Below are 144,179 nucleotides of genomic sequence, written 5' to 3'. Positions count from 1 at the left end.
GACAAGAACAAACAGGGATGAACAGAATACGTTTTGAAAATGAGAAAGGGATTATGCAGGAGTAGTGTTTTCCGAAGGATACAGAGGTAGCATGAGATTCCTCGTGCACAGAAGGAAAGATGGACATAGACTAAAGAAATGGTAAGGGAATACTAAAGGAAGCACCCAAGATAGGCGTAATTAATTGAATACGAGTAGATAATAGAAAGGAAATATATAGCTACGAACTTAAAGGTGTAGTACGGCGACAAGGTGATAAGATAAGACCATTATTAAGACGAACTTGATATGATTTTGAGTAAGTTAGAAGCCAGTGTTGGGTACACAACAAGGGTAAAAGAGCATAAGGCATAAGGGGGTATTGCGTGTATATGACTTCACCTCGGAAATAGTGGAATCCTTAAAGGACAAGGACTGCAGGCCTAAGGAACAAATAATGTATTGTAAATTTATTAAAGGACGCAGATGATATAGGTTGGGATAAAAATAATATTACAAAAGGACTTAGGACACTTATCATCGGAATATAAGTGCTACCTAATTGAGAATTTGGAACGATTACAAGTGCTAATTTATTGTTGATTGGAGTAAATGGAATGTGGCCTTGGATGAGTTACTACATGGGTTGCATTACTCGAGTACAGATGGTCAGATGAGATTTTGTACTATATATAGAAAATCTCCTATAGTAGGATATGAGAAAATCAAAGGGGTGAATAAAGGAAGGGAAAGGAGTATGACAAGATAGACTACGAGTGTATTTTAGTACGGATGAATTATGTAAAGAATAATGAACCAGGAGAAGGAAAGACTATGACTAAGATTGGATATATTTTATACAAGTTGTACAAGAATAGTTATGCAACCTACGAATATTTGTATTCTAAGAATGAGACAAAGTGAATACTTGATAAGAAGAGTAAGGATTCAGTAATAACAATGTGGTTGTGATATTTTGCACACATTCAGGAAAGGTGCAAAAAGGTTTGAGCCAAATTACCGGGATAGAATTAGTACTGAGGGCAAATAGGAGATGGCCATAGTTGAGCCTCGATACTATTGAAAGATACGAGAGAAGAATGCAAGGTAAAGCATAAAGGCTAGTGAAACGACGCTAAGGTATTTCTCGGGCTAATTTGAGCACCTTCGCATATTCTTGTAAAGATTGCAACATAATGTGTGACAGGAAAACTAAGAGCAAGATCTGAGTAAAGAGGCAATAGAAAAGTTTGAATTAAAGATAAAGAAACGACACGTGATAATGTGCCTAAAGTGTTACAAGTTGAGTTAAGGGAAATTGTGAAATGGTTTAAGCGAGATGATCAGAACGAGTTGGTTACTAGAAGACAGTGAATTTATATGTCAAATCAAAAATATTCTTACAGAATTATACCAGTTAATGATAGACAGAGCACAGAGCAGCTATGTAAAGTTATTACATGAGGGAACTCCAGCGCTACTTGATAGCCAACTCTAAAGATCGAGATTAAGAGCTAAAGGCAAAGTGACAGATAAAATCTTTTAAAAAGAAAGTCGAGGAGTGATACATGATGCTGAAGATTCCAGAAGAGGGACTGTAACAGCGGAGCAATGTAAGGTTATTGAAGTAAAATAATGTTACACCAAGGGAAATTTCGTCTTATTCGTAGAGTCTGCGAAGCGTCTACAGGTTACCAGAGGCATGAAATACTCCAAGGATTGTAAAGTCTGATAAATCGAAGGGGCGTCTGCGCGTTATAAAATCTTATTTAAAGATTAAGAGGTAAGATGAAGTGAACGATACGTCTTAAGGGAATAACTATAGAAGAAGAAAGAGTCGAGTTATGACTAAGTCCACCAGGGAGAGAGTAAGATTTCAGCAGAAGAGCTCGCAATATAGCTGTCAACCAACTGCGAAATAAGGAGGAGAGTAAAGACAACGACGTGGAATTATTACCTCGAGAAGCAATAGAAAGAGGAAATATTACGGGGATAGTTACTTAGAGATCTGGTATGCGTTATAATAAATTGAAGGGAATCGACCAACGGAAGAGGCATGTGAAGGGCATAATTCAATAAAAGAACATTTAAGGAAGTATTGGGAGTACATGACTAGTTTAACATTCGAGGACGAATGTTCCAAAGGAGGGAAGGATGTTATATCCCGTATTTTGTACGTTGGATTATTCGTAAGCTAATCGATATAAGTTTAAGGACAAGATTATTTTTGAGATATGAGACAATGACCTTTTAATCCCGATTTTTAATAAGTGCACGATTTGCTTGTAAATTTCAATTAGTGTGGAAATATTAGTGGAGATTAGGGATTAACTAACCATGATTAGATTATTAAGTGGGGATTAATGATTAATTAGCCTAATTAGTGTATCAAGCAGGCCCCATGATCAGAATTAACCATGGTTAGAATTAACCATGATCAGAATTATTAGGTGGGCACCACGAAAATGTGGACAATTATGATTGGAGCATGTGTGATGACATGCCAAAGTAGGACATGTGTCAAGTGAACAGCTTGCATATATATATATATATATATATATATATATATATATATATATATGATGACTAATGCATTCATATCATCTTCTCCAAATTAAATTGAGAGAGAGATTATCAACAGCCATGGCTGCTACTTTGTAGCTCACGGCCAGGATTCAAGTATTTGGAAGAAAGAAAATTGTAATTTTTAGTAGGTGTTCTAGAATTCCAAAGGAGGCAGCAATATTATCTACATCTTAGGTCTCATTTGCTTGTTGAATTAGATACAAGTAGCATGTTCAATTCGCCTTGTTCATAGGAAAAAAAAAAAAGGTTCCAGCCCTCTTCTTAATCAAGTGAGCAGCAACCTTCCTACCCTCTTTAATTGGAGACTTTGTCTCACACCCTAATCTTGACAGGGCATGACGGGCACCCGACTCTCGTCAGAGTCGAGCGAACCCTTAAACATTCGCTCTATCAAAACCTGTCATTTCAAAAACCTTTAAAAACATGAAACTTTTTCACATAGAAATCATTATCTTTATAATGATTATGAAAACTTTCAATCAATTAAGTACTTTAAACCAAATGAAATCATCTGAAATACATACTCTTTTTAAAATCTACAAATGATTCGTACTTCTCGACGCCCTATCCACAGGACATTGTCTGGAAAGTCTCTAACATATACCAAATACCATAACATAAGTACTTTGACCTGGCAACACTCCGAACTAAGATGGAGCTCGCCAATCCAGCTGGTAGCATGGGAGCATCCTATATCCAATGTCGTCCACTCATCTGTATACACCTGCGTCGCATGAAACGCAGCCCCCGAAGAAAGGGGGTCAGTACGGAATATGTACTGAATATGTAAAGCATTACTGAATCAAAAACAAGGAAAGGCGTAACAGTAAACCAGTTTAAAAGCAACCCGGGAGTAACCTGGAACAGCATTTTAATCCGTGCCATGTAGTACCTTACACAAATTCTAGCATACACAATGTGAATATAGTATCACAATAGTCCCTTCGGACAGCCGCTTCCGGCATAGTAACAATGATGGCCCCTTCGGGCATGCCGCTTCCGGCATAATAATAATGATGGCCCCTTCGGGCATGCCGCTTCCGGCATAATAATAATGTTGGCCCCTTCGGGCATGCCGCTTCCGGCATAATAATAATGTTGGCCCCTTCGGGCATGCCGCTTCCGGCATAACAATAATGTTGGCCCTTTCGGGCATGCCGCTTCCGGCATAATAATAATGTTGGCCCCTTCGGGCATGCCGCTTCCGGCAGAATAATAATGTTGGCCCCTTCGGATATGCCGCTTCCGGCATGGTAATAATGTTGGCGTCAACACAACTTAATCCACAAATATCAATACAAAGAAATAATGCTCTGGAGTGTAAACATAAATCGTAAATGAAACGAAATAGTAAAATCTCGCACCCCCTTCGGAGTAGTTTTGAAAATCAACTTTATGTTTCCTTTAGTACAAAACTAATTTTTCTCGAAATCATTAGTAAACTATAAACACGTTTCAAGTCAATCCGAGTTAGTATAAGAAAGTTATGGACATTATTCATTATAGAAACCTCCATGAACAATCCGAGTTAGCATATGAAAGTTAGGAACGTTATTCATTATAGAAACCTCTACGAACATTTCCAAGACAATCCGAGACCATCTACGAGAGTTAGGGACATTACTACTTACAGATCTTTTTAAAAAAAAACAAGAACTCTTTATGATTTTCTTGTTATTCAATCATACAATAAGCTCACCTATACTAAGTATACTCATATCAAGAAGTGAATAAGAATCATTAACAAGCTCGGAATCAAGAATAGAGTTACCCCAAGATACGTATCATAACTTACTTAGCTCTAGGACATGCCAAAAGAAAGAAAGGGTAAGCCTTACATACCTGTTTGACTTCTTATTAGCTACGCTTATTCGTCCAAGCTCGCAAGTATACATTTAAGAAGATTTACAAAATCATTAGACTCATTATTACACGTTTGTCTTAGTCCTTCAAATAAATTCATTTATAATCTGCCGAAATTTCGGTAGCATCTCCCCTGTTTATATGCCTAGTCGAAATTCCAATTCAATAACCAACAACATCAACAACAATACCCATAGTAATAACATCATTTCCAACACAACATATGCCATAAAACAGCCCACACACTGTTTTCCCATTTTCTCAACCAACCAATTTGCGATACGACTAATTAATAACTTTATTTCCGTAAGGAAGCCGAAATTAATTCCAACAACATTGATAACAACATCTTCAACATCCTACAAAATAAATACATATATTTTTATCCAAATTTCTCTTCAAGCCTAAATCCATAATTCGGCAACACCAACAAACGAATTCATCACACTATTCTCTCCGTTCTAATCCATTAAAACTCTGAATAAACTTGTTAACAATGAAAAGGAACCTTAATCTTACCTCAAGTGTGAAGCCACCACGTCCACCCTCTTCTTCTTAGTTTATTTTTAGCTCAAATTGAAGGCAACACGACGTACGACACTTTTCTCTTCATGGGCTTCGGAATTCGGGGCTCAGATTTTGGTCAAAATTGATTTTTCTCTCTAGGCTCTCCTCTCTCTTTTTCTCCAAACTTTTCTGGGTGTTTTGGTATGAAAAATGAGGAGATAAGGCTGAAATTTCACTTAAAAAGGTGTGGGTAATGGGCCTGACCCGGTTGGGCTCGGGTTGGGCCTGGCCGACTGACCTGTCTGCCTTAAAATGTCCATATTTCCTTATCCCGATGTCTCCTGTGAACCCACGAACTATGGTTGGAAATATATTTCAATTATCTACAACTTTTATTCTGGGAGGTTTCCCAAATGCCAAACCTATAATACCGTTTTGGCCCCTCGAAGTCAGATCACCCGAAAACATTTTCTTAAACGTCCTTTTGGAGGGCTTACACTCGTTTTTGGCTTATGGGTCCTTCTTAGGACTTGCTCAACTTCACATGTAATACCCATATATCTCTTCATATGCCCTTTATAAAATCCCTACATGTGGGCCCCACCTTAACTTATGGTTACGAGGGATATTATCAGGTAACTTGTTAACTGATTTATTCCATACGATCTCCGAATGTCACATGAATACTCTTATATGCAGATAATACAATCTTCATCCCAAATTCTTGTATAACTCTGCTCTCCCTTGAGCTCCTACTAAGCCGCCGACAGTCTTGGTGACGCAAACTTTCCGGGGTGTAACACTTTGTTCCTATGGGATAGGGCAGCAACGTTAGTGTTGATTTGAGGAAGAAGGAGTGAGTGGTAACCTCGTATCTCATTCCGATCATGTGGTGTCGTGATTATTGGAAACCCAGGCAGAATTGGCTTGTTCTTGTCTACGGTATGTATTCACTTCTTTTCATGATAGAAACGATTATAAATACTATATTGGTAGGTTATTGTTGGGCGTTGTGGTATGGTAATTGGGTAGGGCTGTTCTTGTTGAGTTGAAAGATTAAAAGTGTAGTTATGATTAAGTATCTGTGTTGTTGTAGTTGATGGGCTGTTTGGGGCATGTTGTTGTTAGGTCGCTGATGGAATTTACTTACATATGGATAATAGTTATGGTTATTGTTGTGGCTACAGATCATTAGAAATAACTTGAATATGTCGTGGTTGTTATGTTGATTATTGTTGAATGTTGCGGTGTGTGGACTGATTTGGCACGTTGTGTGTGTGGTGCGGACTGTTTCGAGGAGTTCTTGATTTGGTAATTGAGACGTGTTATTGTTGGTGTTATTCTGGTTGTTTTAGGGTTGGTTTGAATGTGAGGGAAGTGAACGATATAGGGGAAATGCTGCCCAATTTTCTAGAAAGAAGTTACTAAGTTTGAAATACGTTTTAAGCCTTTCCGTAGCTTAACCATAGTCTTGACATCTTATTATAGGTTGAGGTACTTCGGGCAGCGTATACCTATCGAATCACAAATTAAACGTCAAAGGTATGTGAAGCTAACCTGATACAATAACGGATACACGGAAATGAGAAAATAAACAAGAAAAGTAAGGATAGATAGATTGACACAAAAATAGGCACAATTAGGCAACCAAGGTTCTTCAATAACTAAGACCTCCTAATTACACTCTAGATAGCACCAACCTCTTAGGATGACCTCAAGGGAATTGAATTCCCAAGCAACCAATCCTCTCACAATCAATAATCAACAAGAGCCTACCAAAGGCCTCTCTCTAGAGATAACCCTAAAACACTCAAATATTCATCAATTCATAAAAAAAAAGCCCCTAATGAAATAAAAGACTAGCAATTTATACTAACTAAATAATAGAAGACCCAATTATTACATAAATGCCATTAATGAGGCAAGGGCCTTGTTTGGCTAGTCTTGTGGAGATGGAAATCTTGAATTTGCGAATGTGGCCTCTTGCAAACATAGCCGTCCTTGCTCGTTGGCCACTTTAATGCTCTTCCATCTCCAAACTTTGGCTCCACGAGACGGTCCTTTAAGTGTCCTTGAGGCAACTCGGCTTGCATCATTCTCCCTTTCTTGAAAAGGTTTCATCCTCGAATCTAAACCTTGCAAAACCATAAGGGAGACAAACAAAAACATACTCCTCAAGGATTGAGGGTTAGCACACAACGCAATAATCACATATTCATGCCAAGGATGAACAAACTTGTGGTACAACCACACATCTATGACAATCATGACTAACATTTGCACACATGAGGTATCAAAAGGTTGATTCCTCCAAGGTTCATGACATAAGGATTGAGTAATAAAACCAATGGATTCAAAATACAAAGTATGCAACTCGACATTGGTTCTATTTGACATGTAGCATAATATCCAAACAAGAACACTCTCATTTTTCAAACAAGGACTCCTCCAAGATAGTGCTTTCAAATCACACAAGGTGGCACCTGGATCAAATGGGACGAACATCCATCTAGTATGGTCAAGAACACAATCGGCTAGATCATAAGAGCCTTCTCCCACATAAGATGCACTCCCTATATGCTCAAGAATGTCATCATATGCAAACAAGTAATAAAGAAAGGTATCACTGTTACACCCCAGAAAATTTTGAGTTACTAAGGCTACAGACGGCTTAATATGAGCTCGAGGAGGAGCAAATATCACAAGTATAAAGAATGAAATTCTATTGTAGTAGCATGAGTATGATATTTGGAATTCGTACAATATGATTGCAATAATACGTTAAAGGATATATAGCCCTCGTAACCGTAAGCTGAGGTGGGGCCCACATGATGGGATTTTTATAAAGGACATATGATAAGTTATATGAAAAATATATGTGAAGTTAAACACAACTCAAGAAGGACCCTTGAGCCAAATCCAAGTGTAAGCCCTCCAAAAGCATGTTTTTAGACACTCCGAGGACAAACTGCTCTGATACCACTTTTGTCACGACCCAACCCCGTAGGCCGTGACTAGTGCCCGATCTGGGCACCCAAACCCATCTATCAAACGTATTCAAATGTATAGCAGAAGCCGACAAGGCTATATTCCAAATACAGATAATTTCCAGAAAATTTTCGGCAGAGTTTCCTTTGTTTTTCAGACTAACCAGAATAACCCTGTACACAGCAAACACCAACAGAGGCCACACAGGGCTAATCAAAGCAATGCACAAACATATGCGGACCGGCTACCTCGGCGTATGGGATCGCCCAAACAACATATACACATAAGCATACAGACTGACCATAACCCACAAACATGTCCACAGACCTCTAACTGACTGACAGAATCATATGACGGGACAGGGCCCCGCCGTACCCAAATAGTCAGATATGCAGAAATATATACATGGCAGAAGATATATATATACCAAAAGTGGACTCCGAATCAAGGGAGTACTCCGAAATAGCAGAAGTGGAGCCTACAGTGGTGGATCACCGGCGTCTGTACCTGCGGGCATGAAACGCAGCCCCCGAAGAAAGGGGGTCAGTACGAAAGATGTACTGAGTATGTAAAGCATGGAGTACAAAAATATAGGCCACAACTGAAAGCAAACAGAATACAAAAGAGAGAAATGCCGAACAGTATATCAAAATGTTTATCAAAATCATATATACATAATGCAAACAGAATCATGCAAAGCTCAGGAACGTGGTCACCACTCCGACGCTGGTGCCACACACAGCATAACACCAGAAGGTTCAAATCTCCGTACATCCCCGAACACACACATATGAGCGTATCACACCACAGCCATATCACAGCATAACTCCAAACGGAACCCGACCCTATGGCGAGGCCTCGGGGAACCGTAACACAGCATACGGCCGAATCATCATAGAGCGCACGAATCATAACCGGCCCGGGAACCGGTGAACGAAATCGTAATAAGGCACGAGCGGAGTCGTGAGCAAACAATGCAATTTGTATATCAAAATGGCCTTTCAAAACTTGATTACTTCATAAGTCAGTTCATTAACCAAAATAGTCAAATAATTAGTTGGTACGAAAGTTCATTTCACAAAATGTTTCCAAAGTGGTACGTATGGCTCAAAACATAGTTTGTTACATCATAGTGTTCCGAACATTATTTCATAGATGACAATTTCAAAATCGAAGATTCTTTGTCGAAGCTTATCCAAAAAGAGAGCCTAGTAGGACAAATAAGGCATCTCGGGGTTAGCGGGCCCACCCCGGGTCAAGTCGAGGTGGCGAACATAATTTATGAACATTTCGGGTCTATAAGATCATACATAAAGATTTCAAAGTAATCCGATTGCATTTGCATAAGTTTCGGACGTTTGATTGCTTTCTAGCCAAAATAGGAACATTAGGCTTCAATTGAATTGAATGAATAGTAGCCATTTTCTAGATCGGATTTCGAGGAGCAGAATTGCTCCCGGGGTTCCGATATCAACCTAACATACTAAGACATGCCAAAGGAAGAAGTGGGAAGCTTTACATACCTTAGAAACGTCTTATGCTCACCCCAAAATCAAATCCCATTTCGTCCAGAATCTGCAAATGGTCAAAGTTACCTATTAGAGATTCTTAAGCTTAAAAATTCCATTAACTTCATTTCTGCCTTCCGAAATTTTGGCAGCACTTCCCCTATATATCTAACACCCCCGAGACTTAGCTCGGCTCAATAAACATCAACAACAACAACCCAAACGTCACAAACAACATAAACCACAACTAAATCATTCTAACATCAATATTCTTCTTTACTATAAAAGTTGGCAACTTTCATTCAAACTTCACAATTCCAAACTTATGTCCACATTATTGTATTCATTCAATCATTCAAGATTATTCAATCACATCCCAATTATGTTCCAACATTATACATAAATTCAAGAAGTTCGTCACTTTCCATATTCCTTTCAAAACGTCAACAATTCCGACGAACATACTAACTTGCATTATTTCATTCCGAATTCATTAACAACGACCATAAGTCATATTTAAAGCCTTAATATCATGGATATACAATGATATATACAAATATACCAAAGGTATATACTTTCCCATAATGTTCCGAAATCATTTTCCAACACCAATTCGATTCATTAAACATTCATTTACGTTATAAAGGTCACAACAACGCAACAAACAACCACACAAGATTAAATTCACATGGCTTTGCACTTCCCATAGGTCACGGCTACAACACCAAACACAAACACACACACGGCTTTGCACACACATCAAAACTACGGGATTCTCGTCTATTCTCCATCCCTAACACATTCATACCAATTCCATAACATTAGAATAGCAAAATTCATACCTTTACTTGAATTTCCGACTTGCCGCAAACGCGCTCCTTTCACCAAACTAATTGTATCCCGTCGGAGAGCGTCTTGAGGACTCTACAAATATGGGAAAACAAAGATCTTTGAGCCACAAACAAAAGCTAGGATTTTTTTTTTTGTTCTTGAAGAGGTTTCGGCCGAGTGGTTTTTGAGGTGCTTTCTTATATATTTTGTTTTTTTGTTTTGATTCACTTTCTTGAAAATTCCAAAGGAGTTATGGATATATATCATGATCAAGGGTCATGTGATAATCACATGACCACTTAAAATGGATCTTGGGCCAAGCCTTGGCCGGCTACCCTTTGACACTTGGGCTCAAAATTTTTTTTTGTTCCAATTTTTCTTGGCCCAATTCGATAAAAATCCCGTTTTGTAATTCCCGAAACTAATTTCTGAAATTTCAAATTTACCCTCGGCCTTCCCCAATGTTTTAGCACCAATGATTTCATAACCAACATCGTCATATCAACTAGAATCAAAATATTTCCTCATAACACACAAGTCTTAATTATTTCTCGATTTCCAATTATGCGAAAACACGGGACATAACAGACAGGTTATCCGAGTATGTATATATATAATGACGTTATGAACCTTTGGAGTTCTTATGCAAGTTTCCATATGTTTCATAGATTCGGTTTGACTATATTTAGCAGGTACGTATACGAGTGTCCAGTTCGAGCACTAGTCATGGCCCATGGGGTTGGGTCGTGACAAAAGTGGTATCGGAGCAGTTCATCATCGGAGTGTCTACAGGCCGTGTCTAGTAGAGTCTTGTTTATCGGTGTGTTGTGCACCACATCTATAAACAGGAAGCTACAGGACATTTAGGATGTTACCTTTCTTTCATTTCTAAGATCGTGCGATAGAGCCCAGCCATAGGAAATGAAATTCCTTATACTAACCCTTGATTTCAGCTGAAGAACGGCATCGATAGAAGAAAGTGATTGATGATATTAGAGGTTACAAAGTACACAGGTCAGTAACTGTGCGAAAGATGCATGTCGGATACGGTAAGAATATTGAAGTATGATTGAAATGTAAAGTTGAAGGATGAAAAGGAAGGTGGATAGGAAGGTAGAACAGGACAGATCGCTAAAGGATCAAGTACGTCTCGAGGTGTGATATATTACATAAGTTTCGACATCTTTATACTTTTACTTGAGACTGGGAGCCCTGTGTGGCTATTATATGATATAATATATACGTATATATGTTGGCCTTGTGAGGCATTGTTGGTATTTCCTGCGTGCGGGTTTTGGGATTGTAAGAAATACAGAGGAAACTCTGCCAAAATTTTCCTAGAAATAAAAATAGGATGAGATATAAGTTCATAAAAAGTCTTGAAAGGTCATGTCAACAACAATGATAAGATTTGACTAAGTTGCAAGTACGTCTGACTTCGAGAAATAAAGTTAATGATTGAATTGATAGTAATAGTAATTATGAGGTCGATATCGATATGGTAAATTTATCATGTTGGATTAAAACTTTAAGAGATACCCTCCATGTCATCCGTAAGAGGCATCATTCTTATTTGGGAAATTTTATTTCAAAGAAGCAAATATGAGCAGCAAAGTTTGGAATTCATTTGAACGGACCAGAATACTTTCCAACCACATTTTACCTTAGAAAAAGCTCATGTTGAAGAGCAAAAACGTCCAGCAATTAAGTTTCACTTTTATTTGAAGAGTACAAAGCATATAGCAAGTAGTTTATGAATTAAATAGTTCGTTCATGACCCAAGAACAAATCTGGAGGTAAACTATGTCAATCAAGCATTAGAAAGTCCCGTGGTGCTTGTCGGATTCTAGTTCTTCTTCTTGTGGTGGTTTTGGAAGATGCTTCATGGTAACGTAATCTTGGAGTTGGAACGTTCTGGTGTTCTTGAGGTAACATTTCATCGTATCTTTATGTCCTTGAGTTTATTAGTTCTTAATCAACTAATTGGAGATGGAATTTGTAGAAGGAAAATTCGAACTTGTGGGCTGTCTTAGATCATGTGTTTTATGTGTTGTTGATGAAATGCTTGGATAATTTGGAAGGGCTTGAGATACTAAGAGATGATCTAGAAAAGGCTGGCAAATCATAATAGAGCATTATATTTTATTGAGGTATCACTGAATTGACAAGTAGGGATAAGTTACGACGAGTTTATAGTTAGAAGAAATAACAGTATGATTGAGACAAGGGTACAGAGGAAGAAGAATCGTGACAAATATGAATGTATTGGTAAGATGGCTTGTGAGGTATTGAGGTTAAGATTAATTAGAAAGGGAAAAAGGTTAAGTACGCCTACTCCACGGAGTGAAACTAAACCATAGTGAGAATCGTGAATCTTTAAGATTAAGAAGTGTTACACTATAGGATTGATTACGAATAGGAGATAATGTGAATATAATAAGGATGATGATGAAAATGAGTAAAGCCTAGCGAGGAAGTGACTAAAAGATATGACGTGATCTATGTGATTAAAGTGTAAAGGCAAATGTGAAATGGAAAGGCAAGGTATAGGACGAATGGGAAAGACCTATAAAGTTTTTAAGGGAAAGTTCGAAATAGAGATTATGCGATAACGGAAATGAAAGCGAGCACAAGAAAAGAAAAAGTTAATTAAAAGAAGGAAATAAGAAAGAAGCGAGCGAGATAATAGTGCAGTAATAGGTTATGACATGTATAGCCAAGGACACGAGTAATAATAAGTGGCGGAACAATGAAGGACTAAACTATAAAGAGATGAGCAACGAAGCAGAATGAGTGCCAGAAAATGATTGGGATGATAAGAACAAATAGGGATGAACAGAATACACTTTGAAAAAGAAAAAGGGATTATGCAGGAGTAGTGGTTTCCGAAGGATACGGGGGTAGCATGAGAATTCTTGGGCACAGAATAAAAGATGGACATAGACTGGAGAAATAAAAGGAGTTCTAAAGGAAACACCTAAGATAGACATGATTAATTGAGTACGAGTATAGAACAAAAGGGAAATATATAGCTATGAACTTAAAGGTGTAGTACGACAACAAGGTGATAAGATAAGACTGTCATTAAGATGAACTCGATATGATTTTGAGTAAGTTAGAAGTCGGTACTGTGTACACAACAAGGGTAAAAGAGCACAAGGCATAAAGGAGTACTGCGTGTGTATGACTTCACCTTGAAAACAGTGAAATCCTTAAAGGACAAGGACTGTAGGTTTGAAGAACAAACGATGTATTGTGAATTTATTAGAGGAAACATATGATACATGTTGGGATAAAGATAATGTTACAAGAAAGATTTGGACACTTATCATTGGAAAATAAGTGCTACCCAATTGAGAATTTGGAATGACTACAAGTACTAAATAATTATTGAATGGAGTAAGTGGAATGTGGCGCTGGATGAGTTGCTACATTGGTTGGATTACTCGATTACGGATTATCAGATGAGATTTTGTACTATACATAGAAAGGTTCTCGTCGCTTCGAGATTTCGAGAAGGTTTCGTACGTGGATAATCAAAGTTATAAATTATAAAGAAAGACGTGGGTATGGTGCAGTATACTAAGTGAATTGAAAAAAAAAAGATTGGGTGAATTTGAGATTGGAAATAGGGACATAGAGCGGAATATATATAGATAATGGTATAAGTACACCCTAAAGGGGGGAAGCGGGCGAGAAAATGCAGGTGTGAGATGGAAACAATTGACACTGAAATATATTTGATATAGATGCTTAAATTTCAATTGAGATCCCTTGCTGAAACAAGTTAGTAAGACCTGGAGGCCAGCAATGAACGGATAGAAGCCAGGATGGTATTTGAGACAAAACCGAGGATCATTTGTAAAGATCTTATATGATATGACATTAGAAAGTGGGTGCTTGTAAAAAGAAAGAGTACGACAGAAGAATGGTAGCGAGTAACTTAAGAGATTTTATAAAAGATAGCAATGCTATACTAGATTATAGGCTAAGGTGTCGGCAATAGAGTTGTGCGCTAATGATATTGCGACTTATAAATAGCAAAGGAGGAGGGATAGGAAATCTCCTATAATAGAATATGAGAAAATTGAATGGTGAATAAAGGAAAGAAAAGGAGTATGACAAGATACACAGCAACTGAGTTTTAGTACAAATAAGATACCTAAAGCAGAATGAACCAGGAGAAGGAAAGACTATGATTAAGATTGGATATACTTGATACGAGTGGTACAAGAATAGTTATGCAATCTACGAAATATTTGTATGCTAAGAATGAGACCAAGTGAGTACTTGATAATAAGAGTAAGGATTCAGTAATAGCAAGGCAGTTATGATATTTTGGGTACATCAAGGAAAGGTGTAAAATGGTTCGAAGCAAACTTACCGAGACGATTAGAACAAGCGGGTCACTGGTTGCTGAATGACAGTGAATTTATATGTCAAATCAAAAGAAATTCCCTCAGAATTATACTAGTTAATAATAGACAGATCACAGAGCGGCTACGTGAAGTTATAAAATGAGGGAACTCTAGCGCTACTTGATAGCAAACTCTAAGGATCGAGATTAAGAGCTAAAAGGTAAAGTGACATTGAAAGTCGAGAAGTGATACATGATGCTGAAGATTCTAGAGTTTGGACTAACACAGAGTAACGTAAGGTTATTGAAGCAAAATAATGTTACACCAAGGGAAATTTCGTCTTATTCATAGAGTCTGCGAAGGGTTTACAGGTTACCAGAGGCATGAAATACTCCAGGGATTGTAAAGACTAATAAATCAATGAGGGACGTCTACGTCTTAAAGGAGTAACTATGGAAGAAGAAAGAGTCGAGTTAAGACTACATGCACCAGGAGAGAGTAAGATTTCAGCGGAAGAACTCGTAATACAATCGTCAACCAACTGCGAAATGAAAAGGAGAGTAAAGACAACGGCGTGGAATTATCACCTCGAGAGGCAAGAGCAAGAACAAATATTATGGGAATGGTTACTTAGAGATCTGGAATGCGTTATAATAAACTGAAGGGATCGACCAATGAAGGAGGCATGTGCAGGGAATAATTCAGTAAATGAACATTTAAGGAAGTATTGGAAGTGTAGAATTAGTTTAACATTCGAGGACGAATGTTCCAAAGGGGGGACGGATGTTACACCCCAGAAAATTTCGTGTTACTAAGGCTACAGACGGCTTAATGTGAGCTCGGGGAGGAGCAAATATCACAAGTATAAAGAATGAAATTCTACTGTAGTAGCATGAGTATGTTATTTGGAATTCGTACAATATGATTGGAATAATACGTTAAAAGATATATAGCCCTCGTAACCGTAAGCTGAGGTGGGGCCCACATGATGGGATTTTTATAAAGGACACATGATAAGTTATATGGACAATATATATGAAGTTAAACACAACTCAAGAAGGACCCTTGAGCCAAATCCATGTGTAAGCCCTCCAAAAAGATGTTTTTAAGTTACGTTTTCGGGTGATCTGACTTCGGGAGGCCATAACCCCATCATTATTTGAGAATTTGGGAAAACTCCTAAAATGAAAGTTGTAGATAATTGAAATACCTTTCCAACCATAGGTAGTGGGCCTGTATGTGACATCGGGATAAAGAGTTATTAACGTTTTTAAGGCAGAAAGGTCAAGCTGGGCAGTGAAATGGGCCCAACCCGATTCCAAGTCGGGTCAGGACCATTTCCCTTGCTATTTAAGGGAAATTTTCAGCTTATCTTCCTCATCTTCGTACAAAAAAAATCCAGAAAATTCTAGAGAGAGGGAAGAGAGCATTAAGAGAGAGAAATCAAATTTTGATCACAATCTGAGCCCCGAATCCCGAAGCTCATGAAGAGAAAAGTGGTGTACGTTGCGTTGCCTTCAATTTGAGCTAAAAATCAGCCAAGAAGAAGAGTGTTGACATGGTTGCTGCATACTTAAGGTAAGATTAAGGTCCCTTTTTCATTGTTAATAAGTTTATTTAGAGTTTTAATGGATTAGAACGAAGAAAATAGCGTTATAAATTCGTTTGTTATTTTGTTGAGATTTATGGATCGGGGGCTGTTTTAGTTGGATTAAATGGATGGAATTAGCTGAGTTATGATGTATAATAATTGTTGATGTTGTTGACAAGTTGCCGTTCTTGAATTTGGGAGAATAAAGTGTATGAAGATATCATATACAAAGTGTATACCGGGCTGTTTTTATATGATTTTCGTGGCTGTTTTGTGACAATATTTTGGGGCTGTTTGGTGGTTGTTATGAATTGTTTTGTGGGCTGGAATATCGTGGGATTGGCTGTAGTTGTTGTTGTTGTCGTGTTTGTTGTTATACTATAGATATTCGAAAATAAAGAAGTGTATACAAGCATTGGTATACGAATGTATATTGGGCTGTTTTGGAAGTGATTTAAGAATGAATTTAATTCTAGTTTAATATGAAATTGTTGGTGTTGTTGTTGTTGGTATTTTGATTGATGTTTGGCTAGATTGGAATCTCGAGGATTGTTAAGTTTTCAGGGGAAATGCTGCCCGAATTTCGTTAAGTTTCATTCGTACTTGGATTGGTTAGTAAGTGATGTGGATGATCTAACTGTGGCTTATGTTATCTTAATTTTAGACCTACGAGCTCTAGAAGTAGATGTTGGACATTTCAAATAAGCGTTAAAGGTATGTAAAGCTAACCCCTCCTTCTTTTTGACATGATCTTTATGAAACAAACATATGACGTATATATGACTCCAAAGAAGCTCCTATTCTTAGAGACACTAGGATGGCTAATGTTCTTGATTCCCAGAACTTATCTTATTATGTCTTGATACGTGTCTATGATTCCAGAAGTCCTATTTTGATATAATCCATTGTGACATTCGAAGGGTACTTGATATGATTATCATCTTGATTTTCAAATGACAGTTCATTTTGATTATTCTATCGAGTCTCAGATATGACTTAGTTTGCATATGGTTGCTCACTACTCAGCTCGTGCATGCCTCAATATATCTTTCACCGAGTCCCGGGCCGGGTATGTTTTCGTGCACAGTTTCACTGCATTGTTCACCGAGTCCCTCACTAGAGGGCCGGGTATATATATATATATATATATATATATATATATATATATATATATATATGATGATATAATGATGTGATGATATGATGATATGATGATGTGATTATGGCGCCAAGGATGGCATGTGATGACTTTATTCACCGAGTCCCATAATGGGCCGGGTATGATATATGATATTGATATGCATGATTTACATTTCATAAGGCAAGTGTATTGGTATTTTGAATGTCATACTTGTCTCCTGTGATCTCTATTTCAGTCAGGATCCTCTTTACTGTACTTCATGGTTTATAAACTCAGTTCATATCTCGTACTGACCCCCTTTCTTCGGGGTGCTGCGTTTCATGCCCGCAGGTACAGATACTCGATTTGATGATCCTCCAGCTTAGGATTTCTACTCAGCTCTCTTGGAAAGCTCCATTGATCCGGAGCCTAGACTTTGGTACAGATCTTTTGATGTATATAAATATGTTTATCCAGGGGTACGGCGGGGCCCTGTCCCGTCATATTTCACTATCGATACTCTTAGAGGTCTGTAGACATATGTGTGGGTTGTGTATAAGTTTGTTCAGCTGTGTCTATACGATGTGCTATGGATATTGTTATGTAGTGGCAGCCTTGTCGGCTTGCGTATGATATTGATATGTAGTGGCTGCCTTGTCGGCTTGCGTATCATATTATTGTTTTGATTAGTTGTGACTCCTCAGGAGACAGGTTATCTGAGTATGTATATATATGATTACGTTATGAACCTTTGGAGTTCTTATGCAAGTTTCCATATTGTTTCATAAATTCGGTTTGACTATATTTAGCAGGTACGTATACGAGTGTCCAGTTCGGGCACTAGTCATGGCCCATGGGGTTGGGTCGTGACAATCACGTAAAATAACTTCCTCATCAATATCACTCCCCAATGTAACCTCACCATACGGTTCAAGGACAAAGTTATTCAAGGGGCTACTATGAAGTTGAACATGAAAGGAAGAATTTGCAATTTCTAGACAAGAATTTCCTTCCTTTGTAACACTTTCCTTCCCCACAAATGGATCACAATTCCTCAAAGGATCTCCATCATGGGAAAGAGTGTCTTCAGCCTATAGTGGGTTACATATCACATTACAGCCTCCAAAGGAAACTAAACATTCAACATTACCAAACGCCCCACTAGGTTCATCACTCTCAATAGTCATGTCATCCTCAAATAAAACATTATCCTTTACAAGAGAGTAATCCATGAACAATGAGGAGTCAAAGCATGTCATTTCACTCTCAAAAGAACCAATGTCATCTTTCAATGTATTTTTGCTCACATGACTACATGACACACATCATCACTACAAATTGGGGTCTTATTAGATGACACTAAAGTACGATCAAGAGACCCATTTTGACATGAAACAAACAAGGGTGAGATGTCACATTCTTTCAATTGACCAACTATATCAACATTATCACTAACTAGAGGTACATTAAACACATCACAAGGATCCTCAAGTAGTGAATTATCATTACAAGCAAGTTGATCAACACTAGTTGGTAGTATGTCAAACTCACAAGGGTTACTAACATGATGACCACATGACATTGTACTACCAATCAATTCACAAGTGTCAACACTAGGTGGACACAAATCGATCTTGCAAGAAAAATCAATTTTTTCATCTAAAGGATCAACTAGTGTTTGAGTGCCTTCATTCGATAATGCACTATCATTAAAAGCACAAGTGTCAACACTAGGTGGACACAAATCGACCTTACAAGAAGGATCCATTCGGTCATAAATAGGATCAACTAGTGTGGGGACACTTTCAACAATGGCATTACCAATACACGGCAAGGAAGCATTAGGCTTAACGCAAGGTTAACTAACTTTCATGCTTGACTTGACATTAAAATCACACAAAGATGTAATAGTATAAGGATAAGTGATCTTACCTTGGTGTTCATACAAGCTCCTTTGACCAATGGAAGGAATGGGTGTGGCTGCCGTCCTTGCCTTCAAGCATGGGGGGCTCTCAAAAGAGGTACCCCTCAAAGATTCATTTCTTCTCACATGTGGCTTGGGATATTGGCTTCTCAATATCCTTTTCATGTCATCCCAAGTCTTGATGTGACTCCTCACTTGTCTCCCACAACATTTCACATACTCCCAATATTTGACAAGCTTTGAGTCAAAAGTTTGAACGGCTAAGTCCATCTTCATTTCTTGTGAATAGTTGTAGCTAGCGAAGATTTCATCTATTATGGACTCCCATTTCTCATATTCTTCTCCGCTAGCTTCCTTATCCAAGGTAGGCCATTTCACATGGGTTTCTCGCACTTTTGCACTTGGACTCTTCCTAGTAAGTGTGCATGGAAAGAGAAATTTCCCTTTCTTGTCCACTACAAATCGATGCCAATCTTGTTCATGTGGGATTCCATGCCTTTGGAACCAAGAGACTCCTAAACATACATGACAATTATCCATTGGAAGCACATCACACCAAACCTCCTCTTGGTACTCGCCAAGTGAAATGGATACCATCACCCTTCTATTAACCCAATATCCTCCCTCATCATAATAAGGATTTCGCCGGATCACAAAGGTAACCTTAACACTTCAACCGCACGAGGGGTGATGAAATTTGTGTAACAATCGTCATCAAGAATGAGAAATACCTCACTACTACCAATGTTCACCTTGGTCTCCATGAATCGCCTCTTTAGGACCACCTTCTTTTGTATAGGATGACCCCAACTAGTATTCACATTCCCACTCATGCCACTTTGCTTCGGATAGGAATTACTACAAGAAGAAGCATATGCATGCCCACTAGAAGTCCTTCCATAATCAACATTAGCACTTCCACTACCTCCGTAGACATACCCTCCACGAGTCCTATTTGTATAAGGATTTTCCCCATAAGACCCATAAGACACGTGTGAAGGAGAGTCATACCTCGAGTCGTCTTCATCATCATGATGTATAGCATAAGAACCTTCACCTTCATCATGTGAAGCATAACAAGTTTTTTCTTCATCCCCATCTTTCTCATGAGACACATGAGTACCACTCTCTTCATATTCTCATTCAAAATGCTAATTCTCTCCTCGAACTTCCTCATGATCACCATTCCCCATATAGCCCTCATATTCCCCATCGTCACACCCTTGATAGCTCCCATAGTCCTCCCCTTCGTAACTACAACCATCATCGTCATAACAATCATAATCGCCACCACATGAATCGGAATCCATGGAGAAGTACCTACAAAGAACACTTAGCAAACACGTTAGTAGTAAAGAAACCTCACCACCCTCGTGTTTACACTCGTTTGTGCTTGGCTAGCACCACTCAAATGAATTCACACGCTCTTGCTTTTTACCACTTAAATGGATTGGCCGATGTTGATTCTCGATTGGATTCGGTTACTTGCAAGGTGCACAATTGCTACTTGAGGTCGGAATGGATTCTTGTTAGACTCGAAGAAAGACGGACGACTCAATTCAATCTAACGGACTTGAACCAAGAAATTAACAACGAAGCAAAACAAAGAAAAGCACGAAAGAATTGGCACGAAAGAAATGCGGACACAAGAACTAGCAAACACAAGTAGGAAAAACTACTAAATGGCTACTAGTTGAGAGACACAAGAAAATGGAATTTAAAAATCGGGAAAATAACTAAAATTTCGGGCCCGGGTAGGTGATAACTTGAAAACACGACTGGGAAGCCCCAATTGATCCAAGGTATCAATTTGAAATAATGAAAATTTTAAAATTTCTATACTCTTTTTTTTTGTTCCCTACCAAAGGAATAGGGACACAAGACCATCAACTAAGGATCAAGAATTTTTTTTGAGAAATGGAAGCGGAATGAAATGAAATTTGGACTTGAAAAGGTACCTTGAGTATACGGTTTGAGCTTGACAAAATATGGTCCGTATTGTGGTTTACGGTCCATATTTCGTGTCCGTATTTAGTGATGCCCAAAACAGAATGTACCTGGCCTTTTACGACCCACAAGATACGGGTCGTATTGTGGTTTACGATCCGTATTTTGGGTTTACGGTCCGTATTTCGTGTCCGTATTTAGTGATGCCCAAAATAGAATGTTCCTTGCCTTTTACGACCCACAAGATACGGGCCGTATTGTGGTTTACGGTCCGTATTTTGGGTATATGGTCCGTATTTCGTGTCCGTATTTAACGATTCGCCAAATTCTAGTGAGCTACTGTTTCAAGACCCAAGTTTACGACCCTAAATTACGGTCCGTAAAGTGATTTACGATCCGTAATTTGCAATGTTCCCAGCTTCAGCGATTTTTGTGTTGAACTCGAACTTCTTGAATTTTGGACCAAATTTCTTGGATCTGATGTCGTTCCTGGGCCCACTCAACCTAGTGTTTACCCTTTTGGGGTTAGAAAAACACTTTTCCCAAATCTTGACTTGAAAACTTTGGATTAAATGCCCTTATGGAGAGTCTTCTTCCCTATGAAGATTTGAAGATCTTCAAGAACACCAACAATTTCAAATTTTCAACTACCTTCAAATCAGCTTGTTTTTCCTTCAAATTTCAGATTTAGACTCCCCACGACTTGTAGAACAAAGCCTAATAAGTTTCAAGTCCCAATTTCACCCAAATTGTCACACCCTAATCTTACTAGGGTGTGATGAGCACCCGACCCTTATTTAGGGCCGAGCGAACCCGCTGACTCCTATTACACACATAATCTCTTTGGACTCTTGTATCAAATAAGAATGAAATACATAGTAAAGCTTTTAGAAACTTTTCTTTCATCGTACTCAGATCAAGTATAACCTGTAATCATGATGGATCTGTAACATAATATAATAAGACACATCGGCTGATGGAGCCGCTTACAAAACTGACATCCTATACCCACGACTCTGTCTGCAAAGTCTCTAACATCAACCAGAAATCATAACATATATTCTCTGACTCGGCAATTGCTCCGGAAGGAAGTGGAGCTCGCCAATCCCGTTGAAACACCTTCTAGCAATGTCCTTTACTCATCTGGGTGTACCTGCGTGGCATGAAACGCAGCGTCCACAAGAAGGGACGTCAGTACGAGCAATGTACTGAGTATGTAAGGCATGAATAGTAACATAGTAAGGGATGTAATTATGAATAATAACATAATGGAAATATAGAGCATATCATGGGGTAAAAGAGTAACTTGTACATCTGAGTGCCTTTTAGGCGGGTACCATGCATGCCTAGTGCCGCGGAACGTGCAGCCCGATCCATGTATATATACTATATTGCTGCGGAACGTGCAGCCCGATCCATTTATATATTATATTGCTGCGGAACGTGCAGCCCGATCCGTATATATATATATATATATATATATATATATATATATATATATATATATATATTGCTGCGGAACGTGCAGCCCGATCCATATCTCAATATAATGCTGAGTATAACATAGTGCGCACAATGACATAACCGGCCCGGGACTCGGCGAACGATATAACAATAGTATGCACGAGCAGAGTAGTGAGAGACCATATGCATATAAATCAATTCTAAGATTCGATGGACAAGTATACTTACCGACATCTGAAGGCTTAGAAACAAGTTTCGGGTCAATCCGATTTAGTATAAGAAAGTTATGAGCGTTTGAAGTACAGAACCTTCTACAAACGTTTCAGAAGCCATTTTTGGAAAATCAAAGCAACAATCATGTTAGGTACCTTTCGAATATCGTTATGGATCAAATCAGATAGAGCTTTTGGAACCATATGTACGTATCAAAATGTATCAAAGACTCGATGGAATAATCAAACGTGCTATCATTTGAAAACCAAGACATTAGTCATATCAATTATCTCTCGAATGCCATTCGGAAACATATCAACCGAACTTCGGACATCATAGATACGCATCAAAACCATATGAAACAGCTTATGGAAATCAAGAACGTTAGCCATCCTAGTGGCTCTAAGAATAGGAATCTCTTTGAAGTCATACATATACGTCATCTACTTGTTTCACAAGGATCATGCCAAAAGAAAGAAAGGGTAAGCCTTACATACCTGTCCCCCGTCCAATTAGCTACGCTTGTTTACCCAAGCTTGCTAGTCTACATTCAAAAGAATTTACATAATCATCAGATTCATCATCATATACTTGTCTTAGTCCTTCAAATGAATTCATTTATAATCTGCCGAAATTTCGGCAGCATTTCCCCTGTAAATACACCATCCCCGAGAATCTAACTCGGCCAATTTATCAACAACAATCCGAGAATTCAACTCGGCCAAATTATCAACAACAATACCAACAATCATACTTACTTCAATAACCAATCCAAAATATATTCTAACATTAACAACCTTTGTCACACAATTCAACGTCATTTCATTTATATTTAATTCAATCACATATAATCAAGCCAACACCAATGACCTCACATTCAAGTGTTAATCCGAAATCATTCTAACATGATTCAAGAACACTTGAAACAATTCACATAATATGCAAAACAACCCAACCAACATACTACTTCACCCGAAACCTTCCAAATTCAACAAGAACAATAACAACACATTTCCTTTCCTTCCAAATTCATAAACTACACCAACAATCTATACATCAACATCTTCATTCTCATAATTATGAGAAACCATACTAATGTCACATTAACTTCTTCAACAATCCCACAACAATTACAACTTAATTTCAAGCCATCAAATCTTCATTTTTATTATGGAATTCACAACAACGACAATTAAAATACTAAATAACATCAATTCATCACATCTACACAACATCACCTCTATTCGGCCACAACCATACACATACATATTTCATGAATTTCATCCATTTCTACATACTACAACATTCACAAATCATCCATAACACATGTAAAAGAAGATTGAACCTTACCTTTCTCCATTTGTCTTCTTACTTAGCTAGGGTTTGTAAATCACCCAAATAAATGCTTGGCTTGCTCCAACAACTCCTTCATGTTAATGAGGACCTTCCAATTAGTAGGAAAGATAGAAGAACATATTTTTTTGTGTGATCAATTTCCATGGCTTCAAATTTGGCCATGGTGGCCGAATGCTCCTTCTCTCTTCTTCTTTCTTTCTCTTCTTCTCCAAGCTTCTTAACTTAAAAGAATGAATATGTCTTATTTGCCACCACTTATCTATATATATATATATATATATATATATATATATATATATATATATATATATATATATTTAAGTCCTACAAATAAAAATATGGACACATGGCCATGGGTGGGGCCCACACCTTATGTCACACTGCCAAAGTGGCCTTTTCAAGAATTTTCTTGAACATTTTGTGAAATTTCTGTTTTGCCCCTAGCCTTTCACAATATTACCATGAGCCACTTTGCGAATTTCCCTTTTTACCCTTAGCCTTTCTCAATATTTCCATACTAATAAACAACTTGTATATTAAAATAACTTGGAAAATAGTCTTGCCCTTAACCTCTGGCAATTATCCTGAATTATCCGAACGTACAAAATACGGGCTATAACACAAATCAACAAAACTGTCATGACCCAGCCCCGTGGGCCATGACTAGTGCCCGAGCTGAACACCCATATGTATACCTGTTAGACATAATCAGACTGACACTATAGACAACATGGGAATCGACATAGACACAAGGTCCTCAACATCACATATAAAGATAATTGGTCCCCTGCGGAGTCTCAACCAATCACAATGAAATCAAATACGCAAGCCGACGAGGCTGCCACTATATATCATTATAATATGCAAGCCGGCAAGGCTGCCACAACCAACAGAAACATCCACAACAACTATATAGACATAGCTGACATAATCTATACACAACCCACACACATGTCTACAGACCTCTAAGAGTACTAACAGTGAAATATGACGGGACAGGGCCCCGTCGTACCCCTGGAAAACCATATATAAATACATCAGAAGATCTGTACCAAAAGTCTAGGCTCCGGAACAACGGAGTTCTCCAAGACAGGTGACTGGAAATCCTAAGCTGGGGGATCACCGAATCGAGCGTCTGTACCTGCGGGCATGAAACGCAACCCCCCGAAGAAAGGGGGTCAGTATGGAATATGTACTGAGTATATAAAGCATAAGAACATCAAGTACAGATGAATCATGAAAACCAGCCTCAATAATAGAATGCATCTGTGGCTAACATCTGAGAATATCTGCATAACTCTATATGACAGAAACTGACTCTACGGCGTATGATAGACATAGATTACAATATAACTGATAGTGTTGTGGGACGTACAGCCCGATCCGTATATAATATAATAGTGCTGAGGAACGTACGACCCGATCCATATATAGTATAATATGTTAGTGCCGAGGAACGTACGGCCCGATCCATAAATATATTATGTTAGTGCCGAAGAACGTACGACCCTATCCATAAATATAATATGTTAGTGCCGAGGAACGTACGGCCCGATCCATAAATATAATATGTTAGTGCCGAGGAACGTACGGCCTGATCCATAAATATAATATGTTAGTGCCGAGGAACGTACGGCCCGATCCATAAATATAATATGTTAGTGGCGAGGAACGTACGGCCCGATCCATATATAATATAATATATATAAATGCATGTAAAACTCGAAAAAGGATACTCTGAACCCCTCTGGTGACATAAGAAGCTAATATGAAAAGTCTCTGGGAGTTATGGACATAAAACATAGGAGGCCAACGATACAAACATCTCTACACTCTCTAAGAACAGAGTCTTTGGAACTTGCTTGCTCACTGTGTTCGTTCATATGATAAGGATCATGCCAAAAAGAAAGAAAGGATAACTTTACATACCTGTTCACTTCGCCGCCCTTTTAGCCTATTCGATATGAAAGTAACGCTATCGTTAGTAAACTATACTTTCTAGCTTATAAACCTACAGTCAATCATTTATAGGAACCATTCTTTAGTTCACACTTTCTTGATTAGGATTTTCATTAGTTAAGAACTTACCGGAAATCGGGCAGCATTTCCCGTATATACTCGCCTAACCCGAACTTCCAATTAACCCCTTGTTATCACAGAAATACCAACAATGACAATAATAGAGATATGCATATAAAACCCTTACAATTCAGCCCATAAACAACTCTAACAATCCAACAGCCCTTCTTAATCCTTTTCCAATCCAAATCGTTAACGTTTTAAGATTATACACCAAACGACACATCACACGCTTTGTATACGATACGTTATACACTTCTTTCTTCCAAATTTAGAATCCACATCAACGACAACACGACCACAACACGAATAACAACATACGAACATGAATCATACTTTTAAACCTTTCAACCCACAATTTCATATAACAACAATTTCATGCAATTTCTTATTTCCAATTTCACCCAAATCCAATTTTAATCCTTCCATTACAACACCATTAATACAATTATACCACAAAATAAGAAAATCTTATCTTAATTTACTCGGAGGAATTTCTACACTTATTTGCTCCAATTTCACTATTTCTTCTTCCTCAATTCAATATCAAATGTTGCTATCACCTCTTTGAACTTGAAAATCACTTGGAATTTAATCACAATAGTAACAAAAAAAAAAATTCTCCATCCATGGCTAGCCAAGAGCAGCCATGGAAATGTTCCTTTTTTTTCTAAGTTTAATCTTGTAAAATGAAATCAATTTGGTAAGTTGTTCATCATCCCACTTTATATATATGGTGCCCCTCAAAGGACACGTGCCCCTCCCCCTTTTATGACTCACCAATTTAATTTCTTGAATTATATTTTTTTACGGGTGGGGCCCACAACCATAAGTAAATTAATTAATTTTAATTAAAAACTAATCCCTACTTAATAATCTAATCATAATTAATTAGTCCCTAATCTCCAATAATATTTCTACACTAAATAAAATTTATAAGCAATTTGTGTACTAATTAAAATTGAAAATTAAAAGTTCCTATTTCATATCCAAAAATAATCTTGTCCTTAATCTTAAGTCGATTAGCTTGCGGATAATTCGACGTATAAAAATACGGGATATAACAAAAACCCACTTCAAGTTCTTTAACTCAACAATGGTGAAAAGCTCAAAACAACTTGGAATGACTCGAAACAACTTGGAATGACTCGAAACTTCGGATTTGAAACCCTAAAACTCTAAGGAACTCAATTCTAACACTAGATTCAACAAAATCAACAAGAAAATTAGAGATTTTTTTTTTGTTGAATCAAAACCCAAGACTAGATTTGTTGGAACAAACCTAAGCTAAGCTCTGATACCAATTGATACAATAATCAAAACGAAAATGAAGAAAAACGGACAAGAAAATAAAGGATAGATAATTTGGCACAACTAAAGACCCAAATTAGCAACCAAAGTTCTTAGATTAACTTGACCTCTAATTTAGGAACTAAAGAGCACCAAACTCTTAGGATGACCAATAGGGATTTGATACCCTAATAACCAATCCTCTCACAAGATTCACAATCTCTAGCTTAGCAAGCTCTCAACACTCAAAAAGAGTTTACAATTTCAAAATATCAATAATCAAAATAGTCTAAGTCTTCCATGAAGAAGAAAAGAACTATTTATACTATGCTAGAAATAAAAGATAGCAAAAATGACATAAACACCCTTAATGAGACAAGGGCCTTGTTTGGCTATTCTTCTTTCTTCAAAATCTTGAAATCTCCTTTGCAAGAATAGCCAACTCTTCATCTTTTAGCCATTGTGGCAACTTCCCATTTCTCTTCTTCTCCCCAAGCAATCTTCATCAACAAATGGACTTGGGATCCAAGGTGCTCATCAAAAGTATACTCAAGAGCCGCCCGCTTCATGAATAGGCTTTGCAAGTGCTGTAGTTCCCGGGCTTGGCTCCTTGTAAATGGCCTTGAGGCAAGTGGGCTTGCATCATAACCCTTCTTTCTTTTGGCATGATCTTTATAAACAAATAGATGACGAGCATGTGATTTTAAAGAAACTCCTATTCTTAGAGACACTAGGATGGGCTATTGTCCTTAATTCCTAGAACTTACTTCATTATGTCTTGATACGTGTCTATGATTCCTGAAGTCCTATTTGATATATTCCATAATGACATTCGAAGGATACTTGGTATGACTATTGTCTTGATTTCCAAATGATAGTTCGTTTTGAATATTCTATTAAGTCTCAGATATAACTTAGTTTGCATATGGTTGCTCACTACTCTGCTCGTGCATGCCGTAATGTATCTTTCACCGAGTCCCGGGCCGGGTATGTTTTCGTGCACAGTTCCACTGCATTGTTCACCGAGTCCCTTACTAGAGGGCCGAGTACGGTATATATATATATATATATATATATATATATATATCGTAAGGCACAGGTGCATTGGTATCTTTGCTTATCATACTTGCCTCCTGTAATCGTTTATGCAGTTGTGATTTTCCCTATTGTATTACATGCTTTATATACTCAGTACATATTCCGTACTGACCCCCTTTCTTCGGGGGGCTGCGTTTCGTGCCCGCAGGTACAGATACTCGATTTGGTGATCCTCTAGCTTAGGACTTTTGCTCAGCTGTTTGGCACTCTCCATTGTTCCGGAGCCTATCTTATTTTGGTACAAATCTTTTGATGTAGACTTATGTTTATCCAGGGGTACGGAGGGGCCTTGTCCCGTCATATTTCACTATTGATACTCTTAGAGGTCTGTACACATATGGGTGGGTCGTGTATAAGTTTGTTCAGCTGTGTCTATACGATATGCTAAGGATATTCCCGTCTATAGTGGCAGACTTGTCGGCTTGCATATCGTAAAGTATGTAGTGGCAGCCTTGTCGGCTTGCGTATCATATTGGTTTGTAGTGGCAGCCTTGTCGACTTGCGTATCGTATTACGTTTTCATTAGTTGTGACTCCTCAGGAGACAGGTTATCTTGATATATATGACGGTGTGAACCTTTAATGTTTTTGCAAGTTTCGATATTGTCTTTAGTTTCAGTCTGACTATATCTAGCAGGTACGTATACAAGTGTCCAGCTCGGGCACTAGTCATGGCCCACGGGGTTGGGTCGTGACAAATATGACGGGACAGGGCCCCGCCATACCCCTGGATATGCATAGATCTACATCAAAAGATCTGTACCAAAATAATCTAGGCTTCGGAACAATGGAGCTCTCCAAAACAGCTGAGCAGAAGTCCTAAGCTGGAAGATCACCAAACCGAATGTCTGTACCTGCGAGCATGAAACGCAGCCCCCCGTAGAAAGGGGGTCAGTATGAGATATGTACTGAGTATATAAAGCATGAAATACAATAAAGAGAATCATAACTAAATAGAAGATTACAAAAGGCAAGTATGATAATCAAAGATACCAATGCACCTATGCCTTACGAGATAAGAATCATGCATGTCTATACCATATACCATATCCGGCCCATTATGGACTCGGTGAATAAAGTCATCATATACCATACTTGGCGCCATAATCACATCATATATATATATATGGATTGATTCTTGAGAAAGAAGAACACAAGTTCAAGTATTTGATACTTAAAACGTTGTTTAAAGTGAAAGAAGGAGTTGAATCAATTAAGAAGAAGAAGAAATGAAGGGAGGGAACTCAAACAAGGAATCTTACCATCGAAGAATCTGAGTTGCGGTTCAAAGTAGAACAAAAAGGGCATAACCCAAAAGAGAACCTCAAAGGTCTCCACAAGCACAAGGCTAATATTATTAATATTCAAACTTAGTTACAATGAAAAAGAAAACACCCCTTTATATAGGAGAAATGGTGGCTGCCACCCTAAATAAATTAAAGAACATTCTAGACATTAAAGTTGGTCAAACCAAATTAATTAAGGTGCAATTTCCAAGTTGCATAGAAGACCACCAATTCTTTGTTCCAAAGTGCATAGAAGACCACCAACATTTGTTCCAATGTGCATAGAAGACCACCAAACATTTGTTCCAATATGCATAGAAGACCACCAACACTTTGTTCAATAAAAACATTAAATGTAGTCAACATAGCATTAAATGATCTTCTAGAAACACAAGTATGGGCTGCTGAACTTGTTCCTTCTTTGGGCATGTTTTGGGCCATAATCCAACTCATCTTGGTTTTCAATTGGGGCCTCCAATTAGTATTAAGACTTTCCCTAATGATCTCCTTTGGGCTGGAGCTATTCCTCCATTACATGACATGTCATTACCAAATGAAGCCCATTAAAGCATCTTGATATTTTTTAGTCTTCAACGAAAATTAAGCTTCCTTGGTTGCTATCATTCTCCCCCTCTTATAGAAGATTCGTCCCGAATCTTGGTCGTGACCTTTTTTGCTCCTTAATGCATTTGAGCCTCCATGGTTGCTATCATTCTCCCCCTCTTAAAGAAGATTCGTCCTCGAATCTTAACATTGACCTGCAACCAACATGATAACACAATAAGTAGGGAGCAAACAAAGGAAACAAAACAAGCATTTGGTAAAAACAACACAAGGTAGTGACCATGCAACCACTTAACCCACTTAGTTCTTTTATGCACAAACACCCCTTTTAAATATCCAAGCATTACATCATCTAATAGAACAATGTAATTTCCAACACAAGAACTAAAAACACAATTCATTAGCTCTTTAAACAGTAGAGGATCATTAGCCAGACCAAAAGCATATGAATACCAAGAAAACATACCATATTTGCTCTTTCTAAACAACTTAACCTCACCATTCAATATACCATGGTCATGATATGGATAAAAAGTTATTTTCTTGTGAAGTGGCTTGGAATGAACCTGCAAATAAGGATCTAGAAAACAAGATAAAGATATTGTGAAGTTGAAAACATGTGAGCACTTGTCCTTTTCCACACTTGAGCTTCTACATTCTGCACCTAGCTCAACTTTCTCAATATCTACGGCACCAAAAGCTTCATGTGTCTCAATGTCTTCATTGGAAACTTCATCACCTTTGCTTCCTTCATTGGAATCCCAAAGTGGACAAAAATGTACAGTAAACTCATGTTTAGTATCATCCCACAATGGGTTATCCCACACTTTAAAACCTTGACCCATAAGATTGTCTTCTTCAAGTGAGCTGTCATCATCCTTTACACAAAGTTCATCCTCAATATTCTGCATGAAAGGAGATAAAAGACTAAAACAAGAAATAGATAGTTTATTAGCATATGAACAAGATTCATCCTTTCTCAAATTCTCTTGGATTTGTTCACTCAACTTATCTCGTTTCCCACTTTCACCACATTGTGGCAGACTGCTCACGTGAGAAGAACAACAAAAAAAGTTATGTTCACTTCACCTAAAACCCTTGATTCAACAAATTGTGGTACAAGTTCAGTTTTGTTTGCATCTACAAATAGATCATCGGGTCATACCACATGAGATCATCAAGCTCAACTTTGTCTTCTACTTGCAATTGTTTCCACAAATCATCAGCCTTTGCTACTTTCAAATCCCATTTGAAGCTAGATTCTTCCTTCAATTGTTGTTCCAACACTTCAATGGGTTCTTCTTCAACATCCTGCACATTTGGAGCACAAATACTAGAAAAAGAATGAGTTAAAAGGTTAGAGCTTGAACAAGATCCTTTCACACTTATGCACTCTTTTCTTTTAAGTACTTTTTTTCTATCATCTCTTAAGTGCTTTTGTTCACCCTCTATTTTACCTCCCAAACGCACTTCACTCGATTCTGTCCACTCATTTCTAGTTCTTGACAACTCACTCTCTTCATTCATCACTTCCTCTACTTTTTCCTCTCTTGAGTTGTCAAGTTTCTCACCCTTACTTCTCTCTTTCTTTTGTCGCTCATCCTCACTTTTGCTTGAATTGAAAAAGGATCCAACTGATGAAGAAACACTCCCTTGCTTTCCTTGGAAGAATATGTTATTTGAAGTATCATAAGCACCCACATACTTGCCAAGAATTCCTCTACTATCTTTTGGAGGACTTCTAACATCAACTCTGATTTTTAATTTTCTACAAGCACTTGATGTGTCCCTTTGGTCCTTCTTTTCATACGCCTTGTGCTTCAACTCCCCCTCACTAGATGAAGGATAGTTTGAAGATGTTTTTTTTGGAATTATGTTGTTTCTTCTTTCTTTCATCCCACGCATCATTTGCTTTCTTCATTGCTTCATAGAGTTTTCCTAACCAGTAAAAGTCATTTTCATCTCTTTCTTTTAATACTAGACGGTGTATGCCCGTGCTGCTCACGGGCCCAACACTTTAGATTATAATACATCTATGTGTATGTAATTGTCTTTAAATAGTGATTACATATAACATTGTAGTTTGTGCTCCGTATCTAAAACTTTATTATATTAATGTTTGCTACGAATACAAAATCAACAAATTTATTAATATTTTTTAAAAGAGAAGACTTGTTTAAAAGGAAACTATTTTAAAAGTATCAGTTGACTTGTTTAAAAGGAAACTGATGCTGATGTTGATTTATAAAACAATATTTAAGCATCAGTTGATACTTTCAATTTTAATTCGATTAATTTAAATGTGTAAAATACTTATTATTTTTTATCAAATTTTGATTTGGATAATTATAATTCAAATTATTAAATTAATTTTGCATGTTTAAAACGAAACAAAGTAGAAATTGATTTTCTATTTAAACGAAAAAAATACTATTTTTTAATTTTTGGTAAATATTTTCGGTTTAGCTCATTTTACTTGTCATGTTGTCTTTTGCATGGTTTTTTTTTAAGAAAACGTCGATTAGAATTATAATCTGACTAATTTACCTTATTCATTATTTGATCTCCATTTGATATTTTTTTTGCGACACTAATCTTTTTTCACATTTATTAGAGTAAGAATAAAAATAAAAAAGTAATTAAATTCTATCTTATTTTAAAATATAAATATTTTAAGTATATTTATTTTAGTAAACATAACAAATAAATGACATGACAGAATAACAAATATAACAGTTTAATATCTAGATTAGATCTTAGGCTAATATAAAAAAAGAAAGAAAATTGTATGGTTTGACTACTTAACCTTTTGAAGAAAAGCAATTTCATTTGCTCCCATTAATGGATTGATACACACGTGGCAATGAATCCATCATTAGTGACTTAATGAGATACTTTGGAAATTACATGAATATTGTTTGATCTTTTAATATGGGGTGCACTTTTTTTTTTTGACATTATTAATTTGCACTATTTTTATGCATATATATATATATATATATATATATATATATATATATATATATATACTATGTTCAAAACACGATTAATATAACATTGTAGTTTGTACTCCGTATCTAAAACTTTATTATATTAGTGTTTACTACGAATACAAAGTCTGCACTTTTTGTTTTGCATTATTTTTTTTTAATATGGGGTTCACTTTTTTTTATATTGCTTGATTTTATTAATATGAGGTCCATTTTTTTTTTACCGTGAGTTTGGAGATGGTGGGTTCCACCTTTTTTTTTTTTTATATTGCTTGATGTTGTTTAGTATGGGGTCCACCCTTTATGGGGTGCATTTTTTTTTTGCCATTATTAGTTTGCACTATTTTTATGCATATAATATATATACATATACTATGTTCAAAACACAATTAATATAATATTGTAGTTTGTGCTCCGTATTCTAAAGCTTTATTATATTAGTGTTTGCTACGAATACAAAATCTGCACTTTTTTGACATTGTTGTTTAGTATGGGGCCCACCCTTTTGGACATTATTAGTTTGCATATATATATATATATATATATATATATATATATATATATATATATATATATATATACTTTGTTCAAAACACGATTAATATAACATTGTAGTTTGTGCTCCGTATCTAAAAATTTATTATATTAGTGTTTGCTACGAATACAAAGTCTGCACTTTTTTTTTTTTTGACATTGTTTGTTTTTTTAATATGGTATTCACTTTTTTTTTTTTATATTGCTTGATTTTGTCAATATGGGATACTATGTTCAAAACACGATTAATATAACATTGTAGTTTGTGCTCCGTATGTAAAACTTTATTATATTAATGTTTGCTACGAATACAAAGTCTGCACTTTTTTTTTTGACATTGTTTGTTTTTTTAATATGGGATTCACTTTTTTTTATTTTTTATATATTGCTTGATTTTATCAATATGGGATACTATGTTCAAAACACGATTAATATAACATTGTAGTTTGTGCTCCGTATTTAAAACTTTATTATATTAGTGTTTGCTACGAATACAAAGTCTGCACTTTTTTTTTTGATATTGTTTATTTTTTTAATATGAGATTCATTTTTTTTTTATATTGCTTGATTTTGTTAATATGGGGTAATTATTTCTAATCCTTAAAAATGTTACTCCTTTTTATGAGAGCTCTAGATAAAGAATTATTTGATTTAAATAAATCCATTCAAGATAATTTGATTAATTTGGGATAACAGAGAGCTGGACATGATGAAATGGTAAAATTTTTGTGGAGCCCACATGGTGATGATATCTGTTGCCAACAACGTGTGAAGTGAAAGCTTTCTCGTGGTGGGGCTCACGTGTAAGAAAATATAAACTATAGTAGTACCTTTTTGACCATAAGGGAAAAGGCACATGCTCTTTAACATTCAGTACAACACAAATTATGCACGAAAATTACGTAATACCATAAATGGCCAAACGGACGACGAAAAAGTGAGTCAAACTGGCTCTTCTATATAGTTAGAATTTTATCTTCTTCCTTTCTTTTGGTATCCATGGATGTAGCCACAACCTCCCAAAGACCTGCAAATTGCTTAATTACAAACAAAAAATTGTTAGAAGCAAAAGGACCTCACCAAAAGAATCACACCCTTACATCACTCAAGTAGTGACTCTCAACACTCGTGTATCACACAAGTAGGCTTTTACCCTCAAAGAATCTCACCACTCTCGCCTTTTACCACTCAAGGGCTGCTCCTCGAAGTTCTTCAATAAACCAGCAACTCAAACACCTCAAAGTAAGTTCCAAAGCTTGGTTCAAGAATGGAGTTTATGTCAAACAAAGAAAAGGACAACAAAAACTTAAACTGACAGGAAAAAAGAAATACACAATGAAAATAGAGAGAGAAAAAAACACGGAACAAATTAGCACGAAACAAAGAAATAGACACAAAATTACTAGACAACTCTAAGTATGGACAAATACTTCAAGTATCTAGTAAGAGAACATAAAGAAAACCAAATGAAAGAAATAAACACTTTCAAGAAAAGATTTAGAACATATCAATGAGTTTGGATACAAATGTATTGTAATGATCTTGCACTCCTCAATGTGACTTTTGAGTTCCTTGATGAGTTTTAGTCAAAGAATCTTTAAAACTAATGGGATTTTCAAGAGATAACAACCACAATGGGTTTCCCAATAATTTAAAGTCAACAAATCACAAGATAAAGGATTGAAGAAATCAAGAATAAGTAAAGAAAACTTAGAGAGTACTGTTCACGGCACTGTCCACTTGAGCAGTTTTTTTTTTCTAACTTTTTTTTTTTTTGCTACTGTTCACGTGCTACAGTATTATTTTCAGATTTTTTTTTTTTTGGTATTTAGAATTCAAATCAATAGATCAGGTGAGTATAGGAATACTCAACCATCCAAAGCTCTGATACCACTTGATAACAACACGGTTAGCGGAAGACTTTAGAATTGAAAATTAGAAAGGGGGAAGGATTGATTCTTGAGAAAGAAGAACACAAGTTCAAGTATTTGATACTTAAAATGTTGTTTAATAGTGAAAGAAGGAGTTGAATCAATTAAGAAGAAGAAGAAATGGAGGGAGGAAACTCAAACAAGGAATCTTACCATCGAAGAATCCGAGTTGTAGTTCAAAGTAGAACAAAAAGGGCATAACCCAAAAGAGAACCTCAAAGGTCTCCACAAGCACAAGGATAATATTATTAATATTCAAACTTAGTTACAATGAAAAAGAAAACACCCCTTTATATAGGAGAAATGGTGGTTGCCACCCTAAATAAAATAAAGAACATTTTAGACATTAAAGTTGGTTAAACCAAATTAATTAAGGTGCAATTTCCAAGCTGCATAGAAGACCACCAATTCTTTGTTCCAAAGTGCATAGAAGACCACCAACATTTGTTCCAATGTGCATAGAAGACCACCAAACATTTGTTCCAATGTGCATAGAAGACCACCAAACATTTGTTCCAATGTGCATAGAAGACCACCAAACATTTGTTCCAATGTGCATAGAAGACCACCAACACTTTGTTCAATAAAAACATTAAATGTAGTTAACATAGCATTAAATGATCTTCTAGAAACACAAGTATGGGCTGCTGAACTTGTTCCTTCTTTGGGCATGTTTTGGGCCATAATCCAACTCATCTTGGTTTTCAATTTGGGCCTCCAATTAGTATTAAGACTTTCCCTAAAGATCTCCTTTGGGCTGGAGCTATTCCTCCATTACATGACATGTCATTACCAAATGAAGCCCATTAAAGCATCTTGATATTTTTTAGTCTTCAACGAAAATTAAGCTTCCTTGGTTGCTATCACGTGCGATAGCCATGCGTCGCACAAGGATCGCACAAAGGACCCCTCTCTGAATCTGTGCAACACACGTTCTGCAGAGAATCAAAATTTTCGGAATTTTTTTTTGGGGCCGTACGATGGCCGTGCGTCGCACGTGCAGTGATTTTTATTTTTTTTGTTGCGAAAATCAGAAAATAAGACTTAAGTATTTCTGATTTTTTTTCTTTTGAATACTTACTTGGCCCACAAACACTTTTTGACCCTTTGACTAAAATTTCCAAGGTGGGGGTAAGGCCTGCGTACACTTTACTCTCTCCAGACCTCACGTTGTGGAATCCAATTGGGTATGTTGTTGACTAAAATTTTGAAGATCAAACCCCCTTCTTAGGTCATCTTTTTCCTTTGAAGATATGAACAACCTCAAGAACAATTCAAAATTTTATCTACCAAATTCAAATCCAAATTCGCTCAAATTTCGGATGTAGGCTCTCTTTGATATGGAGAACAAAGCCCACTAGAAATTAGCCTTCAATTTCAAACAAATCACAAGACCCACTTTTCAAGTTTTTGAGTTTTTTAAAACTTCAAATACCAAAAATGGTAGATCCCTAAATCTTTAGTCAAATACCTCCAAATTTCGGATTCCTGCCCTCCTTCAATAGAAGAACAAAGCCCAATAACTTTCAATCTCCAATTTCAACTCAATCACCAAACCCACTTTTGTTTTTTTGATTTTTTTTTTTAAAGCTTCAAAGCTCAACAATGGTGATTTCAAAACCTTAACTCCAATTAGCTCGAAATGGAAGTATTGGACTCCAGAAACACTAAGAAACTCTAATCTAACACTAGATTCAACAAAATCAACAAATTTTTTTTGTTGAATCAAAACCCAAGACTAGATTTTATGGAACAAACCTAAGCTAAGCTCTGATACCAATTGATACAATAACGGATACGCGGAAACAAGAAATTAAGAAGATAAACAAAAGGAAAAGAAAAAAGATAGATAATTTGACACAACTTAAGATTCAATTTAGCAACCAAAGTTATATAAAACTAAGACCTCTAAATTATCATCAAAAGAAACACCAAATTCTTAAGTTGACCTCAAGAGAATCGAATCCCAAGCAACCAACCTCTCAACAACACAAGAATCAACAAGAGCCTACCAAAGGTCTCTCACAAGTTTCTCTCTCTAGAGATAACCCTAAAACACTCAAAATATTCATAATTCATCAAAAAGCTCCTAATTGAAATGTTTAGTCTACTATTTATACTAATGAAATAAAGAAGACACTACATTATTACAACTATACCCTTAATGAAGTAAGGGCCTTGTTTGGATGTCTTCTATGGAAGTGAAACTTGAAAAGGCTTGAATTTAAGTAGTAGCCCCTTTTGCATGAATAGCCTCCTTCTCCAAATAGCCTCCCAAGCTATCTTCCATATCTTGAATGTGACGTTCTTGAAGCCTTCCATCCAAGCTATTTCCCATATTTTGAAGGCCATCCTATGTGGGCCTCCCATGATCTTCAAAGACTCCATCTTCATGAAGCTCGATGGAGTTGATCTATTTGATGAGGCTGGGCCTTCTGTGAGGCCGAGGGGTTTGCAGATGGGGTACCCAAGTAACACAGGTTTGATGGTATCTGCAAAGCAGGGTTCTAATGAAAATAGTGGTCAAACTGGGAGAACCAGTATAAATAGTACGTTCGTAGGAAATACAGGTACTGCTGAGCAGCCTACGGATGGAAAACAAGAGAGAGAACCTCCCCAGTTACCGTTTAATCGATTTATCCAGACCAAGGCTCCACAGTAGAATCATGATAAGTACTTCGATTGTTGCGATCCCAGGATTAGAGTGATTAATAAAATAAGGTAAAGTTTTCCGTTTAATGAATGTTAGAATGCTATAAGTAAGTCTCTGAAGCGATTGTGCTAGTACTAACGACGAATTGCAGAATCTAATTGTTAATTGTTTAAGGAAAAGAATAACGGGATTAAGTAACAAAAAGTTTAGAAGGGGAAGTTGGAGTTTTGAGAATGAGTGAGGTGAACATATGATACATGTGAACATTGCTATTTTCTATCTTTTTATGCTGATAGCCCTGTGCGGCTAAGTTGTGTATCATATGTACTTTTATATTTGGTCCATTGAGGCATTGGATGTATTTTCTGGGTTGTGTGCAGGTTCGGGATAGTAAGGAATATAGGGGAAACTCTGTCAAAATTTCTTGAAACTTTAGGAAATCTATTGGGTATATGTGCACTTTGAAGGCAAGGTGTTACGACGAAAGGCTGTTTAGTAACAGGTAATTGGAAAAGGAATTGATGACAAGTCTATGGCATAGACACTAAGTGATGACCTTAGGTAAGGAAAGACAAATAGTAAGATGATACGACAAGTAAATAAGGAAAGGACCTAGGGTAGCTAAGAGGAATGAATATATCTCCTACAATAAGAGAATAAGAGGAGGCTTGAGTGTTTAGAGGACTAGGAGATCGAGAATGAAGATAATGAGAAGTCCTTTACGATGCCATAAAGCAATGGGTCGAGAGAGATGTGATACAGAAGTCGGGGAAAATGAGCGAATGGATATACGAATAGAGGCCTTTATGGTTGATATGAAGGGAACGTTAGGAAAGAAAGGAAAAGGGCAATGAGCCAATTTTAGAATAATGTGATTATTTGGAAACAAGCTAAGAAAGAAGGAAAAGTGTGTCAAGAAGAGTTAGAGAATGATAATGTTATATCCCGTATTTTTGTGCGTTGGGTTATTCGTAAGCTAATCGACATAAGTTCAAGTACAAGATTATTTTTGAGATATGAGACAAGGACGTTTTAATCCCGATTTTAATAAGTGCACGATCTGCTAATTAATTGCAATTAGGGTGGAAATATTAGTGAAGATTAGGGATTAATTAATAGCCATGATCAGATTATTAAGTAGGGATTAATGATTAATTAAGTTGATTAGTGTACAGTGGGCCCCACTACAACATGACCGAATTTGATTGGTCCATGTCATATTGGAAATGTGTCAACATGGCTTATTACATATATATTTCATGTGATGACTCATTAGTACACAACTTCATCTTCACAAGAATTGACTTGAAAGAAAATTAGCAACAACCATGGCTGCCAAGCTCACGGCCAGCCTCAAGAAATTAAAAGGAAGAAGATTTTAATTCCCTAAGGTGTTCTAAACATTCCAAGGGGCAGCAACATTAGGATTTTAATTGAAGAAGAAGAAGTGGTGGAATTGGATGCAAGTAATTGTAGGATCTGTCCTAACTAATTTGAGGTAAGATTTCTTCTTCTTTTAATGTAATTGGAGTTAATGATGCTGTAATGGAGAGATTAATTTGTATTAGGCGAAATTAGAAATAAGAGAATTGCATGATTTCGTTAGTATTGTAAATTGGACTGAATTGGAGTTGTCTTAATTTAATAATGGTGGATTAGGTTTGATTGTTGTTATTGTTATTATTGTTATGGATTACGTCTTAAAAGTGAAGGAATCTTGATATTTAAAGTTGTAGTTGTTTATTTGAGATTGTTGAGATATGAATTGGATTAGATGTTCATGACGTCGTTGGGCATTGTTGTATTGTATTTAGGGGCTGTTCTTGTTGAATTGAAGGATTAAGGGTTATGATTATGTATTGTGTTGTTGTAGTGAGGGGCTGTTTGGAACATGTTATTATAAGGTCATGTTATTATAAGGAATAACTTGGATATGTCGTGGAAATTATGTTGACTATTATTGAATGTTGCAACGTGTGGACTGATTTGGAGTGCTGTGCGGGCTGTTTCGAGGTGTTCTTGGATCTTATTTTTGACTAGTTCTTGATGTGGTAGTTTGGATGTGTCGTTCTTGATGTTGTTCTGGTTGTCGTATAGTTGGCTTGGATGTGAGGGAAGTGAGTGATATAAGGGAAATGCCGCTCAATTTTTTAGAAATAAGCTACTAACTTGAAAATACGTTTTAAGCCTTTCCGTAGCTTAACCATTGTCCTTAACGTTTTAACCTCAGTACTTTGGACAACATATACGTATCGAGTCACGAATTAAGCGTCAAAGGTATGTGATGCAAGAAAAATAACAAAGATAGAAAGAAGACACAATTTGAATAACAATTGGACAATAACTAGAAGAACTAGTCCTAGTTACCTATCCTATTCGAACAATCCTCAAGAGAATAGCCATCTCTTGCAAACTGTTAGATCAAACAGGGGTTGTACAATTTGGAGTCCACCAAATTAACACTAGTCATTCAAGACTAAAGGGTTTCAATAATATTCAATATTCAATATTCAAAGATAGGTTTTTCCAAATCAATTACAAGCACCTTTAAATAAGGTTCTTAAAATATACTAGTCAAAAGAAATAAATAGAAGTGTAGTCTTCTAGGTGTATAGAAGACTACAAAATGCATACTCCTAGAAGCCTAGTGTCACGACTCAACTAGGGGCCGTGACGAGTACCCGATACTTGTACCGAGCACCCCTTGTCTATCATATTACCTTTATCTCTTAGCAAGCCGTATAAGCAGTGCCATTTTTTTTTTTTGAACATTAACATTAGCGGCGTCATTATGAACATAGACTAGTAAACTTCGTTATCACTTTATACAACAACCATGCCAAGACACTATATATCTAACCGTACCTGACTGACTGTACATATCTATCTACGAGCCTCTAGACATAGTTCACTTATACATAGAAAGGGCCGAATACTGTCGTGCCCGAATAGACATACCCAAAATAGTACCGCTGGAGTGAGGCTCCGAAACAACTGGAGCACTGTAGAGTACTGCTGGTAAGCTCCTAAAGATCAAGTCCACCTGTCTGCTGACCTGCGCGGCATGAAACGCAGCGTCCACAAGCAGGGACGTCAGTACGAATAGTGTACCGAGTATGTAAGGCATGGAAAATAATGCAAGCAGTAACATAGAGTACGATTAATAGTATCACAGAGTCACAGGGCATATAACGAGGCAAGGAAGTAACCTGTACATAGGGAGGCCCCCTTTCAGGCCGGTTGTCATGTAGGCTTGTCCTTTCGTCTTTGAAACGTTTCTTTTCATAAGCATAGGAATTAACATTTATATATTACTTATTCTCGTGTGCAGAAAACAGTACATTTCGGTAACGGTACCTTTTGCTCACATTTACAGACGCCGAATACAATTGGCTCCACCCCCACGGTGTCCCACATTCTCGTATACAGAAAACAGTACAATTCAGTAAACAGTATCTTTTATTCACATTTACAGACGCCGAATACAATCGGCTCTCCCAAACCCCTCCCCAACGGTGTCCCATCATATCATATCATACATTATATATATACAGACGCCGCGTACGGCTCTCCCATATCCCGCGTCCGGGCATCCCACGTCCAGGATGGAATCCAGCTGAATCAGGTGGTGATATAACAGTGGCCCTTCCCCTTTCCCCATACACATATACATATACATTTGCTTATCTGTTATACATATACATGTCTCATATACAATTACTTATCTTATTTATATATACATATCCATACACATATACCTGTCTATTATACATATATCATATAAGCACACAAGAGCCAAGGAAAATCATATATCCATCGGAGTGACGTAAGGTCGGTGACCTCCGATTACGTTATGGAATGCTAGTTATAACTTTGTCTCACCTTGAAGGAACAAGTATTTTAAGGCGAGACTATCAACGGAGAATAGTGTTACAGTAACCGCGGAATGAAATCGGGGACATTATGGATGACAGTTATAGGCCTTGGAGTCTTAGAAAATAAAGTTATAACTAGGAAATATAAATACGATTTAGAAATTAGTCTATCAATTTCATATTCATATTGGATACTTAGTTTAGAAATCTCAGTCATAGGATCGTTCCGGTCGTACTTATCATGAGCACATTCTCTTGTCTAACATTGTCGTTATCATTATCCCCATTGAAACATTCTCGGAAGAGTAGTCATAGTACTTATCATTCGGTAAGGAGATCGGGATCAAAAGTCCCCTTTGGACTCACTTCGAGTAAACTAACCAGGATTATAGGAAAATCCGGGGGTAACGGGCCCACCTCCGGCTGGATGAGGTAGCGTGTACGATTTACGCATGTCATGTGTCACAGCGTTGCTTGTGAGGGTCTTAGGGTAATCGGGTCCCATTTATACACGTTATAGGGGTCTAGGAGGTCTTTTCATCATTTTGCACCTTTCTAGTTCAATTCTAGTGAGCAAAAAGTAGAAAACTTTAGGTGCGGGTTCCGGGGAATAGGGTTGTCCCCGAGGCTCGTACCCGACTTAGTACAACTAAGACATGCCATAGAAAGAAGGGTGAAGCCTTACATACCTCTTTCCGCTCCTTTTGCTATCCCAAATTCACGTCACAATCTCGTCGAAATCTGCGAATTGGTCATTTTTACCAAAACTTTCATTAGTATACTTTGAGTTAAAATCATAAGGAAACACTTTGCTACCGAAATTTCGGCAGCATTTCCTCTGTAAGTGTACCAATCCCGAGAATAAGGCTCGGCCCCAAATCAACAACCATCCGGAAATGTAACCCGGCCAAACCAACAATGATATTAACAACACCAATAAGAGGTCCAAAGCTCATTCTAACATTAATAACTCTTTATTATACCATTCGACGCTATTTCGTTTTCATTCAATCAACCGCATACGATCGACCCAACACCAACGCTCAAACGTTCAAGTACCAACATAAACCATTTGAACAAGATTCAAAAATGCCTCGGGCAAACCACAAAATAGTCAAACAATTCAAACAACGCACCATAGAATCCAAAATCTTCCAACTTTCATAGGAACCATCACAACACATTTCTTTCTCCAAAATTTCACAATCTATACCAACAAACCATACTTTTACCACATTATTATCAAAATTACAAGAACTATATTTGGCTCACATTAGTTTCCACAACAAACCATAAACTACTATAATCTCAACTTTGAATCATTAAACTTCTTTTTGCGTTATAAAATCCACAACGACACAACTAATATACTAAATAAAATTAATTCATCCTTCCTTCAATAAACAACATCACACACGGCCTCAACACTACATACACATTTTCATGCATTCCATCCATTCCTCCATTCTACAACATATACAAATCACCCATAACACAAACAACAATCACAATACTAAATAAAACAATTGAATCATTGCCTTGCAACCATCCATACACACGGCCACACATCAACGCCCACATATTTCACAAATTTCACTCATTTTTACATACTACAACACTTCAACAACATTCATAACACATAAAAGAGGGTTAGTTTTTTACCTTCATTCTTCAACTTTTCCACTTGGTTAAAACTCATAAACCATCCATATAAGTGTTCTACTTCTTCCAACAACTCCACCATGTTAACAAGCACCTTCCACTTAGCAAGAAAACCAAAAGAAAATGATCCTTGATGAACAAAATAGAGGGGCTGGTTTCGGCCAGCCCCTAGCCGAACCCTCACCCTATTTTTTTTTTTGTTTTCTCTTCTTTTCTCATGTCTTGAATTAATTAGGCACTCATATATATATACATATAATTCAAGCATGTGAGGGGCACATGCCCCCCTTTCTAGAAGATTCTTTAATTTTCTTGAAATTTTCCTTGAATTAAAAGATGAATCAAGTCTTGCCATGTGCACTTTGACCCCTATGTTCTCCAACACATGGCCAATGTGGCCCTTTGAACCTTCATGAATTTTTTGTGAAATTCCCATTTCGTCCCTCCACTTTTCTTAATATGACCATTTTACCCCTAACCTTCCACATTGTTTCTATTGATCGTTTTGCAATTTCTCTTCTTGCCCTTAGCCTCTCACAATATTTTCATACTAATAATGGTCATAAATAGTATTCTTAACGACTTGTGCATTAATGTACTATTTGAAAAGGTTTTCGTCCTTGACTTTTCGCGACGACTTTGAAATATTCAAACGTTCAAAATGCGGGCCATAACATCCTCCCCCCCTTTAGAACATTCGTCGTCGAATGTTCAACTGACCTTATGGGGCTTTATAATATTTCGGGAGGGTCCGACCTGTAGAAGCTCTCCTCTTTATGCCCGTTCTTTACCCTTTATCTTATCCTCCTTGACCTTCTCGCGCTTCCTCATTTCACTTCGTAGGTTTCCTTTTTTTTTTTTTTTTTTTTCCAATACTTGAAAATATTGCGACCCCTTGATGTCCTAAGATAATATGGTCTCCCCCTCCTTTAGGGGATTCCTTATATGCTAACAGTTCCTTCCTTCGCCTCGGTGCACGACATAGCGAAATTTTCTTACCATAAATCTTCATTTTATTTCCAGTCGACGACATCATTCTCGTCAGCATTCTCATATCTTTCCATCCACCATTGATCCTTTCAAGAGCCGGGGTCTCCTATCATCGTCACCGGACCTAACCATTCTTTTCTCTTACTTCACGTTCCTTATCGTGGTTGGCTTCACTTGTTTAAATTGGTTTTCAATCCTTACACACTTTCCTTTTGTTCATGTTGCCACACTTGTTCTTTTTACACACCTATACTTGCAATTTCACCTCAGATAATTCCGTATTCTTCCAGTGATTCCCCTTTTTGGAGGTCTTGCCCATTCATGTTTCTTATCCTTCACTCCTTTCGGATATTTAGTCTCCTTAGCTTCCACCTACTTACCCATTTTCTTCTTCAAACATCATAATATTCAGACTTTTCTATCCCTAATCCATAACGAAAGTAGCGGCTTATCTCGTGGCGCTTGCACCATTTGTTTCACTACCGTTCAGGTTCCGGTATCCCTCTTTCTGTCGTAGCATAGATCGTTGGGACACACGCGTCCACTGATACCTTCACACACGAGATATCACACATGTTCATCTGCACATACACACATGATCAATACCACTAATGCACAAAACACTTCCAGACGCTATTCAAGCCTATCCGAATTCTCGAGCTGTGAGGTACTCTTTGTCTCTTTACCGAGCTGAGCTGCCTCGTTCTACGCATCTTCTTTAAGGTTTCCAGTCATCCCATATACTATAGTTTCACTTAGACTATTCTGATTTTCCATTTGTCTGTTATGTCAAAACATGTAGAATTTCTTCAAAACTTCCCAGGGGGTCACCCATCCTAGGATTGCTCCCACCTGAGCACACTTAACCTTGAAACTTTGCTGGGATCCGATGCCTTAATGCTGATATTTTCGCGTCGACTTCCGCGCATGATCTTTACTACATAATTTGAGGCTAGTCGAGGTCTTACAGATCCCGGGACACCCTCGTAATGCGTCTCTTCTTTCACAATTACCTCTTTACCCTTTTTGGGCCTCAGAGCTCATCTTTCCTCCCATGTATAATTACTTTTCATCCTGGGTTCCCAGGCCCCTGATGATAATAGTTACGCCTTCGTTGCCATTATTTTATGGATGCCCCGATATCAGTCTGTTCGAATATCTTACTCACCGTTTTTTGCACAGTGACCTGTAGCAAGATTAGTTATCAACTTTTCGAGTCCTCCATCTGACCTTGTCTTTCTTATACCATACTCCTGTACGCAGCAAATACTAGTGGCACCTTACAGAACATACAGCTATGCCACGTTCTGGCCATCCGAAGCTGCTCATTCCAGATAACAGATCAAATACGTCAGTACTTATCCTTGTGACCTTCCGTATCGCCACTTACCTTTTCCGTCGTATGTAAGGCTCACATCAGAAATCTCATTTCCTAGTACTTGGCTCTATCGCACGATCTGAGACAGAAAGAAGGTCAACAATTCCTAAATGCCCTGTAGCCTTCTGTTTATAAATGTGGCCGGCAACACACCATAAACAGGACTCTACTGGACACGGCTCGTAGACAATCCCTAGGACCGAACTGCTCTGATACCACTTCTGTCACGACCCGACTAGGGGCCGTGACGAGTACCCGATACTTGTACCGAGCACCCCTTGTCTATCATATTACCTTTATCTCTTAGCAAGCCGTATAAGCAGTGCCATTTTGTTTTTTTGAACATTAACATTAGCGGCGTCATTATGAACATAGACTAGTAAACTTCGTTATCACTTTTATACAACAACCATGCCAAGACACTATATATCTAACCGTACCTGACTGACTGTACATATCTGTCTACGAGCCTCTAGACATAGTTCACTTATACATAGAAAGAGCCGAATACTGTCGTGCCCGAATAGACATACCCAAAATAGTACCGCTGGAGTGAGGCTCCGAAACAACTGGAGCACTGTATAGTACTGCTGGTAAGCTCCTAAAGATCAAGTCCACCTGTCTGCTGACCTGCGCGGCATGAAACGCAGCGTCCACAAGAAGGGACGTCAGTACGAATAGTGTACCGAGTATGTAAGGCATGGAAAATAATGCAAGCAGTAACATAGAGTATGATTAATAGTATCACGGAGTCACAGGGCATATAACGAGGCAAGGAAGTAACCTGTACATAGGGAGGCCCCCTTTCAGGCCGGCTGTCATGTAGGCTTGTCCTTTCGTCTTTGAAACGTTTCTTTTCATAAGCATAGGAATTAACATTTATATATTACTTATTCTCGTGTGCAGAAAACAGTACATTTCTGTAACGGTACCTTTTGCTCACATTTACAGACGCCGAATACAATCGGCTCCACCCCCACGGTGTCCCTCATTCTCGTATACAGAAAACAGTACAATTCAGTAAACAGTATCTTTTATTCACATTTACAGACGCCGAATACAATCGGCTCTCCCAACCCCCTCCCCAACGGTGTCCCATCATATCATATCATACATATACCATACATTATATATATACAGACGCCGCGTACGGCTCTCCCATATTCCGCGTCCGGGCATCCCGCGTCCAGGATGGAATCCAGCTGAATCAGGTGGTGATATAACAGTGGCCCTTCCCCTTTCCCCATACACATATACATATACATTTGCTTATCTGTTATACATATACACGTCTCATATACAATTACTTATCTTATTTATATATACATATCCATACACATATACCTGTCTATTATACATATATCATATAAGCACACAAGAGCCAAGGAAAATCATATATCCATCGGAGTGACGTAAGGTCGGTGACCTCCGATTACGTTATGGAATGCTAGTTATAACTTTGTCTCACCTTGAAGGAACAAGTATTTTAAGGCGAGACTATCAATAGAGAATAGTGTTACAGTAACCGCGGAATGAAATCGGGGACATTATGGATGACAGTTATAAGCCTTGGAGTCTTAGAAAATAAAGTTATAACTAGGAAATATAAATATGATTTAGAAATTAGTCTATCAATTTCATATTCATAGTGGATACTTAGTTTAGAAATCTCAGTCATAGGATCGTTCCGGTCGTACTTATCATGAGCACATTCTCTTGTCTAACATTGTCGTTATCATTATCCCCATTGAAAAATTCTCGGAAGAGTAGTCATAGTACTTATCATTCGGTAAGGAGATCGGGATCAAAAGTCCCCTTTGGACTCACTTCGAGTAAACTAACCAGGATTATAGGAAAATCCGGGGGTAACGGGCCCACCTCTGGCCGGATGAGGTAGCGTGTACGATTTACGCATGTCACGTGTCACAACGTTGCTTGTGAGGGTCTTAGGGTAATCGGGTCCCATTTATACACGTTATAGGGGTCTAGGAGGTCTTTTCATCATTTGGCACCTTTCTAGTTCAATTCTAGTGAGCAAAAAGTAGAAAACTTTAGGTGCGGGTTCCGGGGAATAGGGTTGTCCCCGAGGCTCGTACCCGACTTAGTACAACTAAGACATGCCATAGAAAGAAGGGTGAAGCCTTACATACCTCTTTCCGCTCCTTTTGCTATCCCAAATTCACGTCACAATCTCGTCGAAATCTGCGAATTGGTCATTTTTACCAAAACTTTCATTAGCATACTTTGAGTTAAAATCTTAAGGAAACACTTTGCTACCGAAATTTCGGCAGCATTTCCTCTGTAAGTGTACCAATCCCGAGAATAAGGCTCGGCCCCAAACCAACAACCATCCGGGAATGTAACCCGGCCAAACCAACAATGATATTAACAACACCAATAAGAGGTCCAAAGCTCATTCTAACATTAATAACTCTTTATTATACCATTCGACGCTATTTCGTTTTCATTCAATCAACCGCATACGATCGACCCAACACCCACGCTCATACGTTTAAGTACCAACATAAACCATTTGAACAAGATTCAAAGATGCCTCGGGCAAACCACAAAATAGTCAAACAATTCAAACAACGCACCATAGAATCCAAAATCTTCCAACTTCCATAGGAACCATCACAACACATTTCTTTCTCCAAAATTTCACAATCTATACCAACAAACCATACTTTTACCACATTATTATCAAAATTACAAGAACTATATTTGGCTCACATTAGTTTCCACAACAAACCATAAACTACTATAATCTCAACTTTGAATCATTAAACTTCTTTTTGCGTTATAAAATCCACAACGACACAACTAATATACTAAATAAAATTAATTCATCCTTCCTTCAATAAACAACATCACACACGGCCTCAACACTACATACACATTTTCATGCATTCCATCCATTCCTCCATTCTACAACATACACAAATCACCCATAACACAAACAACAATCACAATACTAAATAAAACAATTGAATCATTGCCTTGCAACTATCCATACACACGGCCACACATCAACGCCCACATATTTCACAAATTTCACTCATTTTTACATACTACAACACTTCAACAACATTCATAACACATAAAAGAGGGTTAGTTCTTTACCTTCATTCTTCAACTTTTCCACTTGGTTAAAACTCATAAACCATCCATATAAGTGTTCTACTTCTTCCAACAACTCCACCATGTTAACAAGCACCTTCCACTTACCAAGAAAACCAAAAGAAAATGATCCTTGATTAACAAAATAGAGGGGCTGGTCGAGCCGAACCCTCACCCTATTTTTTTTTTGTTTTCTCTTCTTTTCTCATGTCTTGAATTAATTAGGCACTCATATATATATACATATAATTCAAGCATGTGAGGGGCACATGCCCCCCTTTCTAGAAGATTCTTTAATTTTCTTGAAATTTTCCTTGAATTAAAAGATGAATCAAGTCTTGCCATGTGCACTTTGACCCCTATGTTCTCCAACACATGGCCAATGTGGCCCTTTGAACCTTCATGAATTTTTTGTGAAATTCCCATTTCGTCCCTCCACTTTTCTCAATATGACCATTTTACCCCTAACCTTCCACATTGTTTCTATTGATCGTTTTGCAATTTCTCTTCTTGCCCTTAGCCTCTCACAATATTTTCATACTAATAATGGTCATAAATAGTATTCCTAACGACTTGTGCATTAATGTAATATTTGAAAAGGTTTTCGTCCTTGACTTTTCGCGACGACTTTGAAATATTCAAACGTTCAAAATGCGGGCCATAACATCCTCCCCCCCTTTAGAACATTCGTCCTCGAATGTTCAACTGACCTTATGGGGCTTTATAATATTTCGGGGGGGTCCGACCTGTAGACGCTCTCCTCTTTATGCCCGTTCTTTACCCTTTATCTTATCCTCCTTGACCTTCTCGCGCTTCCTCATTTCACATCGTAGGTTTCCTTTTTTTTTTTTTTTTTTTTTTTCCAATACTTGAAAATATTGCGACCCCTTGATGTCCTAAGATAATATGGTCTCCCCCTCCTTTAGGGGATTCCTTATATGCTAACAGTTCCTTCCTTCGCCTCGGTGCACGACATAGCGAAATTTTCTTACCATAAGTCTTCATTTTATTTCCAGTCGACGACATCATTCTCGTCAGCATTCTCATATCTTTCCATCCACCATTGATCCTTTCAAGAGCCGGGGTCTCCTATCATCGTCACCGGACCTAACCATTCTTTTCTCTTACTTCACGTTCCTTATCGTGGTTGGCTTCACTTGTTTAAATTAGTTTTCAAACCTTACACACTTTCCTTTTGTTCATGTTGCCACACTTGTTCTTTTTACACACCTATACTTGCAATTTCACCTCAGATAATTCCGTATTCTTCCAGTTATTCCCCTTTTTGGAGGTCTTGCCCATTCATGTTTCTTATCCTTCACTCCTTTCGGATATTTAGTCTCGAAAACTGTGGGGGCGTACTGTGTGCTGGTTGGGATGAATACCTGTTACCCTGCCGCTGAGAAAACAAACTCTGAAATCCCCCTGAATACCCTGCCGATCTGGCTCTCTTAGGCCGGCCCCTGTCGTGGCCTCTATCAGGCCGACGTTCCCTACGTCGGTCCTCCATGCCCTGTGCGTGCGCCTGCACCCGGGCAATATGCATCCCTGGCTGAGAAGCCACCGCCAGGCAGCTATCGATCAAATAGTCATCCAGCCCCATCACATATCGGTGCACCCTATCGGCCATATCCGCTACTATAGCGGGTGCATACCTAGCCATTGAGTCGAACTCTAGGCTATACTCTCGAACACTTCTACCATTTTGTTTCAGATGCAAGAATCGATCAACCCTGGCTCTCCGTAGCTCTAGAGGTAGAAAATGATCCAGAAAGGCCTGAGTGAACTCGGCCCATACCGCTGGAGCAGCACCGTCACCCCTGGATAGCTGCCAGGACTCGTACCAGTTCGCCGCTACCTCATATAACCGATACGAAGCCAACTCGACGGACTCAATCGGCGAAGCCTTAATCAACTGTATCGTGCTCTCCATCTTTCTGATAAACTCCTGGGGGTCCTCTTCGGGTTTTGTCCCGGAGAATTCTGGAGGATTACACGTCAAAAACTCACGAGCCCTGGAGCTTTCATATCTGTCCGCACGACCACCCCCAAATCCTTGCCTGCGAACCTTCTCCGCCATCAGTGTGGTCAATAACTGAACCGCATCTCGCATGGCCCTGTCCTCCGCCCCTGGCTGTGGAGCTGGAGGCTCGGGCACTGGAACCCCGGGAGCTCGCGCTGGAGCCGTCCCCTGATCAGCAGCTTCTGCCGCTCCGATCTCCTCCGGTAAGGGGGGTGTAACAGATTCGTCTGACGGGGGTTCATCCTCAAGCGCTAGCCGCGCGCTGGCCCTGGTAACTCTCTAGGCCCGGCTGGTTTCTCCTATCTCAACCCCCGCTTTACCCTTCTGGGCAGCTGTTGCTTTCCTCGGAGGCATCGCTGAAAACATAACAGATCGTCAGGAGGGAATCATCCTACTAATACAGTTCTATCGCACGATCTAAGATCCAAAGAAGGGTAACATCCTAGATGTCCTGTAGCTTCCTGTTTATAGATATGGTGCACAACACACCGATAAACAAGACTCTACTAGACACGGCCTGTAGACATTCCGAGGACTAACCGCTCTGATACCACTTCTGTCACGACCCAACCCCGTGGGCCGCGACTGGTATCCTAACTGGTACGGCACGCGCGAAAATATATATACATATGCATACTGAAACGTTTGCATAAGCCGATGAGGCTAACATAACAGACAGAGTCACAAAATCGTACGCACCTACCTGAACAGATGTAACCTGTAACCCACATACATATCTACTGGCTTCTAACAAACATACAGAATCATATGACGGGACAGGGCCCCGCCGTACCCAGAATTACCATACGTACAGAATATACAGATGTTAGAAGATATATACCGAAAGTACTCGCTCCGGATCAAAAGAGCTCTTCAAAATAGCAGAATCTGAGCCCTAGACTGGCGGCGTGTCTCCAGGTGCGTCCGTACTTGCGGGCATGTAACGCAGCCCTCGAAGAACCGGGGGTCAGTACGAAAAATGTACCGAGTATGTAAAGCAGAAACATAACAAACATAATCATAGTCTGAACCGGAAGCACAGAAATATAGCGGACAGAACCATAAATCAAACGGACGGACGGAATTATGGTCCAGACGGACGGGCAGAATCAGAATCCAATCAGAAAGATAGAATCAGAATCCATACGGACAGACAGAATCAGAATCCAATCAGACAGACAGAATCATAATAGGGCACAGGAACGTGGTCGCCACTCCTGCCTTTGGCGCCACAACATATCATATTTCAGAAGATTTCATATATTCGAACATTTCCGTCACATACCACATCATATCATAACCACGGTAACCCCGGGGACAGATCACACACCGGGAAACCGGACACATCATACTTCGTAACATATACACGGTAACCGGGGACGGCCATATACCACAGTACCCCGGAACCGGACACATCATACTTCGGAATTCATACATGGGACCCGGCCCCCGACAAGGGGCTCGGCGGCCCATCCGCACGATATAAACCAGCCCGGGATCCGGTAAAAGGAGGCATTGAGACATCCACGGACGGATTAATGAGAAACCACGCACATACAGATCGTTATACCGACTCAATCAAACTGAAGTATGCCAAACGGCGAGTCAAATCAGAGTAATCGGATAGTATTCATAATACGCGCCTATATCCTACTTGGGAAGGCACGACAGATTATTACCAGAGTAAGACTTTCAGATGTCAAAATCATTTTGTAAGATTTATAGAAAAATATCGTCATATCATGATTAGAATGTTAATCCAGATGTCGTCTGAGAAAGGCGGACAGAAATAAAGTAGTTAAAGTTATACATAAAGTATCGGGCCTTGTGGGCCCCCCTCGGACCAACCCGAGGAGGCGTACGTAAATTACAGATAGTAGACCTTATGAGGTCGTCCATAATGATTTGGAAGTATTCCGACTCCGTTTAGGAAGGTTGCATACTTAAGGTTCACTTTGAAGACAAGTTATAAGGAAATGGGTTCAGTCTTACTGAAGGAATTGGAGCGGATTTCCATCTCGAATTCCGAGGAACGGAGTCGTATTTAAGGCTCGCGGCCGAGCCTATTATATTCAGAACATGCCTAAGAATGAAGGGGTTGGCTTTACATACCTCAATTGCGCCTTATACTCGCTTAGCTTCACTTCCAATTTCGTCCAGAATCTACAAATGGTCAAGTTTACCAATTGTCAATTCAAGCCTTTAAGATTCCATACTTAATCACATAATTGCCTACCGAAATTTCGGCAGCATTTCCCCTATACATATAACATCCCCGAAACTTAGCTCGGCTTAATATGTCAACACAGCAACCCAACAACAACATCAATAACAACAACAAGCATTACAAACACATAATATGGCATAACTAGCCATCTTTCATTCCGACCTTACATTTTCAAACCAATCTTACCATTTTCATATTTATTCCTCATCAAGATCATTACAACATAATTCGGAGACATATCATATCGTTTTCACCAAATATACATAAAGTATACACAATATACAAGTCTCCTGCCAAAGACATAATTCACCCACAACTTCAAATCTTTTAGCAAGCATGTTCATGACATATTCATATCTTCCAACTTCATCAATGACAATCCTAATTTGCCTCTTACTACTTTCATTTCCATATTTACATAAGTTACAATAAACTTGCATGTTTTCCTACAACAACTTAACAACCATTCTTTTCATACCAACAAGAGCCATTTTTCTTCCATTCATTTCACAATAACACAATTAACATACTAACGGAATTTAATTCACATTCCATCATCACCATAGCATCACACGACCACAACCTATTTTTTTCCAACTTCCACTAATTCATTCAACTTTCACTTTCAATACAATTTCTACCATCACCACAACTAGATTATAACATAAATTCAAGTCACCATAAACATGCAATCATATACATATACACGGCCCATGTACATACACCCCTAGCACACAATATTTTCATACTTTTCATTCATTTTCACACACTACATCATATATGCATCTTCCATAACATAACAAAGGCATGAAATTCTTACCTTTCCTTCAAGTTCCTCACTTGCCACTAGAGTTGTCCTCTTGCCAAGATAATTATATCAAGTTGTAGAGAATCTTGAGCTTGGTAATAATCCCACAAGAATTGAATTTTTGAACCAAAGAGATTGGATCCAAGAATTTTTCTTTCTTTTTCTCTTTTCTCTCTCTCTTAGCCGTGACCTCTCCTTCTCTTTTGCTCTTGTTTCCACTCAATTTTTCTTGAAGCTTCTTAAGAGTTATCCTTGATATATAATTAGTGACATGACTAATTAATGGACTTGGACCAAAGGCCTCTTAGCCGGTTGGGCCTCCACCTTTTGGGCCTCATTTTCTTATTATTTTTGTTAGCCCAAATTGTTGGCTAAATTTTTTTGTAATTCATGAAGCAAGTTTCCAAAATTCCAACTTTGCCCTTGGCCTCCTTTCGTAATTCCACACCAATGCATTCATAGCCGACACATTCATACCAAGTAAAGTCCAAGTATGGCCTTATTCATTACTAATCAAGTTATCTCAATTTTTTTTTATTATGCAAAAATGCCGGATGTAACATCCTCCCCCCCTTTAAAACATTCATCCTCGAATGTTAAATTGACCTCATGGGGCGTCATACTACTTGGGGGGTTCTTTTTATATTTATCCTTTATTGACTTTCCGTTATGGATTCTTTACCCATATGATGGAGTAATTTTTCACACCACTGAATCATATGCTTTCATAGCGTATTTTCTCACATCCCACACAGTCACTGGGCCATAAGCTATATCCTAGTAGCCGATGAATGCTTTTCGCTCTTTCATAGACGTTGTGTCCCTTCTTCCTTTCCTTCGAAGCCTTTCAAACATTATAATCAATATCACTTCTTGATGCACTCCTCGGTTCCTTACCATATTATCCTGATTCCACGTCATACCAAACAGATTCAGAACTGGGATCGGACGCACAGGAGCATATCAGACTGATTCGTAATCGGAGGCAAACGTACTAAACTATGGCGGACGGATTCGTAGTCGAAGTCAGATGTATGGAAGTATGTCAGACAGATCCGTGATCAGAGTTAGACGTACAGAGATGTACCAGACGGATTCGTTATCAGAATCAGACATACAGAGATGTGTCGAACAGATTCGTAGTCAGAGTCAGACATACAGAGATGTATCAGACAGGAACATAATCGGATTCAGAAGTACAGAGGCGTAATAGACAGAACCTCATCAAAGTCAGAGGTGCAGAAGTATAGCAGACAGAGTTTTGATTAGAATCAGACCACTCTCACTAATGCTTCAGCGATTTACGGAAATTTCCCTCGTCGACATTTCATTATTCACTCTGATCATTATACCACGAGTTGTTTCATCAAAGCTCGTTCACTCATTCATGAACTTGTTCGTCAGATTGCCACACAAATCGTCTTACGTGTCTCTTGTCGACTCCTTCGAAAGTTTTGCTTAATCGCATCTCTTATCCTTCATCTTTTCTAATATCCACACTTATTCTCTTTACCAGATATCGCCGCACTAGACTAACTTATAAAGTAATCAGGATTTATCCATTTTTTTACAACATTCATATCCTTACCTCCGCTTCGTTTCATACATTCTGTTTAGTAAAACCTTTCGTCTATCACAACATTAGTTGCCAGAACTCGGCTCTTAATCTATATGGGCACCAGACGAAGATCATACACATACGAATACACACATACATATACATTTACTAATATCTTACTTGCGAACGTCTCCGACCGTTATTCAAATTCGCTCAATTTCTCGAGCGGTATTGCGCTTCTTCTTTTCGCCCATTTAGTCTGCACCGGCCTGCGCGACTCCTGTAAGGGCACTAGTTACTCCACACATTCTCTTTTCCTTTAGGTTACCCAAAATTTCCATTTATATCTATCATACTTACTCTTGTGAAAATTTTTGCATTACTTCCCGGGGGGGTCACCCATCCCAGAATTGCTCTGGCCTTAGCACGCTTAACCTCGAAACTTTCATGCATTTTGACGCGTTAGGGCTGGTATAATTTCATCGACAGCCCCGCACGACCTTTGTCACATAATTTAGGGCAGATCGGGATCTTAATAAATTTTCGGAAAATTCTCATATTGGGTCCCATCCCGGGCTAAACCATACAATTACCATATCGCCCTTCCGAATTCTCAATGTCTATCAGGTTAACAATTACCTTGCTCTTATTAATACCCAGAAGAAGAAAATCACATAATATGATAAAGTATAGACCCATTCATACAAATATCCCTCAAGAAAAGATCACTAACATACCTGGGTGTGCGCTTGAAGACGCTCCTGGGTCCTGCCAGCCGGTCAAAGCAAATACGCGGTGCGAAGGACCGCTGTAACCAGAAGCTGCACCTGGACCTCGGCCAGGACTCGCTGGTGCTGGTGCTCCTCGCCCTATGGGGCGTATGGCTGCCGAAGGAGAAGATGAGCCAGCAACTGACCCGGTAAGCTGGGCTGAACCACCTGGACCACCCCTATACGGACACTCTCTCATCGTATGGCCTTGTCGGCCACAAGAAAAGCAAGCACCAGTGGTACGATAACACTCACCAGGGTGACGCCTCCTGCAATAAGGACACCGAGGTATGGATGGCCCCATCTGACTGAAACTCCTATTTACTTGCGAACTCGAAGCCACGGAGTTCTGTCCCGAAAACTGTGGGGGCGTACTGTGTGCTGGCTGGGATGAATACCTGTTACCCTGCCGCTGAGAAAACTCACTCTGAAATCCCCCTGAATACCCGGCCGATCTGGCTCTCTTAGGCCGGCCCCTGTCGTGGCCCCTATCAGGCCGACGTTCCCTACGTCGGTCCTCCATGCCCTGGGCGTGCGCCTGCACCCGGGCAATATGCATCCCTGGCTGAGAAGCCACTGCCAGGCAGCTATCGATCAAATAGTCATCCAGCCCCATCACATATCGGTGCACCCTATCGGCCATATCCGCTACTATAGCGGGTGCATACCTAGCCAGTGAGTCGAACTCTAGGCTATACTCTCGAACACTTCTACCGTTTTGTTTCAGATGCAAGAATCGATCAACCCTGGCTCTCCGTAGCTCTAGAGGTAGAAAATGATCCAGAAAGGCCTGAGTGAACTCGGCCCATACCGCTGGAGCAGCACCGTCACCCCTGGATAGCTGCCAGGACTCGTACCAGTTCGCCGCTACCTCAAATAACCGATACGAAGCCAACTCGACGGACTCAATCGGCGAAGCCTTAATCAACCGTATCGTGCTCTCCATCTTTCTGATAAACTCCTGGGGGTCCTCTTCGGGTTTTGTCCCGGAGAATTCTGGAGGATTACACGTCAAAAACTCACGAGCCCTTGAGCTTTCATATCTGTCCGCACGACCACCCCCAAATCCTTGCCTGCGAACCTTCTCCGCCATCAGTGTGGTCAATAACTGAACCGCATCTCACATGGCCCTGTCCTCCGCCCCTGGCTGTTTAGCTGGAGGCTCGGGCACTGGAACCCCGGGAGCTCGCGCTGGAGCCGTCCCCTGATCAGCAACTTCTGCCGCTCCGATCTCCTCCGATAAGGGGGGTGTAACAGATTCGTCTGACGGGGGTTCATCCTCAAGCGCTAGCCGCGCACTGGCCCTGGTAACTCTCTAGGCCCGGCTGGTTTCTCCTATCTCAACCCCCGCTTTGCCCTTCTGGGCAGCTGTTGCTTTCCTCGGAGGCATCGCTGAAAACATAACAGATCGTCAGGAGGGAATCATCCTACTAATACAGTTCTATCGCATGATCTAAGATCCAAAGAAGGGTAACATCCTAGATGTCCTGTAGCTTCCTGTTTATAGATGTGGTGCACAACACACCGATAAACAAGACTCTACTAGACACGGCCTGTAGACATTCCGAGGACTAACCGCTCTGATACCACTTCTGTCACGACCCAACCCCGTGGGCCGCGACTGGTATCCTAACTCGATACCCATAGGTACCTACCTGACAGAATCGGCGTACCAGACAGAATATTTCAAATAGGTGTTTACAGATTCAAGCCAGTACAGATACGACGCGCGCGAAAATATATATACATATGCATACTGAAACTTTTGCATAAGCCGATGAGGCTAACATAACAGACAGAGTCACAAAATCGTACGCACCTACCTGAACAGATGTAACCTGTAACCCACATACATATCTACAGGCCTCTAACAGACATACAGAATCATATGACGGGACAGGGCCCCGCCGTACCCAGAATTACCATACGTACAGAATATACAGATGTCAGAAGATATATACTGAAAGTACTCGCTCCGGATCAAAGGAGCTCTTCAAAATAGCAGAATCTGAGCCCTAGACTGGCGGCGTGTCTCCAGGTGCGTCCGTACCTGCGGGTATGTAACGCATCCCCCGAAGAACCGGGGGTCAGTACGAAAAATGTACCGAGTATGTAAAGCAGAAACATAACAAACATAATCATAGTCTGAACCGGAAGCACAGAAATATAGCGGACAGAACCATAAATCAAACGGACGGACGGAATTATGGTCCAGACGGACGGGCAGAATCAGAATCCAATCAGACAGATAGAATCAGAATCCATACAGACAGACAGAATCAGAATCCATACGGACAGACAGAATCAGAATCCAATCAGACAGACAGAATCATAATAGGGCACAGGAACGTGGTCGCCACTCCTGCCTTTGGCGCCACAACATATCATATTTCAGAAGATTTCATATATTCGAACATTTCCGTCACATACCACATCATATCATAACCACGGTAACCCCGGGGACAGATCACACACCGGGAAACCGGACACATCATACTTCGTAACATATACACGGTAACCGGGGACGGACATATGCCACAGTACCCCGGAACCGGACACATCATACTTCGGAATTCATACATGGGACCCGGCCCCCGACAAGGGACTCGGCGGCCCATCCGCACGATATAAACCGGCTCGGGATCCGGTGAAAGGAGGCATTGAGACATCCACGGACGGATTAATGAGAAACCACGCACATACAGATCGTTATACCGACTCAATCAAACTGAAGTATGCCAAACGGCGAGTCAAATCAGAGTAATCGGATAGTATTCATAATACGCGCCTATATCCTACTTGGGAAGGCATGACAGATTATTACCAGAGTAACACTTTCAGATGTCAAAATCATTTTGTAAGATTTATAGAAAAATATCGTCATATCATGATTAGAATGTTAATCCACATGTTGTCTGAGAAAGGCGGACAGAAACAAAGTAGTTAAAGTTATACATAAAGTATCGGGCCTTGTGGGCCCCCCTCGGACCAACCCGAGGAGGCGTACGTAAATTACAGATAGTAGACCTTATGAGGTCGTCCATAATGATTCGGAAGTATTCCGACTCCGTTTAGGAAGGTTGCATACTTAAGGTTCACTTTGAAGACAAGTTATAAGGAAATGGGTTCAGTCTTACTGAAGGAATTGGAGCGGATTTCCATCTCGAATTTCGAGGAACGGAGTTGTATTTAAGGCTCGCGGCCGAGCCTATTATGTTCAGAACATGCCTAAGAATGAAGGGGTAGGCTTTACATACCTCAATTGCGCCTTATACTCGCTTAGCTTCACTTCCAATTTCGTCCAGAATCTACAAATGGTCATGTTTACCAATTGTCAATTCAAGCCTTTAAGATTCCATTCTTAATCACATAATTGCCTACCGAAATTTCGACAGCATTTCCCCTATACATATAACATCCCCGAGACTTAGCCCGGCTTAATATGTCAACACAACAACCCAACAACAACATCAATAACAACAACAAGCATTACAAACACATAATATGGCATAACTAGCCATCTTTCATTCCGACCTTACATTTTCAAACCAATCTTACCATTTTAATATTTATCCCTCATCAAGATCATTACAACATAATTCGGAGACATATCATATCGTTTTCACCAAATATACATAAAGTATACACAATATACAAGTCTCCTGCCAAAGACATAATTCACCCACAACTTCCAATCTTTTAGCAAGCATGTTCATGACATATTCATATCTTCCAACTTCATCAATGACAATCCTAATTTGCCTCTTACTACTTTCATTTCCATATTTACATAAGTTACAATAAACTTGCATGTTTTCCTACAACAACTTAACAACCATTCTTTTCATACCAACAAGAGCCATTTTTCTTCCATTCATTTCACAATAACACAATTAACATACTAACGGAATTTAATTCACATTCCATCATCACCATAGCATCACACGGCCACAACCTATTTTTTTCCAACTTCCACTAATTCATTCAACTTTCACTTTCAATACAATTTCTACCATCAGCACAACTAGATTATAACATAAATTCAAGTCACCATAAACATGCAATCATATACATATACACGGCCCATGTACATACACCCCTAGCACACAAAATTTTCATACTTTTCATTCATTTTTACACACTACATCATACATGCATCTTCCATAACATAACAAAGGCATGAAATTCTTACCTTTCCTTCAAGTTCCTCACTTGCCACTAGAGTTGTCCTCTTGCCAAGATAATTAAATCAAGTTGTAGAGAATCTTGAGCTTGGTAATAATCCCACAAGAATTGAATTTTTGAACCAAAGAGATTGGCTCCAAGAATTTTTCTTTCTTTTTCTCTTTTCTCTCTCTCTTAGCCGTGACCTCTCCTTCTCTTTTGCTCTTGTTTCCACTCAATTTTTCTTGAAGCTTCTTAAGAGTTATCCTTGATATATAATTAGTCACATGACTAATTAATGGACTTGGGCCAAAGGCCTCTTGGCCGGTTGGGCCTCCACCTTTTGGGCCTCATTTTCTTATTATTTTTGTGAGCCCAAATTGTTGGCTAAATTTTTTTGTAATTCATGAAGCAAGTTTCCAAAATTTCAACTTTGCCCTTGGCCTCGTTTCGTAATTCCACACCAATGCATTCATAGCCGACACATTCATACCAAGTAAAGTCCAAGTATGGCCTTATTAATTACAAATCAAGTTATCTCAAATTTTTTTGATTATGCAAAAATGCCGGATGTAACATAGTCAAAAGAAATAAATAGAAGTGTAGTCTTCTAGGTGCATAGAAGACTACAAAATGCATACTCCTAGAAGCCTAGAAATCCACTACACATATTGAAAGTCAAACTAGCCTTTAATAAGCCTAGAAAACATAAAAAGGGAAGTTTCCTTCGTTCACATTAGTCCAGCCCCTCATGTTCACACTAGAGCTTTTGGAAGTCCTAATTTGGGCTGCTAGACTTGTTCTTTCAGATCTTGGGCTTCAATCCACATCCTTTCGGACTTCAATTTGGGTCTCCTCGGCTTGAACACTTTAGTCGTCACCATGGTAATTTGGATTGGATCAGTATGTAAAGATAAACCTTCTTTCTTTTTGGCATGATCTATGTGAGACAAACAGACGACGAATGTATACACTCCAAAGAAGCTCCTATTCTTAGAGACACTAGGATGGCTAATGTTCTTGATTTCCAGAAGCTATTTCATTATGTCCTGATACGTGTCTATGATTCCTGAAGTTCTATTTGATATAATCCATAGTGATATTCGAGGGGTACTTGACATGATTGTTGTCTTTGATTCTCAAGTGTTAGTTCATTCTAATTATTCTATTGAGTCTCAAATGATGATGTAGCTTGCATATGGTTGCTCATTATTCTGCTCGTGCATGCCGTTAATGTATCTTTCACCGAGTCCCGGGCCAGGTATGTTTTCGTGCACAGTTTCACTACGTTCACCGAGCCCCTCACTAGAGGGCCGGGTACGTATTTATATATATGATGATATGATTATGGCACCGAGTCCCATGATGGGCCGGGTATGGTATATGATGACTTTATTCACCTAGTCTCACAATGGGCTGGATATGGTATATGATATAGACATGTATGATTCTCATTTCGTAAGGCACAGGTGCATTGGTATCTTTGATTATCATACTTGCCTCCTGTAATCCTCTATTCAGTTATGGTTTTCTTTATAGTATTTCATGCTTTATATACTCAGTACATGTTACACCCCAGAAAATTTCGTGTAACTAAGGCTACAGACGGCTTAATGTGAGCTCGAGGAGGAGCAAATATTACAAGTATAAAGAATGAAATTCTACTGTAGTAGCATGAGGATAGCATGAGTATGACATTTGGAATTCGTACAATATGATTGGAATGATACGTTAAAAGATATATAGCCCTCGTAACCGTAAGCTGAGGTGGGGCCCACATGATGGGATTTTTATAAAGGACATATGATAAGTTATATGGACAATATATGTGAAGTTAAACACAACTCAAGAAGGACCCATGAGCCAAATCCAAGTGTAAGCCCTCCAAAAAGATGTTTTTAAGTTACGTTTTCGGGTGATCTGACTTCGGGAGACCATAACCCCATCATTATTTGGTAATTTGGGAAAACTCCTAAAATGAAAGTTGTAGATAATTGAATTATATTTCCAACCATAGGTCGTGAGAATTTATTCGATATCGGAATCAAGAGATATGACTGTTTTACTGAACAAAGGCGCAGGCCGCAAGTAGAGAGCCTGACACGTGGTGGACCCGTGGCAGGACCACTCCACCGCCTTTTGTCACTATAAATAGACTCCAAAAAAGTCATAAACAGCATGATAATGTCATATAAAGTTCAGTAAGCTTATGGAAGGTTAGAGAGAGAGGGAGGAGAGGTTAGAGAGAGAAAGTGAGAGTTTGATCAAGTTCGAGGCCCCAAATCCCGAGGCCCGTGTAGAGTGAAGTGAAGAACAAGTTATTGTCGTCGTTTTGAACCAAAAATTAGCTTTGGATGGTGTTGATTTCGTGGTTATGGACTACATAAGGTATGTTTAAGTTGTCTGTGATGTTATTTACATGTTTATTGATAGATTTGGCGGATTAGAATGTTGGAAATGTTGATGTAATTGTCGTATATGTTGTATTAAGTAGTTGGGGATTAGGTGTTGATTTGGATGAGTTCCTTGGTGGATTTAGTTAGATTATTGTGGATAAATGTTGGGTATTTTTGTTAATGTTGATATTAATGGTTTGTTAGCTGAATTGAGGTATTGGGATTGTTCAGAATAGAAAGGAAATGCTGTCGAAATTCTGTTAGAAATAGAGATAAGTTTAAAGGGATTGATTTTAAGGATATATATTGGATGGATTGTTGTAGTAAATTACGTATATTGTTGTGTTTTTTAGATTTATTTGTTGTTGGGCTGTTGTGGTGATATACCGAATTGGGAGATACTAATGATATAGGGCAGATGCTGCCCGTTTCGTTTTAGAATTAAGTTATCTATTAATATATATGATATACGAAAGCCTTCTTAAGTCACGTGCATATTCTTACGATTATAGGTTTGGCATACTAATTGTGAAAAGTTCGTGATTAAGTTGAGTTCCTTGGAGTAAGGTATGTAAAGCTATCCGTTCTTTCTTTGGGCATGATCTATGTGAGACAAACTGATGACGAATGTATAAATCCCAAATAAACTCTTATTCTTAGAGAAACTAGGATGGCTAATGTTCTTGATTTCCAGAAGCTGTTTCATTATGTCTTGATACGTGTTTATGATTCCAGAAGTCCTATTTTGATATAATCCATAATAATGTTCGAAGGATACTTGATATGACTATTGTCTTGATTATCAAATGATGGTTCATTTTGATTATTCTATTGAGTCTCAGATATCACTTAGTTTGCATATGGTTGCTCACTACTCTGCTCGTGCATGCCTCAATATATCTTTCACCGAGTCCCGGGTCGGGTTACATTTTCGTGCACAGTTTCACTGCATTGTTCACCGAGCCCCTCACTAGAAGGCCGGGATACGGTATATATATATATATGATGTGATATGATATGATATCATATATATATATATATGATATGATGATGTGATTGTGGCGCCACAGATGGTATAATATGATGACTTTATTCACCGAGTCCCATAATGGGCCGGGTATGATATATGATATTGATATGCACGATTTCCATTTCATAAGGCAAGTGTATTAGTATTTTGAACATCATACTTGTCTCCTGTAATCCCTATTTCAGTCATGATCTTCTTTATTGTATTTGATGCTTTATATACTCAGTACATATCTCGTACTGACCCCCCTTTCTACGGGGGGGCTGCATTTCATGCCCGCAGGTACGGATACTCGATTTGGTGATCCTCTAGCTTAGGACTTCTACTCAGCTGTCTTGGAGAGCTCCATTGTTCCGGAGCCTAGACTTTTGGTACAGATATTTTGATGTATATATATATATATATATATATATATATATATATATATATATATATGTTTATCCAGGGGTACGGCGGGGCCCTATCCCGTCATATTTCACTATCGATACTCTTAGAGGTCTGTAGACATATGTGTGGGTTGTGTATACGTTTTGTTCAGCTGTGTCTATACGATGTGCTATGGATATGTTCATCTGTAGTGGCAGCCTTGTCGGCTTGCTTATGGTATTGATATGTAGTGGCAGCCTTGTCGGCTTGCGTATCATATTATGTTTTGATCAGTTGTGACTCCTCGGGAGACACGTTATCTGGATATATACGTATGATGAAGTTATGAACCTTTGGAGTTCTTTTGCATGTTTCCATATTGTTCTTAGATTCAGTTTGACTATATGTAACAGGTATGTATACGAGTGTCCAGCTCGGGCACTAGTCATGGCCCACGGGGTTGGCTAGTGACAAAAGTGGTATCAGAGCAGTTCATCCTCGGAGTGTCTACAGACCGTGTCTAGTAGAATCTTGTTTATCGGTGTGTTGTGCACCACATTTATAAACAGGAAGCTACAGGACATTTAGGATGTTACTTTTTCTTCTTACTCTAGATCGTGCGATAGAGCCAAAAGATAGGAAATGATATCCCTTATATACTGATATCATGCTACTGGGAGTTACAGAGGTAAGATATTTCATCGAGGTTAAGTTATCAGAAATCATATATACAGAATGGCAAACTGACCATCATCAGGGTAAGTTATTGAAGTATAGTAAGAAAATGGATTGAATGTTATATTGTTGATAAGTTCAGTTATAAGGTGTGAACAGAAGAAGCTAAACGAATCAGTGAAAAGATAAGTAAGCAGGGTACATGTCAGATACGGTATGAATGTTGCAGGTATGATTGAAACCTGCAGTTAAAGATTGAAAGGGAAAGTAAACATGAAAGTGTAACAGGTACAGTTCGAGTTGGACATATTCGTAAAAGTCTTGAAAGGTCATGTCAACAGTAATGATAAGATTTGACTAAGTTGCAAGTACGTCTGACTTCGAGAAATAAAGTTAACGGTTGAATTGATAGTAATAGTAATTATGAGGTCGATATCGATATGGTAAATTTATCATGTTGGATTAAGGCTTTAAGAGATACCCTCCATGTCATCCGTAAGAGACATCATTCTTATTTGGGAAATTTTATTTCGAAGATGCAAATATGAGCAGCAAAGTTTGGAATTCATTTGAACGGACCAGAATACTTTCCAGTCACATTTTACCTTAGAAAAAGCTCATGTTGAAGAGCAAAAACGTCCAGCAATTAAGTTTCACTTTTATTTGAAGAGTACAAAGCATACAACAAGTATTTTATGAACTAAATAGTTCGTTCTTGACCCAAGAACAAATCTGAAGGTAAACTATGTGAATCAAGCATTAGAAGTCCCGTGGTGCTTGTCAGATTCTAGTTCTTCTTCTTGTGGTGGTTTTGGAGGAGGCTGACGTAATCTTGGAGTTGGAGCGTTCTTGTGTTCTTGATGCAAGCCCACTTGCCTCAAGGCCATTTACAAGGAGCCAAGCCCGGGAACTACAACACTTGCAAAGCCTATTCATGAAGCGGGAGGCTCTTGAGTATACTTTTGATGAGCACCTTGGATCCCATGTCCATTTGTTGATGAAGATTGCTTGGGGAGAAGAAGAGGAAATGGGAAGTTTCCATAATGGCTAAAAGATGAAGAGTTGGCTATTCTTGCAAAGGAGATTTTAAGATTTTGAAGAAAGAAGAATAGCCAAACAAGGCCCTTGTCTCATTAAGGGTGTTTATGTCATTTTTGCTATCTTTTATTTCTAGCATAGTATAAATAGTTCTTTTCTTCTTCATGGAAGACTTAGACTATTTTGATTATTGATATTTTGAAATTGTAAACTCTTTTTGAGTGTTGAGAGCTTGCTAAGATAGAGATTGTGAATCTTGTGAGAGGATTGGTTATTAGGGTATCAAATCCCTATTGGTCATCCTAAGAGTTTGGTGCTCTTTAGTTCCTAAATTAGAGGTCAAGTTAATCTAAGAACTTTGGTTGCTAATTTGGGTCTTTAGTTGTGTCAAATTATCTATCCTTTATTTTCTTGTCCGTTTTCTTCATTTTCGTTTTGATTATTGTATCAATTGGTATCAGAGCTTGGATTAGATTTGTTCTATCAAATCTAGCCTAGGGTTTGTTGCCAAAAAACAAATTCTGGAAATTTTCCACCAAAAAACCCCCAAAATTTTGTGTTTGTTTTGTTGTTAGATTCTTGTTCCTTAGTACGTTAGGGTTTCAAATCTTCAAATTTCGTGTCATTCGGGTCAATATTGAAGAATCTACCATTGTTGGGTTGAAGCTTTAGAAAAAGTTGAAGAACAACTTGGTGGGTTTTGATTTGTGAAGAAATTGGGAGTTGATAACCATTGGGCTTTGTTCATAGATTCAAGTGGGGAAGAAGACTTAAAAGGAAAGTTAGATCCAAAAGTTTATACCCAAGTTTTGGAAAAGTGTTTTTCAGCCCCAAATGGAATGATCCTAGGTTGAGTGGGTCCATTGTGTCAAAAAAGTCAACAAACCCAGCCCAAGATCCAAGAAATCACGTGCTATACGAAATCACTGAAGCCACTATACGGTCCCACATACAGACAGTATAAATTTTACGGTCCGTATAATTTGGTCCGTAAAATTGGAGGCCCAAAAGTTACATTCTGTAAGTGATCTACGGTGGGAAAATACGGACCGTAAAATGTTTACGACCCATATAATTTGGTCCGTAAAATTGGAGGCCCAAAAAGTTACATTCTGGAAGTGATCTACGGTGGCAAAATACGGACCGTAAAAATTTTACAACCCGTAGATTTTGGTTCGTAAATCTGGTACCAAATTTTTGAGTTTCTGTCCCTATTCTACGGACACCGTTTACGATCCGTGAATTATATACGGACCGTATAACTTCCACAACCCAATCCGTGAATTTGAGGTACATTTTCAATTCCAAATTTTCATTTCATCTCAATTCATTTATCAAAAACTTCTTGAGCCTTGATTGTAAGTGATTGTTTCTCTATTCCTTAAGTAGGGAACAAAAAAAAAGTATAGAAATTTTTAAATTTTCGTTACTTCAAATTGATACCTTGGATCAATTGGGGCTTCAAGACCGTGTTTTCAAATTATCACCTACCCCGGCCCGAAATTTTATTTATCTCCCGATTTTTAGCATTCCATTTTCTTGTGTCTCTCAACTAGTAGCCATTTAGTAGTTTTTCCTACTTGTGTTTGCTAGTTCTTGTGTCCGCATTTCTTTCGTGCCAATTCTTTTGTGCTTTTCTTCGTTTTTGCTTCGTTGTTAATTTCTTGGTTCAAGTTCGTTAGATTGAATTGAGTTGTCCATCTTTCTTAGTCTAACAAGAATCTATTCTGACCAAGAGTAGAATTTGAACCCTTGTGACTAGCCGGCATTAACAAGCACACAATCTTTGGCTGAAGCAATTTGTGAGGCAACTAAAGGTGCGCATAATTGAGCGATTGTGAGTTGTTTTACTAATCTAACGTGTTTACTTGCTTTGTTGAGTGTCTTAATAGGTACCATGGCTACGGAGGATGAAACACAAGTTCCCACCGGGGAACTCACACTAGTTGATGTAATGAGGGTCTTACAAGCCTTGAATGATAAGGTAGGGAGTATGGATGGTCGAATGGAAAACTTGGGAAGTAGGGTGGAAGCAATTGAAGGAGGTAGTAGGGAGGTTTCGTATTCGCCCCGAGTGCCAATACCAAGGTGGCACAAGTGGAGCTGCTCGAAGCACTTCACTTACATTGTCACCCGGCACCTTCCATCATCTATATAACCCCACTCCCCAAAACACCCCCTAAAACACCCCTCAAAACATAACCCTCACCCCACCAAACAACATTCCCATAGGCCAACGGAACAATCCACCCCTACAAGATCAAACTCCAAATGACCCACATCCAAATGATCCACACCTAAATGCACCTATGCCACCCCAACACCATCCAAACATCCAACAACCAAATGACGATGAGATAGAAGAAGCTATACTCGAGCACGAACGATATGGTGACCAAGGTAGGCAACGAGGGCAAGCACAAGGAGGTTATCGAGGGAGGGGTGGAAGGCATGTTCCTAACCCTCACATGGTTAGGCAAAGAGGGTGGGTACCAAGGTCGTGACTATCAAGGTTATGATGTTGATGGAGATTTCAATGGGAATCACGGTTATGGAGGAGGGCGAGACATGAGTCTCAATTTCATCAAGGTTACTCTCCCAACCTTCAAAGGAAGTAGTGATCCCGATACATTCCTTGATTGGGTGATGCATTGTGATAGAATCTTCTTGACGAATGACATGTCCGAGGTGAAAAAGGATTCTTACGCCATTGCTCAATTCGAAGGGTATGCCTCTAGTGGGAAACTCAAGTGAAAGCAAGAAGAATTATTGGACTCCCGCCCACACCTACTTGGGTAGAATTGAAGGAGGCCATGCGGCGTAAGTATGTCACCGAACGCTACAAACAAGAACAACTCAAGAAGGTGTATACCTTAAGGCAAAACAAAAAGAGTGTGGAAGAATACTATGATGAGTTCCAAATTGTCAAGATGAGAATCGACTTAGACGAGGATGAGTTAAATGCTATGACTCGGTTCCGAGCCGGGTTAAATGGTGACATTGTCTCACAAATGAGACTCCACAACTATGGGAGCATTGAAGAAACCCTTCAAGCGGCTATTGAAATAGAGGAGGGTCTCAAGGAAGACAAAATCAATAAGTCAAGGGGCTATGTGAGTTCATGGAACAATAACAAAGAACGAGGAGCCTCCTCATCCAATTGGCAAAAGAATAAGGGCCCCATGTAAGAAGCCAAGAAACCATTTGTGAAGAATTCTCAAGTTGAGAAGCAAGTTGACAAACAACCTCCGAAGTTTTCTCCAAAAGAAGGAGGTACGAAATCTCCTATTCAATGCTTTAAATGTCATGGCTTCAGTCATAGAGCAAGTGAGTGCCCTAATCGTGGAGCGTTTATTTTGAGAGACACTTATTGATGTGATTCTTCGAGTTAACAAAGAACCAATCGACCAGGATCTTGTTCTTGAAGCGGTTTGATAGGTAGATTCAAGAAACGAATGTATCTCAAGTTGTAGGCATAGGATTAAAGTGATTCAAAAACTATGTGAAAGATGACGATTTGAACTATAAAAATAACTATTGAATGGTTTAGATCAAGTAAGTATTGAGGGCACAACGATGGAAAGAAAATTAAGGTTCTGGGTCTGAACTAGAACGAATTTTAATCAAGAAACGCGTTCTTGAATGATCAAGAACAAATAATGTTCCTAACTCATCACTTGAAATCAATTAACGTGATAAAGAAACACCACACGCAACTGAAAACAAGGTAAAGACTATCACCACCTTTCTTGGAACCAAAAACAAGGGTAAAGAACAAGAAATAGAGAGAATAACTCTATTGCAAAATTTAGGTTTATGCTAAAAACGTGAATAGTATTTAACAAAGAATAAGAACCCTTTATATAGGCCTATGATCTCTTATTTGATGACTACAACTCCCTATTCTACTCTAGAAAGGAAATAGCTAAAAATAAGGAAAATAATTTCCCTATTCTACAAGGAAAGGGGGAAGTAAAACCTACTAGAACAAGGAAATAATTTAAGAAGGAAATAATTTTAACTTGGCTTCTTGGGCTTGAAATCATCCTTGGGCTTCTTGAATTTGAAGACAAGTCCACATACCAATTCTTGGGTTCACAAGAGCTTGTTGTTGACGCCCTAAATAACAAAAGCCCAATATAGCTTCTTGATTTTCATCATTCTCCCCTGGTTGAGAAAGACTCGTCCTCGAGTCTGAAGGCTCAATAAATGGTGCAAGATGTCACGACCCAACCCCGTAGGCCGTGACTAGTGAGCTGGACACTCGTATACGTACCTGTTAGCTATAATCAACCCGAAACTAAACATAATATGGAAACTTGTAAAAACAAAACGTCGTCTCAGAACTATCACATATATATACATCAAGGTAACCTGTCTCCTGAGGAGTCACAATCAATCAAGCATGACATAATACGCAAGCCGGCAAGGCTGCCACTACATACGGGAACATCCCAAAATATATATGCAAGCCGACAAGGCTGCTACTACATACAACATCCCAATATATATATATATATATATATATATATATATATATATATATGTGTGTGTGTGTGTGTGTGTGTGTGTGTGTGTGTGTGTGTGTGTGTGTGATACAAGATTAAGAACGAAAATAGAATTAAAATGCAAGAAAAGAAAAGGATAGATAATTTGACACAACTTAAGACCTAATTTAGCAACCAAAGTTATAGAAAACTAAGACCTCCTAAATTAAGAACAAAAGAGACACCAAATTCTTAGGATGACCAAGAGGGATTTTGAAATCCCTAATAACCAATCCTCTCAACAATTACTCAATCAAAGGTTTTACAAGCTCTCAACTCTCAAGAGTTTTACAATATCAAATATCAATATTCCAAATAGTCTAAGTCTTCTAAATGAAAGAAACTACTATTTATACTAAGGCTCAAAAGAAGACAACTACACTATTACACTTTTACCCTTAATGAAGTAAGGGCCTTGCTTGGGTGTCTTCTTTTGGGAACAAAGCTTGAATTTGCAAATCTTCAAGTAATAGCCACATTGCAAGTATGACCGTCTTCAACCCTCTTCTCCAAACCATCCTCCCATGATATCATGAACACTTGAAATCCCCGGGAAGGTGATAGAGTGTATTCAAGTATGTCCCTCCTCATGAACAATGCTTGCATAGCTTGAAGTTCCCTCGCTTGGCTCCTTGTAAAAGATCTTGATGCCACTCGAATTGTATCATTCTCCCCTTCTTGAAGAGAATTTTTCCTCAAATTTAAGGGATCATCATCTTGCACCACCATAGCAGAGAGATCACATACATTGAAGGTGTTTTGAACTTGGTATTCAGGTGGAAGATCAATTTTGTATGCATTATCATTGAGTCGTTCAAGTACTTCAAATGGACCATCTCCTCTAGGCATCAACTTGGTCTTTCTTTTGTTGGGAAACCTCTCTTTTAGAAATTTACCCACACACAATCACCCGGTTCAAGCACAACTCGGTTTCGACCCTTGTTTGCTCTCTTGGCCGTTTCTTGATTCTTTTTCTCAAGGTGAAGCCTCACCTTCTCATGCAACTTCTTCATGGCCTCAGCTCGTTTGTTGCCATCTAAACTCAACACAATATCTTGAGATAAAGCGGTTAGATCTAAAGGGGTTAGGGGGTTAAAACCATAAACCACTTCAAAAGGTGACATGCCAATAGTGTTATTAATGACTCTATTGTAAGCAAATTCAACCAAAGGAAATTGATCTTCCAAGATGCTAATTTTCCTTTAACCATGGCCCTAAGCATAGAACCCAAGGTCCTATTGACAACTTCGGTTTGGCCATCGGTTTTTGGGTGACAAGAGGTAGAAAACAACAATTTAGTACCAAGTCATCCCCACAATTCTTTCCAAAAGTGGCTAAGGAATTTTGGATCCCTATCGCTCACAATGGTTTTGGGAATACCATGCAACTTTACCACATGTTCAACAAACAAAGAGGCAACATGAGGAGCATCATCAACTTTATAACAAGTAATGAAATGAGCCATTTTAGAAAATCGATCAACCACAACAAAGATGCTGTCTTTACCCCTTTTGGTTCTAGGCAAACCCAACACAAAATCCATCGAAATATCAACCCAAGGTTGTTGAGGGGTGGGGAGAGGGGTATACAAACCATGGGGAAGGAGTCTAGACTTGGCATCGCGACATTCAATGCATTGGCCACAAATCTTAGCCACATCCCTCCGCATATGAGGCCAATAAAATTGCTCCTTAAGAATCCCCAAAGTCTTATCAATCCCAAAATGTCCCATCAATCCCCCATTGTGTGCCTCCCTCACAAATAATTCCCTCCAAGAGCTCATGGGCACACACAAATGCTTGTTTTTGAACAAGAAACCATCAAACCTAGAATAGGGAGTAGAATACCTATCCGATCCACCTCTCCCTTTCCCACTCTTCACAATCTAGAAAGATTTTGGCAAAGACGGGGTCCTCGGGATACAATGTCTTCAAGCTTTCAAAACCCATCAATTTGGAAGATAAGGTATTAATCAAAACATGTTTCCTTGATAGGGCATCCGCCACTACATTCTCCTTTCCCTTTTTGTATTGGATTACATAAGGGAAGGTTTCAAGGAATTCAACCCATTTAGCATGCCTTTTGTTTTACTTTCCTTGGGCCTTGAGATGTTTTAAGGACTCATGGTCGGTCCTAATCACAAAATCTTTAGGCCACAAGTAGTGTTTCCAATTACCCAAAGCTCTAATCAAAGCATACAATTCAAGATCATAGGTGGAGTAGTTCAACGTCGCACCCTTAAGCTTTTCACTAAAATAGGCAATGGGTTTTTGGTCTTGCATCAAAACGACACCAATACCTACTTTGCTAGCATCACATTCAATTTCAAAGATTTTGTCAAAATCGGGTAATTGCAACAACGGTGCGGAGTGCATTTGTTTTAGAGTTTCAAAAGCCTTTGCTTGCTCCACACCCCAAGAAAAAGGTTTATCCTTTCGGATTACCTCAGTCAAAGGAGCGGCTATGGTAATAAACCCCTTAACAAACCGCCTATAAAACTAGCCAATCCATGAAAACTTCTAATATCACCAATGGATTTAGGAATTGGCCAATTCTTAATAGCGTCTATTTTGGATTCATCAACGTCAACGCCCCTTGAACTCACAACAAAACCCAAGAAAACAACTTTATCAACACAAAAAGAGCATTTAGCAACATTAGCATAAAGTTGTTCTTGTCTAAGCACTTCAAACACACATTTCAAGTTAAAAACATGCTCATCCATGGTTTTACTATACACCAAAATATCATCAAAGTAAACAACCACGAATTTGCCAATAAAAGGTTTCATGACATGATTCATCAAACGCATGAAAGTACTAGGAGCGTTAGTGAGATCAAAAGGCATCACCAACCATTCATATAGATCAAACTTGGTCTTGAATACGGTTTTCTACTCATCTCCAGGTTTCATATTTGATAATACCCACTCCTAAGATCTACCTTAGAGAATATGCATGAATCATTCAACTCATCAAGCATGTCATCAAGACGAGGTATGGGATGGCGATACTTTACCGTTATATTATTGATGGCTCGGCAATCAACACACATGCGCTATGATCCATCTTTCTTTGGCACCAAGATCACGGGCACGGCACAAGGACTCATACTTTCTCGCACAACTCCCTTTTCAAGAAGCTCATCCACTTGCCTTTGAAGCTCCTTAGTGTCATCCGGGTTGGCTCTATAAGCCGGTTTGTTTGGCAATTGAGACCCCGGGACAAAGTCAATTTGGTGTTCAATTCCCCTCAAGGGTGGTAACCCCTTTGGGAGTTCCGTTGGGAACACATCATCAAATTCCTGCAAAAGAGAAGAAATAGAGCTAGGAAAAGAAGGGGTTAGTTCATTAGTGTGCATTGCATAGTCCCTATGCATGAGGAGAATCATCGGTTGACGCTCCCCCAATTCCTCCCTAATTTCCCCACAATTCACCAAAAGCGACACCTTGATTTTTTCTCTAAGCTCTCCTTTCTTTCCACTCACCTCTTGAGAACTACTCTCATCTACTCCGTCGTCCCCCACATTCTTCTTTTGCAATGCACCATGACCCTTCTCCTAACTCCCTTATTTTGTGATGTGATTCTTCGAGTTAACAAAGAACCAATCGACCAAGATCTTATTCTTGAAGCGATTGATAGGCAGATTCAACAAACGGATGTATCTCAAGTTGTAGGCGTAGGACTAAAGTGATTCAAAAACTATGTGAAAGATGACAATTTCAACTATAAAAATAAGTATTGAATGGTTTAAATCAAGTAAGTATTGAGGGCAAAACGATGGAAAGAAAATTAAGGTTCTGTGTATGAACTAGAATGAATTTTAATCAAGAAACGCGTTCTTGAATGATCAAGAACAAATAAAGTTCCTAAGTCACCACTTGAAATCAATTAACGTGATAAAGAAACACCACACGCAACTGAAAACAAGGTAAAGACTATCATCACCTTGCTTGGAACCAAAAACAACGATAAAGAACAAGAAATAGAGAGAATAACTCTATTGCAAAATTTAGGTTTATGCTAAAAACGTTCATAGTGTTTAACAAAGAATAAGAACCCTTTATATAGGCCTAGGATCTCTTCTTTGATGACTACAAATCCCTATTCTACTCTAGAAAGGAAGTAGCTAAAAACAAGGAAAGTAAAATCCCTATTCTACAAGGAAAGCGGAAAGTAAAACCTACTAGAACAAGGAAAAAAACTAATCCTAATTTAAGAAGGAAATAATTTTAACTTGGCTTCCTGGGCTTGAAATCATCCTTGGGCTTCTTGAATTTGAAGACAAGTCCACATACCAATTCTTGGGTTCACAAGAGCTTGTTGTTGACACCCTAAATAACAAAAGCCCAATATAGCTTTTTGATTTTCATCATTCTCCCCTGGTTGAGAAAGACTCGTCCATGAGTCTGAAGGGTCAATAATGGTGCAAGATCAGCTACATTAAATATCGGGGATACCCCATACTCTTCTGGTAGCTCCACTCTATAAGCATTATTACCCAACTTTTGAACAACACGAAAGGGACCATCAGCTCTTGCTTGCAACATTGGATACTTTTGTTTAGGAAACCTTTCCTTCCTCAAGTATACCCACACTAAGTCTCCCACTTTAAAGAGTTGTTTCTTTCTCTTCTTATCAGCTTGTTTTTTGTATGTTTTTGTTTGCTTCTCAATCTCTTGTAAAACTCTCTCATGAATTTTCTTCAACTCTTTAACTCTCTCATCAGCATCTCCACTAAAAGAATGATTTTGAATGAGAGGAGATAATTCTAAGGGACCAAGAGGATTCTTACCATAAACCACTTCAAAAGGACTTTTTTCGGTTGTTCGATTCACGGACTTGTTGAAAGAAAATTCAGCCTGCGGCAGCAATGACTCCCACTCTCTTATGTTCTTCTTAACCAGACTTCTTAATAGGGAACCCAAACTCCGATTGACTACCTCTGTTTGTCCATCCGTCTGAGGGTGATAAGACGAACTATACTTCAACTCTGTACCAAGCTTAGCCCATAAAGTACGCCAAAAGTGACTTAGAAATTTAGTGTCACTGTTACGTCCCGTATTTTTATACATTGGGACAACCCGGATTAACTATGACAATTAAGGGCCAAGACTATTCCGGGATTTGAAGTCTGGACTTTTGACCATTTGATTTTATTTTGAGACATAAGTTGAATATGAAATTGAGGGCATTGGACACCCTCTTCTGCTGTTTGGAGTGCTCTTCTCATTTCAGAGCACACATTTCGGTATATATTCGTTCGCTATGTATAGATGTATTTGTTCAGGGGCACGGCGGGGCCCTGTCCCGTCATATGATTCGGTTTGTCTGTTTAGAGGTCTGTAGACGTATTTGTGGGTGTGTGTGCCTACTTCTGTACGGATGTGTTTGCATGAATCTATTCGTTATGGCAGCCTCGTCGGCGTGCATTTTGTATATGTTTGTGGCAGCCTTGTCGGCGTGCATTTGTATATACGTTTTGGGCCGTTGTGCCATTTGACAGCCTTGTCGGCTTTTGACATATTTGATAGCCTTGCCGGCTTTTTGATATATGTGCATATGTTCGGCGATGTATATTCCGCTGCCTCTTCTGATTCTGATATAATGTTTTGTACGCGCAATCGCGCAAGATAATATTCGTTCTCAACTCTGTTTAAAAATGATGATTTAGTTTGTATGTCCGTTTGGGTGCCCAAGTAGGGCACCAGTCGCGGCCCACGGGGCTGGATTGTGACAGAAGTGGTATCAGAGCGGTTTGTCCTTGGGATGTCTACAGGCCGTGTCTAGTAGAGTCTTGTTTATCGGTGTGTTGTGCACCACATCGATAAACATGAGGCTACAGGGCATTTAGTATGTTTCCTTTCTTTGAATCTTGGATCGTGCGATAAAGCCAGCCGTAGGAAATGAATCTTTTTCTGCTAACCTTTAATTTCAGCTGAGGACGGTATCGACGTAAGAAAGTGACCGATGATATTGGAAGGTATACCGTACACAGGTAAGAAATGGTATGAAAGATGTATGTCGGGGAAGCTATTTGAAGTATGACGGAAATATAAAGTTGAAGATTGAAAAGAAAAATAAACAGGAAGATGTCACTGGTGCCGTTTGAGTTGGGCACGTGAGGTAAGTCTCGACATCTGTGTACTTTTGTTTGCAATTGTTAGCCCTGTGTGGCTACGATATGATATATAAATACGTATATGTGTTGGCCCTGTGAGGCATGGTTGGTATTTCCTGTGTACAGGTTTTGGGATAGTAAGAAATACAGAGGAACCTCTGCCCAAATTTTGCCAGAAATATAAAGAGAGAAAATGAGATATAAGTTCTTAACATGTTTTGAAAGTCGATACCGATAGGGTGAATCTGTTATGTTGGATTAAAGTTAAGAGGTACCCTCCATGGCATTCGTAAGAAGCATTATCCTTGATTGGGAAATTTTATTCCGAGAAAGCATATATGAGTAGCAAATTCGTAATTTATCTAAATGAATCAGAATATGTTCCAACCACATGTTGCTTCAGAAAAGCTTATGTGAAAGGCAAAAATGTCCAATGATTAAGTTTCGATTCATTTGAAGAATACTAAATGTATAACAGGCAGTTGGGAATTGAATGATTCGCTTACGACTCAAAATATATATATATATATATATATATGTATAAATATGGAGGTAATTATGTGAATTAAGTACCAACGGATTTCGCGATGTTCGTCGGATTTTAGTGTTCTTTTGCTGGTGGTTGGAGAATGCCTTACAGTAATATTTTATCAGCCTTCATCGACTAATTGGAGATGGAATTTGTAGAATAAAAACTTAAAGTTGTGGGTTGTTTAAAATTATATATGTATATGCATGAGGAGAAAAATATTGAGGATTTACAGGGGGCGACACGGTGACTATATAGTCAGAAAAGTAAAAGAATTCTCTCTAGATCGGGGTGGGACCCGCTACGAGAACGTTTTGAAAGTTGTTAAGACCCCGATTTGCCTTAAATTACGTGATAAAAGTCGTGCGAGGAAATTGATGCAATTATACCGGCCTTAACGTGTCTAAATGCATTAAAGTTGTAAGGTTAAGCGTGGCAGGGCCAGAGCAATTCTGGGATGGGTGACCCCCTGGGAAATGTACAAATATTTTCGCAAATATGGACATAAGAGACAAATAGGAAATTTGGAGTAACCAAAAAGGAAATTAGAGTATTTGGAGTGATTAGAAACTTTATAAAGGTCGCGTGGGCTGAGACGGATTAGATTAGTGAAAAAGGGAGAAAGAGCAACGCAGCTCCAGAATTAGAATGAGTTTGAACAGATGATTGAAGACGCTTTGTAAAAGAAATGCTAGTGATATATATATATATATATATATAGGTATGTATGTATAGGACTCCCCATTTATGACTATGTCGATCGCTTAGTGAACCTTAATAGTCAGCGTTAGAATATATGGGAGACATTAACAGAATAGAATTTATGAGACAAAGTGAAAGGTATGATACAGATGTTACGAGATAAACAAATATTGGTTTTGCTATGGGTTGAGATTGGAAGATGCTAATACGACGATATTTTGGAAGGAAAAGAGAATAATTGAGTGGAAGGTAAAGAGATCAAAGTGTTAGCAAAAGTGAACCGAAAGAAACGTAATTAAGCAGAGCTTCTAAAAGAGTCGACGGGCAAAGCACGAAATTACTTGCGAAAAACGAACTGGAATGTAATAATGCAGGGCAAAAGAAAAAAAAACCTATGGCATGGAATGATGAATCATGCGAATATTAAGTAATTTGACTATCGAGAAAATAGAACGATGGATAAGGAACGGGTATGAAGGAAGGATATGATTATTAAAGGATAAATTGCTATATTAATTAAATTATTCGAGTGCCAGCTATCAGATAAGATTTGTACTTTATGAATGAGAATTTCATCACTTCGTAATTTTGTTAAGATCTCGTACGAAGGTAATCAAGTTATAGATTATAAAGGAAAAACATGGATACGGTATAAGCACAACCCCAAAAGAGGGGGAGCGGAGGAAAGTGAAGTAAAATAAGTAGAAATAGAAACAATTAACACACAGAAGATTGAAGCGATCAAAAGTTGTCCTAGGTCTTCGACATAGACCGAAATACGCGGTTTTTGGGGATTAGCCAGGTATTACAGAAAAGTGGTGAAGGACTTTGCTTCTATTACGGCACTATTAACGAAGTTAACTTAGAAGGCCGTGAAATTTCAGTGAACCGGTACATGTGAATACAGTTTCCAGTACCGGAGGAAAAATTAATTTCAACTCCAGTCTAGCTCTTCCTGAAGGGCCAGCCGGGTATGTTACTTATTATGGTGCTTTTGGTATTAGGATAGATTATGAATTAGTGCAGCACAGTCAAGTTATGGCCTAAGCTCCCCGGCAGTTCAAATCGCACGAAGGAAATTATCCCATACATAATCTGGAATTAGCCGCGGCGATTCATGTTTTGAGAATGTGGCGGCATTACTTACATGGGGTCTACGCTGGTATTTATACGGACCATAAGAGCCCCAGTATATTTTTAAGCAAAAGGGAGCTAAATCTGCGACATAAATGGCTTGAATTATTGAAAGATTATGATGTCGATATTCTATATCATCCCGGAAAAGCCAATGTGGTAGCTAATGCACTTAGCCGTAAGTCCATGGGTAGTTTGATTGATGTACAGTTTGATGAGAAAGAATTGGTTCGTGGAAATTTATCAGTTAGCTAGCCTTGGAGTCCGTTTGGTCGATTCTGGAGACATTGGGATTTTGTTCACGAAGTTGTTGAATCGTCGATTATAGAAGAGGTAAAACAGCATCAGTTTGAGGATCCTATCCTTGTACAGTACAAAGATACGACCTTTGATAAAGAAAAGACTTAGTTTGAAATTTCGTCTGAAAGGGATATTATTATACAGAGGCAGATTATGTGTGCCTAACGTTGCAGGGCTGTGATGATCAATTATGGGCGAAGCACTTAATGTTCGACATTCTGTTCATTTTGAATCCACAAAAATGTATCATGATCTAAAATATTTATGCTGATGGGATGGTATGAAAAAGGGACACTGCAGAGTTCGCTGGCCAATGTCCAAATTGTCAGTAAGTCAAGATCGAGTATCAAGGGCCCGACTGGTTGCTTCAGGAATTAGAAACTTCAGTTTGGGAATGAGGAACGATTCGCATGAACTTCATTATAGGCTTACCGCGCACTCAACGCCGATACGATTCTATTCGGAGTATTGTTGATAGATTAATGAAATCAGCCCATTTTCTTCCAGTCAGGACTACTTGTTCGGCTGAAGGTTATGACAGAGTGTATATTAATGAGATAATAAGACGTCACGGGATTCCTATATCTATTATAACTGACTGAGGTACTCAGTTTACGGCTAACTTCTGAAGATCGTCCCAGGAAGGACTGGAGACTCAGATGGGTCTTAGCACAATATTTCATCCTCAGTCCGACGGACAGGCCGAGTGTGCTATTCAGATACCGGAAGATATGCTATGGGCCTGTGTTATTGATTTTAGAGGTTGTTGGGGTGATCATTGTCGCTAAGTCAATTTTTTTATAATAAAAATCGTTATCACTCCAGTATTCAGATGGCACCATATGAGGCTTTGTATGGCAGGAAAAGCAGATCTCCGATTGGTTGGTTTGTCGTGGGTGAGATTCAGTTAATTGGTCCAGATGTGATCCAGCAAGCAGTCGATAAAGTGAAACTGATTCGAGAGCTACTATTAGCGGCACCGAGTCGACAGAAATCTTATGCTGATAAACGACGTCGACCGTTAGAGTTCCAGATTGGCGATTGGGTGTTTCTGAAAGAGTCACCTATGAAAGGCGTTATGAGATTTGGCAAGAAAGGAAAGCTCAGTCCGAGATATATAGGGCCTTATCATATTGTTCGCAAAATAGGCAAGGTGGCTTATGAGTTGGATTTGCCAGCTGATTTGGGAGAGGTACACCCGGTATCCCATGTTCCTATGCTTCGTAAATATATTGGTGACCCTTCCAGAATTTTTCCTACAGACGATATACAGGTCACCGAGGAGCTATTTTATGAAAAGCAACCTATAGCCATATTGGATCGTCAGGTAAGAAAGTTGCGGAATAAAGATGTGGCTTCTGTTAAAGTACTGTGGCGGAATAATAATAACCGCGAGGAATTAACCTGGAAGGCTGAGGAGCAGATGATGAACAAAAATAAAATATCCTCACCTATTTTCTGCACCTTCAGGTAATCCAAATTCTTTGTTTGATTATGTTGATTTGTGATCGATTTGTATATGATGGCTATAAAAGAAACTCCCCCGAATTTGAGTAAGATTAGTAGCATTAATCCAACATTCGAGGACGAATGTTCCTAAGGGGGAGAGGATGTTACGTCCCGTATTTTTATACATTGGGACAACCCGGATTAACTATGACAATTAAGGGCCAAGACTATTCCGGGATTTGAAGTCGGGACTTTTGACCATTTGATTTTATTTTGAGACATAAGTTGAATATGAAATTGAGGGCATTGGACACCCTCTTCTGCTGTTTGGAGTGCTCTTCTCATTTCAGAGCACACATTTCGGTATATATTCGTTCGCTATGTATATATGTATTTGTTCAGGGGCACGGCGGGGCCCTGTCCCGCCATATGATTCGGTTTGTCTGTTTAGAGGTCTGTAGACGTATTTGTGGGTGTGTGTGCCTACTTTTGTACGGATGTGTTATGGCAGCCTCGTCGGCGTGCATTTTGTATATGTTTGTGGCAGCCTTGTCGGCGTGCATTTGTATATGCGTTTTGGGCCGTTGTGCCATTTGACAGCCTTGTCGGCTTTTGACATATTTGATAGCCTTGCCGGCTTTTTGATATATGTGCATATGTTCGGCGATGTATATTCCGCTGCCTCTTCTGATTCTGATATAATGTTTTGTACGCGCAATCGCGCAAGATAATATTCGTTCTCAACTCTGTTTAAATGATGATTTAGTTTGTATGTCCGTTTGGGTGCCCAAGTAGGGCACCAGTCGCGACCCACGAACCTGGGTCGTGACAGTCACGATCTGAAACAATGCTTCTAGGAATACCATGCAACTTGACGATATGGTTAAAGGACAAAACAGACATATGTGTTGCATCACTTGTCTTTTTGCATGAGATAAAGTGGGCCATCTTAGAGAACCTATCTACCACGACAAAGATAGAATCCTTACCTTCTTGAGTTCTTGGTAATCCAAGCACGAAATCCATGCTGATATGTTCCCAAGGTGTTGTGGGAATTGGCAAAGGTTCGTATAACCCCTTATTGCTACCATGCCCCTTTTACAAGTTTCACAACGTTCAATCAACCTCAAAACATCTCGATTCAACTTGGGCCAATAGAAGTTTTCTTGAATTATCTTTGATGTCTTAGAATGGCCAAAGTGACCAGCTAATCCACCCTCATGTGCTTCTCTGACAATGGACTCTCTTAAAGAGCCTTGTGGTATGCAAAGTTGCTTCCCATAGTAAAGAAAACCATCTCTTATCAAGAACACTCTTTGTGGACCTTCCAAGCATCTCGTCCAAATGACTCCAAAGTCTGGATCAGCCTTATAAAGTTCCTTAATAAGGTCGAATCCGAATACATTAGTTTGCATAATGGAAAGCACACATGGTCTTCTACTAAGAGCATCAACAACTTGATTTAGTTTTCCAGCCTTGTGCTTGATCACAAATTGAAAATTCTGAAGGAACTCTACCCATTTTGCATGCCTCGCGTTGAGTTTTTGTTGATGATTAAGATACTTTAGTGCCTCATGATCAGAATATAGAACAAACTCTCTGGGCAACTAATGACTCTAATGTTGCAAAACTCGAATAATAGCATAAAACTCTTTCTCATAGGTGGAATACCTCAGCTTAGGTCCACCCAACTTCTCACTAAAGTATGCAATGGGTTTACCTTCTTGACTAAGGACTCCTCCAATTCCAACACCTGAAGCATCACATTCTACTTCAAATAGATCATTAAAGTTTGGTAACTGAAGGATAGGACCTTGTGTCATCTTATTCTTGATCAATTCAAAACTCTTTTGGGCAGCTTCATTCCACTTGAATATGCCTCCCTTCAAACACTCAGTTATAGGAGCAACCAATGTGCTGAAATCTTTAATAAACCGTCTATAGAAGGACACCATTCCATGAAAGCTCCTTATGTCTGAAATTGACCTAGGAGTTGGCCAACTTCAGATTGCCTCTATCTTGCTTGGATCAGCTTGAATACCAGCACTAGTTACTATGTAACCAAGGAAGCAAACACTATCAGCATAAAAGATGCACTTCTTGAGTTGTGCATACAACTTCTCCCTTCTTAAGGTTTCAAAAACCTTCTCTAAATGTTTCTCATGTTCGACTCCCTCGCTAAAAACTAAGATATCATCAAAGTAAACAACAACAAACTTCCCCATGAATGGTCTAAACACATGAGTCATAAGTCTCATGAATGTGCTCGGAGCATTAGACAAACCAAAAGGCATTACCAACCATTCGTACAAGCCTTGGGTAGTCTTGAAGGCAGTCTTCCATTCATCACCTTCTCTCATACGAATCTGGTGATATCCACTCTTCAAATCAATCTTGGAAAAGATTTTAGCACCATGCAATTGATCAAATAGATCGTCTAACCTAGGGATTGGAAAGCGATACTTGATGGTGATTTTGTTGATTGCCCGGCTATCAACACACATCCTCCAGGTGCCATTTTTCTTAGGAACAAGCAAAGCGGGTACAGCACAAGGGCTAAGGCTCTCTCTTATTAAGCCCCTCTCTAGTAACTCTTCAACTTGCCTTTGGAGTTCATCTTGTTGTGTAGGATTCATCCTATAAGAAGATTTGTTCGGCAAAGAAGCCCCAGGTACAAGGTCAATTTGATGTTGAATATCACGCATAGGTGGAAGTTCTAATAGGATATCCTCAGAGATCACATCATCAAACTTAGTAAGTTGCTTTTTGGCTCGTGCATCTAACTCTTTCTCCTCCTCTTGTGAGTCTTCTATAGCTACTGCAATATACAATGTTGCAAGGCTTGGGATGTTTCTCAGTCTTCAAACCTAATTTAGTCACCATATCTTCCGAAACAGCATTAGTGCAACGTCCACCATCAATAATCACAGAACATACCTTGCGATGTGAAGTACACCTAGTGTGGAAAAGTGTTTCTCTTTGACATGACTCTTCATCTTTATATCCAACATGTAAGCTTCTCTGAATAACTAAACAAGCACCTTCATCGGCTTCAATTTCAGCATCCTCATGTTCCTCATCAACTTGATCAGATTCTTGGTTGTCTTCATCAGTCCCATCTTCTTCCTCAACTATCATAATAAGCTTTCGATTGGGACAATCAGCTTGTAGATGGCCAAAACCGTGGCACTTAAAACACTTTCTCCTAGTTGAATCCCCTTGAGGTTTCTTCTCATCACTCTTAGCATTAGTTGAATTAGAAGAATTACCTCTATGAATTGCCTTGGAATTTCCAGCACCAGTACTATTACTCCCCTGGTTAAAATAGTTCTTCTTGGGGTAAGATCTTTTAGGCTCCTTTTGTTGCTGTTCAACATTGATAGCAAGTTTTCGCACATCATTGAATGTCCAATAAGGTTGCAGTCGAATAGCATCTGCGATGGAAAGCCGCAACCCACCAATGTACCTTGCTATAGTATGCTCCTCATGTTCTCGAGTATCACACTTAATCATGAGATATTCAAACTCCCGAGTATAGTTTTCCACGGTCAGGTCTCCTTAACGAAGATTATGAAACTTCAGAAAGTTTTCTTTCTTGTATGTATCAGGAATAAAACGTCTACGTAGTTCTCTTTTCATCTTCTCCCACGTTAGAATCTTTCCACGACCTTCTCTTTCTCTTTCTCGTTTAAGATTCTCCCACCAAAGTGATGCATATCCTTTAACCTTGATGGCAGAAATCTTCACCTTTTTCTCCACAGAATAGTCCTTGAACTCAAAGATTCGTTCAACAGTGAGTAACCAATCCATAAACGCATCCCCTTGGGCTTTTCCATCAAAATCAGGAACATCAACCTTCACATCATCTCTTTTCTCCCTTATATGATTCCTCCTTCTTCTTGGATGATCAAATTCATCATCTTGTCGTCTCCTAGTAAAATCAGAATTATCGCTAGAGTCATCTTCATCAACATCATGAAAGGGATTAATATCATACCCTTCGTTATCATCCTTAGGAATCCTTCGCCGTTCTTGCCTTTGGTAACGTCGAAGTTGTGTTTGTAAATGTTGTATGGTCCTTCTCATCTCTTCCATCTCCACGTCACGATCCGCTGCTCTTCCGTCATCTTCTTGAACCCAACGTCCTCTTCTTGCTTGTATATTATTAGCCACGGTACTCCTCAACTGAGCTCTGATACCAAATTGATGTGATTCTTCAAGTTAACAAAGAACCAATCGACCAGGATCTTATTCTTGAAGCGATTGATGGGCAGATTCAACAAACGGATGTATCTCAAGTTGTAGGCGTAGGACTAAAGTGATTCAAAAACTATATGAAATATGACAATTTGAACTATAAAAATATGTATTAAATGGTTTAAATCAAGTAAGTATTGAGGGCAAAACGATGGAAAGAAAATTAAGGTTCTGTGTATGAACTAGAACAAATTTTAATCAAGAAACGCGTTCTTGAATGACCAAGAACAAATAAAGTTCCTAAGTCACCACTTGAAATCAATTAACGTGATAAAGAAACACCACACGCAGCTGAAAACAAGTTAAAGACTATCACCACCTTGCTTGGAACCAAAAACAAGGATAAAGAACAAGAAATAGAGAGAATAACTCTATTGCAAAATTTAGGTTTATGCTAAAAACGTGAATATGTTTAACAAAGAATAACAACCCTTTATATAGGTCTAGGATCTCTTCTTTGATGACTACAAATCCCTATTCTACTCTAGAAAGGAAGTAGCTAAAAACAAGGAAAGTAAAATCCCTATTCTACAAGGAAAGGGGAAAGTAAAACCTACTAGAACAAGGAAAACAACTAATCCTAATTTAAGAAGGAAATAATTTTAACTTGGCTTCTTGGGCTTGAAATCATCCTTGGGCTTCTTGATTTTGAATACAAGTTCACATACCAATTCTTGGGTTCACAAGAGCTTGTTGTTGACGCCCTAAATAACAAAAGCCCAATATAGCTTCTTGATTTTCATCATTTTGTTATAGATCTCACCCACTTGGGAGGGGGTCATGGGATTCAAGACATGTTTGACACCATTGTGGACAAGGGTGTATTGGTTAGTTCTCCTATTATGGTTGACGGACCTATCATATTGCCATGGTAGGCCAAGTAGAAGATGACACGCTTGCATGGGAACAACATCACATAACACCTCATCGTGATACTTCCCAACCGCGAATTTGATGATAGCTTGCCTAGTCACCTTAAATTCACCACATTCATTGAGCCATTGAAGTTTCTAAGGGTTTTCATGGCGGGTGGTGGGAAGTTTCAAGAAATCAACAAGGGTGGTACTAGCAACATTGGCACAACTCCCACTATCAATGATCATGATGCTAGTGTTTTGGTTAATGATGCACTTGGAATGGAAGAGATTTTCCCGTTGACTTGGGTCATCCATTGCTTTGCTTATCATGGTCCTTCGCACCACATAGAGAGGTACAATAGGCTCATCATCACCTTCAACACCATCCCCTTCACTATCATGATGTTCATTCTCATGATTGCCCTCATCATCCCCTTCCTCGCATTCTTCCCCATCCTCACTATAAGTGTCTTTCAAAATAAACTGTTATATCCCGTATTTTTATACGACGAATTATTCGTAAGCTAATCGAGATAAGTCAAGGACAAGATTATTTTGGGATATGAAATAGAGACTTTTAATCCCCAATTTTAATTAGTACACGGATTACTTGTAGATTTTAATTGGTGTAGAAATATTAATGGAGATTAGGGATTATTAACCATGATTAGATTATTAAGTGAGGATTAGTGATTAATTATGACTAATTAAGTTAATTAGACCACTAAGTGGGCCCCACAAAAATGTGGCAAAATCTGATTGGCCCTTGGATGTTAATGGGACACATGTCAAGGGCTGGACATGTGTCACCATTATGTGCTGCCTATAAATGGCAAATTGATGACTAATAACATCATTTCATCTTCAACATATCATTGAAGTCTAGAGATAGAGAGGGTCACGGCCATGGCTGGCCAGAACTTGAGCTCTCCAATTTGATTCAAAAAAATATTTTCCAAGGCTTCTCAATCATTTGGAAGGTCATCAATGACGTGAACTAACCATTGGGGCAGCAAAAAGGCTTAACGTTTCAATTCACAAAATTCAGCAAGTTGAGAAGTCAAGTGTTAAGGTAAGGTTTGATCATTCTTTTTACACGTTTAAGTAAGGATTTGGGCTGGTTGTAACTTGGTAGATATGAATTGAACCCATGGAATTTTGGATGTTGATGTTGAACTCGTGTAGGAGCTGTTTAGTGGAAATTGGTGAACTAATTTTTATTAATATTTTGGTTGTTGTTGTTATGGATTTTATGATGAAAATGGAGGCATTTAATGGTTAAAGTTGAAGTTAAATTCGTTTGTAGGCTGTTGTAAGGATTATAGTGATAATAATGTGGTTTACTTGCATATGAATAGATGATGTAGTTGTCGTGTGGCTGCTGTTGTATTTCACTAAAATTAGATGAAAAGATCGTATGAAATAATGTATAAGAAGTGTATGTGGGCTGCGTGGTGTATTGTAGGTGTTCGTAAGAATTCCGGGCATCTTTATGTTGTTGGTTAGGGGCTGTCTTGGATGTGTTGTTGTTTTCGTTAAGTTGGAAAAACTAATTACAGTTAAGAGTATACATTATGTTGTTATAGTGATTGGGCTGTTATAGAATCGTTTTGATGAAGTATTATGACTATAGACTAATAAGAACAAAATGGATGTGTCATAATCGCATGTAAACTATTATCGAGTGTTGTAAGGTATGGGCTGATTTGAAATCTCATGCGAGCTGTTTAAAGTGTTCTCGAAGCTTGTCTTGATTAGTCTTAATATGGTACTTGAACGTGTGGTTGTTGATGTTGACTTGGCTGTTGTGTGGTTAGTTTGAATGTAAAGGAAGCGTCGTCTAGTTATCTAGGAAGGAGTTACTAACGTTAGAATACGTTTTGAATCTCCCGGTAGCTTAACCGTAGTTCTTGACGTCTTAATATAGGTTGAGATACTATTGGACAGCGTATACGTATTGCATTACGGCTAAGCGCTAAAGGTATGTAAAGCCTATCCCTTCTTTCTTTTGGCATGTCGTAGACGAAGTGATGAATGATATGAGCTTTGGGGTAATTCCATTCATAAGTTCTGAATATGATTCATGATTCTTATTCACTTCTTGATGTTAGAACTTTTAAAGTAGTTAAGCTACTGCCCTCGAGCTTTCTATATGTTGGATAGTGAAATCGGATGTATAAGTTTCTATTCCTAAAGGCTCTATGATGACTAATGTCTCTGACTTCATAAGTTATTTCACATTATCTCGATACATGTCTATGATTCCTGAGGCTCCCTTTGATATAGTCCATAATGATATTTAAAGAGTACTTAATATGACTATCGCTTTGACACTCGAATGTTAGCTAGTCTACTTGTCTATCGAGTCTCAGGTGATGATTTAATTGCATATGGTTACTCACTACTTTGCTCGTGCATACTGTCAGCAATTAACTTATTTCTCGAGGTCAGCCGTACTCGCAACTTAGTCAAATCCCATCATTACTATTGGCACGACCTTTCAAGACATATTACAAACCTATATCTCATTCTCTTTTTATTTCTAGGAAAATTTCGGCAGATCTTCCTCTGTATTTCTTACTATCTCAAAACCTGCACGCAGGAAATACAAACAATGCCTCACAGGGCCAACATATATATTCATATTATATCATATCACAGCCACACGGGGCTCCCAATATCAACAACAGTATGAAAATGATGGACTTACCTCGTATGTTCAACTCGAACTGCACCTGTTACACTTTCCTGTCTACTTTTCCTTTCAATTTTCAACTTTACATTTCAATTCGTACTTCAATACCTTACCCGACATATATCTTTCGTGCCTTTGCTTACCTGCGTGCTTTGTAATTTCAAATATCATCAGTCACTTCCTTCTGTCAATGTCGTCCTTCTGCTAAAATCAAAGGTTAGTATAAGGAATTTCATTTCCTATGACTCGGCTCTATCGCACGATCTTAGATATGAAAGAAAGGTAATATCCTAAATGTCCTGTAGCTTCCTGTTTATAGATGTGGTGCACAACACACCAATAAACAAGACTCTACTAGACACGGTCTGTAGACACTCCGAGGATGAACTGCTCTGATACCACTTTTGTCACGACCTAACCCCGTAGGCCGTGACTAGTGCCCGAGCTGGACACTCGTATACATATCTGTCAGGCATAATCAAACTGAAGCTGAACATCATATAGAAACTTTGTGAAAACATACGTTATCTCAAAACGTCACATCCATGTATCATGGTAACCTGTCTCGTGAGGAGTCACAACTAATCAAAAGATATCATAATACACGAGCCGACAAAGCTGTCACAACGTACGGGAATATCCTTGAACATATAAGCAAGCCGACAAGGCTGCCACTACATACAACATCCCAAAATATATATATATCTATATATATATATATACGCAAGCCGACAAGGCTGCCACTACATACGGGAACGTCCCAACATAAGTCATATAGGCATAACTGAACAACATCTATATGTAACCCACACATATGTCTACAGACCTCTAAGAGTATCAACAGTAACATATGACGGGACAGGGCTCCGCCGTACCCCTGAACGAACATATACATATATCAGCAGATCTGTGCCAAAAGTCTAGACTCCGGAACAACGGAGCACTCCAAGACGGCTGATGATAAGATTCAGCCTAATGAAACTCTAAGAATTAAATTAAAAATAAAGGAAAACAAAAGATGGATGAAGAATTAGGGATTAAGAAGAATAGGGGATAGATACTTGACCCAATTAGTAATGAATCCTATAGGCAAATCTAAGTATATCAAACTTAAACCCTCCTATTATGAATTCAACCAAAAGAACCAAAGTAATTTGAATCAAGTAGAATACTCAATTAGAAACCACAAATGAGCAATCTAGATGAATTCAATGGATAAGCAAATTCACTTTGCAACAATGAAATCACACTTAGTGTAGTAACCTAACAATCTATCTAGTAGCTAAATTCTCTCAATATTTGAGTTCACACTATATCAAAAACTAAGTCTTCCAAATGGATGACAAAAACTATTTATACTAATGTCTATTACACCAAAAGGCCCTAAAGTGGCTCTTTTGCAAAAATACCCACATGGGTCTTCAATTGCATCCAAAGCCTCATAACTTGCAATTATGACCTCTAATTGCCATTCTAACCCCAGAACTTGCAAGTATGACCTCCAATTGCAATCGTAGCCCCAAAGTTGCACTTTTAGCCATTTTGCGCTTCTAGCCACTTTGCGTCTCTTCCAATGCCAACTCCCAAACGTTGAAAATCCGCGAAGTCTTCTCTCCCATCTCCCCCAAGGAATCCCTTTTCATGAACAAGGCTTGCAACTCTTGACGTTCTCTTGCTTGACTTCTTGTGAAAGGCCTTGTGCTTGTTGGGTTCATATCATCCTCCCCTTCTTGGAGAAGATTCGTCCTCGAATCTAAAGGCATACCTACAACACAAGAGGAAAGATGACTCACATTGAAAACATTATGAACATTATACTCACTTGGCAAGTCGATCTTGTAGGCATTATCATTGATCTTTTCAAGCACTTTGAATGGACCATCTCCCCTTGGGCTCAATTTTCCTTTTCGCATTTGCGGAAACCTTTCTTTTCGAAAGTGAACCCAAACCCAATCATCGGGTTGGAAGTCCACCTTTCTTCTCCCACGATTTTGTCTCTTGGCTATCTTGGTGTTGACCTTGTCAATGCTCTCCTTTACCTTGGCATGAATTTTCATCATTTCGGCCGCCCTTTGCTTTACATCTAAACTCACAACAACATCACTAGCCAAAGGGGTTAAGGTTAAAGGAATCAAAGGATTAAAGTCATAACATACTTCAAATGGAGTCATGTCAATAGAGGAATGAAGGGACCGATTGTAAGCAAACTCAATCAAAGGTAAACGGTCCTCCCAAGAAGTGGGCTTTCCTCTAATAATACACCTAAGCATACTCCCTAGAGTCCTATTCACTACTTCGGTTTGACCATCCGTTTGAGGGTGGCAAGAAGTGGAGAACATGAGCTTGGTACCAAGTGTACCCTAAAGGCTTTTCTAAAAATGACTAAGAAACTTGGAATCCCTATCACTAACAATAGTGCGGGGAACTCCATGCAACTTAAGAATATGATTCACAAACAAAGATGCTACATGAGATGCATCATCATATTTATGACATGGTATAAAATGAGACATTTTTTAGAACCTATCTACCACGACAAAAATGCTATCATGACCCCTTTTGGTTCTTCGAAGACCCAACACAAAATCCATAGAAATGTCTATCCAAGGACCAATAGGGGTAGGAAGGGGGGTATACATACCTTGAGGCCGAGTCTTGGACTTGGCTTGCTTGTATTCCAAACATTGACCACATAGCTTTTCAACATCATGTCGCATCATGGGCCAATAGAATTGCTCACCCAAAATGTCAAGTGTCTTGGCCACTCCAAAATGGCCCATCATTCCACCACTATGTGCTTCCTTGACGAACAGTTCTCTCCATGAGCTCATTGGAACACAAACTCTACCATCCTTGAACAGGAACCCATCAACAAGATGGAATCTATCAACCCTCCTCCCTTAGGTCAACTCCTCACAAATCGCTCTAAAGTCGGGATCTTGAGAATAGAATCCCTTAAGGCTTTCAAATCCCATCATTCTAGAAGTCATAGTGTTTAGCAAGACATACCTTCTAGATAATGCATCCGCCACCACATTGTCCTTCCCCTTTTTTTAATGGATCACATAAGGGAAAGCTTCAATCAATTCTAACCATTTTGCATTTCTCTTGTTGAGCTTGGATTGGCTCTTCAAATGTTTCAAGGATTCGTGATCCGATCGTATCACAAACTCCTTATGCCACAAATAATGTTGCCAATGGGTCAAGACCCTCACAAGTGCATACAACTCCTTGTCATAAGTAGAGTAGTTCAATGACGCCCCTTTTAGTTTTTCACTAAAGTAAGCCAATGGCTTGCCTTCTTGCATCAATACTCCACCTATGCCAACCCCGGAAGCATCACACTCAACTTCAAAAGTTTTCTCAAAATTAGGTAATTGCAACAATGGTGACGAACTCAACATGGATTTCAATTCTTGAAACGCCTTCTCTTGCTCATCTCCCCAAACAAAAGAAACATCTTTCTTGATCAATTCGGTTGAGGGAGAGGCAATTGTACTAAACCCCTTTACAAACCTTCTATAGAAACTTGCCAACCCATGGAAACTCCTCACATCGGTTGCATTTTTAGGAGTTGGCCAAGTTCTAATAGACTCCACCTTTTCTTCATTAACCTCCGCGCCATTTGCACTCACCACAAAACCCAAGAACACCACTTTATCAACACAAAAAGCACATTTCTTGACGTTAGCAAACAACCTCTCACGCAACAAGACATCAAATACTTGCCTCAAATGGCCTACATGCTCCTCGATTGATTTGCTATACACAAGGATATCATCAAAATAAACAACCACAAACTTGTTGATAAAGTGTTTCAAGACATGGTTTATCAACCTCATAAATGTGCTAGGTGCATTGGTTAGTCCGAATGGCATGACAAGCCACTCATAGAGTCCAAAATTGGTTTTGAAATCCGTTTTCCACTCATCACCGGGGCTCATTCGAATTTGGTGATAGCCACGTCTAAGGTCAATCTTTGAAAACACACTTGAGCCACAAAGCTCATCCAACATATCATCAAGCCTAGGAATGGGATGGCGATACTTTACCGTGATTTTGTTGACGGCTCTACAATCAATGCACATCCTCCAAGTTCCATCTTTCTTTGGAACAAGAATCACCGGCACGGCACACGGGCTAAGACTCTCCTTCACTAGCCCCTTTTTAAGAAGTTCATCCACTTGCCTTTGTAATTTTTTCGTTTCTTCCGGATTGCTCCTATAAGCCGGTTTGTTAGGAATTTAGGAACCCGGTACAAAGTCGATTTGGTGCTCAATACCTCTCAAAGGAGGTAAGCCATCAGGTATTTCCTCCGGAAACAAGGCCTCATATTCCTGAAAAAGAGAAGACATACTACTAGGCAAAGTGCTAGTAGCTTGGTTAGCATTTAGGAGAAGATCTTTGTTGACAAGACACACCATGAAGTGTCTCTCGTCAACCCCTTTTAAGCAATTACTTGGTTTGGCCAACAAACATTTCTTGGAACCATCTTGAGATGTCCCCTCTCCACTTATGACCAACAAAGTCTCCTTCTCACTCTTCTCCTTTTCTTCCCTTTGATACTTCTCCCGAAGCTCCCTCATCACTCTATAATCCCCACTCACTTGGTAAGGGGTTAGTGGGTTAAGAATGTACTTCTTCCCCTTGACCACAAATGAGTACTTGTTAGTTCTCCCACTATGTTGGGCATCAACATCAAATTGCCAAGGTCTTCCAAGCAATAGATGGCAAGCTTGCATGGGTACCACATTACACAAAATCTCATCTTGGTACTTGCTAATGCTAAATTTGATAATGGCTTGCTTGTTGACCCTCATTTCGCCACATTCATTAAACCATTGGAGTTTGTAGGGATTAGTGTGCTTGCGGGTGGGGAATTTCATACTTTCAACTAAAAATTGGCTAACGGCATTCGTACAACTTCCACTATCAATGATTAAGGAGCACACCTTATCCACAATTTTACAACGTGCATGGAACAAGTTCTCCCTTTGGTCGCTCTCTTCCCTAGCTCTAACCCTCATGGCTCTTCTTGCCACAATAGCATGATTCAAGGCTTCTTCATACCTTATCTCAACCTCTTCATCGGAATCACCCTCACACTCACTTCTTTCTCCCTCCTCTTCATGACCATCCCCGCCCTCATGTTCATCATCGGTTCGATACCCATCCCTCACTATTGTGATAGTCCTCCGGTTGGGACACTCACTCGCAATGTGCCCTTTCCCTTGGCACTTAGAGCATTGGATGGTAGAAGGTCGGTTATAGTTGGTGTTAGAATTGTTACCTCCTTTAGCCTTGTAATCACCTTTGTCTTTGTAATCGAATTTGTCTTGAGGTGCTTGAGTGTTGCTCCTGGGCTTATCCCACGTGGAAGTTTTCCACTTCTCTTTGCCCTTGTTCCAAGTTGACGACAATTTGCTTTTGTCTTTGTACGACCTCTCTTCTTTTAGATCCGCCTCAACCTTGGATGCATCATGGAATGCCTCTTCAAGACTATGTTTTGAGCCTCATCGGTTTAGAGATGTCTCGATTCAAGTTAGCTACAAACCTTATAATAGTATACTCTTCATGCTCTTCTATCTTGGACTTCATCCTCAAATTCTCAAACTCATCAAAGTACGCTTCCACACTTTTGAACCCTTGTTTCAACATGTACAATCTTTTGAGTGCATCTTGGTGGTATGTGGGTGGAAGCCACCTTGTCTCCATGAGCTCAATCAAATCGTTCCAAGTTGGGAGATCATAGATGTGTTGTTGAGCTCTTTGTAACTTCTTGGATTCCCACCAAGTAGAAGCGTACCCCTCAAATTGAGTGAGGGCATACTTTGCCTTTAAGGCCTCAGACACATTGTTCGTGAGGAAGATGCGCTCACTTTGCAATTTCCATTCAAGGAACTCTTCCGGATTGCTACCCCCTTGGAACGTAGGAAGGTTCACCTTGATGGTGTTCAAATTCCGCTCATTATCTTGCAATCTTCCCCGGTCTTCATAGCCTTGGGCCCTCCCTAGGTCTACATGACCTTGGAATCTAGGGTCATGGCCCGGAAACCTCTCAAAACCTCATCTTCCTCCCCTCCCCCTATTATTCATTCCTCCACGTCTCCCTCCTTGTCGGTTATCATCCCACCACCGACCTTGTGGATAGTCATCACACTCCTCTTCATTCATGGGGTATTGGTAGTGGGCGTTGGTATTGGTTTTGGTTAGGAAAGGGATCTTGTGTTTGGACTTGGGGTGGAGCTTGGGGTGTTTGTTGTAAGGTTACTTGAGGGATTGCCTCATTCGGGTTGTGTTGGTAAACGTGGGGATAGGTTTGTCGATTGGTGTTTTGGAAAGTGGGGTTTTGGAATGGAAGGTTGGTTGTTTGGGGTAGTGGAGCTCTTTGGGTGGAGGTGGTTGTGGTGTTGGGATTGCCCAAGGCATGGGCTTGTCCCGGAGTAATGGTTGGTGTTGTGTCTTGTGTTTTATCCCCATCACCTTCATTCCGAGAACGGGGAGTGCCCATTCTACTCGAACTCTCCATTTGAACTTTCTCAATACTCACCATCTGTTCATCCATACTATTCAACTTCCCACTCACACCATTCATCTCTCCCCTCATCTCTTCCATACCCGCTTGCATGCCTGAGATTTGATTCATGATCATAGCCAATGAACTTGCTATGGATGACATATCTACTACCTCTTGCGTCCTATCACCTTGGTTAGACATGATGACCTGCAAAACTAGCAACCAAGATTAGCAATAAAAGCCTCACGCCACTCGTATTGAACTCTCAACCTTACCACACTCCGTGCCCTTTCGAAGTTGTTGATGAATCGCTCGCCCAATCAAAGTCACACGTTGCTTATCCTTTGTGGTAGAATGAATTTTTGTTTAGATGAAAGACGGACGACTCAAAGCAAATCGGATGGGAGTCAATAAAATTTCAACGAGATAACACGACGAAAAGCTTGAAAGAAGTTAGCACAAAAGAAATGTGGACAAAAGAACTAGTAGGCACAAGTAGGAACAACTACCAAATGGCTACTAGTTGAAAGACACAAGAAAATGGGATGCTAAAAACGGAAAATAAATAAAATTTCGGCCCGGGTAGGTGATAACTTGAAAGCGGGGTCTTGAAGTCCCAAATGATCCAAGGTATCAATTTGAAATAATGAAAATTTTAAAATTTCTAAACTCTTTTTTTTTGTCCCCTAATAAAAGGACTAGGGACACAAGATTATCAACTAAGGATCAAGAAATTTTGAGAAATGAAAGTGGGATGAAATGAAATTTGGACTTGAAAAGGTACCTTGAAGTATACGGTTTGAGCTTGACAAAATACGGTCCGTATTGTGGTTTACGGACCGTCCTTCGAGACCGTATTTAGTGATGCCCAAAACAGAATGTACCTTGTACTTTACGACCCACGAGATACGGGCCGTATTGTGGTTTACGGTTCGTCCTTCGTGGCCGTATTTAGTGATCCCAAAACAGAATGTACCTTGTATTTTACGACCTACGAGATACGGGCCCGTATTACGGTTTACGGTCCGTATTTAACAAGGTTGCCAATTCCAGTGAGCTCCTTATCTCAAGATCGAAGTCTACGACCCAGATTACGGTCCGTAATTTGCAATATTCCCAGCTTCAGTTATTTTCGTGTTGAACTCGATCGTCTCGGAATTTGGACCGAATTTCTTGGATCTGATGACGTTTGTGGGCCCACTCAACCTAGTAATTACCCCTTTTTGGGTAGAAAAACAACTTTTAAACTTTTGACTTGGATTCCTTGGATCTAACTTTCCTTTTTATCTTCTTCTTCACCAAGAACAAAGATGAACAATGAAGAACACTTAAAAACCCAATGTGGTCCAAATCAACTCGTTTTTCCCCCAATTTTTAGATATAAGCTCCTTATCACTTAGACAACAAAGCCCAATATGAACCAAAGCTCAATTTCACCAAAATCAACTAAACCCACTTTGAGTTCTTTAAGCTTTGATGAACCTCTAATGGTGGAAACTTCAATCCTTACCCAAATGGCTTCAAATTTCGTTTCTAGATGTTTCCCACCACAACAAACTCAAATCTAACTTCAAAAACAACAAAATCATATCACAAAACGATTTTCAATTTTTTTTGGGATTTTCGGATTTTTTTTTTTTTGGGATTTTCAAATTTTGAGCCTAGGATTAGAAATTGTAGGAACAATCTCTTAGCCAAAGCTCTAATACCAAATGATAAGATTCAACCTAATGAAACTCTAAGAATTAAACAAAATAAAGGAAAACAAAAGATGGATGAAGAATTAGGGATTAAGAAGAATAGGGGATAGATACTTGACCCAATTAGTAATGAATCCTATAGGCAAATCTAAGTATATCAAACTTAAACCCTCCTATTATGAATTCAACCAAAAGAACCAAAGTAATTTGAATCAAGTAGAATACTCAATTAGAAACCAAAAATGAGCAATCTAGATGAATTCAATGGATAAGCAAATTCACTTTGCAACAATGAAATCACACTTAGTGTAGTAACCTAACAATCTATCTAGTAGCTAAATTCTCTCAATATTTGAGTTCACACAATATCAAAAACTAAGTCTTCCAAATGGATGACAAAAACTATTTATACTAATGTCTATTACACCAAAAGGCCCTAAAGTGGCTCTTTTGCAAAAATACCCACATGGGTCTTCAATTGCATCCAAAGCCTCATAACTTGCAATTATGACCTCTAATTGCCATTCTAACCCCAGAACTTGCAAGTATGACCTCCAATTGCAATCGTAGCCCCAAAGTTGCACTTTTAGCCATTTTGCGCTTCTAGCCACTTTGCGTCTCTTCCAATGCCAACTCCCAAACGTTGAAAATCCGCGAAGTCTTCTCTCCCATCTCCCCCAAGGCATACCTTTTCATGAATAAGGCTTGCAACTCTTGAAGTTCTCTTGCTTGACTTCTTGTGAAAAGGCCTTGTGCTTGTTGGGTTCATATCAGCTGAGTAGAAGTCCTAAGCTGGAGGGTCACCAAATCAAGTATCTGTACCTGCGAGCATGAACGCAGCCCCCCGAAGAAAGGGGGTCAGTAAGAGATATGTACTGAGTATATAAAGCATGAAATGCAATATGGAAGATCATAATTGAAGTAAAGATTCCAGGAGACAAGTATGATAATCAATAAATCACTGTACCTGTGTCTTACAAAACAAGTCATGCATATCATTATCATATACCGTACCCGGCCCATCATGGGACTCGATGGATAGTTATATCATCATATCGTCATATACCGTACCCGGCCCACTATGGGACTCGGTGAATAATCATATCATCGTATACCGTACCCGGCCCATTATGGGACTCGGTGAATAATCATATCATCATATCATCATATACTGTACCCGGCCCATTATGGCACTCGGTGAATAATGTAGTAAAACTGTGCATGATAACATACCCGGCCCGGGACTCGGTGAAAGATGTAACAACAGTATGCACGAGTAAAGTAGTGAGTAACCACATGCAATTAAATCATCATCTGAGACTCGATAGACAAGTAGACTAGCTAACATGTGAGTGTCCAAGCGATAGTCATGTTAAGTACTCTTTAAATATCGTTATGAACTATATCAAAGGGAGCCTCAGGAATCATAGACATGTATCGAGATAATGTGAAATAACTTATGAAGTCATTATAGAGCCTTTAGGAATAGAAACTTATACATACAATTATACTATCCAACGTATAAAAAGCTCGAGGGCAGTAGCTTAACTGCTTTAAAATTTCTAACATCAAGAAGTGAATAAGAATCATGAATCATATTCGGAACTTATGAATGGAATTACCCCAAAGATTATATCATTCATCACTTACGTCTAAGACATGCCAAAAGAAAGAAGGGATAGGCTTTACATACCTTTAGCACTTATTCGCAACACAACACGCATACGCTGCCCAATAGTGTCTCAACCTATATTAAAACGTCAAGAACTATGGTTAAGCTACGGGGAGATTCAGAACGTATTCTAACGTTAGTAACTCCTTTCTAGAAATTAGACGACGTTTCCCTTATATTCCAACCAATGACTAAGCCAACATCAATAACCACACGCTCAAGTACCATATCGAGGCTATTCAAGACAATACTCAAGAACACTCCGAACAGCCCGCACAACATCCCAAATAGTCCACGTTTACAACATTTGATAATAATCCACATACAACTACGACATATTCAAGTTATTCTTAATGATCCATAGTCATAACATTTTCATCTAAACAACCCTATAACAGCCCAACCAACATACAACACAACGTACAGTCTTAATCATCATTAATCTTCCAAGCTCAACAAGAACAACAACATATCAAAACAACCCCTAACCACAACATAAAGAGATGCCCGATAATCTTACGAACACCTACGAATACACCAAGAAAACCACATACGTTTCTCATATGTTATCCCATACAATATTTTCATCCAAATTCGTGATTTATACCAGCCCACACACGACAACAACATCATCCATTTATATATAAGAAAACTACATTATCATCACATTAAGTTCTACAACAGCCCACAAACAATTACAATTACAACTTCAACTTTAATTATTTAATTCCTTCACTTAATCCATGACACAACAACAAAAAAAAATACCAATTAAAATTAACCCATCCTTGCTAGCTTAAAACAGTCCATACACGGCTCAACCAAGATCCAACATCAACATACACAATTCTTGCAATTAATTCCACATCCGTTAATTCATATGAAGACCAAATCACTTCTAAAACATGTTAGGGAGAATTAAATCTTACCTTAGAAATCAAGCTCTTATTATTCACCATGGCCGTGAGCTTCCTCTCTCCTTTCTTCCTCCAATTGAATTTGAAAATCAACAATTTAATGGTGTAGGGAGTAGGCTGGCCGTGAGTTGTTTAGGGGCTGCTGCCATGGCTGGCCGTGAGCTCAGCCACAAGCCGCCATGGCCGAGCCTTTCCCCCCTCTCTCTAGCTTAATTACTCCTCCTCTCTCTAGTTTTAATTTGGTTGAGAAATGAATGAATTAGGTGACTAATTCTTAGTCATCATCTATACATATATACTTTGCCCCTTGTGTTGACACGTGTCCATCTTTATGACACGTGTCCACTTTTATTCAAGCCAATTAAATTCCGCCATGTGTCGTGGGGCCCACTTAGTGGTTTAATTAGGCTAATTAATCATAATTGATCACTAATCCCCACTTAATAATGTAATCGTGGTTAATTAATCCCTAATATCCATTAATATTTCCATACCAAATAAAATCGCAAGCAAGTCGTGCACCTATTAAAATCGGGGATTAAAAGTCCTTGTCTCATATCCAAAAATAATTTTATCCTTGGATTTATGTTGATTAACTTACGAATAATCCGTCGTATAAAAATACGGGATATAACACTAAGAATAGGAGCTTCTTTGAAATTTATACGTTCGTCTTCTGTTTGTCTCATATAGGCCATGCCAAAAAAAGAAAGAAAGGATAGCCTTAACATACCTTGTCGCTTCTCAAGTTAACCATAACTTAGGTCTCGGGCTTCGCCAATCTACAAACAATACCAAATATGCCAATAATCAAATTAGGATACTCTTTCAAACCAATCCTTCATTACGTAGAAATCTAACGATATTCGGGCAGCATCTTCCCTAAAAACATAATAATCCTCGTGATTCCAACTTAGCCAAAATATCAATCCCAATACTAACATCGATATCAACAAATACATGCCCAAATAGAATCAAATCCATTCTTAAATCACTTCCAAAACATCCCAATATAAATTCCTCTACCGATGCTTGTATACACTTCTTTATTTCCGTATATACATAGTATAACAACAAACATAACAACAACAACTACAGTCAATCCCACGATATTCCAGCCCACAAAACAATTCATAACAACCACCAAACAACCCACATGATAACAATAACAATTTATCCGATTCCCGATATAGTTTTCGTAATTCTTTCATCTAGCAACGTAGATACGACTCGGATAACTCAAATACATCCAGGAGAGAGGATTTCTTACCTTATATGCCAAGAATTACTCTTCTTCCACCTTACATCACTTTGAAGAATGTCCGGATCCAACAACACGACAAAAACAAAAAATGAGATCTAAGCAGTGAGCGAAACTCGTAACAAAAATGAATAACATCGCTTGCTAAAAGGGAATATCACGTTGTTGTATCTATTTCTCATGAAATGAAGTTTCTGGACGTTTTAAACTTTCCCACTTGGTTTACACGAAATGGTCTCATACAATACATTTTTGTTGATTCTTGAAAATGTACTAATTCCTTTAAGGTAAAGGATAATTGTCAAGGTGGAATCTTGACACCTTGTCTCTCTCCCATGTGTCACCCATGCAATCCAAGTACTTTTGACTCCTTAATTCCTTTATAAATCTTAATTCCACCCTTATACTACCTACTGCCACGTGGAAGAAAGGTGTGACACTCTACACTTGTCCACTAACATTATTTAATTCATTATCTGCGCTACAATTTCACATTTAACCAGTCACACACATAATTAATTTCTTGATCCCAATTCCCTTAAATAGTACCTATTTTTAACACACTTCATACTCATTATCATACTCATGTGATATAGCACTAGTCCATAGCCTCCTTTGCCACACATAGAATATTATTTGCAATCATCTTTGGGACTTTTCCGTCTTAAATCATTTCGGGACTTCATCCTTTTTATACACCGAACTCTTGATTTTCATGCTTCAATATGACTAAATTCTCTAGGCTTGGGTCAATTTGCTCACATTTGATGGTTCAATTTCCCGGTCCAAAATACAGGATATTATAGCTTGGACCGTATTTCATTCAAACAAATTCAAACCTCGACGAAACTTATTTTCTTCGATTTGTTTAACTTCTAATATTTACAACACATCTGTACCATCACTCTAATCACCTATAAGCTTAGGGGATAACCTCATTTCCATTACTAATGTCATTGAACTCGCACGCTTTCCAACACATGAAAACACGGGATGTAACATCCTTCCCCCCTTTAGAACATTCGTCCTCGAATGTTAGATTATTCCTGTATAAGTATACTGGTTATGGCGATCTCATAACGGATCAATTATAACTCGAACTCATCCATCATGCTGTGCCTCTCTTTACTTAGCCTAATTCCATTCTCCACCTGACTTCAGTTAATATTGAATTTTCAAAGAAAGTGGTCATAACTTAGCTACTTCCGTAATTGACTGCAACTTACTATATCCATCTGTACTTGAAACTTAAGTCGAGTTTTTTTTTATTATTTTGTAGCCATCTTCTCAGTAACACTGTAGAATAGGAGCTGTCTTTCCTTTGGGTATGTTTACCATCGCATATTAGTTCCTCCGGTTCTCTCTTCTCATTCTTATAGGTCTACTTCCACTCTTTATGTAGGTCGCATAGTCCGCAGCGTACCTCCTTCTAGGAGTTATCATTTTAATCCTCTAATCATGCACTATCTATAACATTCCCTTTGAATAGTTGAAAACGAGTTTATGACTCTCGGTTGCAATAATTCCTTGATTCCTCAGGACTATCCTTTCAAGAGATATAAGTGAGTCACTCTCCTGATATGATTCTCCTTGATACTTGAACTCGTCGATCCCTTTTTTTTTTTTGCCTCAAATAGTCTAGAAACCTTTCGTCCTTATCGTTACTCCTTCCCATAATCTTAATCATATAGTGATAGCAACCATGGAGGCTCAAATGCACGAAGGAGCAAAAAAGGTCACCACCAAGATTCGGGACGAATCTTCTATAAGAGGGGGAGAATGATAGCAGCCAAGGAAGCTTAATTTTCATTGAAGACTAAAAAATATCAAGATGCTTTAATGGGCTTCATTTGGTAATGACATGTCATGTAATGGAGGAATAGCTCCAGCCCAAAGGAGATCTTTAGGGAAAGTCTTAATACTAATTGGAGGCCCAAATTGAAAACCAAGATGAGTTGGATTATGGCCCAAAACATGCCCAAAGAAGGAACAAGTTCAGCAGCCCATACTTGTGTTTCTAGAAGATCATTTAATGCTATGTTGACTACATTTAATGTTTTTATTGAACAAAGTGTTGGTGGTCTTCTATGCACATTGGAACAAATGTTTGGTGGTCTTCTATGCACATTGGAACAAATGTTGGTGGTCTTCTATGCACTTTGGAACAAAGAATTGGTGGTCTTCTATGCAGCTTGGAAATTGCACCTTAGTTGATACAATAACGGATACGCGGAAGCAATAAAATGACAAGGAAAGTAAAGGATAGATAGATTGACACAAGAAAATGGAATTAAAAGCAACCTAAAGGTGTATCAAACCTAAAGACCTCAATTAATTAACATTAACAAGCACCAACCTCTTAGGATGACCTCAAGGGAATTGAATTCCCAAGCAACCAATCCTCTCACAATCAAGGATTCAACAAGAGCCATCCATGGCCTCTCTCACAAGTTCCTCTCTCTAGAGACTACTCTCAAAATCACTCATCTATTTTCATAATTCATCCAAATGTCAAAAGTCCCCAAATGAAATAAAAGACTAGCTATTTATACTAACTAAATAATAGAAGACCCTATTATTACATAAATGCCATTAATGAGGCAAGGGCCTTGTTTGGCTAGTCTTGTGGAGATGGAAATCTTGAATTTGCGAATGCGGCCTCTTGCAAACCTAGCTTTCCTTGCTCGGTGGCCACTTTAATGCTCTTCCATCTCCCATCCGTCCTCTCCATGCTATCATCCAAACTTTGGCTCCACGAGACGGTCCTTTAAGTGTCCTTGAGGCAACTCGGCTTGCATCATTCTCCCCTTCTTGAAAAGGATTCGTCCTCGAATCTAAACCTTGCAAAACCATAAAGGAGGCAAACAAAAACATACTCCTCAAGGATTGAGGGTTAGCACACAACGCAATAATCGCATATTCATGCCAAGGATGAACAAACTTGTGGTACAACCACACATCTATGACAATCATGACTAACATTTGCACACATGAGGTATCAAGCAGTTGATTCCTCCAAGGTTCATGACATAAGGGAGTAATAAAACCAATGGGTTCAAAATACGAAGTATGCAACTCGACATTGTTTCTATTTGACATGTAGCATAATGTCCAAACAAGAACACTCTCATTTTTCAAACAAGGACTCCCCCAAGATAGTGCTCTCAAATCACACAAGGTGTTGCCCGGATCAAAGGGGACGAACATCCATCTAGTGTGGTCAAGAACACAATTGGCTAGATCATAAGAGCCTTCTCCCACATAAGATGCACTCCCTATATGCTCAAGAATGTCATCATATGCAAACAAGTAATAAAGAAAGGTATCACGTAAAATAACTTCCTCATCAATATCACTCCCCAATGTAACCTCACCATGCGGTTCAAGGACAAGATTATCCAAGGGGTTACTATGAAGTTGAACATGAAAGGAAGAATTTGCAATTTCTAGACGAGAACTACCGTCCTTTGTAACACTTTCCTTCCCCACAAATGGATCACAATTCCTCAGAGGAAGATCTCCATCATGGAAAAGAGTGTCTTCATCCCATAGTGGGTTACATATCACATTATAGCCTCCAAAGGAAACTAAACGTTCAACATTACCAAACATCCCACTAGGTATTTCACTCTCAACAGTCATGTCATCCTCAAATAAAACATTATCCTTTACAAGAGAGTAATCCATGAACAATGAGGAGTCAAAGCATGTCAATTCACTTTCAAAAGAACCAATGTCATCTTTCAATGCATTTTCGCTCACATGACTATCTACATGACACACATCACCACTACAAATTGGAGTCTTATCACGTGACACTAAAGTACGATCAAGAGACTCATTATGACACGAAACAAGCAAGGGTGATATGTCATATTCTTTCAATTGACCAACTATATCAACATCATCACTAACTAGAGGTACATTAAGCACGTCACAAGGATCCTTAAGTAGTGAATTATCATTACAAATAAGTTGATCAACACAAGTTTCAACAGTAATTGGTAGTATGTCAATCTCGCAAGAATTACTAACATGGTGACCACATGACAAACTACCATTCAATTCGTAAGTGTCAACACTAGATGGACACAAATCGATCTTGCAAGAAGAATCAATTTTGTCATCTAAAGGATCAACTAGTGTTTGAGCACCTTTATTCGATAATGCACTATCATTCAAAGCACAAGTGTCAACACTAGGTGGACACAAATCGACCTTACAAGAAGGATAAATTCGGTCATCAATAGGATCAACTAGTGTGGGAACACTTTCAATAATGGCATTACAAATAGACGACAAAGAAGCTTTAGGCTTAATGCACGATAAGCTAACTTTCATACTTGACTCGGCATTAAAATCACACAAAGATATAGGAGTATAAGGATAAGTGATCTTACCTTGATGTTCACGTAAGCTCCTTTGACCAATAGAAGGAATGGTTGGGGCCGCCGTCCTTGCCTTTAAGCATGGGGTTCTCTCAAAAAAGGTACCCTTCAAAGATTTATTTCTTCTCACATGGGGCTTGGGATATTGGCCTCTCAATATCCTTTTCATGTCCTCCCAAGTCTTGATTGGACTCCTCACTCGTCTCCCACAACATTTCACATACTCCCAATATTGGACAAGCTTTGAGTCAAAAGTTTGGACGGCTAAGTCCATCTTCATTTCTTGCGAATAGTTGTAGCTAGTGAAGATTTCATCTATTATGGACTCCCATTTCTCATATTCTTCTCCACTAGCTTCCCTAGCTAAGGTAGGCCATTTCACATAGGTATCTCGCACTTTTATACTTGGACTCCTCCGAGAAAGTATGCATGGAAGGAGCAATTTGCCTTTCTTGTCCACTACATATCGATGCCAATCTTGTTCATGTGGGATTCCATGCTCTTGGAACCAAGGGACTCCTAAGCATACGTGGCAATTATCCATTGGAAGCACATCACACCAAACCTCCTCTTGGTACTTGCCAAGTGAAATATATACCATCACCCTCCTATCAACCCAATATCCTCCCTCGTCATAAAAAGGATTTTGCCTATTCACACAAGGTAGCCTTAATTCTTCAACCGAACGAGGGGTGATGAAATTGGTGTAACAATCGTCATCAAGCACAAGGGTTCCCTCTCTACCACAAAGGTTTACCGTGGTCTCCACGAATCTCCTCTTTGGAAACACCTTCTTTTGTATAGGACGACTCCAACTAGTACTCACATTCCCACTCATGCCACTTTTCTTAGGATAGGAAGTACTACAAGAAGAAGCATATGCATGCCAACTAGAATTCGTTCCATAATCAACATTAGCACTTCCACTACCTCCATAGATATACCCTCCACGAGTCCTACTTGTATAAGGATTTTCCCCATAAGACCCATAAGATACGTGTGAAAGAGAGTCATACCTTGAGTCGTCTTTATCTTCATGATGTATAGCATAAGAACCTTCACCTTCATCATGTGAAGCATAACAAGTTTCTTCTTCATCCCTATCTTCCTCATGAGACACATGAGTACCACTCTCTTCATATTCTTCTTCAAAATGGTAATTCTCTCCTCGAACTTCCTCATGATCACCATTTCCCATATAGCCCTCATATTCCCCATCGTCACACCCTTGATAGCTCAAATAGACCTCCCCTTCATAACTACAACCATCATCGTCATAACAATCATAATCGCCACCACATGAATCGAAATCCATGGAGAAGTACCTGCAAACAACACTTAGCAAACACGTTAGTAGTAAAGAAACCTCACCACACTCGTGTTTACACTCGTTTGTGCTCGGCTAGCACCACTCAAATGAACTGACACACTCTTGCCTTTTACCACTCAATTGGATTAGCCGATGTTGATTCTCGATTGGATTCGGTTGGTTGCAAGGTGCACAATTACTACTCGAGATCGGAATGGATTCTTGTAGACTCAAGAAGAACGAGGACTCAATTCAATCTAACGGACTTGAACCAAGAAATTAACAACGAAGCAAAAACGAAGAAAAGCACGAAAGAATTGGCACGAAAGAAATGCGGACACAAGAACTAGAAAATACAAGTAGGAACAGCTACTAAATGGCTACTAGTTGAAAGACACCAGAAAATGGAATGCAAAAATCGGGAAAATGACTAAAATTTCGGGCCCGGGTAGGTGATAACTTGAAAACACGACCGGGAAGCCCCAAGTGATCCAAGGTATCAATTTAAAATAACGGAAATTTTTAAATTTCTACACTTTTTTTCCCTACCAAAAGGATTAGGGACACAATACCATCAACTAAGGATCAAGAAATTTTTGTTTTTCAGAAATGGAATCAAAGAGAATTAAAGTTGAAAAACCTGAAATGCGCAACCTGCGACACCTGTGCATCACATGCGACTCGCAGGTCCAACCCGCGACGGTGATCCGCGGCTCGCGGATGGTGCAGCCAAAATTGTCAACTCTCTGTCTCAAGTTGCGACACCACATGCGACTCGCAGGTTCAACCTGCGATGGTGATCCGCGTCTCGCAGACGATGTACCCCCAAAACGTTCAATTCTCTGTCACAAGATGCGACACCACCTGCGACTCGCAGGTGCAACATGCGACTCGCATATGTCGCATGTAGTGTCGCATATGGGCCAATTCGATGTTTTTTTTTTTTTTTTTTTTTTTTTTTTTGCAAAAATCATAAATTTAGACGAAGTATTTCTGATTTTTTTGTTTTGTTGTACCCACAAATGTGTTTTCACAACTTTATTTGATAACTTTTGGATCAAATGGCCCTTGGAGAGTCTTCTTTCTTATGAAGATTTGAAGGTCTTCAAGAACACAAGAACCATTCAAAAATTCAACTACCCTCAAATCAACTCCAAATTGGCTCAAATTTCGGATTTAAGTTCTCTTTAATGTAGAGAACAAAGCCCAATAGGGTTCAACCTTCAATTTCACCTTCTTCAACAAGACCCACTTTCAAGTTCTTGAAGTTTTGAAAGCTCAACAATGGTGGAACACAAACCCTAACTCCAAATTGATTCGAAAATGAAGATTTGGACTCTAGAAATACTAAGAAACTCTAATCTAACACTAGATTCAACAAAATTCACAAGAAAATTCATTTTTTTTTAATTTTTTTTTTTTGTTGAATCAAACCCAAGATTAGATTTGGTGGAACAAATCTAAACTAATCTCTGATACCAATTGATACAATAACGGGTACGCAGAAGCAATAAAATGACAAGGAAAGTAAAGGATAGATAGATTGACACAAGAAAATGGAATTAAAAGCAACCTAAAGGTGTATCAAACCTAAAGACCTCAATTAATTAACATTAACAAGCACCAACCTCTTAGGATGACCTCAAGAGAATTGAATTCCCAAGCAACTAATCCTCTCACAATCAAGGATTCAACAAGAGCCATCCATGTCCTCTCTCACAAGTTTCTCTCTCTAGAGACAACTCTCAAAATCACTCATCTATTTTCATAATTCATCCAAATGTCAAAAGTCCCCTAATGAAATAAAAGACTAGCTATTTATACTAACTAAATAATAGAAGACCCTATTATTACATAAATGCCATTAATGAGGCAAGGGCCTTGTTTGGCTAGTCTTGTGGAGATGGAAATCTTGAATTTGCGAATGCGGCCTCTTGCAAACATAGCCTTCCTTGCTCGGTGGCCACTTTAATGCTCTTCCATCTCCCATCCGTCCTCTCCATGCTATCATCCAAACTTTGGCTCCACGAGACGGTCCTTTAAGTGTCATTGAGGCAACTCGGCTTGCATCATTAATTAATTTGGTTTGACCAACTTTAATGTCTAGAATGTTCTTTATTTTATTTAGGGTGGCAGCCATCATTTCTCCTATATAAAGGGGTGTTTTCTTTTTCATTGTAACTAAGTTTGAATATTAATAATATTAGCCTTGTGCTTGTGGAGACCTTTGAGGTTCTCTTTTGGGTTATGCCCTTTTTGTTCTACTTTGAACCGCAACTCGCATTCTTCGATGGTAAGATTCCTTGTTTGAGTTCCCTCCCTCCATTTCTTCTTCTTCTTAATTGATTCAACTCCGTCTTTCACTATTAAACAACGTTTTAAGTATCAAATACTTGAACTTGTGTTCTTCTTTCTCAAGAATCAATCCTTCCCCCTTTCTAATTTTCAATTCTAAAGACTTCCGCTAACCGTGTTGTTAGCTTCCCCCTTTGCTTGTAACAATTTTTGGGAGATGGAAAAATTAGAGTTTTCCACAAGGGCATTGTCCTTGAAATTACGGAAGTTAGTCGATGATTATCGTAACCCTCATTGGGTGAAATTTAATCGGCTACTTTTGACGTGGAGTGATTTAAAGGAGGAATTGAGGTGCATTCATTTTATAACACTGTCCCAAGATGAAGCTAACTCCAAAAGTCCTATTCGTTCCAATACGATGGTTAAGTATGTAATCTTCCAAGAGGAGGAGTCAAGTTGTGAACAAAAGAGTGACTCTTCATCATGTGTAACTTCTCTTACACTAACAGAAGTTCCTAAACCTCCAGAAAAAAAAGAAGAGGAGAGAATAAAAGAACTGAGTGAAAAAGAAAATGATAAGGAAGAGAGATACAAAATTGGGAGGAGTAAGGGAGTGCAAAATGGCAACTCAAGAGAGGAAAAAGGAAAGTTTCAGTTGAGAAAAGCGAGTGAGTTATCACAAGAAAAGAATGGAGAGAAAAACAAAAGAAAGAGTGAAAAGAATGAGAGTGAAGGCAGAGATGTTAGAACAAAAAATGTTTTGTTACAAGAATTGAGAGAATCAAAAGAGAGCTTAAGTGAGAATGGTTCTTGTTTATCTTCTAACCTCCTTACTCTTTGTCTTTCTAGTGTTTTTGAATCTACATTGCAGGTTTCGGAACAAGCGCCCATGCGGTCTTTAGAACAACAAAGAAAAGAGATAAAGATCTTATGTTGCCAAGAAGATTCCATAAAATTTTCAAGTGCTACATCACAGGTAGAGGATCCTTTAAGGAAGAAACTTGTGGTAAAATGGCTAAACCTAATACTGTATGTGCTTTAAAAGCCATTGAATGTGAAGGAATTGTAGGTAAGAGTTATGATAATTCAATTTTTGAATCTATTGTTTCATCACCTATGGATGAGAGTTATGCTCCTTGTTTAGGTCATTCTTTATTTGACTCTAGTGATGCAGTTGTTGATGAGAACTCATTCATGTCTAATGTGCACTATGCTAGTAATCTTTTAGTTGTAGCAATGGAAGGGGATATGACTAATCTCATTAGTCAAGGTTTTAAATTGGGTGATAACCCATTGTGGGATGATAATAAAGATGAGTTTGCAGTTTATAAAGTCCACTTTGGGATACCAATGAAGGAAGAAAAGATGGTGAAATTCCCAATGAAGATAATGAGACACATGAAGCTTTTGGTGTCTTAGATATTAAGGAAGTTGAGCTAAATGCAGGATATAGTCACTCAAGTGTGGAAAAGGATATCTCACACATTGCTAATTTCACAATAGCTTTATCTTGTTTCGTCGATCCTTTTTTGCAGGTTTATTCCAAGACACTTCTTGAGGAAATTACTTTTGATCCATATCTTGATTATGGTATATCTAATGGTGAGGTTAAATTATTTAGCAAGAGCAAATATGGTATGTTTTCCTTGTATTCATACGCTTTTGGTCTAGCTAATGACCCTCTGCAGTTTAAAGAGCTTATGAATTGTGTTTTTAGTGCTTGTGTTGGTGATTACATTTTCCTGTTAGCTGATGTTATACTTGGACATTTAAAAGGAGTATTTGTACATAAAAATAATAAGTGGATTAAATGGTTGCATGGTCACTACCTTGTGTTACTCATACCAAGTGGTTGTTGTGTTTTTCTACTTATTGTGATTATCATGTTGGTTGCAGGAAAATATCAAGATTCGAGGACGAGAATCATCTTTAAGAGAGGAAGAATGATAGCAACCATGAAGGCTCAAATGCATTAAATAGCAAATAAGGTCACCATCAAGATTCGAGACGAATCTTCTTTAAGAGGGGGAGAATGACAGCAGCCATGGAAGCTCAACTCCATTGAAGGACAAGGAAATGTTATGTCAAGATCAACGGGCTTCAATTAGCAATTAAAAAATTGTCTTGTGATGGCAAAAGAGCTCCAGCCCTATTCAGATTTTTTCCTCAAGTCTTACACCTATTTGGAGGCCCAAATTAAAGTCCAAAGTGAGATGAAATGAGGCCCAAATCAGCCCCAAAAGAAGAGGTTTCCAGCAGCCCAAATTAGCCCAAATATTAGTTTCTAGAATAAATATTTAATTGTTGTTTTAATCTATGTTGACTTGCATTGGTCCAAGTGTGGGTAGTCTTCTAGGTTGTTTTAATCTATGTTGACTACCTTGGTCCAAGTGTGGGAAGTCTTCTATGCTTCTAGGGAAGATAATTCCCATTTATTTCTATTTTGACTAGCTCCTTCTTTACAACTATATAAAGGGTTGATTGTCATTCATTGTAAATCAGATTTTGAAGAATATATTTTATTGAGAGTTCTTTTGAACCTTTGTGGCATTACTTTAGGATTTATCTTTCAACCTAACTAGTTCCTAGTTCAAGGTAGTAAGATAATTTCTTCCTTGATATCTTTGATTTCTTTTTGGTATTCTTTCGAAGGCGGTTAGTTCTAAATACTAATTGTTGTCTTAAGTTACTCACAAAGCGGTCAGGATCCTAATCTACTGTTTTTGATTTGTTATCTCAAGTAAAGGCGTTAGATATCTTCCTATAAATCTATACGTTGTTACTTGGATCTTGTCAAGACTTTAGAACTAACGTTCTTGGAAATTCGTGGATTGTTCCTTCGAATTTCCCATATCTTTTATTTTCTAGTTTTTAGATTCTTTTCTATATTTGCTTCCACACTTCTTATATTTTGATTATAAATTTGGGATCTCCCTAACCTCGTTGTTATCAAGTGGTATCAGCAAGGAAGCTTAATTTTCGTTGAAGACTAAAAAATATCAAGATGCTTTAATGGGCTTCATTTGGTAATGACATGTCATGTAATGGAGGAATAGCTCCAGCCCAAAGGAGATCTTTAGGGAAAGTCTTAATACTAATTGGAGGCCCCAATTGAAAACCAAGATGAGTTGGATTATGGCCCAAAACATGCCCAAAGAAGGAACAAGTTCAGCAGCCCATACTTGTGTTTCTAGAAGATCATTTAATGCTATGTTGACTACATTTAATGTTTTTATTGAACAAAGTGTTGGTGGTCTTCTATGCACATTGGAACAAATGTTTGGTGGTCTTCTATGCACATTGGAACAAATGTTTGGTGGTCTTCTATGCACATTGGAACAAATGTTGGTGGTCTTCTATGCACTTTGGAACAAAGAATTGGTGGTCTTCTATGCAGCTTGGAAATTGCACCTTAATTAATTTGGTTTGACCAACTTTAATGTCTAGAATGTTCTTTAATTTATTTAGGGTGGCAGCCACCATTTCTCCTATATAAAGGGGTGTTTTCTTTTTCATTGTAACTAAGTTTGAATATTAATAATATTAGCCTTGTGCTTGTGGAGACCTTTGAGGTTCTCTTTTGGGTTATGCCCTTTTTGTTCTACTTTGAACCGCAACTCGGATTCTTCGATTGTAAGATTCCTTGTTTGAGTTCCCTCCCTCCATTTCTTCTTCTTCTTAATTGATTCAACTCCTTCTTTCACTATTAAACAACGTTTTAAGTAACAAATACTTGAACTTGTGTTGTGTCACGACCCAACCCCGTGGGCCGCGACCAGTGCCCGAGCTGGGCACCTATACCTACCCGATACCCCAAATTAGCATATTAACAGAATAATAATATAATAATAATATTAGTGGTCGCTACAGAATTTAGCAGAAAAGCAGACTTGGCACACATAGGCCGATAAGGCCATCACAGAACAGAATATCCCAAACATATGTACAGAACCCACACAGATGTATCCACAGACCTCTACAGAATATATCATAATCATAAGACGGGACAGGGCCCCGTCATACCCTGAACAAAGTACATATCCAGATAGCAGTGACAGACTGTACCAAAAGATGGGCTCTGTAGAAGAGAGCGCCCCAAATAGCAGAAATAGGATCCTAAACGTGTGGATCAGCGAACCTGTCGTCAGTACCTGCGCGGCATGAAAACGCAGCCCCCGAAGAAAGGGGGTCAGTACGAAATATGTACTGAATATGTAAAGCGGAATCACAGAAGTCAAATCATAATGGTTACAGAAAATGAGTACAGAATCCAGAGTGTCAAATGCATATTTCCAAAACAGACAGAATGCGTACAGAAACATATGTCATATCATATCATATCCGGTCCCTGACACGGGACTCGGCAGACAGAATGTGGCCACCCTCCCGACGCTGGTGCCACTATACAGAGGAATCAGAAAAAGGGGCGTGGCCCCGTATCATATAATGTCATATCAAAATGGCCATACAGATCAGATCAGAATAGGCGGACATGGCACATCATACTCCACAGACCCATGTACGCGTATACCTGCCCCCTCACATCGGGACGCGGCGAACAATGCAGAGAATTACGCTTGACAACATATCCTGGCCCGGGCTCAGTGTGGGAAACATTGGGACATCCACGAATGGAGTAGTGAGAGACTAATGCAATTTAAAAATATAATAAATGTATTCAAAGACTCGATGAAGCGTATCAAAGACAAACAAATCCAATGGGGTCGGACGGAATCATAATAAATGTATTTCGGATATCATAATAAATTACAGAAGTATAACTTTCCCGAAGTCATTCCGAGTGTCAAAATAATTTATAATATTTAAAATAATATTCGTTAAGCGATTAGTAGGGTAATTAAAACATTTCTTTCAAAAATCGCTTAAAAAGGAAGCTTTAACACATTAGGGGCAAAACCGTAAATAGCGGGCCCACCTTGGGACAAACAAGGCGGCGGGCTCAAATTGTGCCCTCTAAGCATATAGTATCACCTAAAAAGGTTATACAAACATTCTATGACTTTCTGAATAATTTAGAGCAAAATTGCATAATTTCAGAAAAAGCGTATCAAAATGGTTCAATTCTACTGAAGGAAAAACTGAAATTTTGTCTTGCGGATTCCGAGGGCCAAGAGGTCCTTCGAGGCCCGGATCCGACCCTTACACACTAGGGGCATGCCAAGGGAAGAATTGTGGTTGCTTTACATACCTTTCGCGCTCCTTAAGCCTTTCCAAACTCACTTCCCGTTTCGTCGAAAAACTGCAATTGGTCAAGTTTACCAATTGTGAATTATTAATGCCATTATTTCAACTTTAAGCATATTTGGCTACCGAAATTTCGGCAGCACTTCCCCTATACATATGACACCCCGAGAATTCAACTCGGCTATAAATCATCAACAACAACCCAAACGACAACAACAATATCAACAATGAACATTAAAAACACAAATATCCTTCAACTAGTCATTTTTCTCACAAGTTGACATAATCTTCAATTCAACCCAACTTTCAACTAAGATCAATAATTTCATATTCAACAACCATCATGATCATCACCATATAGTTCTAGAAACATTTCATATCGTTTTCCTTAAGATATACACTCGATATACATGATATACAATCTTCCGCCAAAATCATAACTTATGCAAAACATCAAATCTTTGGCATACAACTTCATTTCCATAATATCACAAAATTATTCTAAAGTGACATAATCATCTACATTCCAACTTCAACCAAAATTCATTCAACTTTCATTCCCAATATAATTTCCATCATAACCACAACTAGAATGCAACATAAAATTCAACTCATATATGTATACAACATATATACATACCCACTTTGCAAACTTCCTTATTTCCATAATTTCTACTCATTTCCACATACCACAACATAAACAAACCTTCATAACATAAGAAAAAGGAATTGATTCTTACCTTTTTCTACAAACTTCTTCACTTGAACAAGTTGTCAACTTGAAGAAATAAGTGCTCCTTCTTCCAAAACAATTACACCAAGTTGTAGAGGACACTTAATTTAGTAGGAATTCAACAAGAAAATAATTTTAGAGGCAAGATTTTGAGGGGTGATTTTTCTATGGCCAAACCCGAAATGCCCTCTTTTTGTTCTTGTTTTTCTCTTGTTTTTCCTCCTATTCTTTCTCTTGAAAGTTCTATGGAATTTGGATGATTAAGTGGTCTTTTATTCATTGACCACATGACTTAATTCCATGGGCTTGGATCCTTTTTATGGACCATGGCCGAATGGCTCCTCACTTGGGCCTGAATTTATTTTCATTTTTTTGGGCCAACTCGGTTGGTCCCGAGTTGGGCCTAGCCCACTGACCTTTCGACCTTAAAACGTTCATATCTCCTTGTACCGACGTCACCTGGGAACCCACGACCTATGGATGGAAAGATAATTCAATTATCTACAACTTCTATTTCAAGGTATTTTCGAAATTCCAAACTTACAATACTGTTTTTGCCCCCCAAAGTCAGGTCACCCGAAAACGTTTTCTTAAAAATATTCGTTTGGAGGGTTTCCACTTTGATTTGGTCCAAAGGTACTTCATGAGTTGTGTTTAACTTTACATATGTGATTCATATGACTTTTCAGATGTTCCAAAAAAAATCTCGGTATGTGGGCCTCACCCCAGCAGATGCTCCGAGGTTCAAAAATACGGGATATAACATCCTCCCCCCCTTTAGAACATTCGTCCTCGAATGTTAAATTAATCTCATAGGGTTTGAAAATACTTTGGGGGAGTTCATGTTTACAGACATCACATATGACACACGATTGATATTGGAATAAATTAAAGCAGGGATTTAAGGTTACCTGTGGGTATAGAGAACAAATGAGGATATTTCTTCTTCATTTCCTCTTCGGCCTCCCATGTCATTTCCTCCCTATTATCGTTCCGCCACAGTACCTTAACAGAGGCTACATCTTTATTCCGAAGCCTCCTTACCTGACGATCCAAAATAGATACGGGCTGCTCCTCGTACGATAGTTGCTCCGTCACCTGAATATCATCAGCAGGAAATATTCTAGAAGGGTCACCGACACATTTACGAAGCATAGAGACATGAAATACCGGATGTACCGCTTCCAAATCAGATGGCAAATCTAGCTCATAGGCGACATTTCCAGTTTTTCGAACAATCTGATAAGGCCCAATATAACGCGGACTGAGCTTACCCTTTCTGCCGAACCGCATCACGCCTTTCATAGGCGATACCTTCAGGAATACCCAATCGCCTACCTGAAACTCCAACGGTCGACGCCGTTTATCCGCGTATGACTTCTGTCGACTCTGGGCTGCCAACAGTCCCTCCCGAATAAGTTTTACCTTGTCCACGGCCTGCTGGACCATATCTGGGCCAATCAACTCTGACTCGCCAATATCAAACCAGCCAATCGGCGATCTGCATTTCCTGCCATATAGAGCCTCGTACGGAGCCATCTGGATGCTGGAATGGTAACTGTTATTATATGCAAACTCAATCAATGGCAAGTGATCATCCCAGCTGCCTCTGAAATCAATAACGCAGGCCCGCAACATATCCCCCAGCGTCTGTATAGTGCGCTCGGCCTGTCCGTCGCTCTGAGGATGAAAGGCCGTGCTCAGACTCACCTGAGTCCCTAGACCCTCCTGAAACGACCTCCAGAAACGCGCCGTAAACTGGGCGCCTCTGTCAGAAATAATAGATATAGGAACTCCGTGAAGCTTCACAATCTCTCTAATATAGAGCCTGGCATAATCCTCGGCGGAATAAGTAGTCCTGACGGGAAGAAAATGGGCTGATTTCGTCAGCCTATCAACAACGACCCAGATGGAATCATACTTCCGTGGAGTGCGAGGCAAACCTGTAATGAAGTCCATATTAATAACCTCCCACTTCCTAGTCGGGATTTCCATCTCCTGCAACAGTCCACCCGGCTTCTGATGCTCAATCTTGACCTGCTGACAATTAGGGCACTGGGCGACGAACTCTGCAATATCCCGCTTCATGCCGTCCCACCAGTATAAGCATCGGAGATCATGGTACATCTTCGTAGACCCAGGATGGACCGAATAGCGAGCATAATGTGCCTCGCTCATAACCTGCTGCCGAAGGCCTGCAATATCAGGTACACACAACCTGCCTCTGTATAACAAAGTACCGTCCGGTGAAAACTCGAACGGAGTCCTCTCCTTATCATAGGCTGTGTCCCTGTACTGAGCTAAGACAGGATCTTCGTATTGACGTCGCTTAATATCGTCCCTGAGGGATGACTCCGAAACCCCTCGAACAGAAATCCGTGTATCTCCAGAATCGGCCAGACGAACCCCGAGACTAGCCAACTGCTGAATATCACGGGCTATCTCTCTCCTGTCTGGCTGTAAATCGGCCAAACTGTCCATAGACTTCCGACTGAGCGCATCGGCAACAACATTAGCCTTACCCGGATGATACAGAATATCCACGTCATAATCTTTCAGAAGCTCCAGCCACCTCCGCTGTCGCAAATTAAGCTCTCTCTGCCTGAAAATATACTGGAGACTCTTATGATCAGTATAGATATCCACATGAACGCCATATAAATAGTGTCTCCATATCTTCAGAGCATGAATTACCGCTGCGAGCTCCAGATCGTGGGTAGGATAATTCTTCTCATGCTGCTTGAGCTGCCGGGAAGCATACGCTATAACTCTGCCATGCTGCATCAATACACAGCCCAACCCCATGCCAGAAGCGTCACAATAAATAACATACCCGTCCAGTCCCTCTGGAAGAGTCAGAACTGGGGCTGTAGTCAGCTTCTCCTTCAGCAACTGGAAGCTCCGTTCACAAGCGTCAGACCACAGGAACTTAGCTCCCTTATGAGTCAGCCTTGTCAAAGGCGCTGAAATCGAAGCAAACTTCGCCACAAATCTCCTGTAATAGCCTGCTAACCCCAGGAAACTGCGTACCTCTGTGGGCGTCGTAGGTCTGGGCCAATTCTTCACTGCCTCAATCTTCTGTGTGTCCACCCGGACACCATCAGCTGCAATAACATGCCCCAAGAAAGCCACTGAAGACAGCCAGAATTCACACTTAGAAAATTTCGCATATAATTTCTGATGCCGGAGTACCCCTAATACCGATCTCAGATGATCTGCGTGCTCCGCCTCAGACCGGGAATAAACCAGGATATCATCAATGAATACAATTACAAACATATCCAAGAATGGCCTGAATACCCGGTTCATCAAATCCATGAATACTGCGGGGGCATTAGTAAGCCCAAAAGACATAACCCTGAACTCGTAATGCCCATATCGGGTCCGGAAAGCTGTCTTAGGGATATCGGCCTCTCGTACTCGCACCTGGTGGTAACCGGATCGAAGATCTATCTTCGAAAAACACTTAGCGCCCTGCAGCTGATCAAACAAATCATCAATCCTGGGGAGGGGGTATTTATTCTTTATAGTTACCTTATTCAGCTGCCGATAATCAATACACATACGCAGCGACCCGTCCTTCTTACGCACAAATAATACCGGGGCTCCCCAAGGCGAAGTACTGGGTCTGATGAAGCCCTTATCCAACAAATCCTTCAACTCTTTTAATTCTGCAGGCGCCATTCTATACGGAGGAATAGAGATAGGCTGAGTGTCTGGGAGTAAATCAATAGAGAAATCTATCTCCCGCTCTGGAGGAAGACCTGGAAGCTCGTCGGGGAAAACATCTGGAAACTCATTAACCACGGGGACTGACTGAAGTGTCGGCGTCTCTGCGTCCAAGTCTTGCACCCGTACCAGATGATAGATATAACCCTTTCTAATCATTTTCTTTGCCTTAAGGTATGAAATAAACTTACCTTTCGGCGATGCTGTATTTCCAGCCCAATCTAAAACTGGCTCCCCGGGAAACTGGAAGCGAACCACCTTATTCTGGCAGTCAACATTAGCATAACAGGAAGCTAGCCAGTCCATACCCATAATAACATCAAATTCAGTCATATCTAACTCTACCAGATCTGCCTTAGTATCACGGCCACATACAATCACAGAACAGTCTTTATAAACCTGTTTCGCTACAATAAAGTCCCCTATCGATGTGGCTACCTCAAATGTCTCTATAGGTTCAGACATAATACCAATTTTACCGGCAACAAGAGGTGAAATATATGATAAAGTTGAACCTGGATCAATTAATGCATACACAGACCGAGAGAAGACCAATAAAGTACCTGTAACGACATTAGGAGATGCCTCATGATCCTGGCGGCTGGCCAAAGCATAAATACGGTTAGAAGGACCGCTAATACCAGAAGCTCCACCACGGCCTCTGCCGCGACCCGCTGGTGCCGAAATACCCTGCCCCGTAGGGCGCATAGCCACTGACGAAGATGAAGACCCAGCGGCTGATCCGGTAGGCTGCGCTGCACCACCCGAACTACCCTTATACGGGCAATCTCTCACAGAATGGCCCTGACGGCCACAAGAAAAGCATGCACCGGTGGCTCTGTAGCACTCTCCCGTATGGTATCTGCCGCAAAAAGAACACTGAACCCTGGGTGGCCTCATCTGACCAGAACCCCTATCTGTCCGCGAACCTGAAGCCCTGGAGCTCTGGCCTGCTCCTGAATACCCTGGGCTATCGAATCTGCGACCTGCAGGCTGGGGAGGCGCGCTCTGCGCCGGCTGAGATGAAAATCTGCCAGGCTGCTGCGGCTGTTGGGGCTGTCTGCCCCGAAAGTCTCCAGATGACCTGGCCCTCTTGGGCTGTCTCCGATCCTGGCCCCTGTCATGCTGGTGTCCTCCTCTGCCCCGATCCTCCATGCCCTGGGCATGGGCCTGGATACGGGCAATGTCCATACCGGGCTGAGCAGCCAATACTAAGCAGCTATCAACAAAATACCGATCCAGCCCCATAATATATCTATGCATCCGGTCCGCCATAGTAGCCACCACAGTAGGTGCATATCGGGCCAAGGAATCAAACTCCAAACTATAGTCCCGAATACTGCGGCCCTTCTGCCTCAATAATAAGAATCTATCAGATCTGGCTCGTCGCAACTCTGGGGGCAGAAAGTGTCCAAGAAATGCCTGAGAAAAATCGCCCCAAACTGCTGGAGGAGCGCCGTCCCCCCTGGATAGCCCCCATGACTCGTACCAGTTTGCCGCCACATCATATAACCGATACGAAGCTAACGCGACTGACTCTGTCTCGGAAGCATTAATCAAATCTAGAGTGTGTCGCATCTTCCTAATAAACTCCTCAGGATCCTCCTCGGGCTTTGTCCCGAAGAACTCTGGAGGGTTACAAGTCAAAAACTCACGGGCTCTCGAACTATCACGCCTGACTGCCCGGTCACCTCCCAGTCCATGCCCCTGACCCTGCCCTGCCACAAGTCTAGTCAGCAACTGGACTGCCTCCCTCATAGACTGATCCTCAGTGCCTGGCCGTGGAGCTGGAGGCTCAGGTACTGGAACTGCGGGAGCTGGCAGTGGAGCCGTCCCCCGATCTGCAGCTACGGCTGCCCCAATCTCCTCCACGAGTGGCGGTGTAGAATAACCCTCTGTTTGGGGCAAAGTCTCCGGAGCAATATATACCTGGGCCCTGGTAGTCCTCTGGACCCGGCTAGTCTCTCCTACGGCAACTGACTTGGCCTTTTGGGCCGCTGTCGCCTTTTTTGGAGGCATATCTGCAAATATAGCCACTCGTTAGGAAGGGGTCATCCTGATAACACAGCTCTATCGCACGATCTAAGACAGAAAGAAGGGTAGTATCCTAAATGCCCTGTAGCCTCCTGTTTATAGGTGTGGTGCACAACACACCGATAAACAAGACTCTACTAGACACGGTCTGTGGACATTCCGAGGACGAACCGCTCTGATACCACTTTTGTCACGACCCAACCCCGTGGGCCGCGACCAGTGCCCGAGCTGGGCACCTATACGTACCCGATACCCCAAATTAGCATATTAACAGAATAATAATATAATAATAATATTAGTGGTCGCTACAGAATTTAGCAGAAAAGCAGACTTGGCACACATAGGCCGATAAGGCCATCACAGAACAGAATATCCCAAACATATGTACAGAACCCACACAGATGTATCCACAGACCTCTACAGAATATATCATAATCATAAGACGGGACAGGGCACCGTCATACCCTGAACAAAGTACATATCCAGATAGCAGTGACAGACTGTACCAAAAGATGGGCTCTGTAGAAGAGAGCGCCCCAAATAGCAGAAATAGGATCCTAAACGTGTGGATCAGCGAACCTGTCGTCAGTACCTGCGCGGCATGAAAACGCAGCCCCCGAAGAAAGGGGGTCAGTACGAAATATGTACTGAATATGTAAAGCGGAATCACAGAAGTCAAATCATAATGGTTACAGAAAATGAGTACAGAATCCAGAGTGTCAAATGCATATTTCCAAAACAGACAGAATGCGTACAGAAACATATGTCATATCATATCATATCCGGTCCCTGACACGGGACTCGGCAGACAGAATGTGGCCACCCTCCCGACGCTGGTGCCACTATACAGAGGAATCAGAAAAAGGGGCGTGGCCCCGTATCATATAATGTCATATCAAAATGGCCATACAGATCAGATCAGAATAGGCGAACATGGCACATCATACTCCACAGACCCATGTACGCGTATACCTGCCCCCTCACATCGGGACGCGGCGAACAATGCAGAGAATTACGCTTGACAACATATCCTGGCCCGGGCTCAGTGTGGGAAACATTGGGACATCCACGAATGGAGTAGTGAGAGACTAATGCAATTTAAAAATATAATAAATGTTTTCAAAGACTCGATGAAGCGTATCAAAGACAAACAAATCCAATGGGGTCGGACGGAATCATAATAAATGTATTTCGGATATCATAATAAATTACAGAAGTATAACTTTCCCGAAGTCATTCCGAGTGTCAAAATAATTTTTAATATTTAAAATAATATTCGTTAAGCGATTAGTAGGGTAATTAAAACATTTCTTTCAAAAATCGCTTAAAAAGGAAGCTTTAACACATTAGGGGTAAAACCGTAAATAGCGGGCCCACCTTGGGACAAACAAGGCGGCGGGCTCAAATTGTGCCCTCTAAGCATATAGTATCACCTAAAAAGGTTATACAAACATTCTATGACTTTCTGAATAATTTAGAGCAAAATTGCATAATTTCAGAAAAAGCGTATCAAAATGGTTCAATTCTACTGAAGGAAAAACTGAAATTTTGTCTTGCGGATTCCGAGGGCCAAGAGGTCCTTCGAGGCCCGGATCCGACCCTAACACACTAGGGGCATGCCAAGGGAAGAATTGGGGTTGCTTTACATACCTTTCGCGCTCCTTAAGCCTTTCCAAACTCACTTCCCGTTTCGTCGAAAAACTGCAATTGGTCAAGTTTACCAATTGTGAATTATTAATGCCATTATTTCAACTTTAAGCATATTTGGCTACCGAAATTTCGGCAGCACTTCCCCTATACATATGACACCCCGAGAATTCAACTCGGCTATAAATCATCAACAACAACCCAAACGACAACAACAATATCAACAATGAACATTAAAAACACAAATATCCTTCAACTAGTCATTTTTCTCACAAGTTGACATAATCTTCAATTCAACCCAACTTTCAACTAAGATCAATAATTTCATATTCAACAACCATCATGATCATCACCATATAGTTCTAGAAACATTTCATATCGTTTTCCTTAAGATATACACTCGATATACATGATATACAATCTTCCGCCAAAATCATAACTTATGCAAAACATCAAATCTTTGGCATACAACTTCATTTCCATAATATCACAAAATTATTCTAAAGTGACATAATCATCTACATTCCAACTTCAACCAAAATTCATTCAACTTTCATTCCCAATATAATTTCCATCATAACCACAACTAGAATGCAACATAAAATTCAACTCATATATGTATACAACATATATACATACCCACTTTGCAAACTTCCTTATTTCCATAATTTCTACTCATTTCCACATACCACAACATAAACAAACCTTCATAACATAAGAAAAAGGAATTGATTCTTACCTTTTTCTACAAACTTCTTCACTTGAACAAGTTGTCAACTTGAAGAAATAAGTGCTCCTTCTTCCAAAACAATTACACCAAGTTGTAGAGGACACTTAATTTAGTAGGAATTCAACAAGAAAATAATTTTAGAGGCAAGATTTTGAGGGGTGATTTTTCTATGGCCAAACCCGAAATGCCCTCTTTTTGTTCTTGTTTTTCTCTTGTTTTTCCTCCTATTCTTTCTCTTGAAAGTTCTATGGAATTTGGATGATTAAGTGGTCTTTTATTCATTGACCACATGACTTAATTCCATGGGCTTGGATCCTTTTTATGGACCATGGCCGAATGGCTCCTCACTTGGGCCTGAATTTATTTTCATTTTTTTGGGCCAACTCGGTTGATCCCGAGTTGGGCCTAGCCCACTGACCTTTCGACCTTAAAACGTTCATATCTCCTTGTACCGACGTCACCTGGGAACCCACGACCTATGGATGGAAAGCTAATTCAATTATCTACAACTTCTATTTCAAGGTATTGTCGAAATTCCAAACTTACAATACAGTATTTGCCCCCCAAAGTCAGGTCACCCGAAAACGTTTTCTTAAAAATATTCGTTTGGAGGGTTTCCACTTTGATTTGGTCCAAAGGTACTTCATGAGTTGTGTTTAACTTTACATATGTGATTCATATGACTTTTCAGATGTTCCAAAAAAAATCTCGGTATGTGGGCCCCACCCCAGCAGATGCTCCGAGGTTCAAAAATACGGGATATAACATGTTGTTCTTTCTCAAGAATCAATCCTTCCCCCTTTCAAATTTTCAATTCTAAAGTCTTCTGCTAACCGTGTTGTTATCAAGTGCTATCAGAGCTTTGGATGGTTGAGTATTCCTATACTCACCCGATCTATTGATTTGAATTCTAAATACCAAAAAAAAAAAAAACTGAAAAAAAAAATAACTGTAGCACGTGAACAGTTGCAAAAAAAAGTTAAAAAAAAAACTGCTCAAGTGGACAGTGCCGTGAACAGTACTCTCTAAGTTTTCTTTACTTATTCTTGATTTCTTATCCTTTATCTTGTGATTTGTTGACTTTAAATTATTGGGAAACCCATTGTGGTTGTTATCTCTTGAAAATCCCATTAGTTTTAAAGATTCTTTGACTAAAACTCATCAAGGAACTCAATAGTCACCTTGAGGAGTGCAAGATCATTACAATACATTTGTATCCAAACTCATTGATATGTTCTAAATCTTTTCTTAAAAGTGTTTATTTCTTGCATTTAGTTTTCTTTATGTTCTCTTACTAGATACTTGAAGTATTTGTCCATACTTAGAGTTGTCTAGTAATTTTGTGTCTATTTCTTTGTTTCGTGCTAATTTGTTCCGTGTTTTTTTCTCTCTCTATTTTCATTGTGTATTTCTTGTTTCCTGTCAGTTTATGTTTTTGTTGTCCTTTTCTTTGTTTGACATAAACTCCATTCTTGAACCAAGCTTTGGAACTTACTTTGAGGTGTTTGAGTTGCTGGTTTATTGAAGAACTTCGAGGAGCAGCCCTTGAGTGGTGAGATTCTTTGAGGGTAAAAGCCTACTTGTGTGATACACGAGTGTTGAGAGTCACTACTTGAGTGATGTAAGGGTGTGATTCTTTTAGTGAGGTCCTTTTGCTTCTAACAATTTTTGTTTGTAATTAAGCAATTTGCAGGTCTTTGGGAGGTTGTGGCTACATCCATGGATACCAAAAGAAAGGAAGAAGATAAAGTATTAAAAGAAAGAGATGAAAATGACTTTTACTGGTTATGAAAACTCTATGAAGCAATGAAGAAAGCAAATGATGAGTGAGATGAAAGAAAGAAGAAACAACATAATTCCAAAAAAACATCTTCAAACTATCCTTCATCTAATGAAGGGGAGTTGAAGCACAAGGCGTATGAAAAGAAGGACCAAAGGGACACATCAAGTGCTTGTAGAAAATCAAAAATCAAAGTTGATGTTAGAAGTCCTCCAAAAGATATAGAGGAATTCTTGGCAAGTTCATGGGTGCTTATGATACTTCAAATAACATATTCTTCCAAGGAAAGCAAATGAGTGTTTCTTCATCAGTTGGATCCTTTTTCAATTCAAACAAAAGTGAGGATGAGCGACAAAAGAAAGAGAGAAGTAAGGGTGAGAAACTTGACAACTCAAGAGAGGAAAAAGTAGAGGAAGTGATGAATGAAGAGAGTGAGTTGTCAAGAACTGGAAATAAGTGGACAGAATCGAGTGAAGTGTGTTTGAGAGGTAAAATAGAGGGTGAACAAAAGCACTTGATAGATGATAGAAAAGAAGTGCTTAAAAGAAAAGAGTGCATAAGTGTGAAAGGATCTTGTTCAAGCTCTAACCTTTTAACTCATTCTTTTTCTAGTATTTGTGCTCCAAATGTGCAGGTTGTTGAAGAAGAACCCATTGAAGTGTTGGAACAACAATTGAAGGAAGAATCTAGCTTCAAATGGGATTTGAAAGTAGCAAAGGCTGATGATTTGTGGAAACAATTGCAAGTAGAAGACAAAGTTGAGCTTGATGATCTCATGTGGTATGACTTTATCGATGATCTATTTGTAGATGCAAACAAAACTGAACTTGTACCACAATTTGTTGAATCAAGGGTTTTAGGTGAAGATATAACTCAAATTGAGAGTGAACATAACTTTTTTTGTTGTTCTTCTCACGTGAGCAGTCTGCCACAATGTGGTGAAAGTGGGAAACGAGATAAGTTGAGTGAACAAATCCAAGAGAATTTGAGAAAGGATGAATCTTGTTCATATGCTAATAAACTAACTCTTTCTTGTTTTAGTCTTTTATCTCCTTTCATGCAGAACATTGAGGATGAACTTTGTGTAAAGGATGATGACAGCTCACTTGAAGAAGACAATCTCATGGGTCAAGGTTTTAAAGTGTGGGATAACCCATTGTGGAATGATACTAAACATGAGTTTACTGTACATTTTTGTCCACTTTGGGATTCCAATGAAGGAAGCAAAGGTGATGAAGTTTCCAATGAAGACATTGAGACACATGAAGCTTTTGGTGCCGTAGATATTGAGAAAGTTGAGCTAGGTGCAGAATGTAGTAGCTCAAGTGTGGAAAAGGACAAGTGCTCACATGTTTTCAACTTCACAATATCTTTATCTTGTTTTCTAGATCCTTATTTGCAGGTTCATTCCAAGCCACTTCACAAGAAAATAACTTTTGATCCATATCATGACCATGGTATATTGAATGGTGAGGTTAAGTTGTTTAGAAAGAGCAAATATGGTATGTTTTCTTGGTCTTCATATGCTTTTGGTCTGGCTAATGATCCTCTACTGTTTAAAGAGCTAATGAATTGTGTTTTTCGTTCGTGTGTTGGAAATTACATTGTTCTATTAGATGATGTAATGCTTGGATATTTAAAAGGGGTGTTTGTGCATAAAAGAACTAAGTGGGTTAAGTGGTTGCATGGTCACTACCTTGTGTTGTTTTTACCAAATGCTTGTTTTGTTTTCTTTGTTTGCTCCTTACTTATTGTGATTATATCATGTTGGTTGCAGGTCAATGTCAAGATTCGAGGACGAATCTTCTTTAAGGGGGGGAGAATGATAGCAACCATGGAGGCTCAAATGCATTAAGGAGCAAAAAAGGTCACCACCAAGATTCGGGACGAATCTTCTATAAGAGGGGGAGAATGATAGCAACCAAGGAAGCTTAATTTTCGTTGAAGACTAAAAAATATCAAGATGCTTTAATGGGCTTCATTTGGTAATGACATGTCATGTAATGGAGGAATAGCTCCAGCCCAAAGGAGATCTTTAGGGAAAGTCTTAATACTAATTGGAGGCCCAAATTGAAAACCAAGATGAGTTGGATTATGGCCCAAAACATGCCCAAAGAAGGAACAAGTTCAGCAGCCCATACTTGTGTTTCTAGAAGATCATTTAATGCTATGTTGACTACATTTAATGTTTTTATTGAACAAAGTGTTGGTGGTCTTCTATGCACATTGGAACAAATGTTTGGTGGTCTTCTATGCACATTGGAACAAATGTTGGTGGTCTTCTATGCACTTTGGAACAAAGAATTGGTGGTCTTCTATGCAGCTTGGAAATTGCACCTTAATTAATTTGGTTTGACTAACTTTAATGTCTAGAATGTTCTTTATTTTATTTAGGGTGGCAGCCACCATTTCTCCTATATAAAGGGGTGTTTTCTTTTTCATTGTAATTAAGTTTGAATATTAATAATATTAGCCTTGTGCTTGTGGAGACCTTTGAGGTTCTCTTTTGGGTTATGCCCTTTTTGTTCTACTTTGAACCGCAACTCGGATTCTTCGATGGTAAGATTCCTTGTTTGAGTTCCCTCCCTCCATTTCTTCTTCTTCTTAATTGATTCAACTCTTTCTTTCACTATTAAACAACGTTTTAAGTATCAAATACTTGAACTTGTGTTCTTCTTTCTCAAGAATCAATCCTTCCCCCTTTCTAATTTTCAATTCTAAAGTCTTCCGCTAACCGTGTTGTTATCATATAGTAATTACCTCTATACCCACATTATTAAATCAACCATGTGAATCATTTGTTACATACTGATACCGTGTCATCCATCTCTTAACCTCTCACGATTACGTAATAATTAGGAACCTTCTTCTTATCTTTAGAATCCTCTTCGGGTGTCTCTTCTCACTTAACTTATATCTAAACAAAGGTTAAAATACATGATGATCTTAAGGGGTTTTAAATCCCATGTTAATCATGTCCCATAATGCATCTCTCGAAAGCACTTTTTTGAGGTAAATACTCGTATCACATCTTAAGTGATCACTTATATAGGTAATTTTCCCTATAGCACCCCTATCAACACATAGAGGTAATATCTCTCTTCTATCATACGCCCATTTTTCAAATTTGTTTCACAGTTTGCATCACCTTACGAAGTGCTTTCTTGAACTTTCCGTCCCTCTTTTGTTCTTCGGTCCATACCTCTCACCATTTCATTCTTACGTCTATGCTTGTCGTATCACCTCATAATGTCAATTTCCCTTCATTCTCTAATGTCTATAACTATCTCATCATAGGATAGATGCCTTTGTCATAGTGTTCTTTGCCACATATTTAATGTCAATTTCCCATAGGTCATCTTACGCATTAGCCCTTTTTAGTAATATAGCTCATAACTAATCCTCTTGTTACAACCCAAACTTAAGGTGCTCGTCCTTTTATTCGTTCTCTTTAAATTCACTGTCTTCTAGTAACCCGCTCGTTCTGATCGTCTCACTTAAACCACATAACAATTTCCCTTAATGGACACTTTAGGCATATTATGTCATGTCGTTTCTTGTCATACTCATTTCCCTTCCTTTATTCACCCCTTGATTTACTCATATCCTATTGTAGGAGATTTTTCTGTCCCTTCTCCTTTGCTACTTGTAAGTCACAATATCATTAGCAAACAACTCTATTGCCAACATCTTAGCCTCTACTACAGTATAGCATTGCTATTTTTTATAATATCTCTTAAGTTACTCGTTTCCATGCTCTTGTCGTGTTCTGTCTTTTTCATAAGCACCCACTTTCTAATGTTATATCATTCATGACTTTTACAAACGATTCTCAGTACTGTCTCAAATACCATTCTGACTTCTATCCATTTATTGATGGCTTTTAGATCTTACTAACTTGTTTCAGCAAGGGATCTCAATTGAAATTTAAGCATCTATATCAAATATATTTCAGTGTCAATTATTTCCATCTTACACCTGCATTTCTCTCACCCGCTTCCCCCCTTTAGGGTGTACTTATACCATTATCTGTTTATATTCTGCTCTATGCGGGGACTTCCAATCTCAAATTTATTTGATCCTTTTTCCAATTCACTTGGTATACTGTAATATCCATGTCTTTCCTTTATAATTTATAACTTTGATTCTCCACGTACGAAACCCTAACAAAATCACGAAGCGAGGAGAACCTTTCTATATATATAGTACAAAATCTCACCAGGTAATCTGTACTCGAGTAATGCAACCAATGTAGCAACTCATCCAAGGCCACATTCCACTTACTCCAATCAATAATTAATTAGTACTTGTAGTCATTCCAAATTCTCAATTAGGTAGCACTTATATTCTGATGTTAAGTGTCCAAAGTTCTCTTGTAACATTATCTTTATCCCAGCCTGTATCATCTGTTTCCTCTAATAAATTTACTATACATCATTTGTTCCTCAAACCTACAGTCCTTGTCCTTTAAGGATTTCACTGTTTCCGAGGTGAAGTCATATACACGCAGTACTCCTTTATGCCTTATGCTCTTTTACCCTTGTGGTGTACCCATCACCGACTTCTAACTTACTCAAAATCATATCGGGTTCATCTTAATGATAGTCTTATCTTATCACCTTATCGTCGTATTACACCTTTAAGTTCGTAGTTATATATTTCCCTTGCGTTCTATACCCATACTCAATTAATTACATCTATCTTGGGTGCTTCGTTTAGAATTCCCTTACCAATTTCTCCAGTCTATGTCCATCTTTTATTCTGTGCACAAGAAATCTTATGCTACCTCTATGTCCTTCGGAAAACATTACTTCTACATAACCCCTTTCTCATTTTCAAAACGTACTCTGTTCATCCCTGTTTGTTCTTATCATACCAGTCATTTTCTAGGACTCATTCTACCTTGTTACTCATCTTTCTATAGTTTGGTCTTTCATAATTCCGTCACTTATATTACTCGTGTTCTCAGCTATATACGTAATAACCTGTTACTACACTGTTATCTCGCTTCCTTCTTTCAATTAACTCCTTTTTTTCTTGTGCTCGCTATCATTTCCGTTATCACATAATCTTTGTTCTGAACTTTCCCTGTAAAACTTTATAAGTCTTTCTTATTCGTTCTATAGCTCGCCTTTCCGTGTCACACTTGCCTTTATACTTTAGTCACACGGATCACGTCATATCTTTTAGTCACTTCCTCACTAGGCTTTACCTGTTTTCATAACAATCCTCATTATATTCACATTATATCCCGTTTGCAATGAATCCTATAGTGCAACACTTCTTAACCCTATTCACGATTCTTACTATGGTTTAATTACACTCTGTGGAGTAGGCGTACTTTACCTTTTACCCTTTTGGGTCAATCTTATCCTTAATACCTCACAAGCTGTCTTATCAATACATTCATATTCGTCACAATTCTTCTTCCTTTATACTCTTGTCTCAATCATATGATCACTTCTTTTAACTATAAACTCATCGTAATTTATCCCTGCTTATCAGTTCAGTCGATACCTCAATATAACACCCTATTAAGACTTGCTAGCCTTTCCTAAATCATCTCGTAGTATCACCAGCCCTTCCAAATTATCCTAGCATTTCTTTTTACCATATCGATATCGACCTCATAATTACTATTACTATCAATTCAACAGTTAACTTTATTTCTCGAAGCTAGATGTACTTGCAACTTAGTCAAATCCTATCATCACTGTTGACACAACCTTTCAAGACATATTACGAACTTATATCTCATTCCCTTTTTATTTCTAGGAAAATTTCGGCAGAGTTTCCTCTATAATATCTTACTATCCATAACCTGCATGCACCAAATACCAACAATGCCTCACAGGGCTAATATATATATATATATATATATATATATATATATATATATATATATATATATATGACATATCTCAGCCACAGAGGGCTCCCAATTTCATGTAAAAGTACAAAGATATCGAAACTTACCTCATATATCACACCTTGAGTAGTCCTTTAGCGATCTGCCCTGTTATACCTTCCTATTTACTTTCCCTTTCGTTCTTCAGCTTCACATTTCAATCATACCTCAATATTCTTACCTTACATGACTTATATCTTTTGCACCGTTGCTTACCCTTGTATTCAATTTGTTTAGTTTACAAACTTATAACTGAACACGTCATCAAGAGATACAAATATCAATTCCTCTGTAACTTCCAATATCGTCACTCGCTTTCTTCTGTCGATGCCATTCTTCTGCTGAAATCAAGGGCTAGATGTGAAAGAAGAGTAACCCTTCTAAATGCCCTGTTTATAAATGTGGCGCGCAACACACCATAAACAAGACTCTACTAGACACGACTTTGCAGACAACCCCTAGGACGAACTGCTCTGATATCACTTTGTCACACTCAATCTCATCAGGGCATGATGGGCACCCAACTCTTACTTAGAGCTGAGCGAACCCTCTGGTATTAATGAAACTGGACATATAATAAAGTACTTTTAGTTAAATCATAGAAATTTGCGAACGATACTCAATTAGTCAGAAATCGAGTAAGTCAAACTGACATATTCACATGGTCACTTTACTCAACGTATGACATCTCAACATACTAATCACAGGACACTGTCTGCGAAGTCTCTAAGAGTAAACACCTGAACCATATGAGTCGGGACAGGGCCCCGACGTACCCATACACACATATGATAACCATAATGACACTGCTCCAGGAAGAAAATGGAGTTTGACAATCCCAGCTGATAGCCAATCATCCTAACTGAATACTTTTTGTTATATCCCGTATTTTTGCACGTCGGATTATTCGTAAGTTAATCGACATAAGTTCAAGGACAAGATTATTTTGAGATATGAGACAAGGACTTTTTAATCCCGATTTTAATAATGCACGGTTTGCTAGCTAATTACTATTAGTGTAGAAATATTAGTGGAGATTAGGGATTAATTAACTATGATTATATTATTAAGTGGTGATTAATGGTTAATTAAACTAATTAGAGTGCTAATGGACCCCACTACAACATGGCCAAATCTGATTGGTCCATGCTATAGTGGGACACGTGGAGAATTGGTGGGCTGCATATATACGTCATTTGATGACTAATTGCTAACATTTTCCATTCAGAATTTTTGAAGACAAAATGCATAACACAGCCATGGAAGCTCACGGCCATGGCTGTTCTTCATCATGATAGCAATATATATATATATATATATATATATATATATATATATATATATATATATATATATATATATATATATATAGTTTAAATTAAATCCCAAAGGTGCTTTACATGTTCAAAGAGGCAACAACATAAGAATATTGAATTGAGGAAGAAGGAGTGGTGCAATTGGTGAAAGTGAGTGTAGGATCTGTCCTAACTAAATTAAGGTAAGATCTTCTCTTTTATGATGTAATTGGAGTTAATGATGTTGTAATGGAAAGATTGGTTTGTGTTAGGCGAAATTGGAAGTAAGAAAATTGCATGAATTCGTTGGTATTGTAAGTTGGGCTGAATTGGAGTTGTTTTAATTTAATCGAGTTTGATTGTTGTTGGTGTCGTTGATTGTGTGTTAAAAGTGAAGGAATCACGATAATTAAAGTTGTAGTTGTTTATATGGAATTGTTGAGATATGAATTGGATTAGACGTTCATGAGGTTAGGGGTTGTTCTTGTTGTAATTTATGGGCTGCTTGGCGCATGTTATTGTAAGGTTTATTTCCCTCCTATATGTTCTAGAGTTGGTGTGGTTTTTGTACAATTCGATGGATGTGGAATTTGTGAAGGAAAGTTTAAATCATGCTAGAACTTGTATATATTTTATGGGCTGTTTTAGAACTTATTGTGATATTAAGATAGTTTTCTTGTGTATGAGTAATTGGTGTTTTTGTCGTGTTATTGTTGATTTGGCTCATAAATTTGGAAGAAAGAAGTGTATAAGTGTCATATACGAAGCGTATGTTCGTCCGTTTGGTGTATAGTCGTAGATGTTAATGATTTGGATTGAAAAAGGATTAAGAGAGGTTATTGGGTTGTTTGAGTTGTTTATGGGCTGGATTTTAAGGATTTGATATGCTTATTTCTGTTATCGTTGTTGTTGGTACTGTTGTGATAATCGAAGATTAATTAGAAGTTCGGGTTAGGCAAGTTATATAGAGGAAATGTTGCCCGATTTCCGTTAAGTTCTTAACTAATCAAAATACTAATCAAGAAGTATGAGCTAAGAAGTGATTCCCTTAAGTGATTGGTTGTAGATTTATAAGTTTGGGAAGTCGTAGTTTATTAACAATAGTGTTACTCTCGTATTAAATAGGCTAAAGGGGCGACGAAGCAAGCTTGGTTACGGTTGATCTATAACAGGTATGTGAAGCTATCCCTTCTTTCCTTTTGGCATGATCTATGTGAGACAAACAGACAAATGTATAAGCCCCAAAGAAACTCCTATTCTTAGAGACACTAGGATGACTAATGTTCTTGATATCCAGAACCTATTTCACATTGTCTTGATACGTATCTATGATTCTTGAAGTTCTATTTGATATAATCCCTAGTGACATTCGAGAGGTACTTGATATGACTGTTGTTTTTAATGCTCAAGTATTAGTTCATTCTACTTATTCTATTGAGTCTCAGATGATGATTTAGTTTGTATATGGTTGCTCACTACTCTGCTCGTGCATGCTGTTAATATATCTTTCACCGAGTCCCGGGCAGGGTATGTTTTCGTGCACAGTTTCACTGCATTTGTTATATCCCATATTTTTGTACGTTGAATTATTCGTAAGCTAATCGACATAAGTTTAAGGACAAGATTATTTTTGAGATATGAGACAAGGACCTTTTAACCCCGATTTTAAGAAGTGTACGATTTGCTTATTAATTACAGCTAGTGTAGAAAAATTAGTGAGAATTAGGAATTAATTAACCATGATTAGATTATTAAGTGGGGATTTATAATTAATTAAGTTAATTAAGTGTGCTAAATGGACCCCACTACAACATGGCCAAATCTAATTGGTCCATGCCATAGTGAGACACATGTCTCATAGGTGGGCTGCATAATGCATTGTGATTACTAATTGATCACATTTCCATTCACAAATTTATTGAAAGAGAGAGAAGCTCCTAGCCATGGCAAGTCACGGCCATGGCAGCTCTTGAAAGCTCACGGCCATGGCAGCCCTTAAAAGCTCACGTCCAGCCGACCACACAATTAAATTGTTAATCTTCATCTTGATTTGGAGAAAGAATTATGAACAACCATGGCTGCCAAGCTCTCGGCCAAGCTCTACATTTTGATAGCAAGAAGATTATGAATTCCCAAGGTGTTCTAGACGTTTAAGGGTGCAACACCTTGCTTTAGTGACCAGCAACGTGAATTTAATCCTTGGAGCAGCAAGGACACTTGTAATTTTAAGTCATAATTTCCAGTAACGTTAAGAGGCCAAGCTTGCTAAGGTAAGGTTTTTTCCCTCCTACATGTTTAGAGATGGTTTGGTCTTTGTACAACTTGGTGGAAGTGGAATTTGTGAAAGGAAAGCTTAAATCATGCTAGAATATGCATTGATTTCATGGGTTGTTCTTGTGGAATTGGAGGACTAAGTGTAGTTAAAATTATGTATTGTGTTGTTATAATTGATGGGTTGTTTGGGGCATGTTGTTGCTAAGTCATTGATGGGATTTGTTTGTACATGGATAATAGTCACTGATTATTGTGTTGCTTGATTCGAAAGAAAAGATAAGTTTAAAACTCTAGTAGTCCGAAAGATTAAGTTTGGGTGGTTGTAATTGTTGAACTATTATAAGGTCGTTTCGATGAAGTGTTGTGGTTATAGATTATTAAGAGTAACTTGAATATGTTGTAGTCGTTATGTTGACTATTATTGAATGTTGTAATGTGTGGACTGATTTGGAATGTTATGCGGGCTGTTTCGGGGTGTCCTTGGATCTTGTTTTGACTAGTCCTTGATGTGATAACTTAGATGTGTCGTTGTTGATGTTATTTTGGTTGTTGTATAGTTGACTTAGATGTGAGGAGAGTGAGCGATATAGGGGGGGGGGGGGGGAGGTGCTGCCCAATTGTCTAGAAATAAGCTACTAGCGTTGAAGTACGTTTTACGCCTTTCCGTAGCTTAACCATAGTCTTGACGTCTTAATATAGGTTGAGATACTTTGGACAGCGTATACATATCAAGTCACAGATTAAGCGCCAAAGGTATGTAAAGCTAACCCTTCTTTCTTTTTGGCATGATCTTTATAAACAAATAGACGACAAGCATGTAACTTCAAAGAGACTCTTATTCTTAGAGACACTAGGATGGCTAATGTTCTTGATATCCAGAACCTATTTCACACTATCTTGATATGTGTCAATGATTCTTGAAGTTCTATTTGATATAATCCATAGTGACATTCAAGGGGTACTTGCTATGATTGTTATCTTTGATGATCAAGTATTAGTTCATTCTACCTATTCTATTGAGTCTCAGATGATTATTTAGTTTGTATATGGTTGCTCACTACTCTGCTCGTGCATGCTGTTAATATATCTTTCACCGAGTCTCGGGCCAGGTATGTTTTCGTGCACAGTTTCACTGCATTGTTCATCGAGTCCCTCACTAGAGGGCCGGGTACGGTATATATATATATATATATATATGATGTGAGTATGGCGCCGAGTATGGTATATGATTACTTTATTCACCGAGTCCCACAATGGGCCGGATATGGTATATGGTATAGACATGCATGATTCTTATTTCGTAAGGCACAGGTGCATTAGCATATTTGATTATCATACTTGCCTCCTGTAATCTTCAATTTAGTTATGATTCTCTTTATTTTATTTCATGATTTATATACTCAGTACATATCTCGTACTGACCCCCTTTCTTCGGGGGGTTGCGTTTCATGCCCGCAGGTGCAGATACTCGATTTGGTGATCCTCCAGCTTAGGACTTCTGCTCAGCTGTTTGGAGAGCTCCATTGTTCCGGAGCCTAGATATTTTGGTACAGATCATCTGATATAGACTTATATATCTATCTAGGGGTACGGCGGGGCCCTGTCCCGTCATATTCACTCTTTTACTCGTAGAGGTCTGTAGACATGTGTGGGTTGTATATAAGTTTTGGTCAGCTGTGTCTATATGGTTTGCTTTGGATATCCCTGTGTATGTTGGCAGCCTTGTCGGCTTGCGTATGATGTTATTGTTATGCCGTGGTTAGCCGTGACTCCAGGGGAGACAGGTTTATGATATGTGGCATTGTGAATCCTTCATTTGTTTTAATAAGTTTCCATATTGTCCTTAGTTTCAGTTTGACTATATTTAACAGGTCGTATATGAGTGTCCAGTTCGGGCGCTAGTCATAGCCCATGGGGTTGGGTCGTGACAAAAGTGGTATCAGAGCAGTTCATCCTCGGAGTGTCTACAGACCGTGTTTAGTAGAGTGTTGTTTATCGGTGTGTTGTGCACCACATCTATAAACAGGAAGCTACAGGACATTTAGGATGTTTCTTTTCCTTCTTACTCTAGATCATGCGATAGAGCTATATTATCAGGATAACCCCTCCCTAACAAATTATTGTGTTTACAGCTATGCCTCCAAAGAAAGCGACAGCTGCCCAGAAGGGCAAATCGGTAGCAGGAGATACAAGTCAGACTCGGAGAGTTACTAGGGCCCGTGCCCAATCTATGCCTGAGATTGTACTTCAGTCGGCGAGTTCTGCTCCGCCGCCACCTCCAGAGGAGCTTAGAGCAGCAGCAGCTCCAGATCAGGGGGCAACTCCACCGCCAGCTCCCGAGGCCCCAGTACCTGAGCCTCCAGCTCCTCGGCCAGGGGCGAAGGATAGAGCCATGAGGACGTCAGCCAGATAAAGATTACGACAGAGGCTAGCATAAGAGGGCTAGATCGGCTGGTTATCCTGGTGAGTTTCGAGGCAGGCAGCCTCAGCAGTATATTAGATATTCTTCCCAGCCAGCACGGAGTGCACCCCCACAGTTCACAGGTAGGATATTTGATAGCACAGGGTATTCAGCTCCAAAGCTTCGGGTTCGCAGGTGAATAGAGGTTCGAGTCAGTGGAGGCCACCTTTGCCTAGTAGGCTCCATTCTGGGGAATGTCGTCTTGCTACAGGTGCTTGTTTTTCTTGCGGCCGTCAAGGCCATATTATGAGAGAGTGTCCGTATGGAGGCGGTCCAGGTGGTGTGGCTCAGCCCACTGGATCATTTGTTGGTTCATCTTCTTCTGTAGTTATGCGCCCTGTAGGGCAGGGTATTCAGACATCAGCAGGTCGTGGTAGAGGTCGTGGCGGAGCTTCCAGTTCTAACAGTCCTTCGAACTGCATATATGCTTTGGCTAATAGGCAGGATCAGGAGGCGTCACCGAATGTGGTTACAAGTATATTATCGATTTTCTCCCGGGACGTATATGCATTGATAGATCCAGGTTCCACCTTATCATATATATCTCCCTTTGTTGCTAGTAGAATCGGAATAGAACCTGAGTTGATAGAACCATTTGAAGTAGCTACACCGGTAGGAGATTCTGTCATAGCAAAGCAAGTATATAGAAATTCTTCGGTGATTATATATAGTCGTCACACCGTGGCAGATCTGATAAAGTTAGATATAACTGAGTTTGATGTTATTATGGGTATGGATTGGTTAGCTTCTTGTTATGCTAACGTTGATTGTAGAGAAAAGATAGTTCGATTTCAGTTCCCAGGAGAGCCGATTATAGAGTGGATGGGGAGTACAGCATCGCCGAGGGGTAAGTTTATTTCATACCTCGAGGCAAGGAAGATGGTTAGAAAGGGTTATATTTATCATCTGGTTCGTGTGCATGACTTGAAAGCAGAGGTACCGACTCTTCAGTCAGTCCCGATAGTTAATGAATTTCCAGATGTATTCCCAGACGAACTTCCGGGTCTTCCTCCTGAGTGGGAGATAGAGTTTACTATAGATGTATTGCCAGATACTCAGCCCATATATATTCCTCCTTATAGAATGGCACCTGCAGAGCTAAAGGAGTTAAAAGAGCAACTGAGGGACTTATTAGAAAAGGGCTTCATCAGGCCTAGCACATCACCTTGGGGAGCACCGGTATTATTTGTGAGAAAGAAAGATGGGTCGCTGCGAATGTGTATTGATTATAGGCAGCTGAATAAAGTAACAATAAAGAATAGATATCCCCTCCCCAGGATTGATGATCTATTTGACCAGTTGCAGGGTGCTAAGTGTTTTTCGAAGATAGACTTACGGTCAGGCTATCATCAGGTACGGGTGAAGGAGGCAGATATTCCGAAGACTGCATTCAGGACCTGATACGGGCATTATGAGTTTAGAGTGATGTCTTTTGGGCTGACCAATGCTCCAGCAGTATTTATGGATTTGATGAACCAGTTGTTTAAACCATTCCTAGATATGTTCGTGATTGTATTTATCGATGATATTCTGGTCTATTCACGTTCAAAAGATGAGCATGCAGATCATTTGAGGACGGTACTTAGGGTGCTCCAACACCAGAAGTTGTATGCTAAGTTCTCTAAATATGAATTTTGGTTGACTTTAGTAGCATTCTTGGGGCATATTGTTGGAGCTGATGGTGTTCGGGTGGATACACAAAAGATTGAGGCTGTAAAGACTTGGCCTAGACCTACGACACCTACTGAGGTACGCAGTTTTCTGGGACTATCAGGATATTACAGGAGATTCGTAGAAAAGTTTGCCTCGATTTCAACGCCTTTAACAAGGCTAACTCAGAAGGTAGCTATGTTCCAGTGGACTGATGCTTGTGAGCAAAGTTTCCAGTTGCTGAAAGACAAGCTGACTACGGCTTCAGTCTTAACTCTTCCAGAGGGACCAGATGGCTATGTTATTTATTGTGATGCTTCAGGTGTTGGACTAGGCTGTGTATTGATGCAGCATGGCGGGGTTATAGCCTATGCTTCCCGACAGCTCAGAAAGCACGAAAGGAATTATCCTACTCATGATCTGGAGTTAGCAGCGGTAATTCATGCCTTAAAGATATGGAGGCATTACTTATATGGTGTTCATGTTGATGTTTATACGGATCACAAGAGTCTCCAATATATCTTTAAGCAGAAAGAGCTGAATTTGCGACAGAGGCGGTGGTTAGAGTTACTAAAGGATTATGATGTTGATATTCTATACCATCCAGGGAAAGCAAATGTTGTAGTAGATGCTCTTAGCCGTAAATCTATGGGTAGTTTGACGGACGTACAACCAGAAAGGAAGGAGATGGTCCGTGTGATTCACCGGCTAGCTAACCTTGGAGTCCGTTTGGCTAATTCTGGAGATGGTGGAGTTTCTGTTCGAGCAGTTACTGAATCCTCTATCATAGAAGAGGTAAAGAGATGCCAGTACGAGGACCCTGTTCTAGTACGGTATAGAGATACAGCTCTTCAAAAGGAGAAGACCCCGTTCCAAGTTACACCTGACGGCGTGCTGCGATATGAAGGCAGACTATGTGTACCTGAGGTTGCGGGGCTATGGCAGCAGGTTATGGGAGAGGCACACTATGCCTGTTATTCTGTTCATCCAGGGTCAACGAAGATGTATCATGACCTCAGATGTTTATACTGGTGGGATGGCATGAAGAAGGACATAGCGGAGTTTGTTGCTCAATGCCCGAATTGTCAACAAATTAAAGTCGAGCATCAGAAGCCTGGTGGGTTATTACAGGAGATAGAGGTCCCAACTTGGAAATGGGAAGCAATTAATATGGACTTCATTACAGGTTTAGCTCGCACTCCAAGGAAGTATGACTCTATATGGGTTATTGTGGATAGGCTGACAAAATCAGCCCATTTTCTTCCAGTCAGGACTACTTATTCAGTTGAGGACTATGCAAGGTTATATATCAGAGAGATAGTGAGACTCCATGGGGTTCCCACATCTATTATCTCAGACAGAGGAGCTCAGTTTACAGCTAACTTCTAGAAGATATGTTACGAGCCTGTATTATTGACTTCAGAGGTAGCTGGGACGATCATTTCCCACTTATTGAGTTTGCTTATAACAATAGCTACCATTCTAGTATTCAGATGGCACCGTGTGAGGCCTTATATGGGAGAAAGTGCAGGTCACCTATCGGCTGGTTCGATGTAGGTGAGACTATGTTAATCGGTCCAGACATAATCCAGTAAGCGGTAGATAGAGCTGAGCGAACCCTCTGGTATTAATGAAACTGGACATATAATGAAGTACTTTCAGTTAAATCATAGAAATTTGCGAACGATACTCAATTAGTCAGAAATCAAGTAAGTCAGACTAACATATCGGCCTACATGGTCTCTTTACTCAACGTATGACATCTCAACATACTAATCACAGGACACTGTTTGCAAAGTCTCTAAGAGTAAACACCTGAACCATATGAGTCGGGACAGGGCCTCGACGTACCCATACTATATGATAACCATAATGACTCGACACTGCTCCAGGAAGAAAATGGAGTTTGCCAATCCCAGCTAATAGCCAATCATCCTAACTGAATACATTTACCTGTAAAACAATCTGGGACTGTGTGGCATGAACACAGCGCCCCCATGCAAAGGGATGTCAGTACGAACAATGTACCGAGTATGTAAGGCAGCAGTAATCATAAAGAATGAGTTATAAGCCATAATGAAAGTATGAGAAACCACGTGTAATATGAATAGCCCCGAAGGCAGGGAATAACCATGTAAGTAGCCTAAAAGGCAATGACTAGAAATGTAAATATATACCATACCCGGCCCTTTAGTAAGGGACTCGGTGAAATAAACATATATATACCGTACCCGGTCCTCTAGTGAGGGACTCGGTGAAGTAATCATACACATACCATACCCGGCCCTTTAGTGAAAGACTCTGTGAAATAATTATATATATACCATACCCGGCCCTCTAGTGAGGGACTCGGTGAATAATGCAATGAAATTGTGCACGATTACATACCCGGCCCGGGACTCGGTGAATGATATATTACTGTCATGCACGTGTAGAATAATGAGCAACCATATGTAAACTAAATCATCATCTGAGACTCAATAGAATAATTAGAATGAACTAACACTTGAGAATCAAAGACAACAGTCATGTCAAGTACCACAGAGAATTAGAATTCATTGGAGTCATAATGCAAGTGAGACTCATAAAATTATTTCTGAAGTCCTTGAATAACCTGGGAGCACCCTCGAATGTTACTATGGGTTGTATATAAATAGGACTTCAAGAATCATAGACACGTATCAGGACATAATGAAATAGCTTCTGGAAATCAAGAACATTAGCCATTCTAGTATCTCTAAGAATAGGAGCTTCTTTGGAATTTATACGTTCGTCGTCTGTTTATCTCATATAGGCCATGCCAAAAAAAGAAAGAAAGAATAGCCTTAACATACCTTGTCGCTTCTCAAGTTAACCATAACTTAGGTCTCAGGCTTCGCCAATCTACAAACAATACCAAATATGCCAATAATCAAATTAGGATACTCTTTCAAACCAATCCTTAATTACTTAGAAATCTAACGATATTCGGGCAGCATCTTCCCTTAAAACATAATAATCCTCGTGATTCCAACTTAGCGAAAATATCAATCCCAATACTAGCATCAATATCAACAAATACATGCCCAAATAGAATCAAATCCATTCTTAAATCACTTCCAAAAAAGCCCAATATAAATTCCTATACCGATGCTTGTATACACTTCTTTATTTCCGTATATACATAGTATAACAACAAACATAACAACAACAACTACAGCCAATCCCACGATATTCCAACCCACAAAACAATTCATAACAACTACCAAACAGCCCACATGACAACAATAACAATTTATCCAATTCCCGATATAGTTTTCGTAATTCTTTCATCTAGCAACGTAGATACAACTTGGATAACTCAAATACATCTAGGAGAGAGGATTTCTTACCTTATATGCCAAGAATTACTCTTCTTCCACCTTACTTCACTTTGAAGAAAGTACGGATCCAACAACACGACAAAAACAAAAAATGAGATCTAAGCGGTGAGCGAAACTCGTAACAAAAATGAATAACATCGCTTGCTAAAAAGGAATATCACGTTGTTGTATCTATTTCTCATGAAATGAAGTTTTTGGACGTTTTAAACTTTCCCACTTGGTTTACACGAAATGGTCTCATACAATACATTTTTGTTGATTCTTGAAAATGTACTAATTCCTTTGTAAAGGATAATTGTCAAGGTGGAATCTTGACACTTGTCTCTCTCCCATGTGTCACCCATGCAATCCAAGTACTTTTGACTCCTTAATTCCTTTATAAATCTTAATTCCATCCTTATACTACCTACTGCCGCGTGGAAGAAAGGCGTGACACTCTACACTTGTCCACTAACATTATTTAATTCATTATCTGCGCTACAATTTCACATTTAACCAATCACACACATAATTAATTTCTTGATCTCAATTCCCTTAAATAGTAACTATTTTTAACACACTTCATATACTCATTATCATACTCATGTGATATAGCACTAGCCCATAGCCTCCTTTGCCACACATAGAATATTATTTGCAATCATCGTTGCCACACTTTTCCGTCTTAAATCATTTCGAGACTTCATCCTTTTTATACACCGAGCTCTTGATTTTCATGCTTCAATATGACTAAATTCTCTAGGCTTAGGTAAATTTGCTCACGTTGGACGGTTCAATTTCCCGGTCCAAAATACAGGATATTATAGTTTGTACCGTATTTCATTCAAACAAATTTGAACCTCGACGAAACTTACTTTCTTCGATTTGTTTAACTTCTAATATTTACAACACATCTGTACCATCACTTTAATCACCTATAAGCTTGGGGGATAACCTCGTTTCCGTTACTAATGTCATTTAACTTGCACGCTTTCCAACGCATGAAAACACGGGATGTAACACCATTAATCCACGTAGTCATTACACCTTCTAATAGTAGCTATTCCATCCTTGCTGCCCCACTTAGCATTTAATGTATAATACATATTTTCCAACTAAAAGGACTTTCTATCTGTCACACTTATAAACAAAAAGCATCATATGTTTCCTTCTATATTTTCATCTAGTAATCACTATATCTAATTGGTAAAATAGTTTTCATATGGTAATAATACAACAATGGTGCAGATATAAATATCTATCATACGTACTCCTCAATAATTCTCCAAAACAGGAAAAGATAATTTTCTTGACCACAATTCAATTAAATAGTGATCATTTTAGCAGACCTCCAATACTCATTACCATGACCATGTGATATTACACTAGTCCATAGCCTTATTTTCCACATATAAAATATTATTTTCAATCATCGTCGTCACACTTTTTCGTCTTAAATCATTTCGGGACTAAATTCCTTGTATACACCGAGTTCTTAATTTTCATGCTTGAATATGACCAAATCCTACGGCCTCGATAAAATCGCTCATGTTGGCCGGTTTAATTTCCTGGTCCAAAAATACGGGATGTACATCCTTCCCCCCTTTAGAACATTCGTCCTCGAATGTTAAACTAGTCCTGTATAATTATATTGGTTATGGTGATCTTATGACGAATCAATTACTCTTCTATCATGTTGTGCCTCTCCTTGGTTAAATTAATGCCATTCTCCACCTGACATCAGTTATTATTGAATTTCCAAAGAAAGTGGTGATGTGATTCTTCGAGTTAATAAAGAACCAATCGACCAGGATCTTATTCTTGAAGCGATTGATGGGCAGAATTCAAGAAACGGACGTAAATCGGGCTATACTTCTCAAAAGTATGTGATTTCAAGACAAGGAGAAAGATGACGATTTGAACTATAAAAATAAATATTGAATGGTTTAATTCAAGTAAGTATTGAAGGCGGAATGATGGAAAGAAAATTAGGGTTCTGGATAT

Source organism: Lycium barbarum, chromosome 12 (genome assembly GCF_019175385.1).
Source record: "Lycium barbarum isolate Lr01 chromosome 12, ASM1917538v2, whole genome shotgun sequence".
Lineage (NCBI taxonomy): Eukaryota > Viridiplantae > Streptophyta > Magnoliopsida > Solanales > Solanaceae > Lycium > Lycium barbarum.
Note: the sequence above shows the minus strand (reverse complement) of the source record.